The sequence below is a fragment of the Peromyscus maniculatus genome, chromosome 17 (genome assembly GCF_049852395.1).
Source record: "Peromyscus maniculatus bairdii isolate BWxNUB_F1_BW_parent chromosome 17, HU_Pman_BW_mat_3.1, whole genome shotgun sequence".
NCBI classification, from domain to species: Eukaryota; Metazoa; Chordata; class Mammalia; order Rodentia; family Cricetidae; genus Peromyscus; species Peromyscus maniculatus.
In genome coordinates, this window is record NC_134868.1 from 57,260,654 (window position 1) to 57,399,625 (window position 138,972).

General features: G+C 50.7%; 4 protein-coding genes and 2 pseudogenes across 4 annotated transcripts; 4 read left to right on the forward strand and 2 right to left on the reverse strand.

Moving 5' to 3' along the window:
* The first annotated feature begins 16,382 nt into the window (after positions 1-16,382).
* Gas6 (growth arrest specific 6) lies at positions 16,383-49,054 on the forward strand. The gene is made up of 15 exons (XM_006981283.4): positions 16,383-16,662; positions 16,913-17,079; positions 26,885-26,909; positions 28,710-28,772; positions 34,044-34,166; positions 34,864-34,986; positions 36,144-36,266; positions 37,114-37,235; positions 38,278-38,396; positions 38,604-38,793; positions 41,783-41,947; positions 44,050-44,218; positions 46,071-46,243; positions 47,606-47,834; positions 48,514-49,054. Exons 1-15 carry the CDS (start codon positions 16,584-16,586, stop codon positions 48,666-48,668), a joined length of 2,025 nt encoding a protein of 674 aa, XP_006981345.2. The 5' UTR covers positions 16,383-16,583; the 3' UTR covers positions 48,669-49,054.
* Tmem255b (transmembrane protein 255B) lies at positions 48,239-80,809 on the reverse strand. Its single transcript, XM_006981284.4, has 9 exons — positions 80,475-80,809; positions 74,612-74,754; positions 71,845-71,907; positions 64,146-64,235; positions 60,884-60,964; positions 59,998-60,083; positions 58,545-58,704; positions 57,539-57,682; positions 48,239-53,359 (listed from the first exon to the last, which is right to left on the reverse strand). Exons 1-9 carry the CDS (start codon positions 80,527-80,529, stop codon positions 53,192-53,194), a joined length of 990 nt encoding a protein of 329 aa, XP_006981346.2. The 5' UTR covers positions 80,530-80,809; the 3' UTR covers positions 48,239-53,191.
* A 346-nt stretch (positions 80,810-81,155) lies between these two features.
* LOC143269079 (nucleophosmin pseudogene) lies at positions 81,156-82,144 on the forward strand (annotated as a pseudogene).
* Positions 82,145-97,028: 14,884 nt separating this feature from the next.
* On the reverse strand, positions 97,029-111,604 carry Grk1 (G protein-coupled receptor kinase 1). The gene is made up of 7 exons (XM_006981286.3): positions 110,906-111,604; positions 109,439-109,566; positions 108,020-108,177; positions 107,554-107,637; positions 103,796-103,924; positions 102,557-102,754; positions 97,029-100,877 (listed from the first exon to the last, which is right to left on the reverse strand). Exons 1-7 carry the CDS (start codon positions 111,602-111,604, stop codon positions 100,579-100,581), a joined length of 1,695 nt encoding a protein of 564 aa, XP_006981348.1. The 3' UTR covers positions 97,029-100,578.
* A 4,718-nt stretch (positions 111,605-116,322) lies between these two features.
* LOC143269094 (peptidyl-prolyl cis-trans isomerase A pseudogene) lies at positions 116,323-116,909 on the forward strand (annotated as a pseudogene).
* A 3,694-nt stretch (positions 116,910-120,603) lies between these two features.
* On the forward strand, positions 120,604-129,823 carry Atp4b (ATPase H+/K+ transporting subunit beta). Its single transcript, XM_006981287.3, has 7 exons — positions 120,604-120,822; positions 123,925-124,053; positions 126,032-126,145; positions 126,257-126,456; positions 127,402-127,458; positions 128,477-128,587; positions 129,236-129,823. Exons 1-7 carry the CDS (start codon positions 120,711-120,713, stop codon positions 129,395-129,397), a joined length of 885 nt encoding a protein of 294 aa, XP_006981349.1. The 5' UTR covers positions 120,604-120,710; the 3' UTR covers positions 129,398-129,823.
* Positions 129,824-138,972: the final 9,149 nt, after the last annotated feature.

The following is a 138,972-nucleotide window of genomic DNA, read 5'->3' on the forward strand; positions in this document are numbered from 1 at the left end:
ATTCTTTTCTGAGAAGTTCCCGAACACAATGTTATTATGTCATGTTGTGACGTCTGGGACTGGTTTGAAATAACCCTGAAGAAGGGGTGCGTGCGTGTGTGTGTGTGTGTGTGTGTGTGTGTGTGTGTGTGTGTGTGTGTGTGTGTGCGCGCGTGCGTGCGTGCGTGCGTAGTGCTAGCATGGCAGTGGAAGTGAGGTACATGGGCCATTGTGGAGCATTTGTTTTCTTTTTATGTCTGAGAACTTCAAGAATAAATACTCTGTGTCTGAGCATGGTGCTCTGGTTATAGACTAGCAAGCTGCTGGAGCTGGGAGTCCAGCCTCTGGTTCCCAGGCTCCATGTACAAGGTGTCCTTGGGCCATGAGGCCAGTGTGTGGCCCCACTGTGAGGGAGCGGAAGTGGGGTTCACCTGCAGGGACTTCTTCTGTGCATTGACCCATATCTCGGGCACATACACTCCGTCTGTCTCCCAGGCCTGTCATCATTGTCCTCTTCTCTGAAATGGATGTCATCAGCTCTTCAACCCCGACTTGCAGTTTTAGGAGGGGCTCAGGAGTATGGAGCACATGATATATTTCAAACCGCGGTCTTGGAGAGCTTGGCTACACCTGCTGTGGGATGGTCTGTATGGCAAATGTGTTTGTTCTGATTGGTCAATAAATAAAACACTGATTGGCCCATGGCTAGGCAGGAAGTATAGGCGGGACTAACAGAGAGGAGAAAAGAAAGAACAGGAAGGCAGAAGGAGTCACTGCCAGCCACTGCCAGGACAAGCAGCATGTAAAGATGCCGGTAAGCCACGAGCCACGTGGCAAGGTATAGATTTATGGAAATGGATTAATTTAGGCTGTAAGAACAATTAGCAAAAAGCCTGCCACGGCCATACAGTTTGTAAGCAATATAAGTCTCTGTGTTTACTTGGTTGGGTCTGAGCGGCTGTGGGACTGGTGGGTGACAAAGATTTGTCCTGACTGTGGGCAAGGCAGGAAAACTCTAGCTACATACACCTGCCTTCTGCTCACCTGTCTCTCTTCAGGGCTTCAACTACCCAGACCCACACCGAGTGTCCCATGTCCAGTCATGACAAGACAGGACAAAACTGTCCTGAGGCAGGGGGCCACAGATCAGACATCACACACACACACACACACACACACACACACACACACACACACACACACACACATACACCACGTCCATGTTCACAGAGGAGGTACCTTCTTAGAACCCCACAGTGCATGCAGAGAAAAGCTGGGCAAGAACACCTGTCAACATTTCAGTTCTGCTATGGCCGGGTACCCATTCTCCACTGCGGAAGCAAGAGAAAGCATTCAGCAGCCATGTTGCCTTGCAGGGTTCTACAGCAGTACAGTGGCTCCCACATTCTTCAGCACAAACGCACCTGAGCCCAGAGACCAGTCCCTCTTGAGATATAAAGGCCAAGTCCACAGTGTCAAACAGATGAAAATCTTTACTATCATCTCCCTCCTTTGGCCATACCACGTTGAATGTCACACATGTCAACGGCCCTTGAATTTACGGTCCCTCTGTTACTTTATCCCCCAAGTCTCAGAGACAGAAACAAGAAGCCAAATCTGAGACCTCAGTCACGATTCAGCTCTAGAGTTTTGCAGCCCGGACAGACAAATATAACCTCGTATACACACACTCTGTGCAGCATGGCCTAATGCCAGTCCTGCTGAGTCAGGACCGCATGTGGTAGGGCTGGCGCATGGCCAAGGGCAGGCTGAGGTGCCCTCCTGAGTCAGCCAGCAAGTGAGGCAGCAATGTGTGAGTGAAGTCCTGTGGAAGCCAAGGTCACCATGATCCATCCTGCAGCATCTCCGGTATGCGCCTGGTATCAAAGCTGCTATGACTTACGCCCCAGCCCTGCCACTGAGCTGACCAGGGTTACATCTAAACCTGGGTTGGTAACAAAGAAGAGCCAAACACAATGACTTCTGGAAATATGGAATTCGTTCCTCAGCATCTTTTCAAGGTTGCCAATCCCTCATGGTCACTCTGACCCAGTCCCTTGGTCTTATTGCTCTCCCATTTTTTCAAGGACATCTCTCAGTAGTGCTGGAGGCTGTGAGCTTCTCGGAGGAGTTGGGCCAGCCCACGGCTCAGCCTTAACCCATAGCTCCTGTCCCTGCCACTGTGTGAGGACTTAGGTACTGGCCATACCAAGGAGAAGGGACAGGTGCCAGGTCTGGATCAAACGACTGCTATATCCAAGTTCCCTGCCACTCTCCCTGGTGACAAATGCTGGCTGTTTAAGGACCCAAAAGATTGATGGGCAGTTTTTATTATCGGCCAGATCTGCTCCTGCTGAGTCCCAGGACGTCATACCTGTGTCCTTCATTTTATAAGTTGCAGGGATCAGGAGTGACAGGGACATTCTGCCTCCAAAGGACGCAAAGATGCTGTTGTATGAGGCCACCTTTCTCTTAGAGAAACGTCTCTCAAGAACAAATTCTCCAAAGGGAACGAGAGCTAGGTAACACGCTCCATCCATCCAGGTTGGAGGAGAAGCAGGGCTTAGGAGAGATCTGTGGACGCCTTTCCTCTACCCCTGCCTGGGAATGAGCATTCCACTGTATAATGCAGATGTGACGGCAGGGTGAGTCAGCTGGTACACCCTAAGAACGTCATTGTCGTGTGATGATGTCCAGTTAAATTACGTTAGATTTTGGATGCAGCCTTTTTCATGGCTGCCCTTAGCTTCCAATAGCAATTTTAACAGGAATCCCTGATTCTCTATAAAGAGCCAACGCAAAACAGGGGCCATTTGGGGGATGTGAGTGGTTGCCAAGGGTCTTCCTACGTGCCCTTGTATTGAACTTACCAGGCAAATCAGCACATTTTGAAATCTGTATATCGAGAATTTGTGGTTGGGGTTGGAGAGATGGTTGAGTGTTAACAACCCTAGCTGCTCTCCCAGAGGACTCTGTTGGGATTCTCAGCACCCATGTGGTGGCTTACAACTAGTTCCTGGGGTTCCGCTGCCCTCTTCTGGCCTCTGTGGGCACCGGACACATGCATGGTGCACAGGCACACATGCAGGCAAAACACCCATACACATGAAATAAATTTTAAAAACGGGATTTGTAGTTAAGGAGTTTATCCTGAAATGGTCTCTTCTTGTCGGGAAGGAACAGTTCTGTCACAGAGGACACAGAGAACATCCAACGTTGTGAAGAGTTCTCCAGAATACTGTGGGGCAGGGACTGTGGCCTCTTAGGCAGAGTGCCACTCGTGTCTGTCTGGAAAATACTGGGAAAGCAGGTCAGGGAGCACGAGGCACAGCCCTGTGCCCAGCCTCACCAGGATGTTTGGCATCCGGCAGGTGCCCCAGTTCACCTTGCTACTTGCTGTGAACACTTGCTGACTCTAAGTTACATATTAATCCACGGGTCTTTTCCGGTAAAGAGGCACCCAGTATTTGCTCACAGGAGTCAGTAAGCTTACAGGCCATGTCTCTATACATCCAATGTCATCGAAGGACAGAGACTCCTTTCCTGCCTGACCCAGCGATCCGGCTCTCGTGTTCCTTTCTGAGTCTGGAGAAAATTCCTTCTTAAATCACCTCTGGAACCTGTTTTATCCGCTTTCCTGCCTCCTTTATTAACTACCAAGTTGGTGATTCTTCCACACCTGTTCATGCTGTGTGCATGAGAGCCAAGTTTAAGGATCATAAAGTTGCACTTCTGTCCCTGAAAAGGAAAGGCAGACCCGGGCATGGCAGCTCCAGGGCAAAGGCACCCAGAGGACCATCCAGATCCATCCCAGCCATTATAGATCCCATCTTAGAGGCCAGCGGTGAAGGCCAGCACCCATGAGTCTGTCCTAGGTTGCCAGTCCATTACTAACCCTCAGCGTTTCAGGCTGACACCTCCCAACAGGGTGCTTGCAGATATAATTAGTTAAAGGGAACTCACACTGGGGTAAAATGGGCACTGATCCAATAGGACTGTTTCTTTAGGAGAAGGAGAGATGGGTGCAGACACAGAACTCACACAAGAAGAGGCAGAGACCAAGTGTGCATCTAGGGACACAGACACGTGATTGGATGAAGCTGGAGAGACAGAAAGGACCTCCTGGGAGAGGTGGGCTTTCTTGACTTTAGGCTTCAGGGTACAGGACTGACAGAATAAATTTCTATTGTTTTAAGACCCCCAATAAGTGGATCACTCGGCTGCCCCAGGGCATTGGCATACACAGAGCCTATGCCCTCAAGGGTATATAGGTCTAGCTAGCAGAGCTGGGCTACCCTTGAGCAGCCTAGAGCTGACTGGTCATTCTAGAAGGTTAAAAAAAAAAGAAGAAAAAGAAAAAAAAACACTTTTACACCAAAGTAGCTGTGTCAGTTCCAAAGATGTGTGCAATTGCTGCAAATGCCTTGGATACTCTCCAAAATAATATCTGTAAGCCTCTTCCGGCTCTGCGGGGAGCCAGGTTCCTTTTTCTAAATCAATGAGTGCAAAGCTCATCAGTTTGTTTAACACGAGACATCAGCAAACCACAGCCTGTGACAGGAGATGTCCAGTACAGCCTGCCTGCTTTCCTTTGGGATGTTCTGCATACAATTTCCTCAGTGTTCGTAACCCAGGGCCTGATCCCTGTGGGCACTGGCTTTACTAGGCAGTGTGGCTGAATCACCATAGGCTCAGTTCAAGCCATGGCCTCCAGCCGGCCATGAAGGGCATTTCAGGTTCAGCACAGCTCCACATGATGCCTGTGCTGGTGGCCCTGAGTCCTTCCCCAGAGGACAGACACATGGTGTGACAAATACATGGACATGGACAGAGAAGAGCAAGACCTCACAGCCTGCGGACATCCCTTTCTTCCAGATCACAAGGGCAGAGCTGAGCACAGCTGCCTGTCTTCCCTTCCCGGTCAGAGGGAGGTGTCCGGGCCGGGACTGTGTGTGTTCTTTGTAATTCTGTCCTATATTCCTGATCTGTAAACTGTAAGTAAAAAGCTGGCCCTTTGCCCATCAGGCTATACAAGGACACCTTCATCTGCACTCTTGTCCCAGAGACCCACAAGTGACTCGATCACCATGTGGGAACCCAGGATTCCTGTTCTTTAATGCTTTTGCCAGAAAAGCCAAAACAGCGTCCAAATCTCCCCATGGGGACTACACAGGACACCTTGGTCTTCTCCAGGGATGATTTCCTTTCCTACGTGGTGAGTCTTCAAAGACCTCTGAGGGCCAACCCAGCAGGAGAGCAAGCAGTCACTCACTCTCCATCATCACTAGGCTTTTTCAGCCCAAGACCCCAGTCACAGCAGCCACCCGAGTGCTAGAGAGCCGTGGGCATCTCCTTTGAGTCTCTGTAGGCCGCTGGGGGCTTGGGTTCTCTGGTTCCATTGAGACTAACAGGCCCCAGTTGCTATAAAAGTCTCTTTCTGCAGGAGACAAAACTCACTCTCAGAGCTGCCCAGGTCTTTATAAATCATGCTGGTTAGAATGAAATACATGGTCATTAGAAAAAAATTCAGATGAAGGCATATGAAAATGCCGTAAAAGGCCAGTTTCCTCTCCCTGGTCATGTAGGTGTAGAAGGTCTTATTAGGCCTGCGACATAAAGCCCGGTGGTCATAGCTTGGCTCCCCAAAAGGTCAGCTGGGACAGCTTGCTTCTGTCCCTTGCCCTCAGGGCCACACACAAAGCTCCTTCCATACCCTTAGGTGCTACTTTTCCTGTCCTGGGTCCCTGCCTGGAGAACAGCAGTTACTAGTCCTGACTCCCCCTTGTTCTCAGAAAGCCCTAATCAATGTCTCTGTGTTGGAGGCCCAGCCCTCGGTAAGTCCCTCAGGCAGCTCTGGGCACGGCACACCTGACTTTGGGGAACCTCAACGGGGTGGACCACACATCCTGAGCTATCCAATGTGTCCTGCACGCCTCTTGGGCTGAGCTCCTACCTGAAGCTGTCTGCCCCCTCCACCTTTTGCTAAGGGCTCTGCCTGCTGCTCTGACTTGGCTCCAGCCAGTCTGTTTAAATTATATTCCTCTGTGGAGGCCATCTGAGGCACAACCATTTTCTTGAATCCCCTCCCCAGATCACCTCTGGCCTCTATTTGCAATATATTGATGAAATGGCCAATGCATGTAGATGCTGTTCAATACTTCCACTTCCTTTGACCACACACTTCCAGACTCTGTAGACCAGGAGAACTTGGCATTTGTTCTTCATGGTCCTGTTCTTCATCCTGTCCCCAGTCTCCAGACCTGCTAGCCCTTGCAGCCAGCGGGGCTCATCATCCGCTCTCCTCCAACCGGCCTGTGCTGGCCCTTCCTGAGGTTTCTACTGTCTCAGTATGGACCACTGATGCAAACGACCACAGACCGTGTGGCTCAAATGTCACCCTCACAGTGCTTAGGGCTGGACGTCTGTGGTCAAGAGGTCAGGAGATCAGGTGTGGGGGCTTCCTGGAACCGCAGGTCTGAGTGTAGAGGCAGGTGCTTCTGGGCGGGTCCTCTTGTGATGGAGAAGGATGACCCAGGTCTCCTACTTCTTCTTATATGACATTGATCCCATCAGGGACTCCACCCTCATGACCTATACTTACCCCAACCCAGCCCTGGTGGCCCCACCCATGGCACCATCAATTTGAGTAAGAATTGAATATATAAGCCATTGAAGGACATACATATTCATTGCATAGCACCATTTTTGTGCGAGACTGGAGTATGGGCGATTTCCTGGGCAGATCAGTTCCTAGTATCATAGACCCTATGACAGAAGGTCAACGGAGAGCTGCTGGTCATCTTCTCGTCTGGAGGCAGTCTGGAGTTGGGACACCACTGTGTTGATGTGAAGGGGCTTCGCTGGCGGCATCAGGATGGGAGTGAGTGGGCACAGTGTCTCCCATTTCTGCACGCCAAGGAACCCGTACTCGATACCTCCTCTAATGATCACACTGCACCCTACACCAGGGCATGTCTTACACCTTCCTTCGCCTAAGGGGATTTGGGTGGGAAAAGGGAAAATGGCTTTCAAAGTCTAAACAGGCAACATCGGACGAGCTGGACAGCTCCCGCTTGCTGTGGATATCACTCTATATAAATAAAACACTGATGGCCAGTGACCAGACAGGAAGTATAGGCGGGACAAGGAGAGAGGAGAATTGGGGAAACAGAAAGAAGGAAGGGGGGAGAGACACTGCAGCCACCGCTGGGACAAGCAGCATGTAAAGACGCTGGTAAGCCACCAGCCATGTGGCAAGGTATAGATTTATAGAAATGGGTTAATTTAAGATATAAGAACAGTTAGCAAGAAGCCTGCCACAGCCATATAGTTTATAAATAATATAAGCGTCTGAGTGATTATTTTATACGTGTATTGTGGGACTGCGGGGCTTGGTGGAACCTGGAGAGAAGCCCTCCAGCAACACCCACTAGTCAGACGCCTAGCCTCTGCCTCATCCTTTGTGTTCTCAAACACGCACAACCCAGGGTCCAGGGTCCAGCACCAGGCTGAGACTGTGCGTGGTAAACCACCATCAGCCAGGCAACAGCAAGCAGGTTTGCCTGGGAGATAAATATTGTTTCCTGTTGGAAAATCAGTGCAACACTCCGTAAAGATACTTCTATATGGACATTTGGCTGTAAAATGCCATTGTTAAATGTCAGGCTGTTAAAGGAGGCTCCAAGAGGATAGAGTGGATGGAAGACATCTTGGTTCTGGGGCCAGAATTCTGGGTTCTAACGCTGAGAGCATCCTGAAAAAGCAGAATACCATGGCACCTAGAGCTGCTGGAACATTCTTCACAAGGACTTTCCCTTTAGAGTGACGAGACCACTTTCACTCCCAAAGGTTAACATCCTATTATAGCCGAGTCATTGCATGCACACAAGCACGTATAGTGGAAATGGGAGATCCTGACCCACTGAAGATAGGCCCCGAGGCTCTCTAGTCTGTACCTTTAAAAGTCTAGTGGTTAGGGGGCTACAGATATGGCTTCGCAGTTAAAAGCACTGTCTGCTCTTACAGAGGACTAAGGTTCAATTCCCAACACCCACATGCTGATTCACAACCATCTGTAACTCCGGTTCCAAGAGATCTGATGCCCTCTTCTGTCTTCTCTGGGCACCAGGCATGCATGTGATACAGAGATACACATGCAGGCAAAAACATCCACACACATAAAAATAAAATGAAACTATTTTTTAAATCTATTGGTTAGTAAAACACTAAATTCATTTCTATAGTAGGTAGCAAAGCATGGCTGGAAAATATTCATTAAAATGTGACTGGGGATTTTTGCCTCTGGACAGGATCTAGACCTACCCTGAAATAATTAGCAATAGGCCGTCCTAGGAAAGGACAGATTTGGAGGAATTGGGCACTGGGTGGCAGAGGAGAGTGTGCCCTGAGAAAAACTGGCCAGGTAAAGGTAAGACTCCCCACCACAGCCTGGAGAGAGAGAGCAGCTCTTTTCCTGTTACAGAAGCCAAATGTACCTGTGAAGCCATCTCCACAATGACAGTCCAAGTTCTTCATGGCGTCACTGGTGACGGACGGCGGTCATTTAACTAAACAGCACCATTCTTTGTGAAACGGAAGAAATAAACACTGATTGTATGAGGCCAGAATTCATCAGTCACCCTACCAGATAAACATAAAAAATGAGCTGGGAGGTGGTGGTGGTGCACGCCTTTTATCCCAGCACTTGGGAGGCAGAGCCAGGCGGATGTCTGTGAGTTCAAGGCCAGCCTGGTCTACAGAGTGAGATCCAGGACAGGCATCAAAACTGCACAGAGACACCCTTTCTGGAAAAAAAAAAAGGAAAAAAGAAAGAAAGGAACCAGAAGAGCGATCCCTTCACAATAAGGATTCTCATCAACAAAGCAACCATAATAGAATAATTCATCAGAATCAAGTGGGGCCAACCCAGCAACACAGGGTTCACTCAACATTTGATCAGTTGAGGCCACTCACATTTTAAAGAAGGGAAAAAGAACCAGCATGGTCACCTTGACAGATATAGAAGAAACATTTCATTCATTTCAATATCCATCCCTGTATTTTTGGTTGTGAGCCTAATAACCTTTAACGGCTGAGCCCTCTCTTCAGCCCCATCCCTGATTTAGAAAGGAGGATTCACAGAAAACCCAGAATAAACAGGGACATTCTCATCTTGATGAAGGACAGCCAGTGTGGAGGACGAAGGACTGGGATATGGCCTGGTGGGATCAGGAACAGGAGGGACGTCCTCGTCATGTCTGCATTGCAACAGAGGTCACTAGGTGGTATGATGAGCCAAGAAAAAAAGTAAACATGTGTCGCAAAGGAGCAAATTGAAGGTTTTAGCTACACAGACGGTGTGATCGATCACCTCTGCAAAACTTCCTACTGAGCCTAAAGGAAAATAGCAACGAAACTATTAATAGAGTTAAAAATCATAGGACACAAGATAAACATACAAAATTCAATGTTTAAGCAATCAGGTTGAAATTGAAAACAAACAAACAAAAATCCTTGTTGAGATGGAGAGGTGTCTGAGAGGTTAAGAGCACTTGCTGCTCCTTCAGAGGACCAGGGTTCAATTCCCAGCATCCACATGGCGGCTCACAAGCATTTTTGGCTCTAGTCCAGGGATCTGACTCCCTCTTCTGGCCTCTGTGGGCACCAAGCACACAAGGAGTATACATACACACATTCAGGGAAACACTTATATACATAGACAAGGAGTATACACACACATGCAGACACTATATACATAGACAAGGAGTGTACACAAACACATGTACAGACACTCATATACATAGACAAGGAATGTACACACACACATGCAGACACTCATATACATAGACAAGGAGCGTACACACACATGCAGGGACACACTCATATATATAGACAAGGAGTGTACACACACACATGCAGGGAAACACTCATATACATAGACAAGGAGTGTACACACACACATGCAGGGAAACACTCATATACATAGACAAGGAGTGTACACACACACATGCAGGGAAACACTCATATACATAGACAAGGAGTGTACACACACACATGCAGGGAAACACTCATATACATAGACAAGGAGTGTACACACACACATGCAGACACTCATATACATAGACAAGGAGTGTACACACACATATGTAGACACTCATATACATAGACAAGGAGTGTATACACACACATGCAGACACTCATATACATAGACAAGGAGTGTACACACACACATGCAGGGAAACACTCATATACATAGACAAGGAGTATACACACACATGCAGGCAAACACTCATATACAGAGAAATTGATTTTAAAAAAATCCACACTAGGCACGGTGGCACACACCTGTAACGCCAGAACTGGGGGAATAAAGGAAGGAGGACCAAGAGTTTGAGTTTAGATCTGGAGAACCAGCTCAGCTGGACAAGTGTTTGGCTGTGCAAGCATGAAGGTCTCAGTTTGATCCCCAGAACCTATTAAAAAGTGGGTTCTGCCAGGCGGTGGTGGTGCACGCCTTTAATCCCAGCACTCGGGAGGCAGAGCCAGGTGGATCTCTGTGAGTTCGAGGCCAGCCTGGACTACCAAGTGAGTCCCAGGAAAGGCGCAAAGCTACCCAAAGAAACCCTGTCTCGAAAAACCAAAAAAAAAAAAAAAGTGGGTTCTTTTTGTTTGTTTGGGGCTTTTTGTTTGTTTGTTTTTGCTTTGCTTTTCTTGTTTTTTAATCCAGGCATGGTGTCAAATGCTTTTAATTCCAGCTCTAGGGAGGTGGAGATGGGAAGATCTCTGGGGCTTGCAGGCCAGCCAGTAATAGCCCAATAAAAGAAAGACCCACGCTCCACAAGTTGGAGGTCTCCTGCGGAGGTTGACTTCTGGCCTACACACACACACACACACACACACACACACACACACACACACAATCGAAACAGGGTGGTGGGTGTTTAAGGTCAGCCTGAACTACATAATAAAACCCTGCTTCAAGACTAAAACCCATTGAACTAGGATGAAATGCTGAGAAACAAGTCTTGGTGTACATACACCACTCCTGACAGTGAATACTGTGAAATATTGCTGAGATAACCCAAGGCCTGTGTAATAATTAAAAGATTATGACCATATCCACAGATCAAGAGACAGGAGACTGTGAAAATGTTTACTCTCCAAACTGATTTATAGATTCAATGTAAGCCCAATTAAAATTCAGCACATTTTTTCAGGAGGGCTGTCCTAAAATTCATATGCAAACGAAGAAACAGAATAAACTAACAATTTTGAAGAAAAAGAAGGGAACATTTGAATATTCATGCTTCCTGACTTCAATTATTATAAATCTACCATCATAAAGAAGTATGGTCCCAGCTCTCAGGAGGCAGAGGCCAGCCTGATCTACAGAGTGAGTTCTAGGACAGCCAGGGCTACACAGAGAAACCCTGTCAGAAGAAAAAAAAAAGTGTGGCATTAACTTTAAAGAGAAATAAATTGAACAGAACAGAGTCAATAAACAGACCTACACATGTATAATCAATTGATTGCTGACACAAAGACAAGAGACCAGAGGTCGAGTGGTCTTCGGTAACCAGTGCTAGGACAGCTGGATACCGTTACCACATATATACACACATGCAGAGATCTGTTCCTCAACCATTTATTCAGAATGCTGACTAAGAGGTCAACACTATTGATGACCAAATGATTATTCACCTGAATAAAGCATCCCTAATTTAAAATGAATCATGTTCCTAAACATAACACTTAACTTTGCAGTCATTTCTATAATAAAGTCTTTATGATATCTGATTGGACAAATATAACATCAAAAGCATTAAAAAAAAAAAAAAGAGGGACATTAACTCAAACTTAAGAAGCCTGCTCTTTGAAAGACAATTCTAATAATAGAATGAAAGCACAAGCCGCAGGCTGGAAATAAATATTTACAAACCACACATCTGATAAGGGACTTTTATCTGGACTATTTAAAGAATTCTTGAGACAACTGGAAAAACAAACATCTTCAACAGGAAGGAAAGAGGGATGGAGGGAGGAAGGAAATTTAAACACACACTTCAGCAGAGGAGTCCTTTGGCTGACAAAAAGCACACTAAGCTATTTAAAATCAGGAGCTGGTAGGGAAATTCAAGTTTAAACAACGGGATATCCCTGTGTATCCACTAAAATGCCTGACATTTAAAGCCTGTGGCAAATATTGCTGGAGTTGGAACTAGAACCACTGCAGGTGGGTGTGAAAGAATACAGTCACTTTGGGAAAGTACTTTCTGTGTTCTCTAAAAGCTAAATGAATATCTGCCATTATTATTTTCATTTCTTTTACATACCGCCCACAGCTCTCAGGTGTTTTCCAAGGAGAAATGAAAGCGTGGGTTGTTGAGACGGCTTAGGTGTAAAGGCATTTGCAGCCAAACCTGAAGATCTGAGTTCAGTCCCTGGGATTCACATAGTTGAAGGAGAGAGAGACTCCTACAGGTTGTAAATGTGCGACACACACACTGAATGAATGGAAGGATGGATGGATGGATGGATGGATGGATGGATGGATGGACGAGTGAATGAATGAATGAATGAATGAATGAATGAATGAATGAATGAATGTAAAAAAAAGAAATTCAAGCTACCTCCTTAATCTGCCACCCTGGTGCCGACTGTGTGCTCCTTCAGAGGGACCTGGTGCCTCTTTTGTGAAGGGGTAGCTGAGGAGGCTCTGGCACTCACCACAGTCAAGGAGAAACCCAAGGAAGGAGTCGAGACCGAGAACACTGTTCATATTAATTTGAAGGTGCCAGGCAGATGGTTCTGCAGCGCAGATGAAAATTAGGAGGCAGACACCATTTCCTGAACTAAAGGAGCCTATTGTGAAGGACAAGGTTTGTCAATGGGTCAGATTCCATTTGATGGGCGACAATTAATGGCACAGACACACCTGCACAGTTGGAAAAGGTGGGCGAAGAAACGATTGATGTGTTCCAGCAGCAGACAGGTGTCTACTAAAAAGGGAACCTGCTGCTTTCCTCCAGAATTGTGTTATAGCCCAAGAGGACATTCGCAATTAGCTGCAATGTGGGTCCACCACAGCCTGACTACTACAGTACGGTTTTCTCGATTCTTTCATTTCCCTGTCCCCATTTCATTATTGTAGATAAAATAACAGTGTATGTGCACAAGCACATTGCAATTTTTTCTTTTTCTTTTTTAAACTAAATGGCCAATGTTGCGTTTTGGTTGACTTCAGATGGGGATGGTCTGGGGAAAGTATTGGTTCTGTGAAAATATCTCCCTTTCTCCATTAGCGGCATGCTCATTCATCTCTTATCTTCACATTCCAGTAAGTTATTTTGTTCTCATTGTTTTAACAGGAGAACCCATCAACATAAAATCCTTGCACATTGCCTTAGTGAGGGTTTCTCTTGCTGTGAAAAGACACCATGACCATGGCAACTCTTATAAAGGAAAACATTGAATTGAGGTGGTGGCTTACAGTTCAGAGGTTCAGTCCATTATCATCATGGTGGAGAGCATGGCAGTGTGCAGGCAGACACGGTGCTGGAAAAATAGCTGAAAAGTCTACATCTTACAGGCAGCAGGGAGTGGTCTCAGACACTGGGAGTAGCCTGAGCAGAGGAGAACTCAAAGCTGGACCCCACAGTGACACACTTCCTCCAACAAAACCACACCTCCTAATAGTGCCACTCTCCGTGAGCTTATGGGGGCCAATGACATTCAAACCGCCACACACACCTTGTCCAATTGGAGAATTTTAACGGTTTTCATTGATCATTGTAAAACCAAGGACAATTTTATAACTCTTTTGTACATAGCCTGTTACATGTAAGACGATCTGTAAATTACTCTTGAACAAAATGACCCTAAATAGTTTTTTCTTCAAGTCAGGCATCTTGCTGTTTAAATAAACTTCTTGCTTAAAATGAAAAAAGAAAAATTAAAGCATATCTGCATATGATAATTTGTACATAAATGGTCCATAAGTGTTCACAGCCTATTTTCCAATGTAAAAAAAAAAACCAGTCTAATGTCCATCAATAGGTAGTATATATCCTTAAAATGGAATATACTATGTAAAGGTTGAAAAGGCCAAGCAGAAAACACGTATAATATAGATTTGCTTTTAGATGCAATGCTAGAAACTGCAGGCGAGTGTGTAGTGGCAGAAGCTGTTTTCTAGAGCATGGGAACTCAGGGGAGGAGAGAGACGCGGAGAAGGAAGGGTTAACAGGGGCCCAGGGCACTGTTGGGATGTGTGGTGGCATCTGACTACGGTGGCATCACAGGAATCCACACAGGTCTCAGGAAGGTCACAATCTAGCTTAGAGGTGCAGCTTGTCCATGTATTGATGAGGCTATCAAAACCACAAGCAAACAGAAACCAAACAATGTCAGTTGTTCCACACCCAGGACAACTCGCTTTAAACAAAAACAAGAGGTTCGCAGATAATGTGTTCTGAACAGAGACGTGGCAGTGGAGACAGTGTAGAACTGGTTCTGTCCAGATGCCTTGCCTCCACCCCCACCTCCATAAGTCACCCCAGTTTGTTCCTGATGAGAGAAGCCAGCAGTTTTCCTTTTTCCAACACCCCAGACAGTTCTGACCCCCTACTCTATGGGGCTGAGCCATCCGCCTCACCTTTCCCAGTTCAGGGCACATCAAACATGGAATATTTCCCAGGTTTTCTCTTACTCATTTCTGCCCTAGGAAACTTTCTTTTTTTTTTGGTACCAGTAGCTTGTTTGAAGATTTTTAAGTGACCTCCAGTCATCAATCTTCTACTGCCCTCCACATTTGCTTCCTTGCTCCATTTTCTAAATCAAAACCAGGAAGTGAATACACTTTAGTAAGCCAAATGTCTATATGATGGGAGACATCTTGACTGGTACACTGTAACGGGAGGCATCTTCACCGGTACACTGTAATGGGAGGCGTCTTCACCGGTACCGGTACACTGTAACGGGAGGCGTCTTCACCGGTACACTGTAACGGGAGGCGTCTTCACCGGTACACTGTAACGGGAGGCGTCTTCACCGGTACACTGTAACGGGAGGCATCTTCACCGGTACACTGTAACGGGAGGCGTCTTCACCGGTACACTGTAACGGGAGGCGTCTTCACCAGTACACTCAGAAGAGAGACCGCACTGAGAGTAGGGTGAGGGGGAGACTGAGGTCTGGGCTTCAGGGAGCCAGAGGACCTGGATGACTTTCCACCTAATTGAGGCAGTACTGGCTTTTGGTCATCTGAGCCATGGCCACCCCCTAGAAGCCAGAGAAGCCTCCTCTCGTGTGTGTGTGTGTGTGTGTGTGTGTGTGTGTGTGTGTGTGTGTGTGTGCAGGGCGGGGGAGGGGGAGGGAACTGCATCGCTCTTCCAGAATTCCACAGGTGCACAGGCAGCAGCTGCAGATGACCTGCAGGAGCCTGCAAACCACTTGACCTCCAACCATGGCCCCGACTTAGGACCCTAATATTCCTCTCAAGTGCATGATATAGTGTTTATAGGGCTGAAGCAGCCTTGGGAATTTGGGGTGCTCTCTGGCTTTTGAAGCATTTGGCTTTGTTTCATGGGAGTGCCGTGATTCCAGTTTGGAAGCAAGCACAGATGGCTTATCTATTCAATTTTTAATTCCCTTTCAAGATTATTCCCATGGCATTCATTTCTCTGAAGTTAACGTATTTGTTTAACTCCACCTTCAAATGAATGACCTTAAAGAATTCCACCAGTAATGACCTTGTGTGCTTCCAAGAATCTGGGTTGCACTCACCCAGGGAAAGGGAGTAACTCCCTCATCCTTTTCCATCAGCATGTTGAGGTAAGGGTGTCTCAGGAGCAGATCCTCTCTTGGGGTCTGGCTGGCTGCTGCATAGCTGTGTCCTACGGTTGGTCTGTAAGGTGTGTGTGTGTGTGTGTGTGTGTGTGTGTGTGTGTGTGTGTTTGCCTATAACTTTGCAAAGTGTTCTGAGACAAGAGATCAGGGAGCTTTGGTCCTGGAGAACACACAACGCTGCTTTCAGCCAGTGGTGTGGAAATCAGATTACAAAGGGAATAACATCATCTTGCACTGTGGACCTCTATGACATATGGGTATGACCTTTGTGGATTTTAAATCTTTAAAAAAAAAAAAATGTGCCCAAGAATGAAGAGTCCAAAAACGATGTCTGCCTCGGAGGGGTAGAAAACAGCCAAATTGCACCTGACCAGGGCGCCAGATCTTGTTCTCCTTTATTTTACCGCATTCTAGGTCATGATGGCAGAGAAATTTCTTTGAGGATACTGGAGTCAAACTAGTCAGCCAGCGCCCTGGCTCACCCAGCTCGGCCCCGCCCCCCAAAGGCCCCGCCCCCACCCGGCCTAGGCCCCACCCCACCCGTCCCAAGCCCCGCCCCCATCCGCAGCCTCCTTCTGGGCCCAGAACCGCAGCGAGCGCCGGGTGCGGCGCTGCGCCGCCGCCGGGATGTGACCTTCACCGCCGCCTGGCCAGGATGACCGGAGCCCCTGTCTCGCGGCGTCCGCGGCTCGCTTCAGCCTCCCGGGTGCTTTGACTGCACGTTCCCGGCTGCCCGGCTCCCCGGCCCGGGCCTCGCCATGCCGCCACCGCCCGGGCCCGCCGCCGCCCTGGGCACTGCGCTTCTGCTGCTCCTGCTGGCCTCCGAGTCTTCCCACAGTGAGTACCGCGCGGGCCCCCAAACCCCACCACCCCCTGCAGTGGGGCGCCAGGCCTGCACCCGGCCGCAGCATCCTGGTGCGGAGTGCCCCCAGACATCCAGGCATCCTGGCCCCGGGACCTCTGGGCTCAAGGCATCACGGTCCCGGAGCATCCCAGATACACGGGCATCATGGTCCCCGGAAACCCCGACCCAAGACATTCCACCCCCGAGTGGGTGCAGGTTGACTGCACACCCTTCTCTCTGCAGCTGTGCTGCTGCGGGCACGAGAAGCGGCGCAGTTCCTGCGGCCCAGGCAGCGCCGCGCCTACCAAGTCTTTGAGGAAGCCAAGCAGGGCCACCTGGAACGGGAGTGCGTGGAGGAGGTGTGCACCAAGGAGGAGGCCAGAGAGGTGTTCGAGAATGACCCCGAGACGGTGAGTGGGCGCCGAGGTCTCAGGGTGGGGCCTGCGCGTCCCAGAACCCGTACTTCTGGATGCCACGAGTCCTGACTCCCACCCAGCGCAGGTCTGGGGGGGATCGGGGTCGGGGGAACTGTGGAATCCCAGACACCCTTTCTGGAAGCTTGAGGATCCTTGTGGGGATCGTGCCGCTGTGGGGATCGTGCCGCTGCGCGCACCGCAGAACTCTTGGACACCGAGCTTTGTGCCCACCCCCTTGCACTTCACCACTCTTGAGCCCCAGCTCCTCTGGGGACCCCGAGTCCTCTCCTTTTCAGGAGCAGGAGGAGGCGTGTCCGTGAGTGAGGTCCGCTCCCATGCAGGAGCCTCTGAGGGAAGCCCTTTTGAAGACATGCTCAAACTAAATTTTCTCCCATCCCCAAAGGAAAGGCGCCCATGGGAAAGAAACGGTGGTTTGAAACTCCAAGGCTTCCTCAGGTTGCCCTGGCCCTAAATTGGCTTGGAGGTGAGGGGCGGAGCTCTTCTTTCGTCTTCCTCCAAAGGGACCCAGGGTTTTCCTGAAAGAGGAATTGAAAGATCTCAAGGCTGGAATTGCTTGCTACAGCAGGTCCAAAAATACGATGGCTGGAATTGTGCAAAGAACATGCATATGGAGGGCGGGGAGGAGCATAGGGAAGGACCAGCACCTGCCTCTGTGAGGGCCGTGCTGGCCCAGGACAAACTTCTATTAATAATGTCCTTGGGGAACGGAGCAGGCATACAGCCAATTGCAGCCAGCAGCCCGTGTGTGCACAGGAGTCCCCATAAAGGTGAATGTGAGGGCTGAGTGGGTTCACGGGGGAACACGCCCCAGATTAGTGCATGCCCGAGGTTGAGATCTGGATTCTAAGCACCCAGGCCAGGGCCTCCAGTCACCTGCCAAATTGGTATTGGTTTCACAATTTTGGGTTCCGCTGGCACTTTCCTTTCAAAGAATTCTTCTGGGATGAAATAAGGACCACGTGATAAAAAGGATGGGTCTGTGTGAGCTGCTAGGGCCTTTGCCTTGACTGGCGTCTAATCGGCTGACTGGACAATCCCTGTCAAAGCTGCTTTTCGGATACCGGTGCTACAGCTGTTGTGGGGGACGTAGCTGCTTTGGCACTGCTCTCCAGCGTGGAAGCCAAGATCAGGTGACAAGCTGTGTGTCCTCCCCCTCCCCCCAGGGGACTGCCCGAGGCATCAACAGCCCTAGAAGGGCAGATTGCTAATCTCTTTATACCCTTGCTGTTTGCCTGACTTTGATGATGATTGCTCTCCACCCGAGGAGTCCAGCTACCAAGTCTAGGGCAGGGCTCCGGGTCCTTGGTCGCCTGGGCTGGGGACGCAGATGGCTGGCTGTGTGAGCTACAACTCCACCTTCCCGTGGAGCTCTCTGCCACTCAGAGTGTGGACAGGGCTTGTGATGACAAGAATTGAAAGGGAGAAGGCCACCGCCCAGCCCTGGAGTCCCGCCCCTCTGCAGCCTGCTTGCCTGCCAGGGCAGACAGGCCCAAGCTGGCCCCTTCTGGCTGCCTGGACATGGAGCTGTTGCTCTTGAGTCAAGTCCCTCTGGTTTCCATTGCTTTTATGTTTTAATTATAATTCGATTTGCAAAAGTGTGAAATGAAGACATGAAAAAGAGCAGTGTATTTAGGGCCCCCCCCAACTCCCTCCCCACCCCCCCACCCCACCCCCCTTCTCTTTCAAACTTCTCTTCAGTTCATGGGAAGCTTTTCCCTTCCTTTCTGTATTTGGATGAAACTCCACGCTATCATGCTGCAAAAGGCAGTCCCTCTGGTCCTGTCACAGCCTGTCTCCATCAGGACTTGGCAGACACCTGTTCCCATCATCTAGAATGGTCTGCAGTTCTCTCCCATTCTGCACCCCCTATACCCTGACACATGCATTTTCCTCTCATGAGTCAGCTTGGGCACCTGACCTATACCTCTTGCCTGTGGTGTGGGAATTACTAACCTTGGTGCCCAGCCTGCCCCCTGGCCTCTGTGCACAGAGTTCCAAATCTAAGCTCTTGCTTGGCTGCTACCCACCTTGATCTGGCTGGTAGTCACCTTTCTCTTGTTGTCGTGACCCTATGAGGCAAGCTGCAGGAAGGGATCGGGCAAAGCTGTGCTCCGGAGACATGGTGTCTACCCGCAGGGATCTTTGACAGGAGTCTCCCCTATTCCATATCCTTGGGGAGACCTAAGACCAGGGCTAATGGTCCTGCAAGCACCATTCATCTTCATGGCCTCGGAAGAATGGGAAAGGACTTCTCTTCCTAAGAAAATGCTAGCTCAGTTTTCCTGGCCTTGAAATGTAGCTCATTTCTTGTGTTGAAGGAAGCCACGAGACAGTCTAGACAAGCGGCGTGGCCTGGGCTTACCTGGAATGTTTTGTGTGACAATGAGAAGCTGTGGTCTACAGAACACCTGATGGACCAGTTTCCCTAGGGGTCCTAGAAATCCTGACTGCTGGGCCAGGTAGGACCGCACATAGGGGCTGATCTTGTAAGTGAAATTTTAGGGCAGAAGGGCCAGGTTTGGGAGACCCACGGAGACCAGAAATGGTGAGAAGCGGAGAGTGGAGATTTAATCAATGCACACTGAGAAAAGGACCGGATCAAGGGGTCAGTGACTTCAGGCTGTCTTTGGGATACTGACATGAGCTTTAAGTTTTAATAGAAGGCTTGAGGCATGGGGGCATGAGGTACGCAGGGCTTGACAAGTGTGTTCTGGCTGGTGCTGTCTCAGTTCTGGTTCTGAGACGTGGTCGGAAGAAGTCCTTACTCCTTGCAGGGACAAGGTGGTCCCAGGAGCACAGCTTCCTTCATAATAATTGTTCTCTGTTATCTCTCTGAGACCTTGTTCCTTGAGACATTTGGCTTCCCTCGGGGGTGTGGGGGTGTGGTGGGACAAGACACAAAATGTTGACAGATCCTTCAAAGTGTGCTCTTATCTTTGTGCGGCCAGCCTTGCAGCGGGTGAGATAGCTGTCTCCCATGTAGACAATGCTTGAGAGATTAGCATGCCGACATGCAAAGCTGAGCATGTGACCTAACATAAAGGAGACAGATACAAATGAAGGAAGAGGTACCAGTCCTCTTGGGGGCCTGAAGGAGGAGTCAATGTTTTCTTGGTAAAAGCGCTCAGCGCTTGCTGGACTCGTATTCCGTGCCCTGTTGTATGCTCCCTGCCCTCATGGGTTTACAGGGCTGGGGTAGACGGGCCGCTTGTTGCTCTGAGTGACGCCCTGGACAATTGTAGCTACCACAAATGTGCACACCTGTGGCTCCTTACCCTTGCTATTCATTCTCAGGGCCCTGGGAAGGGAATGAAAGCGTGGTCCTGCCCTCCACACCGGGTAGGCCTAGGTATCCGGAATCAAGCGGCTAACCCCCCCCACTCCCCCCCCCCCACACACACACACGAGAGGAACCACAGGATTTTCTGCTCAGTTAGGATTTCTTCTGACCCTGGGAGGCAAAGTGTTCAGCCCTCAGCCCTCCTCCAGTGAGCAGAGCAGACTTCACAGACACACTGGGAGCTTCTGGTTAACTTTCTCCCGGGAGGGAGTGCAGGTCCCCCTCCACACATTTCCTGTGCGCCTCCACCCACATTCCTCAGGGGCTGCTCCCCTGTGGTAATCACTCTCACCCTGTCCCTTCTCTCCCCCACAGCTTCTCTGTTATCTGCTTTTTTCCCCATTTTATTGTTACCATCCCTTCCGGGCACTTCATTCTCATTGGCTGGGTTCCCTGTCCCAGTTGTTAATTTCACAGAGGCCCCGGGGTTATAGCCCTGCAGGCAGGTGAGGTCCTGCAGACTCTCTTCAGTAATTTCCCTAATCCTTTAAATCTGTGTCTCCAGTTTAGGATGTTTGCCTCAAGAGGTTCCTAATCAAGAAAAACGCAAGCCTGGGGGCTGATTGGTACCTTGTTTTATTTAAGATACAAAGTGTAGTATTGCAAGATTCGTCCTGGGGCTGACTGGCTGTGAGGATTAGCACCCCGGGAGCTGAAGGAGAGCTCCCTCCTACCCTGACCACCCCTTACCTCTGAGTAGCTCTAGTTCACTCTCCCTGCCTAGCCAGCAGGGCCCTGGCCCTTCTCTGATGCTGAACTCAGACCTAGGTGACTGCGTTTAAACCATGGTCTACCCACCAAGGACATTTTTCCTAGATGGTGGGCTCTCCAAGGACAGCTGGGGGAAGGCCAGCTCCAGGGCAGGTAGGACACCCCCCCAGACCCCCCCCCATTTCCTCTTAGAACACTACACCACAGGGACAGACCCAGGCTAGGAAGTTTAAGGAAGGGGATATCCTAGCAGGAAACGGGACTCTCTGAGACTTGGCAGAGAAGGGACATCAGGGGAATTACTCTGCCTAGACACATGCCCCCAACGCAGGTGTACATAGTCATATGCCTGCATAGACGCTCATGTACCCACACTGAGATATACATGCATACACACAGAAGCGCACACTCACATTCTCTCGGCTCCTCTCTGAGTCCCCCTCTCCAAGCCTCCTGTCCTCTTCCCTCATCCATTTCTTCATGGCGTTTGCTGCTACAGACCTTGAGGGTAAGGGTTTTATCGTCCTGGGCCTCCAAGCCATGGCCAAACTGTCTGTCATTCTTCAGAGCTGGCCTGCCATAGGCTTGAGTCTGGCAAATGGGTCAGGAGACAGGACTAGCCTCCTAGGATCCTGGGGGTGAGCTTGGGAAGGAGACAAGCCCTTCTGGTTCTGTGGGCCCTGGGTGCTATGGATGATAGCCTACCAGGGCGAGGGTGTTTGGAAAATATCCTTCAGGAAATAGGCAAAGTGAAGGGCTCCACAATCCGAGCTGGGAGATCAGCAAGCCAGACCCTCTGAGGTTACTCACCCAATGCTCCCAGGCAAGGTCTGTGCTTCCTTCATTCATGGAGGCTACAAGACATGTTCAGGGGAAAGATGCAGTAGCTCCCGCCATGCAGAGCCCCTGTCCGAGGCTTAGGGATGCTGTCAGAGCCTTTCTCTGCCGACAGCCACGGTGCCAGCACCTTCTGCACATGCTTTGGGTTTGACCTTGACAGATTATAAAGTGTTTTTATATTTTCAAGGGTTTGGGGTTTTTTGTTTGTTTGTTTGTTTAAATAGGAGCTGGTAGGGAAAGAAGCTGAAAACATCAGTTGTTTTCTTCTGAGCTGCATGGACATACAGTACATGAGAAAAGTAATGGGTACTAGACCACCCAGAGTCTGCTTTAGTGTTCATGCCCATGATAATGACATGCACATTACCAGACGGATCCCTCAAACCTAGCTTTGGGAGGATCTCTCAGAGCACACTTCTGGGCCCAGGCTCTATACTCACAGGCTCTGTTCTCAGAGAGGGAGGCAGCTCCTACCTCAGTGGGCCCAGAGCCCCTCCTTGGACCCTTTGCTCATCATGGATGGTCACAGACAGATGGAACCACTTACAAGTCCAACACGGTAGAATTGCTTCGTTGATCTACCTTTAGAAGCTCAGAGGGGTTCCCCCAGAATTCAAAAGCTCTCCCCTGCAACTGGGCCTTCACGTCTCTGCTCTGATAGAGACTACCTTGGGAGCCATAGGTGGTATTGTGTGTGTGCGTACATAGAATGTTCCCCAAATTCGGATGAGCAATACCGTTTACACCTCACGCTTTCACACTCTGTGTACAAGCTGGTGAGGTAGAACATGGGTTCGTTCCACATGGAGCATCTAATGCCCAGAGTTCACCTGGAATGAGCTCTCCACAAAGTCTTTGAAAAGCAGCACTCCTGAGGCCTATGGATGGTCTGGGTGTGAGCATTCCTGGGGCCTATGTATGGTATGAGCATCACGGGTATAGGGCCCGATGCTGCCAGTGGAAGCAAATTATTTGGGAGGGGGGGTGTCTTTCTATGTGAGGCCTGTGTATGATGGAGATGCTGTGTGACATGATTTGCCCCCCCACACCCCACCATGAGGAAGTCAAGAGTCGGATTGAAAGCTCAGATTTTAGTTCACTGCCTCATTTCTGCTAGGCAGAGATGTCTTGGCCTCTAAGAGGACTTACAGATCCAGGTGAGAAGGATGTTCCACAGGTAGCGGCTGTAAACTGGAACCTTCCCTGTTGTGTGGCATTGGGGTTGGCAGTTGGGGTGTCCTTCTTGTAATTATAAAAGTGATGTCAGTTCACCCCACTCTGGGCTCAGATGTTTTTCCATCTTGATAATGCATGCAGCCGACCTTGTCCTCTTATGGGTTTTGTCTGTCTTTGGAGCATGGACTGACTTAGTCTGATCAGGCAGCCACTGAAGCTATCCAGCTGCAGTCTGGCTTGGTGAGGCCCTCCAAGGAGGCCAGGAAGAATGACAGCTAGAAGCTGTGGATCCCACCTGGTCCCTGTGCAGGGGAACGGGGAGTTCCGTTCTGAGCCATGTCACTCTCGGGAAGCTTCACCGGTCACTGGGTCCTTCTGAGCTGGATGTCAGAATGGCTGCATCCTTCCAGGAGAAAAGCTGGCCTCGGGCCGGCCTCAAGCAGGACCCTACAGCAGTGCCATGGGGAAGAATAGGCAGTGCTCTGTTACCTTTGGCCTTTCCATGCGAATGGCTGGGAAGGCGCTTCCTGTCCACATAAACAAACTTCTCCCTATGCTTGCTGGCTGCAGCCCCACACTTGGCACTGTGACAGGAAGGGCATTTTGTTATCTATGTGCTTTCCTGATATTGTTTCTAAACCTGCAAAAAGTCACCTGAGCAGCCTCTCGCCCCCCAGTCATAGGGACCTTACTCTGGCTTATTCCATCCCTGTTACCACTGTTCTCATCCACATAGCCCCTGACCCGTTGAGAGGTGTGTGTGTGTGTGTGTGTGTGTGTGTGTGTGTGTGTGTGTGTGTGTGTATGGGCCTGTCTGGCTGCCTGTTGCTCACAACATTCCTGGACAGGCTTCTAGCCATCATCCTGTGACTGTCCTCGATGGTCAGAGCGTTCTTATACACTTGTGTACAGTGTGGGGATACAGACACAGAAAAGGCCCCTCGTGTACAGCCTTATGCTTAGCCAGAGAACTTGTGTAGATGTAACCAACCGTCTTATTAAAATAAGAAACACAGAACCAATGTAAAAGAGAAAGCCGAGAGGTCAGAGCTCAGAGCTAAAATCTCACCTCCTGCAGTGCTCCTAGCTTCCCCAAAAGAGAGCTACTTCCTGTGTGTCTGTCTTTAAATAGTCTTTCTGTTCTGCCTTCTCATTGGTTGTAAACCCAAACACATGACTGCCTCGTCACTGCCTGTAAGTACCGCCCACCAGGTCTTAAAGGTGTATGCCTCCAATGCTGGCTGTATCCCTGAACACACAGAGATCTACCTAGCTCTTCTACCAAGTGCTGGGATTAAAGGCGTGTGCTGCTGCTGCTGCTGCTGCTGCTGCTGCCGCCGCTGCCGCCGCTGCCGCCGCCGCCGCCGCCGCCGCCGCCACCGCCACCGCCACCGCCACCACCACGCTCTTGCTATGGCTCTAATAGCTCTGACCCCCAGGCAACTTCATTTATTAACATACAATGAAAATCACATTTCAGTACAAATAAAATACCACCATAAACTTGTTTTACCAAGACAATGTACACAAACCAATGACAGGGAACACCTGAGGCTGAAGAGAATCATGCTGGGTGGGTCTATGTCAACTTGACACAAACTGGAGTCATCTGCAAGCAGGGAATCTCAGTTACAAAAATGCCCCCATAAGATCGGGCTGTAGACAAGCCTGTAGGGCGTTTCCTTAATTAGTGACTGGGGGCGGGGCAGCCCTTTGTGGGTGGTGCCATCCCTGCTTTCTATAAGAAAGCAGGCTGAGCAAGCCAGGGGAGCAAGTCAGTAGGCAGCACCCCTCCATGGCCTCTGCATCAGCTCCTGCCCTGCTTGAGTTCCTGTCCTGACTTCCTTCAGTGATGGACTACATGTGGAAATGTTAGCCAGATAAAGCCTTTCCTCCCCAACTTGCTTTTGGTCATGGTGTTCATTGCAGCGATGGAATCCTGACTAAGACAGAAGTTGGTACCAGGAGAGTAGGTTACTGCTGTGAGAGACCTGACCATGTGTTCTGGGGAAGACTGTGGAAAGAGTTTGGAACTTTCGACTAGGAAAGCCACGAGTGTTGAGATCTCAGTGAGCTGTTGTGTGGGACCTTGGAAGACAAGAATGTTGAGGGCAATGCAGACAGTGGGGGCCTGGCTTGTGAAGTTTCAGAGGGAAGTTTAAAGACACTTTGGGGCCATTGGTTATTTTGAATTAAGATCCTGTGGTTCTGGTCAGCTGGGGCTGAAGAATCAGCTGTGGTTAACAAGAGACCAGAACTACTAAAGTGAAGCCTTTGCTTTGCTGAGATACTGGATGCTGGCCAGCTCGAGCCGAGGAATTAGCGGTAGAATAGCATCACTGAGGTACAGTGTTTCCTGCGAGTCAGCATACATAGAAGCCGGGTTCCAGACATGGCCAAAGTTATACCTTGTGCTGGCAGCCGAACTTGGTAGTGTAAGAGTCACCCAGATGGCGCTGACTTTGAAGGCGTGAAGGGTCATGCAGAGCAGCTGAAGTTAGCACTGTGTGGCAGGGTTGGTGTCCCGGAAGAGCCCAGGAGAGGCTACTGGTGAAAGCGTAGCTCAGTTGCAGTGGAAGACCCCAGCATTTTGGAGACTCCAGTACCGTGGATGACCACCGAGAACAGCAGCAGCGGTGGAGTGGAGACAACCAGAGCCCGGAAGCTGTGTGTGCTGCAGGGGACAGAGCCCAGGAAGTGACCCAAGCCCTGTGGAGGAGCCCACAGTTGAGAGATTTCAAACTTTAAACGGAGGTTCTGGATCTTTAAGAGTCTGGATATTTTTAAGGGACTGAGCTTTTACTGTGTTTGAATTTGTAAAGACTGTGGGACTATGTTACCCATGTTTTTAACGTGAGATCTTGGGGATGAGTGTGAGAGGAAAGGTGACTGAATGTCGGTGTGTTTGCGTGTCAAGTTGACGAGGGATCAGTCAGGCTGAATAGTTTTACATCCGCGTGACTCAACTGGAGTCAGCTGAGAGGAGGGAACATGGATTAAGAAAATGCCTCCATACGCTTGGGTTGTAGGACATTTTCTTAATTATTGATTAGTGAAAGAGCACCCAGCCCTTTCCCTCAGCTGGTGTCCTGTGTTCTATAAGAAAGCAGACTGAGCACGCCATGGGGAGCAAGCCAGTAAGCAGCACCCCTTCATGGCCTCTGCTTCAGCTCCTGCCTCCAGGTTCTGCCCTGCTTGAGTTCCTGTCCTGATTTCCTTCAATGATGGACTACAATGTGGAAGTGTCAGCCAGATAAACCCTTTCCTCCCCAACTTGATTTTGGTCATGGTGTTTCATTCAAGCAATAGAATCCCTAAGACAAGGACTCTGTGTCCTTGGACTGACACTGGGCTACCTGGAATGTTCCTATCCTTCCACGTGCGTTTTCTCAGGAAACGTGGGAGGCACCCTCTGACTAGCTATGGGTGACGCTGACCTGCTTCTTCCTGAAGGTGGCCGCACAGTCATGCTTTGCAGTCAGCCTCTGCAGTGATCCTGCAGAAGCTGAGTCAGCAGAGGCTTCCCGCCCCCATGCCTCTCTCAGGGTCATCCTTTCTGACAGGGCTTCCAAGGAGCTCTACTGTTGAGGGAGCCGCAGTGCAAGATTCTTGCTTCTGTGTTCCTGTGTCCAGGCTTGAGTAAACAATTGCACCCTTTTTAAGAGGCCTCATGCTGTGTCAGTTAACTGTCGCCTTCTTCTCTTTCCACAGGACTATTTCTATCCAAGATACCAAGGTAAGTTAAAGTTGCTACAGTTGGCTTCATTGTCATACAGGCCTAGGGTCTGTTTCATGTCGGGGAAATCCCATTACCATCTTATTCTTGGGAGGAGGAAGCTGTGAGGTTAGAGCCATTGAGAGCACATGGATCAAAACATGAGTGTGGTTTTTGTGTACACACACACACACACACACACACACACACACACACCATTTTAATTCCAAGTTGCCTGTGCTTCAGACTAACACTGCCGTTTACAGATGTCTTCTTTGATTCCAGGCCCTGCCCACATCGGGAAATATGGCTAATTGCATGCCCTCAAACTTTCTGGTCTCAGGACTCTCTACTTCTGAGATTATTGAGGACCAACCCCCTCACACACACACACACACAAAAAAAATTGCTCCTGTGTGATGTGTTTATCAATATTTGCTTTATTATCGGTTAAAACTTAGAAGCTTGCAGAAGGTTTTTACATAGTTTGAACAGAAACACACACATACTCTCAGCTCAGCATATAGTGGCATAAGAAATACCAATATGCTCTTACAGGAGAAACAGGAAAAAAATAGGGTTTTAGTCTAGAGAGCAGTTACTTTGCTCCCTCAAGAAGTCCTAAATTCTCTGGATGCTGTTTGGTCAATACCCAAAGTACTTTGGATGTATATTGCTTGTAAGAGTCTGTTCTTAGTTTTTGGACTTATCAACACACCTTTGGATAAGAGGCTGGCCTTCTATCTAGGAGGCACCTGACTGTAATTTGTATCAAGCTATAGCACAGAGGACCAGTGACTTGCCTGCTGTGACTCTCCAGGCTTGGATACCAGAATCTTGGCCAGCGGAGACAAGGGACTAGAGAAGGGACAGACAGTTACAGTCAAGCTGGGATCCATTGGAGTTTGCAATAACTGCCACCCAGGACCTCGGTGGGTTTAGTAGGTATGCCACAGAGGGAGGGTTAGCTAGTCTCATTGCCTCTGTAGGTGAGCAGTATCAGCCTGTCAACATCTGGGAGGGGGTGGAGTCTCTGCACACACTGATGGATTGATTGCTCATAAACACACATTTTCAAGGAAAGCTTTGCAATTCCTCTTGATCCTGGCACATATGGGTAATGGCTTTGCCAGCTTCCCATGGATCAATTGGCCTTGGAGTCCTTGGCAAGCTTTGCCCATATCCAAATACACATTCACTCAGGACTTCACTCATTCAGGCCTATCTCTGACCCCTACACTAGCCCAACAAGCCTTGGGCCATCTCTAGTGCCTACAGAGGGAGATGATCCGTCCATGCATCCTAACTTTCGCTGTCCACACTGTCTTCTCAAATGTGGATGGTCAACAGTGACCCAAGAAGGGCCAGGCAGAGCGGCTGAACACCATCATAGGCAGCCATCATGTATTGTCTGTTCCAGTGCTGTGTTCCTGGCTCCCTTGTGGCACACACGTCTGCCAGGTCTAGTGCCCTGCAGACTTGAGAGGGCACCTCAAGAGCCCTTCCACGTTCAGATGAAGGACAACGTTTCCTGCCCAGACCACTGAGATCCTGAAGTTCAGTCCTTTGGCCATAGACAGACTGTGCTAAAGTTCATGGTGTTCTGTGTGATGGGAGACTCCAGCACTCACCCGTTCTGGAGTCGATTTTCTGTCACACTGGGGATACTTACCACTAAGTGCTTTATACTGACAGCTAGACCACACACTCACTGAAGATCCGTGGGTCCAGGTGAAAAGAAGCCGTCATTTGGCACTAATTTGCATACCTGAGCCACCCCAGGGGTGACAATTGACTGTGTTGTCTGTGTCTCTCTTTCAGAATGCTTGAAGAAATATGGCAAGCCTGAGGATAAAAACCCAAATTTTGCCCCTTGCGTTCAGAGTAAGTGCCCCCTCCTGTCTCACTGGAAGGGCATACTGGGTAGCTGTGGCTCCGCTGTGGTTGGAATAAAGCTGTGGAATATTCCAGCAGCATGAGAAGCTGCCGGGCCCTCCAGGAGTCTGCTCCTTGTACACTGAACTTCCTCTTAAAGAAAGTACATCTTGCTGGGTGGTGGTGGCACACGCCTTAAATCCCAGCACTCGGGAGGCAGAAGCAGGAGGATCTCTGTGAGTTCAAGGCTAGCCTGATCTACCAAGCAAGTTCCAGGAAAGGTGCAAAGCTACACAGAGAAACCCTGTCTCGAAAAACCAAAAAAAAAAAAAAAAAAAATTAATAATACATCTTGTTTATGTTTTCAAATGCACAATAAATGCACTTGTTACAGGGGTTTAAATATTTCATAGGGTGTGAAGTGGATCCCTACGCCATGCAGGCAAGGCCATCTTTCAGCTCTCTGTTTATACCTAGAAGTACAGAAATGGCCTTTGCACACTTGTATCACCCCCCCATCCCTAGTCACTGCCTTGTTTGGAGTCCCTTCCGGGGCAAGGGCACCCCATCTCCCACCAGATGTCAGCTGCCTTGGCTCGTCGTAGCCCAAGTGGGTTGACCAGCCTTGGGCTATTTTGTCTCTATCATACAGAAGCAGAATGATGCCTGACGCATCTGTTCACAGTTCTGGTTCCTAAGAAAGGGTCAGAGACAGACCTGCATCCACATTTCCCTTTGAGAGCAGCTTCTGTAACTCAGGTGTCCCTTTCCCACTGTTTCTGTCACGGTGTTGTTACTTGGTTTTGTCTTTAGCTTAGTTTTGCCTTCTCTCCGAGTTTAGTTCTTGACCCTTGCTCTATCAAGTATGGTAATTTCTTTCCTTATACTTTCTAATTTGTTGGTATGTGATGGTACATTGATCCTGGACGTGAACCTTTGCCCCCAGTGCTCTGTGGAGTTATTCTGTTGCTTTGGTTTGTGGCCAGTATTGTGGCTTCAGAGCCTCGTAGGATGTTTGGAATTGCATTGGCATCCTCTGGGTGGGACTTGAGATTCTGTACCCACCCCCACCCCCACCCCACCGTGGTGGTAGGTGGCCTGGAAGAGGGGGATGAGATTGTACCCACCCCCAGAGCCTGTCCCTCAGCTGATTAGATGATAAATCTCCTGTGTCTTCTGGTGCCAAATATATTGAATTCAATTGCCAGATGCCTTGCCTGCTCAGGGCAGAGGCTTTGCCAAAGTCCCTGACACAAGGCTACCTCCTGCCTGGCTCTGCTCATCACAGGTCCCAGGAGCATGCGCCTGAGTTGTCATTGTCTGGACCCCTCATGGCAGCTGTACAAAAATGTCCTGATGACCCAGAGATCTTTCTACTGAGCCACGGAAAGACAGGGCCACAGGGCAGGGCCACAGAAAGGCAGGGCCACGGAAAGGCAGGGCCACAGAAAGGCAGGGCCACAGGGCAGGGCCACGGAAAAAGGCAGGGCCACGGAAAGACAGGGCCACAGGGCAGAGCCACGGAAAGACAGGGCCACAGAAAGGCAGGGCGACGGAAAGGCAGGGCCACAGAAAGGCAGGGCCACAGGGCAGGGCCACGGAAAAAGGCAGGGCCACAGGGCAGGGCCACCAGCTATGCAGGCTGTTGCCCTTTGTACCTGGTCCTTTACCTCGATGCCTGTGGCATGTCACCGAGTGCCCTGAGTACCCATTTTGTTAAAATTTAAAACAAAAGTCTTGCAGGCCCCATCTGGCATTTTCTAGAGAGCTTAGACCTAGCCCTAGACAAGCGTTTGCCCTAACAGGCCTTCTGGAGCCCAGCACCTCACCGCATGGGCATTGATCGCCATGCCAACAGTAACTAAAGTGACAAGGGAGAAGCCTCAGACTACGCATGGGCTCTGCGCTCTCGATGCCGGGAAAGGCTTTGGGTTCCATTCCGTTCCTTTCTTATAAACCATTCCAGGTCCCCTGCCATGTCCAGTGGGATCCTCTGACCCACGTCACCAGGAAGCTTGTTCCCACGCACTAGATCAGGCCCTGGTTGATGAATCCGATCATCAGGATTTCCCAGGGGTCAGGGCTCCCTTCTGGGCCCAGAACAAAGGGTCTAGATTGGACAGGACTGCTGCCCAGGTCCTGACTTTCCACCTGGAGAGCCAGCTCACACTTCACTCCTCACCTGTAGCCACACGAGCAAATCAGGATAGACTGTTAAGAATAACAGCAGATCTCTGTGAGTTCAAGGCCAGCGTGGTCTACAGAGCGAGTTCCAGGACAGCCATGGCCACACACAGAGAAACTTGTCCAAAAAAAAAAAAAAAAAAATTAAAGAAGGACAGCAACCTGCCCGAGGAATCGCTCCCTAGACCCCACAGTGCCTACAAAACTGTCCATTCTTTCACCTTTGGGGAATGTGTCGGTCTTGCTGCAGAGATCTCCAGGCACCTGCCAAGGGTCAAACACTGGACTTGGTAAATTTCCAACAGGAAAAGAAATGACGTAGAGTGGGTGGTATTCCTCTAGGGACAGAGGGACAAGGGTTGTGGTGTTGGCTCTGTGTTTGGACTCTTAAAAAATAACATTACCCCATTGGAAGTTGGCTCTGCACCATCTCCCGGCCTAAGGACAGATTTTGCAAGGGGTGGATGTGGCATTCTTGGCCAAGTTAACCAGTCCCTGTGCCAAATTTGCTAGTGTATACTTTAGAGATAAATTTAACCCTCCAGCCGGACACTTTAAGCGCACTGGACACTCTATCCTGGCTTCAGGTGGGCTCCCATGAGGCCACAGAAGTTGTGGAATGATGAGGACCTCCCATCCTGACCCCTTATTTACAGGCCACTCTGACTTTACCCAGCCCCTACATGCTTCAGGAAAAAAAATGGCATTTTCTCATGATCTGCCAGAAACTCCTCTGCAAGAATCGCAGAAACACTTGAAGACTCACAGGCGTGCTGCTGACTGTCATTTGTGCAAACCCAGCAGACTTTGGATGTAAACATGGAGAGACCACAGAAGGGGAAAGGCAAACAGAGGGGATCGCAGAGCTCCCCGAGAAGCCTAGACTTGCTTCCCAGGCCTGCTGTGGGCTGGGCGCCCAGCCCAGCCTGGCCCGGTCCAAGTAGAAGCTGCCAGCCATGGGGCTGACCTGAAAATCCTGGATGAGCAAAGGAATGCATCTGGGAAATCCAGAGGTTGGCTCTTGCCCTCATCTTCTGCCAGCTTCCCCCACCCCACCCCCGACCCCGTCCCTGCCGGGCAGCAAGAACCCTCTTTGTCTAGAGGTCAGGTGTGGGAACCAGAGGCCTGTGGGAAGGGCCCCCAAGAATGGAGCAAGCACTGGTGTGAGTAACCTGGAAGACTTTGACATCCTGCCAGGATGGCCTCTAGGAGACATTGGCCAGTGCTCCCGATGCTCTTCTGGCTTGGCCTGCAACTGTTCCTGTAAATCAAAGAGGAAAAAATGCTGGCCTCCTTCAGCCGGTAGAATAGGGGTGCCCAGGAACCAAAGCCAGAGATGTGGGTTGTCATGAGACTCAAAATGGCTGTCACCAACTGAAAGCAGAGAGAGAGGAGAGAATGAATGAATGCATATCTCATCGCTGCTTCCTCAAAGAGGGACAGCTCAGCCTTCCTCCTGGTCCTCAGCTCTTGGGTCTCAGCTTTTCATGTGCTGCAGAGGGCCCACCTAACCCAGAACTTCCCGTTTGGATGCCAGGTGGAGTGCAGATCACCTGCCAGTGTGAGGCATGGGCTGGCCGGTGTCGAGGGATACGATGTGACGATGCTCTCGGTGTGCTGGACCACAGCCGACCCCCGCCTTCTGGTGCAGATGTGGCATTCAAGTGGCCAGATGACAGTGACCACACTCGAGGACAGGAGGGAAATGGGGTTGGTCACCCTCATCCAGTCAGAGCTCTGGGTGTGCTGTCTGAAGTCAGCCCCATCTCTTGACCTTCTAACTGTGACAGTCTGGAGCCCGTCTTCCGTCAGACCCTGCACAGAGCAGAGTTGAAGGCAGGAAGCAGGGGACCATCCAGATGTTTAACAGAGGTGGTAAAAATGCCCGGGGCAATAGGATACCAGTCCAAGTAGGACACCAGTTGGCATGCTGTCTAACCTGGCAGAGACTGACCAGGGCTGGGAAGTGGCACCCCATGTGTCTCTAAAACCTCTAGAAGAGTTCTCAATGTGTGGGTCGCAACCCCTTTAGGGATTGAATGACCCTTCCACAGGGGTCACCTAAGACCATCAGGAAACATATTTACGTTACAATTCGTAACAGTAGCAAAATTATAGTTACGAAGTAGCATCAATAACAATCTTATGGTTGGGGGGGGCACCACAGCATGAGGAACTATATTAAAGGGTCACAGCATTAGGAAGGTTGAGAACCACTGCTTTAAAACTATCTAGCTGTTGGTAGATAGGAGCCACCCCACGCCCTACCCCATCCAGACAGAATATAGATCCTTTAGATGGGGCAGAACTCGGGGCCCTGGGCTCCTATGCTCTGGGTCATGCCCACATCTGTTCAACCTCTGAAAGGATTCTTTGAGAACGGGATATAATAATGGTTCTTTCTGTGACTTCCCTAACCTTGGGGTTGAAGCACATGCCAAGCTTTCCCACCCCCACCCAAGGCATAGTCGAGGCTGTGTCTGGAGGTCTCAGCTGCGTCCCTAAGGTACTCCATGGAGGTCAGTGACATTGGAAGATCTTTTAATTGCAGACTATAAGCCAGAGGCTGAAGCTATGTGGCTCAGACACCCCATGTCCTGTTCAGCTGGCCACTGCACACCTAACTTGACACCTTAGTGCTGAGATCGTGTGTGTGTGTGTGTGTGTGTGTGTGCGCGCGCGCGCGCGCGCGCGCACGCGTGTGTCTGTGCGCACGCGCGCACACACACGTCTGAAAAGAGCCCTCCTGCCTATGTGGTAGGCTCCACCAATTTTGTGTCCTGTGTCCTTCTAGGGGAACTAGAAGACCCATTCCCTGGGAGACCTAGGCCAGCAGTCCCTCTTTGCCTGGCCTAGTGACAGTCACCTCCTCCCAGTAGACCTGGGTAGTATTGCTGCAACTGGTCCCAGGGCCTTAAAAGTTCCTCACATTTGTTCCTGTCCAAGGTGGGGACCTCCATCACAGCTTAGCCCACACTGGAACCCTTAGGAGCTCCCCTGAGGCCTCACCAGTGGCTCTGACCATGCCCAACTATGTGAGGTAGGACTTTCAGAGAAATCTAGTGTGACTGTCTTTTTTTGTATCCTCCAACTCAGACTTGCCTGACCAGTGCACCCCAAACCCTTGTGATAAGAAGGGTACTCAGCTCTGCCAAGACCTCATGGGTAACTTCTTCTGCCTATGCAAAGCTGGCTGGGAAGGCCGGCTCTGTAACAAAGGTGAGAGTCCACAGCCCCACCCCCTCTGTCCCACCCCCTCTGTCCCACCCCCTCTCCGTCCCACACTCTCTGATCACACCCTGCTCCACCTGCTCCTTACCCACTACCCATGACTGGGAGCTCAGCCATACTTCTAGTCTGTCCTGGGTCAAGGCCCTGATGGACAACCTCAGCATCCCTCTCGGGAACCCTTTGCCCGTCCAGGGTGGCATGCAGCAGCCCCGAGGCTCACTGAAGCTGCAGACTCCTAGAGAGTTGAGGCAGCCAGAGAGCTGTTTTAGGACCAGGATTGAAAAGGAGGAAATGCCACATGGGTCTTAGCACCCCAGCTAAGGGGCCCCACCTTGGTTTACTCAGGTGAGGGTGAGGCATCAGGTAAAGCTACAAACGAGATAGCAGACCCTGCCCAGCCCTTCACTCCGGGCAGCCTGGCTGCATCCACAGGTCATCTGGATAGTTCTGTTCAGGGTGCCAGACAAGGGTGCTGTGTATAGGTCTCGTGGCTGCTGAGCTCCGATTGATTGGCGGGTCCGTTTTGTCCTTTACCCCGTCCCTTGCGCACCTGGAGACCTTCAGAACTGAGTCTGTGGCTCTCCCCACCCGCGGCAGTTCATCTCTCTCTGGCCCTCACGCTGCCCACCTGAGGCCAGCAGGGGAGTGTCCAGGTAGAAGCCCCTCCCTCTTTCTCCATGTCCAGATGTCAACGAGTGTGGCCAGAAGAACGGGGGCTGCAGCCAGGTCTGCCAAAACAAGCCAGGAAGCTTCCAATGTGCCTGCCATAGCGGCTTCTCGCTTGCCCCGGATGGCAGGAACTGCCAAGGTAAGTCCCCGGCTGAGCAACTGCGCCCCACCTACCTCCCTGTCCCGAGAAGGGAGTGAGCATCCTTTGGAAATGGTCCAGCCCAGCATCGTGGACGCGAGTCCCCAGCTCGGAGAGCAACGGCAAGGACTGCCCGTCCACACTGGGGTTTTTCTAGGTAACTTCAGCCCACAGAGCCTGCAAGACCGCCTGTGTGGTCACAAGGCGTAGATCTCCGCAGCTGACTGCGGGGGGTGGGGAACTTGGCAAGGGGGCAGGCCGCGGTACCTCTGTGCACCTGCCGCACCTTCCAGACCCTCCCAGCCCAGCGCAGACTCCCCCTTCCCTGCCCCCCACGAACACAGGAGCAGATGGGGCCTCCCCACTCTGTGGTCCCATTTCCACTCGGCCCAGAGCAGGGAGCTTGAGAACGCCCAAGCAATCATCTCAAAGTGCATGCTCCAGCTGTTCCCCCTGAGCCGATTTAGGGTATAGAGGGATGGCGATCAACCTCTGCTCCAACGCAGATGGACCAGAGTGTCCCTGAGGAACCGAGGCTCACAGGACTGGGCGACAACAGCCTATATGGATGGTCCAGATGGCTGCATGGGGTGGAGCCAACTCAGGATCTGAGTGCCAATCTGATGAGACAAACGACTATTTCCTCCACCCGTTTTGGGGGAGAAAAATTTATTCTCATCTACCTCAGAGTTCACCTCTAACAGTCACAAGGAATATTCTTAGAAGGTGTGATTGTATGGGGACAGTCAGTCACTGTGTCCTCGTACCTATGTGAAATGTGTGGGAAATGCATATGGGAATGTATAGGCCTCCCCTCCTGTGTCCTTATTCCAGGAACAGAGGCCCTCTCCTTGTGGCTCTTGTCCCTGGCCTTGACCAAGGGACACAGCCCCCACACTTTAGTAGCAGGTTGAGGAGGCCTGCCTTGCTTTGTGGATCCTGAGCAATGAAGCCTACAGTGTACCCAGTGTGGGGTGAGCAGCATGTGGCCCCTGGGCCCCCCCATCACTTGACACCCACGGCGAAGGCATCGTGCCTTCCTCCTCCCGTTCTCCACCCTCCCGTGTCGGGGCTGTTCTCGCCCTCTATCCCCAGTGGCCGCTGCAGCTGTCCCAGACCGACCTGTACAGCCTTGGCCTGGCTGGCTTTGCTTGCAGATGTAGACGAGTGTGCAGACGCGGGTACCTGTGGGGATGCACGCTGCAAGAACCTGCCGGGCTCCTACTCCTGCCTCTGTGACAAGGGATACATGTACAGCTCCCAGGAGAAGACCTGCCAAGGTACCCATGCCGCGGCCACCCAGCTTGCTTCCTCCTTTGACCCTTAGCCTAGGACACATGTTGGTCTCTGCCTCAACTTGGGCTGTGTTGCCCTATGGCTGGCACCCATTGGTCCAACCTCCCAGGAAGTCATTGTATACCCACGAAGGCTGGAAAAATGTCAGGACCTCCTGGGGGTCTCTGTGCACCTTCATTGAAGATGACCCCTAAAGTCAGTCCTGTCTCATCCCTTTCTCCTGAACCCATTGTGCCCATACATGTATGCTCACACAGAGTGCTCTCGTACAAGTGCACGTGTTCCAGTGTGTGCCCAAATGAGGACACACCTGTGTTTACCCTTCCCCCGCCTTCGGGAGAGTCCGTGAAGATCCTGAATTCCTTGCTAGACTTTGGCTTCCTCCCAGCCCTCTGTGCCTGCAGCAGATGACGGGGAATGGTGTACTTATTCCCTCCCTGTGGAGGTTTACCATGTCCTGAGAGCAGAGACATACAAGATTATGCAAGAGGCTCCGAGAGATAACTGGGGGAGCCCTGGAGAAGAACTGAGCCCCCCCAGGGAAGGGAGCATGGAGCTAAGGGTTCAGAGGGTCCTGCCCTGCACCGTTCTCCACAACCCACGCAGACATGCTCGGTCCCTCCATCCCTGGGCCAGCCAGCCGGTCGGTCTGAGCACAGACCTCAGACACCTTTAGGTCTTCACTTCCCTCTGGGAAGCAGGGACCTAAGAGACAGGCCTCTGAGGCGGCAGGCTGAGCAGTGATGTCTACAGCGTGTCTCTGGGAAGAGAGTGGGGTTGCTCGCTGTTTGGGGCTTTCCCCACGCCTACCCCGAGTCCCTTTGCCGGCAGATGTGGACGAGTGTCAGCAGGGACGCTGCGAACAAACCTGTGTCAACTCCCCGGGCAGCTACACCTGCCACTGTGACGGGCGCGGGGGCCTAAAGCTGTCCCCAGACATGGATACCTGTGAGGTAGGTGACCCTGGTGTCCACTGGATGGCCTTGCGGAGCCGTGCTTTGTGGGGGACCCTCTGCTACTAACTGGTTATGACGGAAAACTCCCACTAGCTCTCAGGACCACGCGGCCAGCCAAACCTCTGTTTGGTTGTGTTGATGCAATCTCCATAGCAACTCGCCACTCTCAGCCATGTAGCCTGCTGGTGCAGGCCCAAGGTGTGATGTGTTCACACCAAGATGTACAGTGCACGTGCACGCACGCACGCACGCACGCACGTACACACACACACACACACACACACACACACACACACACACACACACCATGCACTCAGGGCTCTGTAACAAGCTAAACACACTTTAGGGAAGTTGTGCATTGATGGCATTTTCTGAAAAACAGCAGCAAGTGACCACGTGCCATGATGACTTTGCAAGTCACAGGCCTAGGAAGCAGGATAAGCATTTTCCAGTTATGAGTCTGAAGCTCAAGTCATCTAGGTCCTTTGTGAGGCTCCCCGTTGCGTGAGATGGTATCCTCCTGAAGGGCCAGGGGACCAGCACTTGTGTGCTCAGGCTCCCTGCTGGCCAGTGTAGCAGTGCAGAACCCTTCTGTCTCTCATCCCCCCTGGAAGCCAGCTTAACCTGCTTTAATTCTACCCTCTCTCTGGTCAGTGGGAAAGCCTACAGCATAAATCAGTTTCTTGAACCATAGTCTTCAAGGCCTTTGTGTTCTGTTCATTTTGTTAATAGTATACTAATTTTTACGAGTCTCTGTGCTCCTCTGTGAGTTGGAAGAATTTCATAATTTAAACACCACTAGCGAATAAGAACAGGTGAGAAAGAAGCAGGTGATAGAAGACTCCAGAACCCTGGGCCTCTGCCTGGGGGCACCAACATGGGATGGGTCATATGGACTCTGGGATTTCCAGGGGTGGGCTAGCCTTGGGATCCTGGAAGATCAGAGGATCTCCCACAATGTGACCAGGACCTCAAAGTTGTTTAAAAGGCAGCCACAGGGCATCCCCCGCCCCAACACCTTCCGATTATCTCATGGCAGGACATCTTACCGTGTGTGCCCTTCACCATGGCCAAGAGTGTGAAGTCCTTGTACCTGGGCCGCATGTTCAGCGGCACCCCTGTGATCAGACTACGCTTTAAGAGGCTTCAACCCACCAGGTGAGAGCCAGGCACACAGGACGGCAGAACCCAGGTGAGAAGGCTGAGCCAGGGCTCCTAGTTTCCAGGAGCCCAAAGCCACTCAAGATCTCTGAGTGAACCAGCTCCCCATGTCCTGGAAAGTGTCCCAGGGGTCTTGGCCCTGGGACTAGGTGGCCCTGTACCCCCTGCCCTCTGCCCCACTTTGTTTCTCGGGTCTGTTTACAGGCTGCTGGCTGAGTTTGACTTCCGAACTTTTGACCCCGAGGGAGTCCTCTTCTTCGCTGGCGGCCGTTCAGATAGCACATGGATCGTCCTGGGGCTGCGGGCCGGGCGGCTGGAGTTGCAGCTGCGGTACAACGGTGTTGGGCGGATCACCAGCAGCGGGCCCGTTATCAACCATGGCATGTGGCAGACGGTGAGTGGAAGGCTAAGGCTACCCCTAGCATTCGGCGCTGGATGTGGCCCGTGGGTGGGACTCCTGCTCTAGTTAACCAGAGCTGCTGCTTCATTGGCTGAGTGTGGCTTACTCAGAAAGGGCTTCCTGTGACAGCTGTGTGGGCATCGACCCAGAAGGTACTAGAATAATTGCATGAGGATGCTCAAACATTGAAGGCCAACAGAGGAGATAGATAACTAGCTCAGAACACCCAGGAACCTGAGACGGGGATCTTCTGTTCATCTGATCAACAGTCTTCTGCCCTCGGCTCCGGCTGCTTCCCCCACAGGAGTTTGGGTGACAGACAGTGACGCCCTACTCAGGAATCACTTCCTATACCCCAGGCAATAAAACAGGCTTGGGAATTAATGTTTGGAAGAAAAACAGAAAGACATGGTTTTTCCCTTTGCAGTGAAGACAAAATGAAAAATCCATGTTCTGCTTTGCAGACAGACATGGACCCCTGCCATCTCTCCAGCTACCGACTGCTGTCTGTCCTCCTTCCCGGCTTTGAGGGATCAGAGTGTCTGTAGCAGAACAGGGAGGATCCAAGGAAAGAAGAATCCTGGGGAGAGGGTGCCCTCTAAACAGCCGTGGGGACAAGCCTGGACTAGGACCAGGCAGGACCCAGGCTGGGAGCAGTGACCATAACTTGATTTTGTCTGGGTGGCAGCTCACACAGCCTGAACCCATGGCTCAGTAAGAGAGCATCACAAGTTCTGGTCCTCAGTGTTCTCTGCCCAGTCATTCATAACTCTGCTCTTCTGACAGATGCAGGAAAACACTAAGTGTGCCTCCACCTCAGCTAAAAAGGATACCGATGTTCTGGAAGATGGGAACCGTACCATATCTAATGTACATTCCTCCTACACAGCTTCAAGGCGTTCCTATGTGCAAAGTTTCTGAGGCATTTGCTTGATCATTCAACCTCGCTCCACCCTAGACAGTAAATTAACTGTTAGGAGTTTAGAAGAATTTCGGAACATGTATGTTCTTCCAACGGCAGCACCAGCATAGGGGGAACCATGATAGAGCCAGCTCAGTGGCTGATGGGATACTTCAGGGCTGAGGATGAGCGAAGGAAGCAGGCATTAGGGCCTGGAGCCTCTTGTGAGTAGCAGAGAGATTGTATAGGTTGAAGAGGCAAGAGTTTGCATGGGCCACAGAGGTGGGGTGGTTGTGGGGGTCTTTTTTTTTTTTAAGGCTGCAGGGGCAGGAAGTTGAGTAGACACACCAATGCGAGACCCAGAGTGAACTGATGTTCCGGCCTGGGCTGCCCTGAGGAAATATCGGGGTTTCTTCTGTAGAAACCTGGAAGCCGGTGAAGGCATGTGAAGGAAGCAATGACTTCTTCTCCCATCCCCCTTGCACCATTATGGGCACCTAGCCACAGTTAGCAGTGCTGGCCAGCTGGGCTGCCAGGCCCCCCGGACAGGCTGGGCTCAGTCCTGGATGTCAGACCACCCCACGCTTCAGTAGTGAACGAGTTCATCGCCCACTCAGTCCCTTCTCACACAGAGGAGATCACGCCTTTAGTAAATGCATTTTTGGTCGCCCAGCCCAGCGTCTGCCACTGTGGTCACCTTGGGCATAGCCGAGAGTGTGTCGCCCACTTCGGGGATGAAAGTCCTCCAGAGTGGAGGTCTGCTGTGAGAGGTCATTTCATGGATCCCAGAGTCAGCTGTGGTACTGCTGCTGGGCAGAACCTCATCGTCTGCAAAACACTGGCTGAGGGGCATCCAGGAGCTGCATTTTCTGCTCCTGGTCCTCTAGAGCCTAGACAGCAGAAGACCCATTGCTGTGTCAGATGAGATCAGCCCGGGGCCGCAGCACTGATGCAGGGCATACAAGCCCATGTCCAGCCCACGCTGATAACCCTCCCGCCCACAGTCATCATACTTGCTGGGGTCAGAACTGAGAGGCTGAACTTGTTCAACTGAGGAACTTCGGCTTGTTAACTAATCTATGCAGGAGCCAAGGTCATGGCACCCTTCACAGTACAGTCTGTGGTATAGGACCTGGGGCCTGGAGTGCAGCTGTGGGCTCTACAGAGCTCCCCTGGGCTGTTATAGGACACTGGGTTTGTGTCACATGTGAGAAGAGTCCAAACATGGAGCTCGTGTTAGACTTCAGTTTGGCTCTGAGCCAGCAGTTGGCTGGCTTCGGATGCCACTCTGTAGCCTGGAAGTTCCTCACACAGACACGCGAGCCACTGAGGGCAGCACTCCATGCCAGTCCAGTGCCCAGGGTCTCAGGTCTGAAGGACATCTGAGGATGAGCGAACAGCTATCATCTCACTTGACCCAAGACAACGTGCTGTGCTTGTCCTGGAGCAGGCACCATAGACGGCCAGGCTGCAGTTTCTCAAGAGGCCCGTGCCACATCAGACATGGCTCTCTAGTTCTTTTAAACCGGAATAAGCATCAGTAGGGCCTTTCTGTGACTGTCTTCTAAAATACACCAGGTAGTGGTCTGTTTTAATTTCAATCCCAAATGTAGGGGAGAGGTTAGTCCTCTTCACGTGAACCCTGACCTGTGAGCTCACAAGGGGAGCCACAGAAGTGACTCTGAGCAAGGAAGGGTGTGGGGAGAACCCACAGAGGTGAGAGTGAGCAAGGTTAGTGCCTCCTGGACACAGGTGACATGGGTGTGGTCTTGTGAGGTCAGACTCTTCCTGGACCAGATAAACTTGGGTGGTGTTTCCCCTGAGGTCTGGTGTCCTTGGCCCAGGTGACGTGGACATGGTCTCATGGGTCAGGCTCCTAAGCATGTGGTATGGCATACCCCCCCACTGAGGTCAGGTGTCTCTGGCCCAGGTGGCATGGGTATAGTCTCATAGATTGGGCCATTAGACACAAGTAACATGCCATGTCTACCCTGAGGTACGGTGCACTTGACCCAGGTGATGCGCCATGGGGGCCTTCCGGAAATGACCATCTACCTGCCCTCCCTGCCTGACCCCCTTCAGATCTCTGTGGAGGAGCTGGAACGCAACCTTGTAATCAAGGTCAACAAAGATGCTGTGATGAAGATTGCCGTCGCTGGTGAGCTGTTCCAGCTGGAGAGAGGCCTGTATCACCTGAATCTCACCGTCGGGGGCATCCCCTTCAAGGAGCAAGACCTCGTCCAGCCCGTAAGTCCAGCCCTGACCATGGAGGAGAATGCAGCAGGCTCAGGCTTGGCTGTGCCTCGAGGGGGGTTGCCCTCTACTGAGCCCATCTCACAATTTGAGGGGCCCCAGCTGGCAGCCAGTCGCTGTACATAATAACCAGCCACTTCCGCTCATGATTCTCATTTAAGTGTTCCTCTGACTTGAGGACAAAAAAAGTCTATTTTGCAGAAAAGGTAAAACACCTCATTTAAAAAAAAAAAAAAAAGAGAGAAAAAAACTTTCTGGACATGTCCCAAGAACATTTTGGGTTGTTAGCCATACCTATATTTCCTGTGGGGGAAGCTCTAAATGGGAGGCTTTGGGTCACTTTTCAAAGTCCTATTTTTTTCTGTCCTATGCCACACCTGGCCTTTGTACCTCATCTGTCTCTAGCCCAGTGGTCAGAACCCTTGTTTTGGGGATGGCAACATCCACCACAGATGGAAAACCTGTTTGGTAGGTGATTGACCCGGTCACCACAATTCAGGAGAGTCCCAAGGGGATGATAACATCCAACACATCATTGCAGATCTTCAACACATAAGATGAGGTGACCTGACTGGATTATATGACAGTCTGCACACACTGAGTGTGTGGTCATGAGGGTGACCTGATTTGATTATATAACAGTCTGCACACAGTGTATGGTCATGAGGTGACCTGATTTGATTATATAACAGCCTTGCACACAGTGAGTGTGTGGCCATGAGGTGACCTGATTTGATTATATAACAGTCTGCACACAGTGTGTGGTCATGAGGTGACCTGATTGGATTATATAACAGCCTTGCACACAGTGTATGGTCATGAGGTGACCTGACTGGATTATATAACAGCCTTGCACACAGTGTGTGGTCATGAGGTGACCTGACTGGATTATATGACAGTCTGCACACAGTGAGTGTGTGGTCATGAGGGTGACCTGACTGGATTATATGACAGTCTGCACACAGTGTGTGGCCATGAGGGTGACCTGATTTGATTATATAACAGCCTTGCACACAGTGTGTGGCCATGAGGGTGACCCGAATGGATTATATAACAGTCTGCACACAGTGAGTGTGTGGCCATGAGGGTGACCTGACTGGATTATATAACAGTCTGCACACAGTGAGTGTGTGGCCATGAGGTGACCTGATTTGATTATATAACAGCCTTTGCACACAGTGAGAGTGTGGCCATGAGGGTGACCTGATTTGATGATATAACAGTCTGCACACAGTGTATGGTCATGAAGTGACCTGACTGGATTATATAACAGCCTTGCACACAGTGAGTGTATGGTCATGAAGGTGACCTGATTTGATTATATAACAGCCTTGCACACAGTGCATGTGTGGTCATGAGGTGACTGACTGGATTATATAACAGCCTTGCACACAGTGTATGGCCATGAGGGTGACCTGATTTGATTATATAACAGCCTTGCACACAGTGTATGGTCATGAGGTGACCCGAATAGATTATATAACAGCCTTTGCACACAGTGAGTGTGTGGCCATGAGGGTGACCTGATTTGATTATACAACAGTCTTGCACACAGTGTATGGTCACGAGGTGACCTGATTGGATTATATAACAGCTTGCACATAGTAAGGTGACCCGATTTGATTATATAACAGTCTGCACACGGTGTATGGACAAGCTGAGACTGGCGTCCCTGGCCTGGTTTTTCAGCTTTGCTTTGTAGGCTCGAGGCAGAGGAAAGCACAAGACAGTAAAACGCCCCGATCTGTGCAGTCAGGTCAGGCATCTGTCCCTCCACCCACAATGAGGCTGTCCACCCAGCAGACGGAGCAGGTGGCTGCCTCACTGACGCATGTGCCCTCATCCTGCATGGATATAGGTGTCCTGAAATGTTTTGAAAAGTGAACAGCTCTTTTGTGAAGGAAAAAAAAAACAACTCCCTATATTGTTTTTACACTATAGATTTCCACACACACAAGCCAGAGGGCCCTGCCAGCAGGTTCAATGGCGCCAGACTCGTGGTGACCTCTCCTGCTCGGGTCTGCCTGCCGTTATGGTTTCCTGGCTCAGGAAAAACACAAAGAAAACACATAACCAGGAGTTATGTGTCTTTCCAGATTAACCCTCGCCTGGACGGGTGCATGAGGAGCTGGAACTGGCTGAATGGGGAAGATAGCGCCATCCAGGAAACGGTAAAGGCAAACACCAAAATGCAATGCTTCTCTGTGACCGAGAGAGGCTCCTTCTTCCCTGGGGGTGCATTCGCCTTCTACAGCCTCAACTACAGTAAGTGGGTGTCGCCCTACCTGGGGTAGGACCATGTGGCGGGACTTCCGGGCAGCGATACGCTAAAGTGTGGGCATCCATCCATCTAAATGGTTCCTACCTCAGTGACGAGCTGGCTCTCCACAAGCTGGGGCAGGGCCCAGCTCCCAGGACAACTCATTGGACGTCACATAGAGTTAGCCATGGAGGAGGAAGTGACGGAGACATGGTCCAATGGCCAGAAAGTGGTAGAATGGGCAGGCCTGTAGGGAGGGGGCTACCTGGAAGAAAATCTGGAAGGTTAATGTTGGACATGTCCGAACGTATGTGACAATTCTCAGAAGCGTGCCAGGCCTTCACTGGCCAGTGACTTCATGAGGCTTAGCAATCAGAGGCGATGGACAGGTGGAAAGAATATGAAGTCAGGAAGGCCAGTCTGTGTCACCCTTGGAAGGGGCCCTGCAGCAGGATGGGGCCTGGCAAAAGTGTGTTCTGCTGTGCTTCTCAAAAAACAGGATCGGGGAGGGAGGATGCATGAGATCTGCATCTCTTGGATGCGCGGACAGGCCAGTGCTGGAACCGAGAGCCACCAGTCCCCTGGGGATGACCCAGGGGGCAGAAGGGTGGACACTCAGGTCTTTGGCTCCTTTAAAGCAGAACCCATAATTTTTTAAACTATAACAGTCATTGGGGGTCATTTGGGGGCCCTTCAACCTCAAGTTCTGGGACAGAGTAAGGATGTCTGAGAGTCACCATGCTGAGGGAACTTAGCACACAGGCAAGGTCTGGTGTCTGGGCTGAGCATCTGCCAGCTAAGGTACATTGACCTCTTCCGCCACGACAAAGTGTTTTTATTATCTTTTGCAATCTATGTTCATATACTCCATGAACTATTGAGAATTCACTCCTATAGATGTCATCTAGGAGAGGGCAGAGGACTTGATTTGACCAATGGTGGGTGGCCGGGGAGAACAGGCCAGCTCCGGAGCCTCCCACACACCACAGAGAGCAGGGAGGCTGACCAAGTGTGTGCCGACCTTGATTCACTCACAGCAGCTCTCTCTGGTCTATGGCGTTCTTCATGAGGGACAGACTTAAATATCAAGACTGAGGGATTCTTCTGGCCTCCCAGTCAGTGAAGGACTCCCCCAGGGTGAAGGGTACAAGCTGTTTGCCCTGGAAGAAACAGAATCCACCTGTCCACTTCAGCGCGTAACCTTAGATAAAGATGACATGAAGTGTCACCTAGCTGTGTCTTAGACACGAGGCCCCCATGTGCATTGTGTGGGGACGAGTTCATGACCTAAGGCTCTGGAATGCCAAGCCATGGCACCCAGAGCACAGACACACATAGGGCTTTCTGGAGCGATGTGTCTCACAACATCTGTCCATGGGCGTGGCCTTGTAAGTTCCTGCCAGCATGCATTCTTCGGCGTCTCCTGGAGCTGGCAGAAGGGAAGTAGAACATTACCCAGAGCAGGTGCTTCGTGAAATCTGCAGGGGGAGATGGGAAAGCAGGGCAGGGGATGGCCCTTGGCGCTGGCCTTGTGGCTCCCCGGATAGGTCTTTGTTCCCTGGAGGGCACCAGGAAGAGGGGAGCAGCCATCCCCGTGCCCAAGTGTCGATGGTCTACTCTCAGGGGTGGAGGTCGTCTAACTCTCTTCCTGCATGCTCGCTGTTGGGACACTGGCAGGTCTTGGAGGTCCGGCCATGGTACATACTTCCTCCCCCGCTGGCCTTTTCACCGGGAGGGCCCCTCCCAGGGTGCGCAGAGCTGTCCCTTGGGGCACTCCAGTCTGAGTTGCTCCTCGCTGTTCTCACCGCCGCCTCTCTGCCCCTTGTATGGCCTGGTGATGTGCCGCTTTCATTGCAGCCCGGACATCGCTGGATGTCGGCACGGAGACCACCTGGGAAGTAGAAATTGTGGCCCGGATTCGCCCTGCCACTGACACGGGGGTGCTGCTAGCCCTGGTGGGTGACAACCACGTCGTCCCCCTCTCTGTGGCCCTGGTCGACTACCACTCTACAAAGAAGCTCAAGAAGCAGGTAGAACTGAATGGCGCCCAGAAGCAGCTAGAATATGGGGCCGGCTTGGACTAGCCTACCCCGACCTCCAAGCAACCCCCCCCCCATCGACCCCACCCTTCCCCTTCAAGGAAAAGTCCCGAGGCTCTGCCCACTCTCTGGGCTATTGACTTGTTGAACCTTTCCCTGTCCTGGAGACTCCTTCCCAGTCCCAGATCTCTCCCCAGGTCTGAGTACACAGAGCGAGGTGGCACTCTCCAGCTTTGGGGCCAAGGCTGCCGTACCCATCACACAGGCAGGACGAGGAAGCCACGCTACTGCTGGCCCAGGGGGCGGGTGGTGCAGCCAGGGTCTGAATCCTTCATCTGAGCTGCCGCCAGGCCATGGTGCAGGGTGTCCCACACTAGAGCAGCGATTCATGTGACTCAGGGAGTGGCACTGGAACAGGGACAATTCCCGTTTCTTTCAGAGTCAGACCCACTGACCTCACCGTCAACTCTGATAACTTATCAGATGCTCATGGTGGGTGGGGCCCTGGAGTCAGCTGTCCTTCAGGCAGGGCCCTCCCTCATTGAAGACTCTGCTGGTCTCTTATAGAGCATAAGGCTATTGAGAGGAAGTCTGTCTTCCTCTCTCGCATCCCAAAGAGAAATGTGGGGCAGACAGGAGGGTTTCTATGCCCCACCTGCCCAGGCCATAGAGCCAGGCTGGCTCCTTATACTAATTAGTCATAATGAGCATCATAGCCATGCTGCATACCACCACGGGGACCAGACTTCATGCTGCTGGGCATCTTGACCCAGCCCTCGCATGTATGATGAACCACTGCCAGCACCAACTATTCACCCCGGAGAGGCCAGGCAGAGTGTGTGCTCTTCCCCATGCTGGAACCACAGCTCCAGATGACAGATGTGTCCTTTCACACCCTTTTGAGAAGTCAGCTCAGGCTGGGTGACCCAAGTCCTCACAGTGTCCCAGGGGCTTTAAAAGGTTGTATGTGTATGCACCCTATGTGCCTGTGGAGACCAGGAGAGAGCCGCAGATCTCCTAGAACTGGAGTTAGAGATGGTTGTGAGCCGTATGGATGCTGGGGAGAAAATCCAAGGAAGTACTCTTACCCACTGAGGCATCCCCCTCTTAAAACCTCTCAGCTGCTCCCTGCTTTACATTGCAAAGAAACCGAACCCCCGGATAGGAAAGTACCAGGGTTCCTAGACACCCTCATACCCAGGGTTGCTAGGGCTACCATACACCCCAAGGGGCTAGTGTTGAGGTGGCCAGCCTATGAGGACCAGAGCCTAGGAAGGCAGAACGGGGGTGCACTGACCCCACGTACCTCCTTTGCTTCCTTATCCCCTGAGCACTGTCCTGGTGTCCCTGCAGCTGGTGGTCCTGGCAGTGGAGGACGTTGCCCTGGCACTGATGGAAATCAAAGTGTGCGACAGCCAGGAACACGTAGTCACCGTCTCCCTTCGGGACGGCGAGGCCACCCTGGAAGTGGACGGTACCAAGGGCCAGAGTGAAGTGAGTGCTGCCCAGCTGCAGGAGAGACTGGACACACTAGGGGAACATCTGCAAGGCACTGTGCTCACCTTTGTTGGAGGCCTGCCAGGTAGGAGTACTCTGGCCCTAATGCCCATGGCGGGCATCACCTGAACCAGTATGGCTTCACACATGGGCGGTGATAATGATGGAGACGGGGTTCTGGTTATGGGAAATACAAATGCAGACTGGCTTCTATGCTGGGATGGCGGGGGGTGGGGGTGGGGGGTGGGGGGTGGAGGCTCTTAGTAGTACAGTGCTTTCTCTGGGCCACCCTTTGGGAAGTGTTGTCTGGGAGCCCAGGAGACCAAACACAGAGGGGAGGATTAGCAGGTGATACAAGAGTCAGGTACCTGACTGTGACTGCCAGGGGTAGACAACTCACACAGGCCCAGGGGTGGAACACGGGAAGGAGCTATAGAGAGGCCCAAGTCCTTTTGCCAGGACAGGTCTTTACTTTAGCAAACAACAGACTTTATTTTAACCAATAAGGCTTCAAAGGAGATAAGGGCCCGTAGTCCCTGAAGCATGGGAACTCATGAGGCAGAGAGATCATACGCATGCCTGGGAGGTTGAGGTGTAAAGATGCATTATGCCTGTGCAGATCTGCATCCCCATGGGATGGTACCCTGCAGAGGAAACACCCTGCAGAGAGAATGCAGGCAGGGCTGGCTATGTGCATCATAGAGGGCGGTAGGTGGTACTCCCTGGGTGTAGCTCTGCTCAATGTGTGGTCTCCTGCTGCTCAGAGGTTCCAGTCACTTCTGCACCTGTCACGGCATTCTACCGTGGATGCATGACCCTGGAGGTAAACCAGAAGACCCTGGACCTGGATGAGGCCTCCTACAAGCACAGTGACATCACCTCACACTCCTGCCCGCCTGTGGAACATGCCACACTCTAGATCAAGCTGCTCTAGTACCCATGCACAAGAGGCCTTTGCACCTTCCTACAGCCAAAGGGGAGCAGAGGAATAGACACCCAGCACTGGCTCCTCTTGAGCAAGTCCCCCACCACTGGAGTGGGTGGGCTCCTGCCCTCATGCCTGGGTTTTCTTGAGAGATTTCTTTGCCTTGTAACATATCTGTACATAATGGGACTGGTTTCAGGTCAGCGGCTGCTCAGAGAGCCCCGTGGCCTGGTGGGAGCTGGCTGGCGAGGGTTGGGCTGGAGGGCCAGCAAGTTGCAGCTGAGTGGATTTGAAGAAAATAATTCTGTTATTTTTATTACCACATGCTTCTTTCTGATTCTGAAATATGGAAAATAAAATATTTACAGAAACCTTTTTAACCCTGGGTTGGTCTCTGTCTCTCTGGCCTGGAGGTGTCTCAGAACCGGGCTGCCTTCAGGGTAAAAGGGCTTTGAGTGCATCATGACACAGGCTCACAGCTGCATGGGCCTTTTCTGGGACCCCTGTGTCCCAGGCAGCTGTGGCCTACCCCAGGAGTGTCTCTTCACAAGAATGATGGCAAGGGCTGGAGCCAGGGTTTGCCAGCAAGCCACAGAACCTCAGTTTATTCTGCAAATGCAGACAGTCCTACATGGCTCTGCCATCAGCCTCACACATAGAACCCTTCTTAAAACTCCGCTGGTACCTAGTATGTAGTGTATCAACCTGTACATACTCTCTCATCTCTTCCTCTACTGGCCATTTGCCTCTCTTGGCTGCCTCTGTTCCATTTAAAAGAAAAGGTCTGGTTTTCTGTTTCAAAGCTACGAGCAGAGCTGAGGGAGCTGCACCCTCCCTGGGCTGCACAAGAAACAGCAGCTTGCTCAGTGTCTCCAGGCTGCCCTTTGTTAATAAGGGAAGAAGTGGGGAGCCACTGATTTTAACCCCAGCATCCTGGAAACTCTGGGGAAGACAGGACAGGAACAACACTGTCGAACACAGCTCCGACAAGGTATGGAGTACAGTCCTGCCCAGGATTCCTCGCCGCCTCTGTCCTCAGGCAGCCTCAGGAGCCCACAGCCTCCCAGAGGCCAGATATGTCTTCCACTGGTGAGGCAGCATCCCTAGACCCTCAGTGGTTTTTCCTTGTGTTGGAGGCAACTCTGGAATGTTTTCATGGAATGTTCTCATGAGTGCCCTCCAACCAGCCCCACTTCTCCCCAGAAGGTCATGAGGCCAAGAACAGAGTGGGACAAATGCTGGTTTGGAGCTCAACCACACAGACGAGAGAGGGGGGAGCCACATATTTGGCATTCCTTATCTGCCTTAGGGAGGCAGCAGCACTGTGTGGGAAGAACACAGACACCTCTCTTCCCTGAGGTTGCATCCTCAGCCTTGGCTGGCACCAAGCCTTATACCATCTCCTGCCAAACTAAACAATAATGCATCTGCCAGCTGCCTACCTTGGGCTCCTTCCTCCCCTAGGTCCAGGCGGCCAAAGTACAGAGCACCAAGGGGAGCACCAGGAGACTTTTGAGGGATGGTGCGGACTGTTTGGAGGAAGAGGGTGGGATGGATTGTGTGGTCTTTATCATCTGAGTTGATTGCAAAATTCCTTTTCTAGGGAAGGACTTTCACCATTTTTGCATTGCTATTGTATCCTTGAGGCTGTTTCTTGAGCCTGGGTCCCTCCCACGCACTCAGGATTGTCAGCACCCCGCCCTTCCTCGGGTTCTATCACACTGCTCTTGCAGACACATCCTCTGGTAAAGAAATGTGTCTCCAGATTTTTCCAAATGTACCTGGGGCAAAGTCACCTTTTAGAAACCACTGTTTCAGGGCAGGAGACCACTTCACTGTATTTCTTATCACAAAGCCCGCAGATTGATGATGCATTTAAACATAAAGGAATGCTATGTGCTCTAACTGAAGGCAGTGGCGACACTCAGGATCGCAGGGTCCCTGTCCAGAACAGATAATGACTTCCTACAAACCTGACAGGTAGAGTGACCACCTGAGAGAGAAGCAAGGAGGAGACCCAGGCAGGCCCGACAGAGCATCCTCTGCTGATCAACAAGGATGTGCACACAGAGGCGTGTCTGTGGATCCATGCCATCCTTTACCAGGCTATTGACACTAGGTCTTGAGAAGCAGAGCTCCAAGGGCTCTGTGAGCCACAGAGGAGAGGGTGCAAGTGGAACCCTGACTCAGGCAGGCTCATCTGGTGAAGCAGAAGAGCTCAGCTCAGTGTCTCTCACCAGCAGGGCATGGCCCACCACATACATGACCACACACACACACTCATGCGAGTCGTCAGCTGGTACCATACCGCAGACTCAGGACAACCCCATCTCCCCTCAGTCCAAAAGCAGATGCAAGAGATAGATTCAATGACAAAACGGGTGACCACGAACAAAACTCACTAACCAGAGCAGAAACCAAACACAGAGCAGACCCTCAGGTGGCATTAAAAGAGACAAAGCCATCAAGGGCTGGCTGGGCCAGAAGCCACTGAGCATGCAGGCTCCAGCTGGCTTCCCAGCCTGGTCCACACAAAGGCAAGGACACTGGAGAGTATCTGCCCGCACTGCAGGTTAGTGCGGCTTGTGAGGGCAGTTCTGGAGACTAGGGTACAGAACCTTACCATTCTCCAAGACAAGGGAGAAAGACATTTTTGTGGCAATGAACAAAACTATTGACCTTGGCATGCAACGTTTCTCAATAGTTCTTGCCTCCAGTGGGCATAGGCTCTATACCCAGACATGCAGTTCTGTTGTTCTTCAGAGACCTGGGGGCCAGCTTCAGGAAGTTCAGAAGTCGAGCCCATTGGGCCCAGGACTACTGAATACAAAACTGGGGTACTGTAATATCAAAGTAAATAGGGAAGTGTGGGGGTCCTGCACCAGGGAGGCTCCGGTGCCTTGGAAACCCTCTTCCCATCAGCCTCCAGACCTTGGGTCTTCTCTGTGCGGTCATTACATGGATGACGTGTTCTTTGGCGCAGTCCTGTAAAACAGCAGCCTACTATGTGGCTCCTTGCATCTCTGTGCCTCTGGTCATTCTCGTCATCCTGTACCTCACCCCCCCAAGTGACAGGAGTCTTGCCGTCGCTGTGTAGGATACTTCTTCCACAGCTAGCACGGTGGCATGTCCAAGCCCCTTGGTAGAGCTGCTTGACTGTGCATGCTGGGTAGATGTAAGGCAGGGACCAGAGCCAACTCGCCCCTGACCCCATCAAGGAGCAGTGCCCAAGGCCCCCTCCAAATATAGAGAGGATTTTGTCCTGTTGCCTCCAGGTTCCGTTCTAAGGAACCGTTCACAATTGCCTCTGAAACTGGAGTCCTAAGAGGTGTTAAATATCCTAGTATATATATATTGGTGTAAATATAAGTCAGCAAAATATTGTTTGATATTGGTCCAGGGTTATAGAGAGGCTGAGGCCAAGCTCCTGGATGTTGTAGGGAAGCAAGACTGTGCTAGATCCAAGGTCCGTCAGCATCAAATAGAAACCAAGATACTTTCTCAATAAAATGAAGAGTGCACAGTGACCAGTCCTCAGAAACCGGTGGCTGTCTCAGCCCTTCAGGGATCGGTGAGCAGCTGTAGCACATCTTTTCCACAGACAGACCTGTCACCTTCCTACATGGACCTGTGTTGTGGGCCTTTGTGGGAAACCCTGTTTAGAAAACCTCTCTAGCCTGCCCTGGTGAGATCTGCTGGACTGAGTGGCCTTGACCAGCAGGGGACGCAGGAGCTGCATCTTCACAGACTGGTCCTCCATCCCCACCTGCTAGTTCTGGACCTCATCAAGAGGGGGAAGAAAGGCCCCAGTGTCCACGCAACAGCTAATTAATGAATAAACCAGTGGCCACAAGTCAGCAGAGCACCACAGGGAAAAATGAGGGTGAGATTTGGAGTCCACCAAAAGGTGGATCTTACACAGAGGCAGAACTCAAAGGCCTCTAGAAGTAGCTTTAGGTATCTACTCCAAGCTTGTTTTCCTTCAAATCAGAAAAGTAGAGTTCAGGGGTTTGGTCTGCTCCTTCTTGGGGACATGCTCACAGAAGTGGTTTTGTCTGTTCCTTCTCGGGGACGTCCTCATAGAAGCCTGTCAACCTGTAATGCATTTCCTGAAGGAACAATCTTCACCAAAAGAGATGCCTGGCTCCCTTCCCTTTGCAGGGTAATAGCAACTGATAACCAAGGAGACTAGAGATGGCGCAGCTGTGAGTGACGGCAGGTGCAGAGAAGCCCTTCTGGATGATGGGACTAGGGTCTAGTATGATTTGCTGCTGTCTTCGTGTAGGGGAGGGGTACAGCAGAGGTGCCATTGGGCCACCCGGCCGGCTCTGCTTCTGCCTCTGGTCCTGGCCTGTGCTGGCGGAGGGTGTGTCCAAGAGAAGTGCACAGCTTCGAGATACTTTCCGAATCCTCTACGAGGCTGGCTGCGGAAGCAGGCTTCCGACGGATGGCTTTATTATTTTTGTTTTATTTCTGGCAACCCCCAAACCAAGCTCTTTTAATCTACTGCCTCCGTGTCAGGGCGCATAGGGGGGAGGCTTCTCCCCCGGGAGGAAGTAGGTTGGTGTGCAGAGTGAAGGAGCATTAGGAGAATGCCCATGGCTGGAGCTGCACTGGGAGGGAGACTCTGTGTCCTCAGGCCGAGAGAGGTCAGCAGAGGACGAGGCCGGCAGGGCACTGGAGGGCTGCAATTAAACAGAGAGGCGTCCTTGATCAGCAGGTGGGGGACTTGGCTACACCATCCAGAATATATGCCAGTCTCGCCTCGGCCCAGCACCCTACCAGACCAGGACCCCCAGGAAGCCTCCCAGGCCTAGGAACAGCTAAGAGAGGTCAAGCGTCAGCCTGTCTGTGCCTGAGCGACACAAATGACTTCTAAAGCTGCCAGGGACCCCTGGGGAAGCTCTCCCAAGCTCCAGACTTCCTGGCCTGCTCAGCCCTGTCAACTTTCACCAGCACTGACTAGAAGAGCTGGGGACAGCCTAGAGCCAGATCCTTGGCACTCACTGAAGAGAGCAAGATCATTAACATTCCCAACACAGCATGGTGGTTAATAGGTCAGTGACCAAATGTGGTCAGCCATAGTCTAGAAGTCTAAGGAAGGCATTTTTCAGAGGCAGTTAACATTTAAATAGCTCCCCACTGTTGGAGAGTCTGGTCCAATCACTTGCAGACCTTAACAAAAAAAAAAAAAAAAAAAAAAAAAAAGGCAGTGACCTTCAAGGAGAATGGAATCCTGCCCAAGTGTGACCATGGGTTACAGTTCCAACAGTATTTCCCTGGTCCTGGGGATAGTGGACCAGCCTTGACTACACTCATGAAAGCCAGTCACTATTGTGTCTCTGAGGAACCTTGACAGACACCCCGAAAATCAAGGATGAGTTAATGTGAGAGGAGAAATTTGGGGAACAGCACAGATCTGAAGTAAATCTTTTCTAAGTCTTTTTATTTTTCTTTTCCCCCTCTTAAGTACTAGAAGTTTGAAACTTAAAATCGGTATTTAAAAATATATATAAAGCAAATTTTGAAGTGAGTTTTAAAAAGTGACTCCTGTGTGATTCAACTGCTAGCTCGGGAATTTTCTCCTGTTTCTCCCTCCAATCTGTGTGTGCATCCTTCTGACCACAGGGGCCAGTGCATGTCTAAAGATCATCCTTTTAGGTCTACTAGAATGGGCTTCTCACCCTATCCATTCTGCTCTTTTCTGAAAAAGAAAAAAAAAAAAAAGCAGATACATAAGCCATGAAGCAAGCCCTTAGGATCCAGAGAGCAAGCTCCTAGGAACCACAGGATAAACAAACCACCAGAAACCATAGGATAAACCACCAAGAGCCACAGGATAAACCACCAGGAACCTCAGGATAAACCACCAAGAATCACAGAGCAAGCCTCCAGGAACCACAGGATAAACCACCAGGAACCACAGAGCAAGGCCCCAGGAACCACAGGATAAACCACCAGGAACCACAGGATAAACCACCAGGAGCCACAGAATAAGCCACCAGGAACCTCAGGATAAGCCACCAAGAATCGTAGATCAAGCCACCAGGAGCCACAGACCCAACCACTAGGAAACTTGGATGAAACTGCCTCCCTAACCAAGGCCGTGAAGGCAGGCCCTGCCCACACAGAGAGGACCACCCCAGCAATACCATTCAGGCTGAACTCAAGTGTCGCACTGGGCAAACTGCTGGGTGTTGGAAGAGGCCCCTTTAAAGGTTTACACCCCCCCACAGCCATCTCAGTCCCTCCTATTATTCGGGGATGTTTGCTGGCTGCTAATGACTTCAACAGGACACTTAAAGTATCTCCTTCCGTCGGTTGGCCAGGGGAGACGGCATCCATTCTGTTGTTCTTAGGAAACACACGGGCTCATCCGATATGCCTGTTCCACAGAAATCGGATTACTAAGCATATGGGGCAATTATGCTCCCACACACGCTGCTGTGAAAGCTGCCCAGCCCCGAGCACAGGGCCCCCAGGCCTCCTCTGGGAGGAAGGGAGGCATCCATCCACTCTCTGCAACAGAGGGCCCAGAAGGTAGGAGAAGAAAAGCACACCCATGGGACTTGGCAGGTCATCTTCCAGGTTCCCAAAATGTGTCCCATGGTGAAAGACCGCCCCCTTGTACACCACCACAAGGGGCATTTGTCCTTTGGACACATGTGGAACAGGGATGAGCACTTCATGGGGAGCCTCACACTCTTCGAGAGCAGGCTGGTAGGCCCTCCTCAGCAGTCCCTTCTTCCTCAGGCCAGGCCTTCAAGACAGAGGGGTAGGCAGGCTCCAGGGCTGGCCCGAACACTCTAGACATCAGGCAGGAGGAAATGGAACCCCACATCATCATCATCATCATCATCATCATCATCATCATCATCATCCTCTGTGGAGCATCACGTGTTCTGAAAGAAGACAGCCTGCACTGGGTGTACTCTGGAGTCGTTCTTGGCATCTACGTGATTTAGGGGGCTGTGTGTGTCCAAAGGCAGCCAGGCCAGCTATCCAGAGACAGTCCTAAGTGTCTCACATGTGGATCTGACAAAAGACCAGGAGAGCCGAGCGGGTCCCAGGATGAGCTGTGGCCTGAGATGTTCGCGTCCTTCCTTGTGTGGAGACCAGGGAGATCCTTCTCGAGGCCAATGCAGGAAGTTCCATGGAAAGCCAGAGGCTGCAGCTGCTCTTGCTGGTACCCTTGTATCATCTTACTTCCTGACCCTAGACATAGCTGCTTCCAATGTTCCAGAGAGCGGAGATGGTCCCAAGGCAGGCTTTACCCACAGGGTCTCACATTCCTTGATTTGAGGTCTCTGTGATTCTCGTGGATGAGAACCCAGTTCCCTTTGGGAAGTCCCACTAGCACAGCCTGGGGGTACCACACTGAGAGTCCAGACCCACTCCCCAACACTTCAATGGACCACGGCAGCATCCTTCCTCCAGACCCCAGAGAACCCAAGAAATCCAGTGATTACAGCCCCAGCCAGCAACTTTTGCAGAGAAGCAGAGGAAGTTGAAGTACAGAGAAAAGGGACCTTGGAGTGGGTAACCCAGAGCAGCGGTACAGTGACCTCACCTTTCTGAGTCCAGGGCACCAGTGAGCCCCGGAAAACGGAAGGAAGCTGTGCTTCCTGGGGTGCCCATGCCTTCTTCCAGCTGTACCTGCTACCAGCCCCCCACACTTCACAAATGCAGAGCCCAGATGATCAAAAGACTCCCAAGTATTGCTCACACCTGGTCACTATGCTGGGTCAGTCCTGGGGCCCTGACAGCTTCCTCTATCAAAGATGGTCAGAGCTCGACACTCAAGCCCCCCCCCCCCAAACAGTCCTTTGGCTTGGCAAGGCCTCACTTGACTTTTGTGTGGCTCACTAGGTGCAGGTCTCCTGGGGAATACCTGAGGACATGTGACTTCAAAACAAATGACTTCACTCCATTCACCAGGCCCCACAGGTCAAAGCAGCTCATTTCAGCGGAGTGTGATGACACAGAGATACACTCAACACAGCTCTGGGAGTCTCACAACTGCTTCTGTTAGCACCGTAAAACAAGCCACCAAGCAGCCAGGCTGCGTGAGCAGGCATCACCCCATCTAGAAAGGTTTGTCTAGGCCTGTTCTCAATCTCCCCACAGGAGACACTGAGCAACGTCTACATGGTTTGGTTGCCATGGCTGGGGGTTTCTGCATAGGTAGGTAGAGGACAGGGCCTGCCTGGCACCTCACAGTGCTAAGAAGCAAGGCAGGAGGATCACAAGCCCACAGTGCAAAGTCCAAGTCAATACCATTGGACAGCCAGGACCCTTTCATTCATGGCCACCAGAGCTTCAGAGGACATGAACACGTCAAAGCCAAGTGTGGAATAGAGGCAAAGCCCTGTTCAAACAAGATCGTATTCCAGACCTCCTCCCCTGGTGACCTCGGCATCCACAGCACAGGGCACATGAGCCTTACAGGGTTGGTAGCTTTGTAGACAAATTTCAGTGGATGTTGGCATGCACCTGGCTCCACTTAGAACACTCAATGTCATTACAAGAATTCAGAACCTAGGCAGCCAGTGGCGCGTCCTCAGTTCCCCCGGCCAGTATCAGGCCAGTTCATGCTAAGATAGACAGTGTATAAAGCAGCTAAAGACAGTATATAAAATAAATGGTTCTTCCAGTAGGAAGAACACTCTCATGGTTTACTGGGGCCGTGAGCAGCAACGCACCTCAAAAATGATATGGCCCACCCCATAATGATCCCAGTCCCCATCATCTAGATCAGAGCACACCCTTCTCTATGCACAGCCATACCCGGTCTACTAAGGAGCCCACAGAAACAACCACTGACTCCGCAGCATGCCCGACCCCAGCAGGGAACACTTGCCTACCTGAAGTGGCAGAGGGTAGGAAGAACAGGTTGGCACAGTCATAGATGGAGGGCACAAGCCAGTGTAGGCTAGGATCTGCTGGGCAGGGTTGTAGAGGATCTGAGGAGGTGGAGATGGGCCATAGGCCAGCTGAGACAGAGGGACCTGTAAAGAAAGAGGAGGTGACTATCCAACCCGAGGCACCCTCAAACCCACTCAAGGCGGTACTACAGCGTGGTCCTCTGGGGAGCCCTAAGCCAAGCCACGAAGAGTAGGGCAACCCTCTCTTCATGACCTCACAGAAAGTTCCACATCCTTTACACATGGTCTCTGGGTTGGAGTCACCACCTGGCGCTGCTGCTAGAAGAGGCAGCCTGGTAGAGCCCAAGAACTAGACTGTGGGAATTCAGGTCCTGAGAAGACATCCCTAAATCTCCCTGGCAACAAGAAACCTCAGGACCAAGAGCTAAGCAGCAGCTCTAGGCTGCAACCAAAGGCCAAAGCCCCAGGACAACTGGCTGAGCACAAGGAGAATGGCCCAGAATGTGTTCTGTAGCCCTGTGGATCTGGAAGAACCCCTAAAGGGTTTGTCATGGACCCCGAAAGGACACAAGGACAATTCTACCCAGTGATGAAAGGGTAGCAGACCAGATCTCAAAGGCAGGTTCAGTAGGGCTGGCTCAGTGAGGTGTGGGTGAATTTCAGTTCGCTCATCCAGCTTGTTCAAATGGGGTCCAAGCCCTACCTAGAACCGTGACCAACCCAGGCAATCATGGACCTCACAGTGACAGGGTAGCTTTGCAGGTGAGTTCCATTCTTAGATGGCGACAAGTTCTGCTCACCTAAGAGGATGGGAGAGGGTTCAACCAGCAGGTGATCAAGTACTGCTTCCAGGGCAAGTGATTGGTAATCCTAGTTAACCATCTGACGTGCAGATCACTCGGGAGTTTAGGTCTTTTGTCAAGGGAGCCACTGAGCTCTGGGCTATGACCACCTGGCTGGAAACACGTAGGCTGGTACTGCTTACCATGTCCTTGAAGGCTCCTAGGACTGCCGCTGTGATAATGCCCAGGCACAGGCCCAGGACATTCAGCACTGTGGACACCCAGAGCAGCCGGTACAGGTGGATCACATCCTGGCAGCTCCGCACACCCACAAATTCATAGTAGGCAGGTGAGGACTCGGTGCTACGAGAGGGAGAACAAGGTTACTGCCCTCGTTGATAGAACGTGGCCAGGTGACCCCTAAGTATTAGATCTGTGGTTAGATGACCACCGTTGAGTGCCGTGGCGATCCACGGCCCGTAGACCAACCTATGCATAGGATCTGTTGTCAAGCAACAGCCCAGGGCATCATGCCACGATCAGGGGAGCACTCTGTGAGTTAAAGCTGCGTCTAGCCAATGAGCCCTCATAGCGTAGAGCCACAGTCATGAACACTACCTCTGGGGCAGTACGGGCTGGTGGGTAGTTAGTCAAGGAGCCCTGGAAGCTCTCAACTTCCAAACCAGAGAAACCCAGGAGACTTGGGGCCACTCTGACTCCTGAAGAGAGAGAATAGAGCGGGGCTTTACTAGAAAGCCAGTTAAAGGGGACCATTTAAATAGTGACACTTCTTTCTAATCACCAAGACATCACTCAGCCATGGACACCCTACAAGATTCACACTAGAGTGGTCCTGGCCACCACTGAAGAGCAGCAGATGGTAATCAGGCCTGGCATAAGGCACCGAGGTCCCTCCAGAGACCTGGGGGATGGTTCCAGTGGGAAGGATATTTGTGTGAGGTGTGGCAAAGGCCTGGGGCCCCATAGACAGACCCTGAGAAGCAGCTACACCACCAACCTTGGGGCTCCTGGGGCCTCTGGCTCCTCTATTGCTGACTTCTTACCTCCTCCCACCCAGGTGAAAACTTCTCTGGGGATTCATTTGGTGGGGCTAGCCAGGGAGGCTCCACCAGGCTCACAGTGGGGTGGAAAGTGGAGACAGGATGTCCCAACTTACTACGTCCTGGGCCCTTAATGACCAGAGCAAGCATGGTGGCTGAGCTGCCTTCCATGCCAGAATAAGCAAGCATTTTGTGTTCTCATTTCCCATGTATATCGTAACAGAAAGCTGCAAGTGGATCTCAGCCCCGACAGGGAGCAGAGCAGAACTGAGATGTGTTGGTGGCTAACTGGTGGCCAGCTGCCTCAAGGTATGCGACAAACAGGGTCCAGGCCACGTTTAAGTACTTCCACACTCTGTGTGTGCTCTTGGGTGGGGACCCGATCACTCTGAGAATCCACTTTTTCACTGCTGAAACTAGATCCAGAGGAAGAAACAGAAAATCAAGTAGATATAGGAAGGGAAAAATGGGGGCCTCTCTCATGGACAGATGTCTGTGCAAGGTTTCACTTCTATGTGTGTGAGTGTATATGTGTGTGTATTTACATGCTGAATATGTTTACATGTGTGTGCACAGACTCCTGATGTAGCCTTACCTCCCACAAGCATACAGGTCACAGCAGTAACATGTGTTGCTCCTCACTTTCAGCTGGCACCTTCCACTCAGAGAGTAGCAGGTGACCTGGGGCAGAGACAGGCAGGTTCATACTTTATCCTATATAGACAGCAGGCAGCCTAGGTCTAAAAGCAGGGCTGCATTACCAGGACCCTCCCTGATTCATGGCAGGCTGGGGTGGGGGCGGGGTTGGGCAGGGCAGGACACAGGACAGGATTAGATAGGGCAGGACAAGATGAGGCTGGACAGGACAGCACTAGGTAGATCAGAGCAGGACTAGGTGAGGTAAGGCTGTCAGAATCCCTGCCCACATCCCCCAACCATCTACCATTGACATCTTTTTTTCTGGAATTTCCAGTGCACACATTTTCAACCTTCTGCAGGTCTGAAATCCCCACAGCACTGGTGTAGACAACCCAACTGAGCCACATGCCAGTGCCCACCTGGGCTGGTCTTACAGGTTAGCTGCTGTGCGCACTTGTTCTTCCTGGCATCTCACTCAGCTTAAGAGTGAGGTCACACTACAGCTGTCCCCAGCCAGGGAGAGCCAGAGAATCCCTTGAACACTGCACATGTGTGATCCCAGTGTTTCATGGCAGTGATTAAGTCAGTGAAAATGCTAATTGGAATGCTAATTGGCCACACAGAACTGGACAGATGAATCCTAACACTGTGTCGAAGAGGAAAGGGTGCAGCTGTGATTCCAAAGAGAGTGCCACCGTGCATTGAACTGTCACGGATAGCTCCTAGCTTTCAGTGCCTTGAGACCCACACAGCAGGAAGATCGGTGAGAATTAAGACAGCCATTTTAACCAGACCCAGAAGACTTGGGGGATATGGAAACCACGTGGGCCAAAGGGGCTCACCTCTGTCTGATAGACATCATACAAGTACCCGGTCCCACTGGAGTAAAACTGGCACCTTCCTGCGCTGAGAGGTCTTGGTTCCTAGAGAAATAAATGTAGATGGGATGGACTGGTCATCCCCAACCAGGAGTGGCCATTTCAGGCTTGCCTTCCATGGACTGGAGCAGGACCAAGGCCACACACATTATTGCCTGCATGGCTTGCCTGCATGGCAATTGTGTGCATCTTCCAGAAGGCTGTAGAGGAGAGAATTACAGACACCCTCCATCTACCTGCTGGGCACACACATCAGCACACAGACAAGGGGAATGCTGCTGAGCAGGCCAAGGGGTGGTCTACATCTCACCAGGGACACTCGGCTTCTCTCTTCCTAAAAGAAAAATGAGTTTCTTCTAGTAGGAAGGGAATAAAAGATTTGGGGCTGATTCACTCGTCCATCCAAACCACCCATCTATTCGCTTAGACGTCCATCATCCATCCATCCTTCCTTCCATATGTCATGCCCCACCACTGGACACAAGCTCATCCATTTCGAGCTCACCACGTCCCCACTGCTGTGTCTCTGACATTCGTGGATCCAACATAGCATTGAAGCACGAGGAAGCCAAGGTGAGCTAGAGCTGTAGGTGAGAGAAGCAGGGCGGAGGAGCAAGTAGGCAGTTTCTACAACTGCTAGGGCAGAAGACAGCTGGGGCCTGGGACTTAAAGTGCCATAGGGCCATGTAACCTGTAAACGCTTCTTCGAGTTCGTGACTATGTATCAATGCCATGTCTGAAAGCACCTACTCCTGACCTAAGCGGGGTCTAGAAACCACAAGCAGTTCTGGCGGCAGACGAAGAGTCATTGACGAGTCGTAGGCAGCAGCTATGGTGGGGCATAGCAGCTGTGTGCCAGGCTGGGCGTGGGCGGATTCAGATGGGAGGCAGCCCTATTGGCCCCGGGTGATGCATGAGGGGAGCAGACGTGACAGGTACAGGGGAGGCAGTGAAGACAGGTGGCTGGGGTTGGGACTGGAGAGCTGGCTCCAGGGCTCTCAGGAGGACACAGCCTTCATCACAATATGGCAAGACTCAGATCCCTTCCACAGTGGACTTTGCGGGGGGGGGGGGGGGGGGGGGAGGGGGAGATAGACGATGGTGTGAAGTGGGGTGGAGTCTTCACACCATCTTCCCATGTGGTGGCCGCTCAGTGTGTATTCGCATGTGATACCAGCGGCCTCAGAAGCGGACCCCAGTGAGTCACCAACAGTCTGGCCACCCACCCCCACAGAGCTGCAACCGACCACAGGACACCAGGGGTCTAGGCTTTAGGGTGACTAGATGATACTGTGTGTCAGGGTCCAGCCGGGGCTACTCATGTGGACCTTCTACTGGACTCTCAACCACACTGGTCACTCCTCAGAGACCCTGTCCTATCTGCATACAAAGGCAGGCACACGGGGACGGGCACAAACAGATGGGCATGCTCAGGTGGGTGCATGTGGCAGGTACACAGACAGATATGCAGACAGACAGACTACCTTCTAGACTCTTCTCATCAGTGAAGCCAGGAAGGGTGAGCAGAGTCCTTTCACACCTATGGCTGCAGGCAGGAGATTTTACTTACCTGGAGACAGAAGTCTTTGGAAGGTGACTTCTCCCAGACAGGCACTGAAGAGCTGAGAGGGCATGGGACTGAGAAAACCTTACCCTACACAGGGACAGAATCTCAAGGCAAGACTGGCACATTCTTTTGGGAGCACTGTAGTCTATATGCCTGTCCAGGGAAGGCAAATGGCCAGATGCCTGAACACCAAACTGCAGGTACTGGGGGAGCTACACACACCTGTACATACATACATACATACATACATACATACATACATACATACAGAGGTGTACATACGTGCAAATGCACATGCACAGAATTCCTACCTGCTTGGTACATATCAAGCCGTCATCATCATCATCCTCATCCTCTTCATCATCCTCATCATGTCACTCACATATCATATCATATCATATGATGCTACTCATCATCTCCTGTGTCGCAGCACATTGTACCACACCACATTGTGCCACAGTACATGTCATTCAGATCACAGCCTACCACGTTGCCACTCCATATCACAGCATGTTTATATCACATGACATCATGCTCTGTCACCTCCTCCTACATCACGGTCTATTTATTCTCTCACACCATAGTCTAGACCATATCACGCTGCCCGCATCATGTTCTACTGTGCCTTTTATATTGTGCCATATTATTCACACTACAGCACACATCACAGCACAGCATGTCACATGACAAACTCCATGTACTTATTCCTTAATTTGATCTGTTGCATTTGGCAGGAAGCCTGGCGGCTCATCATTTGCCTATGGCACCTGGAAACCTGCCTGACCCCATAGCTGCTAAACAGGTGAATAAGCACGCCTGTTCCCTGTGGGGGCAAAGTTCAGATTAGCTACAGGTCAAACAGATACAGGCAGTGTTCCCTTCCGTGGTCCAGAACTGTGCCACTCATGGGACTCTACATCCTCTTAAAGTCCGTTTCTTATAGACAAGAAGATTTTTCATCCATGTAGCCCCACATTAGCAACAATCTTCGAAGAGAGAACATGGAACTGTAAGCACATGCAAGAGCCAAGTCCGAGATTTCACAGTGCACTTGGCTTTAAGTGCGGTGAGTGCGCTGTGGACAGTCACCTGGACACAGAGCTCCAGAACTGAGGGGGTGGGGACAAGAGTTCCCTAGTGGTTGGGGAGGATTGGGTGGGGGGGGGAGGGTAACTGAAGTACTGAGGGATGTTTGTGTCTGATGTGTGATGTGTTTGTTTGTATCTGTTGTGTGTTTGTGTCTGCACACACACACACACACACACACACACCCCTACTGGGTGTGGTTGTTTATGCTTACTGTATATGGTTGTGTGTATTTGTGTCTGCTGTATATGGTATGTGTTTGTGCCTTCCGTGTGTGGTAGTGTTTATGTCTGCTGTGTGTGGCATGTGTGTTTGTGCCTGCTGTGCGGTGGATATTTGTATTGGCTGTGTGTGGTATGTGTTTGTGCTTGCTGTGTCCTGTGTGTGACCTGTGGGAGGCAGAGGATTCGAGTTGCTGGAGCCAGACTTGGCAAGAAAAGGAAGGACAGCCGTGGCAGCTCAGCTGAAGCTGGTGTGAAGATGTGGGAGTCGGGCTCTGGAACTGAAATTTTGTTTCCCACATGCGCACTGAGCCCCAGAGATGGACTGTGCACCAGTCAAAGTAGTACTCACGATATGCCGTGCTGCGAACACGCCATCGACTATGGCACAGCAGAATGCCGCCACGACACCAAAACTGATGAACACGATGGCCGCCACCAGCTAGGAGGAGAAGATAGAGGAGTGTGGGGTCTCGACCTGAAAACAGCCTTGGACACAGAGTTCTAGTGGATGTTTGTGGCGCCCTGGCCAGACCACCACCACTTTACTTCCACCCACCAGTGACTCAGCCACATACTCGCCCACTGGTCCATGCTGTGGGTTCCGTATCACGAGACACAAGGGTAACCACTGCATGAGGTACACTCTCTGCCCTCGCCTCTGCACACCCAGATGCACTGTGCCCCATTTTCAGACACATGAGTACTTGCCCTGGGCCTCCAACATAACTAGATTCATTCTGCACCATCCCAGCCTGCAGGGGCTCAGTGTCACATCTGGCCACAGGTGACTGAGTGCCTGCCCGTAGTATTTAAACTGTCTGCCGTAGATTCCAATATATATACAGTATATAAAAATGTATGGGTTCAGTTTCTGTAGGATAAATTCCTTGAACATACGTTAACACGGGACTTTGACATGCAGCATATTTAGGTTTTTTGCACTTTAAAATTTTAAGAAAGAATGCTACACTGTTCTATAAACACACTTAGCCATTGACAATAGAATATCTTCCTTGCATACAGAACGACAAGAAATTGGTGCTAAAAAAGATATTTGCCTCAATTTATATTTCTGACTAATATTTCAATTTACATTTCTCTGACTATGAGGCAAAAAACCTCCTTATAGATGTTGACCACATTTATCTTCAATTTTTCTTATGACACAGTTCCAGATTAACCAAACAAACAGGAAAACAAACTCAAAGGATTCCTGGACCCGAGTGTGGTAATGCACTCATAACCCCAGTGCTCAGGAGGATGAGGCAGAAGAATTGTGAGTTCAAGGCCTCCGTTACCCAGTGAGATCCTATCTCAAATCAACCTGCATTTCATTCCTGGGAGTCTCCCCGCAGGTATTTATAATTTATATTTGTTTGTTTGTTTTTCAAGACAGGATTTCTTTGTGTAGCTTTGTAGACCAGGCTAGCCTCGAACTCACAGAGATCTGCCTACCTCTGCCTCCCCAGTGCTGGGACTAAAGGCGTGCACCACCACCGCCCGGCTTATTTATAGCTTCTAAAACATGTGTGAGCCCTGCACTTCGCCCCTCAGCAGGAGAAATCTGTTCAATGTGTGGGTTTATTGCTCGGTCCTGGGAGTTGCATAAAGTCTTTGTGATTAACCAGCCACAGGGAAGAAAGAGGGACAACCATCAAGAAACAGCAAGCAAAGGCCTGTCGTGGTGGTATACACCTATGATCCCCGCACATGGGAGGCAGATGGTGGTGGATGCCACATAAGTTCAAGGTCAGCCTGGTCTATATAGTGAGTTTGAGGCTAGACTGAGTTAAACAGTAAGGCTCTGTTTCAAAGGGAAAACAAGGAAAAGAAAGGAGGAAAGAAATATCCAAGTATAGTAAGCCACAGGCAGCTCTCTTTTTAGCCTCAGGGTAGCGTCAGAACTCTTAGGCATGGGGTTGGTCCATGCACTGGTAATATAGTTGAACCCTGGTGTCCTCTGCCCCCTCTCCTCACTCATCTCAGCTTTTGTTCAACGTGAACTCTGAACTCTGCTGTAAGGAAGGTAAGATCGGAGGCCTCCTCCACGTTTGCCACCCAAGTCCTCCTATGTGTGTGACCTGAATCCTGATGTAGTCACCCAGCTTCGCAACCAGCAGACCCACAGCAGCATCTGGAGTGCTGCTCACGCCCTCTTCTCAGCCTCCAGAGCAGCAGATCAGTCAACAAGCAGTCACCAGGAGGCCAAGAGCCTTGGAAACAGATCTCAGCCCAACACCAGAATGCACAGCATGGTGGAAACCCATGCCAGTTGCCTAGGGAAACTAGTCTCCTCTCATAGGGAACTAACAAGATGCGCCACATGCATGCCTGGGGCATGACCAACACAACTTCACACAGCCAGTCTGTCACTTCCACATCCTCCATCCATGTGAATTACACACTCATGAAGCTCCCTCTCCATCCTCCACACTGCCACCCACCCAGTCACAGCCATCAGTCACATGGTTTCATGGCCAACCCTGCCAGCTGGGGACAACAAAACACACCTCACAGGGACAACTTGGAGCCTATCCCAATGGGAATATCTCATCCTGAAGCCTCTGGGGCTACCATGCCACCCTTGACCAATGCCACTGCTCCCCATAGTTCCTGCCAGCCAACCAGGTGGGACTATCATGACCAGCACTCTGTCCTCTTCATCCTCCAGGTCTCCAGTCATCCCAGAACCTGAGGGCTGTGTCATGATAGTGGAAGGAAGCGGCAGCATCAAGAAACTAAGCTCGAGTACTAGACAAGAGAGGCAAGCGGGCAGTGCACCACAGAGGCTGAGGGCAGGTGGGTTACCCACACACCTGGGATGGAAGCACCACCCTCTGATGAACAAGGACCGTCAGACAGTCAGCAGGTGTTGGGTCTCTGACCCCATCAGTCCCCACCACAGGCTCTGTCACCCCACAGCACTGGGGCTGTGGTGGGAGCTGTTCCAGGTGCTGAAAAAAGTGACTGCACAAAGGCTGCCTGCTTTCTGAAGCAAGGTCTGGAGAAGGCAGCCCTTCCAAAACCCGAGCCACGGCTGGGCACCCCTGTGTCCCATGTACAGGAAGCCAGCATTTCTGCTCTGGCCATCGTGATGCCCGGCCATGCCCCAGCCATCTGAGACAGAGTGACCACACAGCGGGGGATGACTGAGCTGGGTCCAAGTCAAAGTGCACTAGAGAAAAAGACAGCCAGAGTTCCCATTCCCCTCCCCGGAGCCCATGGGCATGAGAGAAGAAACAGAAAGTAAAGAAACCCTCCAGTGTGCCAGTTCAAAAGAGAGAGAGAGAGAGAGAGAGAGAGAGACAGAGACAGAGACAGAGACAGAGACAGAGAGAGGGAAAGAAAGAAAGAGAGAGGAAGAGAGAGAGGGAGAGAGAAATAAACATACAGAGAGAAAGGAAGGAAGAGGAACAGAAACAGAGAAAGAGAGACAGAAAGACAAGTGGAGAGGGAGAGGGAGAGGAGGGAGGGAGAGAGGGAGGGAGGGAGGGAGAGAGGGAGAGAGAGACTGGCTGAAGACCATCTTGACAACGTGCGGCTCCTTCCTCAGCCCCTGTGAGGAAGAAGGAAGGGCCTGTGGCCCACAGCTCCAGTGTGGCAGTAAAAGGTTCAGGAGGGACACACAGGCCACACCTGCCTCAAGAGGGGGAACAGAGGTGCCACCGGCAGGGGAGAGACCCAGTTGCTGCACTTCCTGTGACAAACTGCCACGAGAATTTCCTGTTTCAGAGTGACAGTGCTGTACCTTCCAGTCACAGAAGTGTCATCTTGAGTCGGTCAGATGCTGAGAACTACTGACTGAAGGGAACGTAGGAAGGGAGGGGATGATGCTTCGCAAGGCTCGGCAGGCCCAGAAGCCCTCTCCAGGGAATGCCGCTCATCCTCCTCACGGTAGGAGAACCCCCCTCTGAGTCTTTCTTTGATTTCCACTGGAGATTGCCATAGTATTAGGCAGAGATAATGGTGAAATCATTTCTAATTAGATTCCACCCTCAGAGTGGACAGACAGGAGCAAGGACAAATGGAGTAAGTGTCTGGGACTTGCCTCAGCCTCCCACGGGGAGTACAGAAGGAACCAGAGATGAGCTCTGAACTGGCTGAGAGGTGATGGGTGTACATGGGGGCACTGTGCTCGTCTACTTTTACATGTGCTTAAATTTTTTTCTACAGTACAATTTTAAAATAAAGAGAAACCAAAAGAAAAGCATTTTGCAGAGCTAAACATAGCTATCCTCTCCTTGGCTGAAGCTGCCCGCCTGACGCCATTCCCTGGAGCAACCTAAATGCCCCCCCCAAGATACAAAATAGTGGCCCCCATTTCTGAATGCTCACTGCAGATACTGCGAGTACCAGCCCTGCCCCAGACAGCCCTGAAGTCCAGAGTGGCTCAGTTCCCTCGTACTACAGCACTTACGGTGGGCTCAGGTGTAAGGTACCAAATACCATTTTTTAATTTCCTTAGTAGGCTTCCTCCAGGCCCACAGCCTATTCAGTCTCAGGTTCTCAGCCAGTTGATCAGTGTCAGGTATATATTCCATCTTAGGGAATGGACCTTAAAAATTTTTTTAATGGTTGGTTACTCCCATGACACATGTGCCACTATTACACCAGTAGATCTCACAGGCAGATCACTGCTGTACATCACAGTGTTGATAGCTGGGTGATATCAATGATTACGTTTCCTCCTTCAGGGCCATGCAGAGGACCTTCTAGCACCATGAAGGCCAGTCAGCTGGGGTGAAGCTTCCAACTGTACACAAGTAAGGTACCCAATCATAAATGTGTGTTATATTGAAGTGTGTGCTTGTCCTATAAGGGCAGAAGCAAGAGTATGCAGGAGCCACACACAGCCTATCAGGAGAGTCTAAGGACGCGGGGGACCAACTTCACTTGTCCACTGGGGGACCTACCTGCTGCCCTTGACACTACATAGTCTCTGAATCTTTATGCTCAAACTGCCAGGCCCAGAGGAGCCATGGTCGGGGTTTCTGGACTCCACCAGGAAAGGTAAAGCTGCTCTCTGCAAGATGACACAATCTTACAGACACAACCCCAAGGAATCCACTGAAAAGCTATCAGAAACAACAAATGAGCTCTATGCCCTGCAGGCTGGGAATGAACTTAGCAAAAGCCACACGGTACCCTTTAATGAATAAAACTAGGAATAACGTTAACAAAGTTAACAACAAGAACAAAACTCATACTCAGAAAACCAAAAACATTTGTGAAAGAAGTTTAAAAAAAAACATGCCAGACAAATGGGGAATGGTTGTATTCCTGGGATTGAGCCCTCTGCCTTCTGCCTTAGCACCGCACATTTAGCATGGTCCCTACCAGATATCTTGCTGTGGAGGTTCAACCCATGATAATTACAAGGGATCTTGTTAAGCCAAACAACCTGGAAATGCAGAACAAAGCCGGAAGACTCATATCCTGATTGCAGAGAATATGACAAAGTTGAAGAAAACAAACTGGTGTGGCTCATAGGCAGACCCATAGACCAGCGGGGCAGAACGGAGAGCCCAGAAACCAGCCACATTCTTATGGTCAGATGATGTAGGCACCAAGCCCATTTGATGGAGAAAGAACAGATTCCAATCTCTCGGGCACCACATCCAAGCTGTCAGCCCTGCTCGGTCCTACATGTCTTGCACAAGAACCAAGCCAGATAACTAGCTCTCAGCCCTCAAAGAAACTTGTCTTTGCAACAGATGGACAACCGGTCAAAATGCAGAGAACACGAGGTCATGAGGTTACCAGCCCTGGTTGATACTTCCACAGCACAACTCCTATACCCAAGGCTTGAAGACCATCATGGAAGAGGGAGCAGAAAGATTGCAAGAGCCAGAGGGCCAGGAAATCTACTGTGAGACTGTGTCTCCTAGAAACGACAGCGGAGCTTCACCCACGGTTCCTCAACAACATGGCTGCTTAGACAAGACCTAAAAAAGTACACCAAGTTAGTTTTACAACAATAATTCACAACAGTTCACCAACAAATAGAGTCTACAGTCCCCTGTACTACTCATGGCTATTAATACTCTATGAACTTGGACAAACATCATCTAAATGTCTACTATTGTGTTGGTCTGAATAAGAATGCCCCCCCCCATACGCTCATATATTTGAATGCTCAGTCTGCAGTTGGTGAAACTACTTGGGAAGGATTAGAGGTGTGACCTTGTTGAAGGAGGTGTCTCTCTGAAAGTGAACTTTCAGGTTTCAAAATCCCACACCATCCCATCAGCTCTCTCTCTCCCCACCACCACCACCAGGAGTTTGAAGATAGGATGTCAGCTCTCAGCTACTTCTCCAGCACCATGTCTTCCTGGGTCTGCTGCCATGCACCCTGCCATGATGATGATGGACTCAACTCTGAAACTGTAAGCCAGCCACCAGTCAGCAGTGGCCATGTCAGAGGAGCTGCGGTCAGCCGTGGAGCTCGTGGAATAAAGCTCACCAGAGATCACGGCCACCGTGGGTACAGCCTGGACAGGCAACGCCCTGGGGAATGGTCTCCAGAACGCCCCCTTGCTTCTGCTGTGCCTTCTCCTGCCTGCTGCTGTCCTGTTCCTACTGTACCTGGCCAGGTGTGATTGCTCTGTGAGAGAATCCCACTGTATCGAGTACGCTGTGATTAGTTCATGGGAAAGTCCCACTCTTCACTGGGCAATCTCCTTGCAGATCATAATGAACATGATTTTTTTTATAGAGCAACGATGCTTAGCTAGATCAATGATTTAAAGATACAGGTGGTTAGGACTGTTAGTGAAGATGATTGGGGAAATGGTCTAGGTTATTCTGCCAATTGCTCCAATGAGAGACACAAGAAAAATAAAAATAAGGCTAGGAGTCACCTTCCTTTTTTCCTAGATGTAAGACTTGCTGAGGATGAAAAATAAGAACAAGGAAGTTTCATGCACTGTAGACCCACGAATTCTGCCTGTGGGTAGAAAACAGGCTGATGATCAAAGAAAGCAATGACGTCCCTACACCCAAGGTTAGGTCCGAGTTCCTTGATCATGCAGCTTACATACAGAATTAATCACAGGCTTCGGTATACATTTTGAAAAAACAAAGTTGTGAAAAAAAATTAGATGACCCCATTGTGTGTAAAGAAAAAAATAAATGGTTAGACCGCTTGAGTAAAGTTTTGTAGAGTAGAAATAGGACAGGAATCTGCTACAATGAAACCACAGACAGCTGCCTGCCAGTGCTAAGGAACTGGCTGAGATACACTCAGCTTGCCTAAAACTTTGTTAATCAATAATAAAAGGATCATTGCTTTGGGGTGAAGATGTTATGATGGGAGAAATAATACAAAGCAAAATTATTAACCACTTGTGGGCTTCTAAGAAAAACATGTAATGTCATCATAATATGATTTCTTCCTTGTAAAGAGTTTCATTTGTTTCTGGAAAATATGTAATGTGTGGTTGTCAGGTAATTTCTTCTTGCATGGAAGCTTTTGTCTTAAGTGATATAAAAGGGATAAGAGAAAAATGAATAGATGGGAGGAGAAAGAGAAAAATAAAATAAAGAATTAAGCTTTACCCCCCTCAGGTAAGTTTGTGTGTTCATTAGCACCTGCTCCACCATCTCAGGTAAGTCTGTGTGTTTAATAGCACCCACTCCACCATCTCAGGTAAGTCTGTGTGTTCATTAGCACCTGCTCCACTATCTCAGGTAAGTCTATGTGTTTAATAGCACCTGCTCCACCATCTCCTCTCCAGGTTCTTCCACCTGCTGAAGCTTGACTTCGGCAACCAAGTAAATGTTTTTGTCTGTAAGTTGCCTTAGTTACTGTGTAACACATCCATAGAACAGTAACTTTGTTTCTAAGATCTGACCCCAGCATCCCCTGCTCTGGTTTTATCTCTGCTTCTCTCTGTTCCCCAGTGGGGTATGCTCATTTAGAGTAAGCTGTGGAGTGGCACCAACTAGACCCTAAGTCTTGGGTTGTGTAGTATATCGAGTCCTGGGGTTTCAGATGAATGTGGAGACCAACACTCCCACAACCCCATGTGGAAGGAGATGTTTCTTACCATTTGTCTTCTATTCTCCACCAGGTGGATGCCAATGATTCCCAAGAAGGACCCAAAGCCCAGCTGAAATGAAAAGAACAAGAGAGAGACGTTTGGTTAGCCATCGCAGTTAACAATGCCCCTGTGCAGGTGAGAAAGCTCAGCATGTGAAGGCACTTGCTTGCAAGCCTGATGACCTGAGTTCAATCCCCAAGACCCACAGGACAGAAGGCAAAGAACCAACCCCCTGACCTCCACACGTGTACCATGGCATACATAAATATGATTTTTAAATATTTACTAATTCCCCTTAATTTACTAATAACCCCTTTAAAATGTTTTTTGTCCACTTGGGTATGTTAACTCATATCCTATAATCCCAGCACTTGGGAAGCTGAGGCAGGAGAATGGCCAACTTGAGGTAACAAATGACAATGTCTTTTAAAAAAAACAACTAAAAATAAAATTAAATACTTTGTTGGGAGAAGAGTGTGGCCACTCCCACCACACGGCATGGAGTTGCTTTCCCTAGAGAGGGACAGCACACCACCAAAGCCCGCTGGTGGGACAGACGGAAGCGGATGCTTCCAAGAGATCAGTCCAACTTTTGGTCACAGGACTCCATCTTGGTACACCTTTGCAGGGATGTCACACTGAGCTTCTGACATGCCCTCTCCAGCCAGCCCAGGAAGATGGAGAGGAATTTGGCAGCTGGGACACCTATGGTGTTTGCTTCAGCAGAGGAGCTGTTAGGGACAAGACCTTGCCCACACTAGAGTCTTCAGATTGGGCGTGCAGAAAGGCAGGGTGGAGGTTTGGGGTCCAGGAGCTCTCCTAGATGGAGGCACAGTTGGGTGTTAGGGTCATATGCTTACACCTGTCCCCATCTTAAAGCTGGGGCATCGGGACCAGGTTCCAGCCATGCTCTGTACACACTGCTCTGAGCCTGTGCTGGTCTGAGGGGTCAATTGCTGGCCCAGGAGGCCCTGCCCATCTAGTCTCTGAAGAATGGTATCTCTCCAAGCACTGAGCTTCTGAAGGCCACACTCCTTGCCCACAGTTCACAAATGTCAGACTTAGACTAAATTTAATATTTTTTTGGATGTGATTTTTATTTTTTTTTTTTTGCCAAAAATGATGCTTTTTTTCATTTCCAGGCTACTCTCCCTGAGATGGCCAGGACTCCTCAGCTTTGTTGTATAGAGTGTCTCTCTGACTTGACTTTTACTCGATTTCTCTAAATTCACTATTGTCTCCATGACAACACAAAGTCTGAGACAAAGCTAATTCTGGTTAATATGGTGTTAGTTCATCCCCCAGGAAAACATCTCCTTGTGTATTACCCTCAGAAATACTGTTATGTTGGAATGTAATCGTGTGGTGATTAGCTTTATCAGCTCATCACAACCCAAAGAGACCTGGGGAAAGAGTCTCAGTGAAGGACTGTCTACATCGGGTGGATGTGGTAACGACCACATCTTTAGGAGACTGACTTAAGATATCTGATGTGGGAAGACTCAGCCCACTGCGGGCAGCACCATTCCCTAGGAAGGAGGTTCTGAACTATGAGAACGGAGGCATCAAGCTGAAGATAAACAAGCAATCATCATGTGCTTATTTCTCTCTGCCCTTGACCATGAATGTGATGCGACCAGCTGCTTCACGCTCCTGTTACTGTGACCTCCCAGTGACAATGGACTATAACCTGAAATTGTGAGCTAAAAATAAACCCTTTCTCCCCTAAGTTGTATTTTGCCAGGGTGTTTTCTCGAAGCAACAAAGAATGAAAACTAGGACTTCCTGAGGTGAGAATCTCAAACAAATATAGCTGGGTAAAAGCAACCAACTACCACTCAAGGGCGATCTTCGTATTTTTCAGAGAATTCGAGATGCTGTGCCTTCACACCCTCTAGCTCCTGGATTTCAGGATCCCCCCTTTGCCCAGGGAGTGTGGCAGAAACAGCTTGTGTAAGGCTAGCGTCTCTGGAATGCGCTTCATGCAATGTTACAGGAATACTTTTCCTGCATGGACACTTTACACAGAGTCATCTGTGGATTACACCCAGGTAGATAACACGATTCACAAGGTGTGTAAATACAGAGCAATCTAAAGATAAAATGAACAGTAAAGCAGGTTTAGATCCTGAGGCCCGAGAGACCTGCCTTGCTGACGTCACTGATGCTGTCACTGGAGTCATTTGCCCTTTTGTGGGAAGTGAGTGAGAAGCCAGCACAACTGTACACTTCTCCTTGTCCTCATGGTGGCATCGTGAACAACAGCTTCAATCCGTGACCTCCCCACGGGGCTCTCACAACCACAAGCCCATCTTCCAGGAATGAGGTTGGGTTGGTGCATGTGTTAATGTCCAGGGGCAGCAGGGCTGGACCTCCAGGGATCTGACAGTGTGTTGCCATCTCTTCAGACTTCCACAGGCTCTGGCCGTCCTCAGCCTCAGACCCCTTCCCACTTCTCCATGGAAACTTATGTGGCCCTGAATCCACCCTACCCTCACCAAGTCACACTCTCCTCCTGCCCCGTCTACTTCCAAGGCCCTGTGACAACACTGGCCCGCCAGCATGGCGCAAGACAATGGGGCCCAGCTTAGGGCCCTCTGACCAGCAGCCCTCGGGCCTCCCTCTTTGCTAAACGCTCTCAGACACTAAGCATTAGGCTGGGGTCATTTTTCCCAGGACTCTGGCCCCCTCCCACCATGGACCAGTGGAGAATGTATCTCTCCACATGGAACACTGACCATCCTGACCAGCCCCCCATAGGCCCTTGACTCACGATGATCCCTGGGTAGTAGCCGCCCACGGTCACATTCTCTGTCCTGGTGGTGGCAGCAAGACCGATGGTCAGGATGAGCGTGGACACCAGCAGCAGAGAGCCCACAAACCACAGAGAGATCTTCTTCCTCCTTCCAAAACCCTCTGTGAGGAGGAAAAGGGGGGGGGGTAGTGAGCCAGGTGCTGATTACCCACTCTGTTCCAGGCCCAGTTATTAGGAATCACGTGAGCTCCACACCTGTCCTCTATCAACAATGGGGAAACCTGGTCCCAGCTGGGCCAGGCAGGCAAGCAGCCTGTCCCCTCCTCCCTCCTCCCTCCTCCCTCCTCCCTCCTCGATGGCGCTGAGCATAGTCAGGGGTCATGGCCTGAGGCTGCAGATAGGCTCGTCTTCATCCATCTCAAGTCCAAGGAGAGAATGACCTCATGGGGAATGGAGGAGGTGCCATGAGTGTCAGAGGCAGCCTCGACCCAGATGCGGCCGCAGGGGCTCCTGGGTGTGGACCTACCCACCTGGCCAGAAGGTTGCATCTGCAGCCGCAGGCCGTGAGACTGAGCTCTGCCCATGCTACAGCTACAGCAGAGGTTGTTGGACTCAAGGAGCATTTCAAAGGCACTGCGGCTTGCTTGGCCTTTGTCCTGCCTCCTGCCTGAGATACAAACACAATGACCAGGCCCTGCAGTCACTTTGGACTAGGACTTTGGAATGAAGTCACAGGCAGAGAACATCAGAGAGGACATACCACTGAGTATCCATCCTCAGACAAGCCTGAGCACCGTAAAGTGCTCCTCTGGATGGCCTGCTCTGTGCCGCTGAACTCCAAGAGCTGCATAGCTCTCAGGAAAGGGCTCGGCCTCCACTGTACCTCTTGGAGCCTGACGCTTCCTTAACAGCGTCTCCGCTGACTGCCAGACACACCTGCCTCCCCTAATCGCTTCGTAGCCACACACCTGAACCACAGGCTACGGCTAAAACCAAGTGAGAAAACCACGTTCCGCTCTGATCCAGCCAGGCATTGGACCAAGTCACTGCGCTCAGAAGTGTGATGGAAGAAAAGTCTGATGGGCTTCGTGACCCCAGAGTCCTATCCAGTCAACATTTTCAGGGTGGATACACCTGTGACTATGTGTACTCATGTGTGCCTTCATGTGTGTACACACACAGCACAGTGCCAGCTTCATCAGGAAGTGGCTTGCCTACCCAATCACATCCCCCTTTCAAATGACCACTGCCTCTGAACTCTTCACGCTCCGAGAAGTTCTCATTTGAGGATTTCACACATCTTTGATCCGACCAGTGAAGCTTAATACAAGTCAAGGTTATGACCCCCAGGAGAGGGATTGTTACAAATTCGAGACATAAATTCTCAAAGAACTTCAGATGACTTCTCACACTCCAGATGACTCAGCTGACCGGAGAAAGACATTTTTATCTGGCTGACCTAGCAAGGGCACATCTCCAGGAGTAAGACCCCATTCCAGGGGCTCTGTTCTTCCATGTTTAGCCTTCTCACCCTTCTCCAGACCAGAATGTGGCAGGTGTCTTCTCAGAATCTTATCCTAAACCGCCCTTCAGCCCCAGACCTACCATTCCCCAACTCAGTCATCACTGGCTCCTGGGAGCTGGCAAGCGTTGTCCTCCACCTCAGGCCTCACTGCTTCCGAGGTCCCCAAGGGGTCGTAGAGGATGGAACTCCTATTGACCAGGCTCTTTAAGTCCTAGCCTCAAATATGGGTCAGTTTCCCCTTCCCACTCCTATTCCTTTTTTTTTTTTTTTTTTTTTTGCCTCTGAGAGGAAGGTTTATGTCCAGAGTCCTTGGGCCCTTGCATCTGCCTCAGTTCACCCTATGGGCTTACTTGAATACCACCTGCAGAAACACCACACACGTTCACTCACCCCTATGCAGTTTCCTACTCATCCTCACACTCATTCCCCAAATTCCCCATACCCTGCTTAACTGAGCATTCATTATGTACAGATGCTTCCAAATCCCAGACACACTGCCATGAACACGAGGTGAATCCTGTCCCCGTTGGGAGCTCTTGGCCTTGGGAGAGAAGACCCACAGATATAAGATGAGCCACAGTACATGGAGGATTTATTAAGTGCCTAATTCAGCAGAGAAATGAAGCAGAGCCGGAGGACAAGAACTCAGGAAGGAGTGTGGAAACACCTCCCAGGAAATGGGGCCCGAGGTGTTCGGGAGCAGATCCAGCAGTGGGTCCAGATGGCCCTGAGAAAGCCCTGAAGTTGGAGGGTGGCAACTGGGCAGCCTGGAACTGAAGGAACAGGATCTGGAGAGGCTACTGTAGTCAGGTCAGCAGGAGGGAGACTCTAATTCACTTTCTCCTGCATCCACAACCTCTGAGTGAACTTAGAAGAAGCAAGGCAGGCTGAATAGAATCCACCCTAGGTGGCTCAGGCCTCTGAAGGTGTGAAGGTGGCCCAGCAGGAGGCAAAGGGAACACCCTTCTTTGAAAGCACCAGGAACAGGGCAGAGAGCACCTTGCACAGAACACCCTTGGCAGAACATGGGAGAAGCATGCTTTGAAGCAGAAAGCAGCTCCTGGCTTCTCCACGGCGCCCACGGCCCCACCAAGAGCTGGCTAGCGCCTGCAGACACTCAGCCTCGGGAGCAAGCCACTTGAGGTAGTTTGGGTCTAGCTACCACGTAGTCATACCTGGTGCTCGGTCCTACCTAACAAGCAAGTGCTAATGAGATGACGTGTGTAGCGAACCACGTAGGAGCTTTCTCACCTAAAAAGCTTTGCTTTCCCCTTTTTTTCCCTAAGTACATCACACACCAGTTGTATTCCAAACAACTAAGAATGACCCAGAATGGTTGAGATCTGGGTGGACCCTTCTGCAAAAACATCTTTCACCTGAGGTGGCACCAGCCCACAGCACCCTGGGTCATGTCCTCCTCTGTGCTGGGTCATTAGCATGACAACCTAGGCTGGTGGCACTTAGCATTGTTGAGATAACGGTTTCCGACCTGAATGAAGCCCCTTGGCCAAAAGTCAGGCTCTTCAGATCATACTCTCGCCTGTTCATATCCTTGAATCAATTTGCCTTCTTCCTCAGTCCCTTCCTGAGTCTGTCTTACTTCGCCCCTAGGGCAGTGGTTCTCAACCTTCCTAAAGCTGCAACCCTTTAATACAGTTCCTCATGTTGTGATGACCCCCAACCATGAAATTATTTTTGTCGCTACTCCATGACTGTAATTTTGCTGTTATGAATCATAATGTAAATATCTGATATGCTGGATATCTGAGATGCAAGCCCTGTGAAGGGGTCACTCGATATCCCCAAAGGGGTTGCAATCTACAGGTTGAAAACCACTCTCCTAGAGTATTCCATAATAAAAAACCCAGAGACATGAGCTAGGCCTGTCTGCCAGCATTTCCGTCCACAGTTCCCAGGTATAACAAGGTCTGGAAAGTTGCATGGTGCTGGACCAGGCAGTTGAGCATCACTTTCCAACGACTTGGCTGGGAATTAATGGATTCCCCACCAGACAGACAGGGAATCGATTGTCCTGCTCAAAGTGCCTTTTATAAATACATCTGAATACACAGTACGGCATAAACAGAAGTATAAAAAAAAAAAACAAGCCCAAGACCAGAAGGTGAAGGGATCTCTGAACTCCCCAGAAGCAAGCATTTCTACATCAGGTTTTGGAGACAAAAGGCTTTTCACGCATGACAGATATCCAGACAGTTACTGCACCATCTCCCCATCTCCCTCTGTCCTTATCCCGTCAACAAAGGGCTGTTGTCCTGTGCCTAGACAGTGCTAATTAAACCACTGCTACCTAGTTACTGTGGGTGATGACTGAACTCAAGCCCACAAAGAGAAGGCGGCCAAGCAGGGCCATGCCTCTCACTCTCGGGATGCCAGTGTCCAGCTCCGAGTGGGAGAAGGAGGTGTCACCCGGTGTGAATAAGTGAAAGACTTCCATTGGGTGGAGACAGAAATGGTAAAAACCCAGTAGGCTGAGTCTATGAGAATATCCCCAGAACCTGTCTGTGAAAGCTGTCCTACTCATTTTAAAAGCATGGGGATGTTCTGTGGGTGCCACTGAGCCAGCAGGTAGGTACTTTCTCAACTGTTTAGAGCTTCTGTCTACTTAGCTGCAGGTATGGCCTACACACACAACTCAGCCTGCCATCTAGCCATTTTCTACCCACCCATTTCTAACGCATCCCCACCTCACCCCTCATTTCCAAATGCTGTCCTCTTTTCCAGGCTTCTGCCTGTCTTGACTGAACTGCTGACCCAGGCACTCATAGTTTCACTTGGTCTGCCCAGAAGGTTCAGGCACTGACAGACAGCAGGCTGTACTCTGTTCCCCACTTAACTGAGACAGGAGGAGATACCCCAGCCCGGAGGATAAGACTCAGCAGGGCTCTTCATCATGACCTTGATGCCTATAGGACCTGAACCCCCAGAATGAGGTTAATCCTCTGGGGTCTCATGTAATGGCCTGTATCTAGGGTCTCAGGTACTGGGGATGCTGAAGTAAAAGGATCATTTGAGCCTGGGGGTTTGAGACCAGCCTAGGAGATCCCACGAGGCCATATCCTGTAGCAGAGGCAAAGTGACCCCCAAGTAGCACAGAGCTGGGCACTGCTCAGTCACCAGGTTCTGATTTTATATCTAACACTGCTCCAAGCTGTAAGCAAAGCAGCATCAAGATATAACAGTCACAGCCTGGAGCCACCAGGCCATTAGTTGCTGTTAAGACTGTCTCAGTAAAAGACTCCCACAGACCACTTTAAAGTCTGGAGCTCCTTATCAGAAGAAAAGGGTAAAGCCAGAAGCTGCTGCTGTTAATCACCAAGTCACCCTAACATGACAACGGGGGCAGCTGGCAACAACAGCTGTCGTCAACACTAGCTAGCTAGTAGCCGACTGGAGAATGAATGACCACAGAGCATCTGGCCTTAAGAGAGGAGCGTGCACAGAAGTCTCTTCAAAGCCAGATTCCTTCATTATTATTTAACAGCACTACCAATCTAGTTTCTGAAGACTCCCCTAAAGTGTCTCAGTGAAGGGCGGAGGCTATCACCTGGGTTCTTAATGATGGGTCGGCTCTGAAAGCATCCTTCAGAGTCCCCCATCCCCCGCCAATCCTTTAATCCCGCGGCAGAGGGTCACACAGGGTTAGAAAGTCCTTTAAGTCTCTCCCACCCCCTGCCCTCCTGGAACAATGCCTGGCACCCCTCCAAGGCCTGACTATGTCCCAGAGGAGCACCTAAGCCCAAGTGGCCTGAGCCAGAGCCTGCAACAGGTTTCCTGGTTTCCCAGAAGGACCTGGCTTCTGGCTTGATGTGGGAAATCAAACAATTAGAGATGGAGCGGCCGGGGAGTGAGGTGGATGGAAGCCCTCGCTCGCTCGCTCGCTGCCACCAACAATACCAAAATGCCCTGAGCACCATTCTCCCTCTCAGGCAGGACGCGCTCTCTGGTTCTTTCAAACAAACATTTCCCAGGAAAGTTTACAAAGTGAAATAAATACAGTGGGACTGGAAAGGTGGCGGTCCGGAACGGCACCACTTAGAAGTACCCGGGTCCGTTAATAAAAAGACAGAGTAGCGGACAGAAACAGAATGGTGTGCAGCATAGACTGATGTGCGGCAGAAAGATGACGTACCTGTGTTCCTGTGGCTCGGTGGCCCGCCACATGAACTTCAAGAACCCAGCCCTGAATCCCCAGCCCCAACCCCAAGGGAGTCCGGCACCCAGAGCCCTGAGCTACGCCAGTAGTTCCCCTATTAGAGGAGCTAGAAACGTCTAACCCAGCTCCTGGGCCCCCCAATTGCCCGTTGTCGGTGGTGAGATAGGATGCCGGCAGCTAACCTGTGGTATCCAGCAGAGCCAGAGGGCCAGGCACAGGCGGCTGGAGCGGCTGCATTCCCGAAATGCCCTCCGCGGGGAGGGCAGCGCTCTGAGGCCGCCACTGCTCCTTCTGTCTGGTTAGGTTTCAGGAGGCCCAGGAGCAGCCCCAAGAAGCGCAGCCCTGGATCCGCTGCCCTCTACTCCACGGACACTCTTTCCTACCTCTCCTTCTGTCTTCCTCCCTCCTCTGGTCATCTCCCCTCTCCCTCCACCGCCACCCCTCTGCCCCCTCCATCTCCTACACCTCCCTTCCTCCCTCTTTGGTCCTGGTGCCTGTGGCTCCTCCTCCGTTTTCTCTCCTCCTCCCTTCCCTTCCCTCTCCCCCTCCCCTTCCTCCTCCCTCTCTTCTCGTTCCCTTCCAGTCTCCAGCCCTTGGAAATCAGAGTCTAGGAAAGGACCCTGAGCTTCCTCTGCCAGAGATGGAAGACAGACCCACTGAGGAGGAATGTTCCTAGAGAAATACTGTGGGCTGCTGGCCTGAGCCCAGCCCTCCATCAGAGGTGGCCACTGACCAAGAACTGGATGGCCCAGATGGAGAGAAACGCAGCAGGTGCAGACCAGGGATTCTACACAGGTGCTGGAAAGGACTCAGCTCCTGGCTTCTTCAGACCCCGGTGAGCTGAGCCCTCCCACATCAATCATTAAGAAAATGCTCCTGGCGTGATTCCGTCCTGCGTGTCTGTTCTGCGGAGCAGTGGGCAGTTTCCTCCGTCCGACTTCTTTCACATCGAAGTGTGCACCTCCACCTCATGGAAGACTCGATGGACATGGACCTGAGCCCTCTCAGGCCTCAGAACTACCTTTTCGGCTGTGAACTAAAAGCTGACAAGGATTATCACTTTAAGGTGGATAATGATGAGAATGAGCACCAGTTATCACTAAGAATGGTTAGTTTAGGGGCAGGGGCAAAAGACGAATTGCACATCGTAGAGGCAGAAGCAATGAACTATGAAGGCAGTCCAGTTAAAGTGACACTGGCAACTTTGAAAATGTCTGTACAACCAACAGTTTCTCTTGGGGGCTTTGAAATTACACCACCTGTGGTCTTAAGGTTGAAGTGTGGTTCAGGGCCTGTGCACATCAGTGGACAGCACCTAGTAGCTGTAGAGGAAGATGCAGAGTCAGAAGATGAAGATGAGGAGGATGTAAAACTTTTAAGTGTGTCTGGAAAACGATCTGCTCCTGGAGGTGGTAACAAGGTTCCGCAGAAAAAAGTAAAACTTGATGAGGATGATGAGGATGATGACGAAGATGATGATGAAGATGATGATGATTTTGATGATGAGGAAGCTGAAGAAAAAGTTCCAGTGAAGAAATATGTACAAGATACCCCAGCCAAAAATGCACAAAAATCAAACCAAAATGGAAAAGACTTAAAACCATCAACACCAAGATCAAAGGGTCAAGAGTCTTTCAAAAAACAGGAAAAGACTCCTAAAACACCAAAAGGACCTAGTTCTGTAGAAGACATTAAGGCAAAAATGCAAGCAAGTATAGAAAAAGGTGGTTCTCTTCCCAAAGTGGAAGCCAAGTTCATTAATTATGTGAAGAATTGCTTCCGGATGACTGACCAGGAGGCTGTTCAAGATCTCTGGCAGTGGAGGAAGTCTCTTTAAGAAAATGGTTTAAATAGTTTGAAATAATTCCGTCTTACTTAATTTCTTTAACAGTTGATATATCTGGCTGTCCTTTTGATAATGTAAAGTGAGAACTTTCCCTACTGTGTTTGATAAATGTTGTCCAGGTTCCATTGCCAAGAATGTGTTGTCTAAAATGCCTGCTTAGTTTTCAAGGATGGAACCCCACCTTTTACTTGGTTTTAAGTATGTATGGAATGTTATGATAGGACATAGTCATAGTGGTGGTCAGATGTGGAAATGGTAGGGAGACAAATATACATGTAAAATAAACTCAGTATTTTAATAAAGTAAAAAAAAAAATGCTCTGCAGATGTGCCCATGAGGGATAGGATGGAGGTGTGTTCTCAACGGAGGTTTTTTTCCAGGTTACTGTAGCTCTGTAGCTTGTGTCAAGTTGAAAAAGATAATAAAAATTAAAATAAAATAAACAAGACTGGGTGCCATGCACAGCAGCAGTAGGAGAAAGTAAGTCTTTTAGAGAATATGAAGGTATTGTTAAAACTATTTTGAGAATCAGGAGTATAGCACTCCATGATAGAGAGTTCACATGCTCCATGGTAGAGAGGGCTTACGTGGCACGAATGGCATGCAGAAGGCCACAGGCTTGACTCCCTACCTGCAAAAAAATAGAGACAAGGGAAGAAGGAAGGGGGTGCTTGAGAGGGTGATGGAAATCGACCTCTCCTCCCCGAGGAAGGCACTTGAATGCTGTGTCCTTAGTGAGACACAGTTGAGGACCATTAGGTCATTTGGGGCAGGCTGAGGGAAGGCTGCTGTGGGAAGGAGGGGCGGGGCTGTAAGAAACGAGAGAGTGGGGGCTGGAGAGATGGCTCAGAGGTTAAGAGCACCGACTGCTCTTCCAGAGGTCCTGAGTTCAATTCCCAGCAACCACATGGTGGCTCACAACCATCTGTAATGAGATCTGGTGCCCTCTTCTGGCCTGCAGGGATATGTGCAGGCAGAATACTGTATGCATAATAAATAAATATATCTTTAAAAAAAAAAGAAAAGAAAAGAAACGAGAGAGTGGACAGGGCATAGCCCAGGTAGGTTTCTAGTAGACAGTGGACATAGCCCAGGTAGGTTTCTAGTAGAAGGTGGACATAGCCCAGGTAGGTTTCTATCGCTTCACTAAAGAGGCTATGACCAAAAGCGGCTCGGCGAGGAAAGAGCTTCTTGGGCTGCTGTGTCCGACCACAGTCCATCATTGGAAGAGGCCGAGGCAGGAACTGAAGCAGAGACCACGGAGGAACTCTGCTTGCTGGCCTGCTAACAGTGGAGAGGACTTAGTGCATCCACAGTGAGGGGGCGGGATGCCTGTACAACCACTCAGCGAGCGATATTCAGGCGTGCTGATGATAATCCCACAAACCAGCACGGCTTTAAGAGTAGCCCAGGAACAGACCCTTAGCAAGTCCTTCGGAGGAGCTGCGGTTCTACACTTCTGGTGATGCCAGAATCATCCAGTCTTTTTAAATTACTCTTGGGTTGAGGCAGAGCACCCCCGGGAAGTGCAGCCTCTGCTGGGAACTCCCGCTGTCCTCATTGATACCCACTGAGACACAGAAAAACGGGTGCCCACAAATGCTTTTCGTGGGCTCTGACAGCCGCACAGATGGTCCCAAACAGAATATCCATCACCAGGGAAGAAAGAAGCCAAGCCAGCCAGGGAAATCCCAGGGCACCCAAAGCACAGGCGTCGTACAGCTCAATCTGAATAGATATCAGAGAGAGACCCGGGGAGAGTGAAATCTCCTACAACCACAGTGACTGCCGAGCAGTGTCTGACCTCTCAGTACTCTCCTGAGCCTCCATCTTGCTCTAAACATTCTCCCCGTGCCGGGAGGCATAGCCGTGAACAAAGCAGATGAAGATGCTGGTGTACGGTGATAAGGTGCGTCTCCAAGGGCTCGGACATTGGCAGCTTGGAGAAGGTCCCCATGCCAGAGAGTGCAGAACTAGCATGTGAGAAACTAAAAGGTCTGGGACCCTTTTCTAAGGAATGTGGGGGGCTCTGGGGTTTGTTTAGGCCACTGAGAGGCCGCTGTAGGAGCCGAGACCTATGTTAGGAGGTTCAGGATCCAGTGCACCTTGACAGTGGCCTGACCAAGATAGAGATACACAGAGGAGGAGACATGGCTAGGTCAGAGACACACCGCGCCGGTGTGAGACTTTAAAGGATGCTGTAACCAGCACGTGACTTACAGGGACATCGAAGCCAGTACATAACCACCAGGGATGCTGCGGCTGGTAAAGGCCTGTGCACTGAGGCTGGTTTGTGACTACCAGAAACACGGAGGCCAGTACATAACCAGTAACAGGGACTCTTCCATCAGTCTTCTAGCACCTTAGGTGCTGGGGCCAGTACTAAATGCCATTGAGTGTGCCTATTGATACGAATGTCATGAATTAAGCTGAGAACGATGTCTCAAACCTGCAATCCCAGTACTCTGAAGGCTGAGGAAAGAATAGGTCCATGAGTTTGAGGCTTGCCTGAGCTGCAGGGAGAAACCTTGCCTAGTATTTGTGTCAGGGTACAGAGAAGTCTGTGGTACCTATGCATCAACACACTCATGCTATTTGGAAGGTTTCTGTGAGGTGTTTTTAATTTGTTTTTTGAGGCAAAGCACAGAGCAGAGCAATTTCCAGTCCCTAAAAACAATTAAAAACAAGAACAGTTCGGGAACTCCTACAGAGCCTCTTCCCAGATCACCAATTGTTGACAGGATGAGGAGGGAGGCGGCTTATTTTGTCCTGGGGAGCTGGGCCCTGGGTGCTGTCCCCTCCCAACACCAGACCCGTAGCAGCTATTCTGTGTGCCAGTTTCCACAGAGCCAGCCAAAGCCTTTGCAGGAAGAGAAATGTTCCTGGTGAATGTGAGGAGGTTGAAAGGGGTTTCCAACTGTGTGCATGGGTCAGGCCAGGCATACCCTTCCCAGCAGCCCAGTCTTCCTTCATCTGCTACCCATGGGCATGAACTGGCTAACTCTCCAAGGACCTCTGGTGTCTAAGCCGCCTAGGATGTGGGGGGATGGGGAGCTCCCTCCCTGTGGAGGAAATCGAGGCAGCAGCAGCAGCAGACAGGCAAGGTGGGTGCCTTTGTTCTGAGTGCTGGTTGCTCAGACCTGGCTAGGAGCTAGTCACTACAAGCAGAGAGATGCCCCTGCTTGGCCCTAAAGGATCCCAGACCCTGGTAGGGATGCAGATGTGGAGACAGATGGCCTCTAAAGAGATACCGGGCATGTTTCCAGCTCAGCCAACAGAGGACAGGGAACAGGCAGGTGCCACATGCAGCTGCAGGAACCAGGCAGGCTCTGGCAGGGGCCTGGGGCTGGTGCTAACAGGAGCTTGCCCAGGGGGGTCTGTGGACACCAGATGCCCGGTTGCCCTGGTCCAAACTACAGGAAGTGGGAGACATGCCAAGTATTTTACAAAATTGGCCACAATCTGACTGTTCTGAGTCTAAAGGGTTGTGTATACACATTAGCAACACAGCTCGGTATAACTAAGTTTGAGGATGTCTGTTGCAGGCCGTGGCTGAGTTCCTTAGTGGTCTTAGGAGTCCTTCTCTTGAAGACTGCAATGAGGTGTGTGTCTGAGCACTTCTAAAAGCTTCCTTTGGGGAGAGGTGATTGACATACAACAAACTGTACTTTTTTTGAAATGGAAAATTAATAGATATTTTTAAAATACATTTATTTATATACGCGCATACATGCATCTATACATGCACGTGCATGCCTGTACATGTGCCGTGTCATGAGTGTGGTGGTCATAGGATGGCTTGTGGGGGTTGATTCTCTCTTCCCACCACCTGGGGCTTCGAACTCAGGTCACCAGGTTTGGTGACAAGCTCCTTCACCTGCTGAGCCATGTCTCTGGCCCCATGTCACAGACTTTGACATATACATCCACAAAATCACCAGTACAGTCACGACGGGGAACACATGTTCCCTACTCTAGAGGCAGTGTGAGCCTGTGGAGGGGGAGACCTAAACAACAAGGCTGACCAGAGTCTCATGCGATAGCCAGCTTTATTCGGAGCATCAGACAATCTGTGCTCTGAGGGTTAAGAGTCACCTCAGTAAAGTGTACAATCCCAAGGACAAGCCACACGTGGCCAAAACATGCTTTTCCATAGACGCGTATGAAGAGCAGCAGCTGAAATAAACTCACTCCTGTCCACTACACCTGGGAGGGGTGTGAAAACACACTCCAAGAACAATTCTGGGTTCTGAAGACACAGAGATCACAAGACTCGTATCTTATTTTCTTGGAGTTTTCTCACAAGCACTCAGAAATCTCCTCACAAGACTCTGTTCTTGGACCATGTTCTGACACCCATCCACTGTAGCTGTCTTGGTAAGAAGGAGGATAGCTCAAAAATAAGTTCTTGTGCTATCCGAGTATTAAGTCAATAGACCCCACAGGTTAAAATTTCCCTGAGAATCTGGTGTGGATGGAAGGGAAAGGCTGGAGCCCTGAAGCCAGCCAGAGAAGGAACTTTCCTCCCAGGAAGAGACCTCATGCCGTTCTGACAACTTAACAGACCATCTCTCAGGACAGAGCAGAGCTGAGACCACGATGGGCCAATAATGAGTATCGGACCAGGGCTACTGAGTGATTCACCTCATACCCTCTCGATAAACCTAAACCTCATATCAGTACCCAGAAGACAGACTTGAGGTCATTGGACATACTGATTTGTTTCTCTTCCTGCTGTGGCCACATTGAATAAACCCTTTTCTGCTTTTCACATCCCTTATTTCTGTAATTGCTATGCTGGAGACGGGAGCCAAACCGTGCTGGCTGGGATGCCAGAGCCCAGGTTTGCACCCTCTAAACACCAGTAACGCTGTCCCTCCATGTTTTCCTGGCTTTCTTTTGAACCCCCACACAGCCCCTCCCTCCCTGGTAACTCAGCACAGTGCAGCGTTTTAGAAGTCATCGCAATGTGCTTTTTGCTGTGGTTTCTTCCACTCAGGGCTCAGAGCTGAAACCCACACATGCAGTGACTGCCTCCAATTGGACTGTGTCATTCTGTGGCAATGAGTCCATCCGTTCATTCAGAGGCCACTTGGGCATTCAGTAAGGTCAGGCTGTTCAATGCAGAACTTCCAGGAATAGCTCCCATCATGGGGATGAGTACTCTCACTTGTCTTGGTGGGTGGACTTGGTTGGTTGGAATATGTAGAGATAACCTAACCTCACACAACTGCGTAGCTGGACAATGAAGGGACATTTTAAGAACCTTTTCACAATGTGGTGGATGTTGATGACAGTTGTTCCAGATGTTAGTTGGACTGAACTGAGGGATACCATCATAACTCCAAGGACTTATTTATGGGTGTGTCTGGGAAGGTGTCCTCAGGGAAATTAGAGTAGGGGGGGAGAGACCTCTACCGTTGGTCATGGTGTACAGTGCACAGGATTTGCTGGTAAATGGCTATACTGTTTTCATGTGCTTATGTGGTGATGTATTGGGTATCAAATAAAGCTTGCCTGAGGATCAGAGGACAGAGCCAGCCACTAGATTAAACATATAGGCCAGGCAGTGGTGGCACACACCTTTAATCCTAGCACTTGGGAGGCAGAGGATCTCTGTGAGTTCAAAGCCACCCTGGACTACATGAGATTGACTCAGTCTAGGAGAGAAACAGAGCCAGGCAGTGGTGGCACACACCTTGAATCCCAGTACTTGGGAGTCACACGCCTTTAATCCCAGCACTTGAGATCTCATGCCTTTGCTACCAGTATTTGGGAAGCACACACACCATTTTAATCCCAGCACTAGGAAGGAAGTGAAATGGCTGGGCAGAGAAAGACATATAAGGTGTGAGGAGACAGGAACTAGAGGCCTTTTCGGCTGAGGACTCGGAGGCTTTCAGTCAGAGGATTCATGGAGATAGGATCTCGCCTTCCATTCGGCCTAAGGATTCAGTAGTGGTGAGAAGTTTCTGTGGTGACTTATTCCTTTGTCTCTTTGATTTTTCAGCAATTACCCCAATATCTGGCTCTGAGTTTTTTATTATAAGACCTTCTAGAATTCATGCAACATGTTTATCACGCGGCTTGCTATTTTAGGACCCGTCCTTCTACCTATATGAAAAGTTAACTGTACAGAAAACCATCGCGCTCTGCAGCAGGATCCTCCTCCGGCTCCCTCATGCCGCCTTACTGCTCAAGGCCCAGGCCTGGCTGTAGCAGGCTTAACTCCACGGGGAGCAATAGTCTGGAATCTGGGTATTTTTAAAATATAATCTAATTTCGATTCCCCAGCAAGCAATCGTGAGAGATGACGAAATCTGCCTTCTGCTGGCCTGAAGACCATCAGAGAGACCTGCAAATTGCTTTGACATTTGGAAGGTAACTAGGCAGTTATGACAGGCACCCACTTCCTCACCAGCCCCAGATTCCTTCCTGTTTGCAGCCAAGTATTTACCACAGCCTCAGGTTTCCTGCCTGGACTTCCTTTCAGTGCTCTTGGGCTCAAATGTTGCCTCAAGAACAAGCCTCCCAGCAGCTCCCACACCCAGGAGCGTTCATTAAAGCCACCCTGCCTTCAGAAGGCTCTAGGAACTGTAGAGTCAGAAGCAGACAGGGCTGGCCCTGATCGAGTACCTATTGTGTGCCTCACAGAGTGACGATACTTTCCACATACTGCCATTTAATCCTCACAGATGCCATGGGCTTGTCGCAGATGGGGAAACCGAGGCATTGAATAAACTTTCCCAAGGCAAATGGTTGGTCGGTGGGAGAAACAATACACACATCAGGTAGGTCTGATTTCAAAACGCAACTGTGTCTTCTGAGAGGGAAAACATGCACTCCCCTGAATCTCGATCTTTAGTCCAGCTTTGACTCAGCCACCCAGCCGAGTATTTATTGATTTCATCTCTGTGCAACAGAGTGGGAGAGTGGCAACGAAAAGCCACACAGAACTTCCCTTGAAGGACTTAGCAGTGGTGGTGCACGCCTTTAGTCCCAGCACTCGGGAGGCAGAGGCAGGCGGATCTCTGTGAGTTCGAGGCCAGCCTGGGCTACAGAGTGAGATCCAGGACAGGCACAAAAACTACAGAGAGAAACCCTGTCTCAAAAAAAAAAAAAAGAACAGTTACAATTATAGCAGAGCAGAGGGGACCAAAGCAGCTCATTCAGGGAGTCCCACACTTGCCACCCAATCTTGGGGTGATCAAGAGCTCAGTGGGTAACTCACCTTTTGGCTGGTCACGTGGGGCCGGGCTGGTGCCCAGAGCAAGGGAGAGTACATGAATGGTTCCTGGAAGCAAGTTGGACTCCGTACGCAGCCAGACCCATGGTGCCTGCTTTTCTGGCAGAAGGACCAGGGTAGAAGCAGAGACTCACAAGATCAGGCTTGCCTCGGGCCTGATGAGTGGAGCCGAGCAGGCAGAGCCCACAGGCAGAGAGAGCTGTGTCACGGCACCATGCTCTCAGGCTCTGGGCTGTGGCAACACTTCCCAGGGGTCTCTTCTTGCCTTTCTTCTTCACTGCAGGGTTTTCCTAGAAGAGCATCCCCCCCTGACCTGGGTCCTGTCTGGCATGTGAAGATGGTGGGGGCTTGGGCTTGGCATTGGCACACAAGCTTCAGTCTGACTGTTGTGGGTCTCCCACACAGGTGTACACTGCTCACACACAGGCTCACGTGCGGATCAGAATGCACACACACACACAGGCTGCTCACACAGGCTCACATGCATATCAGAATGCACACACTCAGACTACTCACACACAGGCTCACATGTATTCGGAATGCACACACTCAGATTGCTCACACACAGGCTCACATGCATATCAGAATGCACATGCTTGTGTTGCTCTCACACAGACTCACATGTGTATCAGAATGCACACGCTCACACTGCTCACACACATATCAGAATGCACACACTCACACTGCTCACACACAGGCTCACATGCATATCAGAAGGCACACGCTCACACTGCTCGCACATAAGACTGGCTCTTAGTTCCAGGTCTGCATAGAGATGTGTCTCAGCGGCAGGTGACCGCTGGGCAGAGGCACATCTGGCATGATCCACACATTTCCCCTGATCTCCACCTGAGATCGGGGGGCTTTATGTGACCTCCTCCACTCCTGCTGTTGTGGCTGAGCCTCTCTGTCCCTGTCCTCAGCACCTCTCCTCAACTCCAGGAGTCTCCTTCCTGGTTTTTAAAAGGCTGTCACTGCCCAGGAATCCTTGCCTTCCTTCTTTTCACTGTTCATCTCTGCTCTGGCTTTAGGCTGTGGAGAAACCAAAAAGGCGAAGACTTTGAAAATGTCCCCTGTCCCCCTGCTGAAACTCCTCTCTGATCTATAAGCCTCACAGTAATGAAGTGCCCTGTGTCGAGTCCGGCTGGCCATGCAGCCTGCTCACTGGCAGGTGTGTAGGGAGGTCTTCTGGTCACACCAGGAGGAGGGAGCTGGCCTAGGTGTCCAGGAAGGCCAGAGTGCTGAGCCTCAAGGTTTATCTTTCATGATTAAAAGAGGATGACAACTATGAGTCCTATAATCAGAGCAGATCTACTGAGAGGTACATTCACCTCATTTCTTCTCTTCTCAGATGGACTCTGGATCAAGAGATACTCAATAATGTGCTGGAGGAACCCATTAAACTTCCCCCAGACTCTGGGTTAGCCTCTACCACCTGCTGGGTAAGTACATTTAGAGGCCAGCACGCTGAGTGAGCCTTCACCTACGTGGCTCACACTGGTCAGATTGCTAAGGCCCCCACTGATTTAGGAGACAGGTGACAACGGGGCCCTAAACAAGGATACAGGCTTCACCTGCCCTCAGCATCAGCCACAAAACTTGTGGTCAAGCCGGGCGGTGGTGGCGCACACTTTTAATCCCAGCACCCAGGAGGCAGAGGCAGGCAGATCTCTGTGAGTTCAAGGCCAGCCTGGTCTACTGAGTGAGTTCCTGGACAGGCTCCAAAGGTACACAGAGAAACCCTGTCTCGAAAACAGAAAACAAATCCTTGTAGTCACCTTCCCCAGCCTCGTCTACAGTTTGGCTTTCCCAGCATCTGTTTGGATGGAATGGCCAGGGCCCTGTGTCATCTGCCGGCTCAGGGCTGGGGAACTGGGTAGTGCTGACACACACACACACCCTCCTGAAACTAAATAGCCCATGAAATGAAGCTGGAGATGAATAATGTAGACCGAACATAGGGAGACAGAAGCGGCCACCCTCCTGCATGGACAGGTGGGAAGTGAGCTCAGAAAGGAGATGTTCTCAGAGACATGAATTTTTAAAATTAATAATATTCAGAGCCCTGCTGAGAAGGATTTTGCAGCTGTGATACATGATAGCATTCACTCTGGCTAAAGGTCACATGGGAGTCTCTAGTGACTCACATTTCCACAGGACACACAACACCCCACTCTCATCCCATCCCACTGAATGGGGTCTTTCCCGGCAACCACCGTCTCCTGGTTTAGCCAAAAGGTCTACGAAGCACCGTGTGCAGCAGCCCTGCCCCACAGCTGAAAGGAGAGAACACAGGTACCGGCCATCGGGAAACAAGACCCAGCTACTCCCTGGGCCTGGGTGCCCAGAGCCTATCAAATATCGACCTGCCGAGGAGGACAGACTTGGACAATGGAGGAGCAGCGGGTGCCAGTGCTGTTTACACCCTGCGCCATGATCCTGCTTAGGACCCTAGCCCACTGGTCTTGGCAACGACTAGGTAACCTTAGGAAAGCATTGCTGTGTAGCTATGGCTTTCGAGTTGGTTTTTAAAACACCAGATAAAACTCTGTCTTGAATGTTTTCACATTTATTTTCAACATCATGTCTTCAAGGATGTCTTCCTTCCTGCCTTCCTTCCAGGAGCTGTGACACCTGACCCCTGGTGGAGCATGGTGCACGGGTTTGAGCAAACCAGACAGACTCTCATATGACAGAACGGGGTGCAGTATGATGGCACAACATTCTTTGGGCCTTGTTTCAGTGGAGCTCATGTCCAGGATGGTATGTATCTGACAGACCCAGAAAGGATGTCAACTAATGAAAAATCAGCGATGTGCCACAACGGAACAATCCCATGGGGAGACTGACGTGCTAATACCACCCATATTTGGCTCGCAGGAAAGAAACCCAACCTTACCCCCAGTTCCTTCGATGGGGACCTGGCTATGCCCAGGCTGGATACCATCCTGAGCACTTAGGCCTTTCTTCTTCTCCTCCAGTCTTCCCCAGCCAAAGCCAGGATCCCTCGGCCCAGCCACAGGGATGGGATGCCTGCTTTGCAGACTCTACTGTCCAGAGAGCCCCTGCTGACAGATCTGTCAGCAGCCTTCTGCTCCTGGTGCTACCCAGTCGGGGACAGCTGCTTCAAGGCAAAGGGATGAGGGTAGCAGAAGGCAGTCCCCAAGTTTCCAGGGCCGTGTGGTCACAGGTATAGCCCCTGTTGCTTTAATGAAGTCTGTGGTGGGAGCCGTGGGAAGCCCCATCATCTACGGTTACAGCTTGTCAGTTTGGGGACATCCACAGTGTGTTTCCTTTCTGTTCGCCTCAGGGATTTGATCAGCTGAATTCAACAGATATACTCACGGATACATATGACATCATCTGCATAATATTGACATTATCTGCATAATAAAGACAGTGCCAGAGTGTGACACGTTCCTAGTGCTGAATATTTTCAGTGCTGTCAAATCAAATAGCTACATATCCATCCTGCCAAAAGGAGACAAATAGAGCCGTTCCAAAGACACACACACACACACACACACACACACACACTCACAGATGCACACAGATGGAGCACATGTGTCAGTGTGTCATGGGTAGATTGGTAAATGAAAAAAAAAAGAAAGAAAGAAAAGGAAAGGACATGACTGCTCCTGGGTACGATGGAGGAGAGAGTTTATTATAGATATGTGGGAGGGCATAGTCAGAGTTAGGGACATCTGGGAGAGTCCAGAGTGGACAGGACCAGACTGAACTGTGTCATGTGAGGAGAGGGGGGAGGGACAGGGAGATAGGAGACAGGGGAACCAGGTGCCGCAGCCAGGAGGCCCCAAGGAACAAAGAGAGCGGGAACCAAAGCGGTTGGATTATATAGGGAAGGGCAGCTGAGGAAGGGTAGCCCAGTAGGGGGTGCAGTATGCCAGCCAGGAGGACCCTGTAACAGGCAGGAACTGAGGGATGCCAGGAGAACCTGGCAGCCAGGTCCGTTTTGATATGTTAAATAAGGCCCAGGTTTGAAACCGAACAGTTTGCATGACTGGAAAAGATAGCACAGAAGAGAGACCGGAAATAGCTGGGTGATGCTTTTGCATGTTAGGGATTTGGTCTGGACCAACCAAATGCAGATCATGACTAGCTAACAACTGGTGAGTTCAGTGCATTGGCCACAGTTAAGAAATAACTGACAGCCACAAAATACCAAGTGTCCCTCATCCCTTCAGCTTCCCATGGGACAAGCTGCCAGCCCCTCTCCTCCCTGGATGATTTCCAATGGATGGGAGCTGATGGAGAAACATCCCCTGGAGGTGTTGGTGGTCTGGGCTCACTTGCATGCACTGAGGGATGAGTGTCCAATCAGCTTGTATGACACCCAGCTCTGATCCAGCCCTTTCTGAACCACAATCTACCTTAGAACCACTTCATGGGTGTCTTGATGACTCCTCTATTGCCATGACAAAACGCTATGACCAAGGCAACCTTTAAAACATTTCATTTGGGGCTCACAGTTCCAGAGGATTAGCGTCCGTGGTCGTCACAGAGTGGAGCATGGCATCAAGCAGGCAGACATGGTGCTGGGGAAGTAGCTGAGAGCTTACATCTGATCCACAAACACGCAGTGGGAGAGAAAGAGAGCTAACTGGGAATGGTGTGGGCTTCTCAAAGTCCATCCCCAGTGACACACCTCCTCCAACAAGGCCACACCCCCTAATCCTTCCCAAACAGTTCCAATGGGAAGCTAAGCATTCAAATATATGCATCTATGGGGCTGTTCTCATTCAAAGCACCGCAGTGGGGCTTTAAAAAATTCCATGTGCTAGCCGGGCGGTGGTGGCGCGTGCCTTTAATCCCAGCACTTGGGAGGCAGAGCCAGGCGGATCTCTGTGAGTTCAAGGTCAGCCTGGGCTACCAAGTGAGTCCCAGGAAAGGTGCAAAGCTACACAGAGAAACCCTGTCTTAAAAAACCAAAAAAAAAAAAAAAAAAAAAAATTCCATGTGCCCAGACCAACTAAGTCAGTCATGGGAAAGCATGGCTGTTTCTAGAACCTGACTGTGACTTCCTTGTACCAGCTGTTGAAGGTCTACTGACAGGCCCCTCAGATCTTTCCTGAGAAGTGGGCTTTCTATCATGGCCACCTAGCAGATTTGGCCTTGGCCTCAGCCCCCATCACAAACCTCTTTCCTTGCTTCTCTCCACTTTGCCTGACACTCTAGAGAATTTGTGTGTTACTTTGACATCGGCCATATCCCACAGAAGCAGCCACCATGAGTGGGGTTTTTCTCTACTCAGCCTGGGCCAGGGCCTGGGCTAGGCACTGCCCGGTGACAGGATTGGTAAGTGCTGCTGGTGGAGAGCAGAGATTGGCACAGGATGATTTCCCTGGCAATGAGCTCAGCAAACCTTTCTCCACCTGTCTCATGGGTATGTGGACACCCCACCCTGAAAGTCCCCTTCCCGGGTTCCAGGGGACACCTCCATCCTTCCTCACACCCTTCTTCATGTCCCACCTATCTTGGGTTAGCAGCAAGGTCTGTTCTATTCTCCATCTTGTGAATTTTTTCCAAACTCTGGGAGCTGAAGAAATACACACATGCAGATACCTGACATCAATGAGCTCCCAAAACCTGACACTTACCCGAAGGATCCAGGGCCACACCGGGGCCAAGGAATAGGAAGCAGCGCCAACTTTCTTTAGAAATGTCATTATTTGCCCACACCTCCCCCTCTGCAGAGTCCTGTCAACTGTCCTCACTCACACCACTCAGGGGTTTAGCTGCACTTACTTGAAGAAGTGCAAAAAGTGTGGGTCTCAGTCAGTGTTCTATTGCTGTGAAGAGACACCATGACCACGGCAGCTTTAATAAAGGAAAAGATTTAATTGAAGCTTGCTCACAATTGCAGCGGTTCAGTCCACTGTCATCACGGCGGGTAGCATAGCGGCACACAGGCAGACGTGGTGCTGGAGGAGGAACTGAGAGCTCTGCATCCTGATCCACAGGCGGCAGGAAGAGAGAGACCCTGGGCCTGCCTTGAGCATCTGAAACCCCAAAGCCCACCCCCAGGAACACACTTCCTCTAACAAGACCACACTCACTCCCAATCTCTCTCAAGTAGAGCTACTACTGTCTAATGGCCAAGCATTCAAATATTTGAATCTATGGGGGTCATTCCTATTCACACCACCACACTCCACTCCCTGACCCCCAAAGGCTTGTAGCTATATTATAGTACAAAAATGCATTCAGTCCAACTTCAAAAGTCCCCATAGTCTATCACAGTTTCAACACTGTTTAAAAGTCCAAAGTGTCTTCTGAGACTCATGGCAATCTCTTAAGTATAAGCCCCTGTAAAATAAAAGTCAAAAAGCAGATCACATACTTCCAACATACAATGGCACAGGATATACATTACCAGTCTAAAACACAAAGAAGGGACCATAGTGAGGAAACACTGGACCAAAGCAAGACCAAAAATCAGCAGGTCAAACTCTAGACTCCCCATACCCACGTCTGATGTCAAAGTGCTCTTCAGATCTCTAACTCCCTTCAGATTTGTTGACTGCAGCACACTTCTCTCCCTTGGGCTGGTTCCATTCCCTGTTAGCAGCTCTCCTCGGCAGGTATTCCACAGCTCTGGCATCTTCAACATCTTGGGGTTTCCAAGGCAATCCAGGCTTCTCCTTCATAGCTTCAGGCAATGGCTTCTCTGGGCCTCCATACAGGGACATCCTTGACAGCCTGGCCTCAGCAGCTTTCCTTAGTCTCACAGGGAGATTCCACACCCCTTTCTTCTATCCTTGACTCTAAAGCCAAACCATGTGGCAGAAGCTGCCAAGATCTGCTGCTTGCTAGAGCTGGAACATGGCCCCCCCTATTCAGTTACATCTGCATCTGTTTTCTGTTGATTGTTTCCTTTACTTCTTAAGATTTTGTTAATTCCTTTTCACAAATTGGAAGCTTAACTGAGTAGAGTCTTGCTCTGAGATCACCACTCCCGTTATTCCATTTAGCATCAGACTTTTCTTAAATCTGTCTATCTCCTTGAGCACAAGACTTAGCTCCATTCCACTTTTCCTGGCGTCCCTTTTTCTCCTCAAACTGTACGTTTTGTATTTTTCCTTGCTCAATTTGCTCTTTTTCATTATAGAGTTGCATAAGAGTGGCCACTAGTAACCACATGATATTCTCAATAATAGGCTGTTTTAAAATCTTTTCTGCCAATGTCGTTAATCCAAAACTCTTATATTTAGCATCAGGCAGCCACATTCTTCACAAAAACATCCCAAGAACAGTCTCTAGGCCACTTACTAAGATTCTCCTCTGAAACCTTTTGAGCCAGGCCATCATAACCTACGTTGTTCTCAGCCCCTCTGTCTTCCATGCTCCTCCTAGCATGGCCCATTAAACCTCAAAAGCATTCAAATGCTCTCCTAGTCCAACGTCCCAAAGTCCACATTCTGCCAACAAGCAGTATGGCCAGGCCTGTCACAGCAATACCCAGCTCCCTGGTACCAATTTATGTCTTAGTGTTCTCTTGCTGTGAAGAGACACCAAGACCATGGCAACTCTTATAAAGCAAAACATTTAATTGGAGCTTGCTTACAGTTTCAGAGGTCTAGTTCTTTATCATCATGGCAGGAAGCATGGCGGCATGCAGGCAGGCATGGTGCTGGAGAAATAGCTGAGAGTTCTACATCTGGATCAGCAGGCAACAGGAAGAGAGAGACACTGGGCCTGGCTTGAGCATTTGAATCTTTAAAGCCTACCTCCAGGGGGAAAAAAAAACAAACAAACCACTTCCTCTAACAAGGCCACACCCACTCCAACAAGGCCACACCTCCTAATCCCTGTCAAGTAACTCCTCTCCCTAATGATGAAGCATTCATATCTATGAGCCTATGGGGGCCATTCCTTTTCAAACCACTACAGTGTGTGTTTATACCATTCTTGTCTAGAACCAGAAGTCTACGTTGTTTGGTAAAATTCTAAAGTTGACAGTTCACTTTCTATTGCTATAACAAACCACAGACAGGGTAATTTATGAGGAGGTTTATTTAGCCCACAGTTTTGGAAGCTGGAAAGCCAAGATGAGTGGCCCCATTTGTTTGGCTTCTGGTGATGGCACAGTGGACTCACAGAGAGAATATGTAGACAGCCAGGAAGCCAGGGGGCTCAGGGTTAGACCCACGCCCATAGAGGAATCCACTCTCTTACAGCCCAGACAGAACCCCACAGAAATAGCTAAGCCTTTCCAAAGAACTCCCACAAAAGACCAGCTCCTTTCCTCTACCTTTGAAAGGCCCCACTACTACCCACACTACCTCACAGGAGATACAGACCTTGGGGCATGCACAAAACCTTCATCAAACCATAGCTGAGGACTCGGGTGCTTAGCCTCCCAGACCACTTGTGACGTGATTTGGGGTTTGGAAAATCTGCTGGAGAGGGCCTGCTGGAGAATTTCATCATCCTTGATAATTATTCCTATAATTATCAATAAAATCCAAAAAAAGGAATGAAGTCCAAACCCAGTTTGAATATGCGGCAAAAGCTGACACAGCCCTACTGTTCATGGTGGGTTCCTGCCTTTCACTAGATGACCTCCAACTCCCAGAGTCCTCTCTGTCTCATCTAAAGTGCCTCCTCTACCAGGTCCCTTCTGAGGGTGAAGAATTACTAGAGCCATTGCAGAAATGAATCTCACCGCAGCTGTATATCTCTGAGTGGTCAAACGTGAAACAGTTCACAGCATGCTGGCGACCTGGTTACAAGACAGCCTGTATCTTACAGGGCTCCCAGGTAGGCTTCTAGTCCGAGAGATGTCTCCTCATCTTGAGGATAAAAAGGTCCTTTCCTGTAGAGTCCCTAGAGGCCTGTAGAGGCCTGTGTAGCAGCGTCCATGACATCTTTCAACTGGTGATGGTCCTCTGCTAGCTGTTTTCCTGGGAGATTATAACCAAGACGGCCGGCAGCTGTCAGAATCAGAGTGGGTAAGTTGCAGCTCCCTGGAGTCAGCGTCCAAGCAAGACCTGAGCTCTAGGACCTAGGAGTTTATAAGCTCTGGGGATGAGGAGGGACAGTGGGAATGGGGGAAACTCTTTAGGCCAAAAGGTCACTATCCCTGAGAGAACACCTACAGTGGAGGTCCCCTAAAATGGTCAAAGAAATCTTTAGGACAGGAGTTGGCTAAAATCTCCACCCAGCGAGCACAGAGCCAGCAATCCATCCTTTACTCAGCACCCCTCTGATGAAGCTAGCAGCACCCCGCATGGACAACCAAGAACATGGCTGCCGGGTGTCTGCGCTCACTGGCTGAGCCTTAGGATGTATCTCTTTGAGTGACGCTCAAGCTTACGTATGTGAGTGGGCCCGAGTGAGAAGAGACCTCCCCGATTAGACCCTAAGAGACACAGAAAAGCAAAGCAGCGTGGCTCCCAGTTCCATCCCTTCTTGTTGATGGGTCTGCAACAGGCTGGCTGGATTTAGATTTTTGAAAAGACTTACAGAGCACCCATTTAAATCTGAATTTCGGACAATGAATAGTTTTAGTGTAAGTGTGTCTCAAATACTGCTGAGACATACTTAACCTGGGACAGTGTTCACTATTCCTCTGAAATTTAAAATGGACTGTGTGTCTTGCTCTTTGGTCTATAGTGCTGGGTGGTGGTCCTGGCACTGAGCCTATGCAGCCACATAGCTTCCACCGTCAGCTCCATGAGCTCAGGGCTGGGCAAACAGGAATGACGGCTAGTGTAACAAGGACCAGGCCTCCCCAAAACCTGATGAAGCTGCTAAAACCCACCTTCTTCACACTCCTCTGCCCCCGTGAAGACCAGGATAAGACAGCCAAACTGCCAGTGTCTTCAACCCAGAGCCTATTCAAATGAGCTCCAGAATATAATAAAATAAACTATGCATCCAGGACTTGATACATGTGTGATGCTCTGCAGGATGGAGTGAACAGGGAAGGGATGATGGGAGATTTGCCTTATCTACAGCACTCAGCACTAATCGGCCACAGGACTACTGGGTCCCAAGGGGTCCCAGGCCATGGTCCAAGAGGTGTGGACACTGCCCCAAGGACCCTCCAGAGCACCCCACAATTCCACAGTGTCGGATTCTCCAAGAAGAGCAGAATCCTGGCACGGACTTCTTTAGCATCCAACATTCGTCCCCAGGATATCATGTGTGCAAGGCACCTCTATAGCAGCATCTGGACTCCTCCACAGTGCAGCTGGCCTGGGGTTTATTGGTGGCATGCTCTTGACAGACGCTTGTACCCCACACAACTTGGGGGACACCGGTCCAGTGTTGCAGTCCAGTGCTGGCTTTATCCAGCAATCTTCCAAAATTATTGGGTATATATTGGTCACCTTTCCTCACAAACGAGGAGAGGCTGTGCGGCACAAAGATGGCCTGAGAACACAGACACCCACTACAGGTGTAATGACTGTGTGAGGACTCTGGCGTACACCACATATGGCATGTCTTTGCTCAAGCATCCGCCACACATGACATTAGCATGTAAAGACTTGGGCCCCCACCACATGTGACATGACTATGACGATTTGAGTATATACCACACGTGGCATTGGCTGAGGACAGAGACCGTAGCTGTCTGAGGTAGCTGTCTCCATTCTTGAGAGGAGGCAATGACTCTCAGCTAAGTCCAGGTCAGTCTAGCCTTTCTACTCCCTGAAGACTCAGTAGCTCCAAATTGGGGGTCCATGGAGCAGGTGGTGATCAGTAAAGGCAGCTGAGGAGGCAGGAAGCAGGCAAGGAGGGGTCTGGGGTAGACCCCCAGGTACAGCCCTCTTTGGGGTACATGAGTGCCTGCAACCCTGAACTGACCAGGAGCAAACAGGTCTGCCCTGAAATATTAACTCAAAGTACTGGGAGATCCATGCTGAATGTGGGTTTCTGACCATCCAAGCTCCTGGCCACACATCTATACACAGAGGTTCTTTGAGTATTTGTATCTTACTATTCAACCTGTGGCCTTTTTGTCTCTTTTGAATGAAATATGACAAAAATATGCCAAGTCTGTAGGGTCTAGACCGAAAGTCTTGCTTGCTCCACAAGAAGCCACGGTTGCCTGGTGATCTGGGTAGAGTGAGTACGTACGGGCTGACACCAAGGTCGCATTTTTCCCATGAGCTCAGTACACTTCCCTCTCTTTACACACCAGCTCCTGCTTCCCTCGGATACTTGGCTAGGAGATGAGACACATTCCTGACTTGGATGTAGGGGCTGCCTCCTCCACAGTGATTCCCTTCATGTCATCCGGCATTTGACCGTCTGGGCGCCACACATTCAGGTCCCCAAAGATACCAGTCTCAATCATCTCCTCCTGCCAGGGAATGGGGCAGTTGCCAGAGGCAAATTCTTGGAAGAACTCCGTATCTGCTTTGTCAAAAACCACACCCTTGACTGTGGAAAAGGCACCCACATCCTGTATGTTCTTGGCATAGACAGTCCTAGAGTCCGGGATGAATGGAGGGATCAGCATCCCTGTGAAGAAACGGGAAAGAGAGATACCCCTGGTGAGGACACTGCTGGGCCAAAGGGTCCCCACAGACATACAAAAGACCAGCTGCTCTTCCCAATGCCAACAGAAAAAGCCAGCATCCCGAAGCAGGTCCATCCCTCATGCTCAGCACTCACAGACTGGATGATGGACAAGGTGGAAGATGCCCAGATCTGGTTAGAAAGGTGTGTGTGTGTGCGCGTGCGTGCGTGCGTGCGTGTGTGTGTGTGTGTGTGTGTGTGTGTGTTTCTGAGGCTGCCCTGAAGTCACAATCCTCCTGCCTCAGCCTTCCCCAGTGCTGGAGTTACAGGTCTAATTCACTGTGCCAGCTAGGAAGCCTTTTGAAATAAATTCCAGCACTTGGCTCCTCTACCTCCCCCAGACCCTGCCCCCAAAGTCTCCTTGTGAGCCAAGCATCTTGAAAACAGGGCCCTCGGTCCCTCACATGGCGACCACACCTTCTCTGCAGCCCCAGGCTCAGCGTTCTTGCCCGGCCCCAGCTTGGCATCACGGTGGCAGATGTCAGACTGAACTCTGCAGCCTCCCTCCCAGCCAGCTTCACTTCTTAATCGAAGCTACCGGATGCAGAATGTTGTTCTTATAGAGCCCAGGTGCGGCCGACCTAGCCTCGGGCCCTGACTTCCTCTGGACGCTTGGCCCCCACCCTGCCACCCTGCAGTACGCAAGCCACTAACTCCAGCTTCCCAACAGGCCTGTGCTGGCCCGGGCTGGCTGCTGGCACCCAAGTGTGACCTCTTCACCTGGCTTTCCTCCGACATGCCTGACTCAAACCTCCTGGGTCCCACTACTCCCTTGGCCCTCAGAAAACAGTCCTTGGGCCTCCTGAGCCAGGACCCATGCATTCCTTGTGGCCTCATCACGGAAGCTCTGCCAGAGCAGCCCGGCTTCGGGGGAGTTGCTGAGCTCTTCCACGTGCAAGTAACTTCTCTTGGGATAACCTTCCACCCCTGTCTATGGATCCTAGCTCGCCCCGTAGGTGATCACAGTTATCTTGAAAATGCCCCCTGGAGGGCAAGGCTACGCCTTCTATTCACCCTTGAAATGCACATGCACAGACACATTCAGGGGCGCGCGCGTGCGCGCGCACACACACACACACACACACACACACACACACACACACACCATGCACACCACACCACCACACACATAGACATTAGATGTACATACAGACATGCACCGATATGTACATGTGCACACAGGCACATGAGCATGTGTGCATGCATGGGCTCACACACAAGCAGCTACACATGCATGGATACACAGATACATGTTCACACACGACACACACACACCGTATCCTATGACAAACAATGTGGAGTAAATGAACGTCTCACAGTCAGACAAACTGCCTCACTTGAATCCTTGGATCTCTAGAATACAGGCTGAGAAGCAGGGAAAGGCCTGGAAGCAGACCCAGCTCTTGAACGCTGGCTCGCTACCCACATTTCCCACCTGACTTCAACCTGCCTGACCCCAGGGCCCAGTCCTGGGATCCTGGAGATGATTGGAGGACTAGATGAGTTGTCGGAGCTAGCTGGGGTCCCACAAGTCCTCAGCCCAGTCCACGGCTGACACCATGGAGGAGGTCCATACAGCACCCATCCCCCAAACCCTCTCGGGCTTATGGTGCCAACCGTACCAGCTTCCAGCTGCCTCCAGCTGATGTCTTTGAAGAGGATGTTCGCCCTCAGTGCATCACAGGTCCCATCCCGGAAGCCCAGGCGCTTCTCCGGGTCCTTCTCCAACAGTTCCTCACAGAAGTCCTTGCTGGCCTGGCTGAACTTGTCTGGGTACTTGACGGGCTCTGAGATGATACGCTGCTTGAGTTCCTTATTCTCTATCTGCAGGGCAGCAAACGTACCAGTTCACTCTAGCCCTGGCCAAGCCTCCAGCCTCACTGGGGTGGGGGGGCTGATGGGCCCCTCCCAGGTGGCTTGGCCAACGTTGAAAGCCTCAGATCTCAGGACAAAGAGAGGCCCCCAGCCCCCAGGAAGCCCCCAGCCACCCTATCCACTCTTACACAGCTGGTCCACTGAACACAAAGTGACCAGCAGTGAAAGTTGCTGCTGAAACGCTTAGCTGGGTGGAGATCTCACTCAACCACGTGAGAGAAACCTTAGGTGGAGAGCTTGCCTTACTCCCTGTCAGCCTTGTGGTCTCCCAAACAAAGCTTCCCCCACACGAAGTGTGTGATGTACACAGTGTGGCTCGCTCCCCGACATCCCTCCCTGTAAAGCGGACACCTCCATCATCTCTCTTTGCAGCCGTGGACAGAACAAAGGGAGCCTGTGGAACCTGAGTGAGCAGTGCTGTTAGAGCGCACAGCTCGCCCTAATGCCCGTCACTGAGGGAGACTGAGACACTTCTCCGTGCGGTCACATAACAGCACAGAGCTGTCAGCTCAGGCAGTGACAAGCAGGCGCACACTGTCCCTACAGAGACATGGGAGACAGTACCTGACTTCTGGACCAGACCAACCTTTGTGTAAACAGAAATGGAGAATGTCTGGGGTGGTTGTCCGAAGTCCCAAGAGCAGTGGCCTAGTGGCCACAGTTAGCTAGGGACCCACCAGGGGCCTTCTGTGTGGCGTCCACCCCAGAAGGACCTAATGACCGAAGCCCGCTGTCTTACGAGGGAAAACCGCCCAGTCTCAGCTAGTGCGTGTGTGCTCTGCCCTCTGCTGGCTCTGGTGTGAAAGGACCAATTTAGAATCCGTCAGCGGCGCCACCTACAGATCTCAAGAGCAGGCAGGCCTTGGGATGGAACACACAGGAGCAAGGACCCCAGAACCTGCACGGGGTATGCAGTCCTTGACACAACCCACCCATCCACGTCGGCCCCAGAATGGACCCCTGCGGGACGTCCTGCCAGACGGCACCTACCTTCTCTCCTCGGGCTCGGAAGGGTCCCCTGGCTGCGATCATCTCATACAATGTGACCCCCAGGGCAAAGTAGTCTACAGAGAAGTCATATTCTTCACCGCGGAGGAGCTCGGGGGCCATGAAACCTGCCGTCAGGAACACATGGAGATTTAGAGATGCAGCTGTTTTCCCACAGCGTGGTTCCTACCCAGTCGTCACAGAACAACTGAAGCTCTCGTGACACCCCCCCCCCCGCCCCTGGGAAGGGACAGGGGTCTCACCACAGTGATTTTCAGGACAGAAACCTCTTTGTTGTCATTGAAGGGCATTGAACATAACCCCAGCTGCTATCCACTGGATACCCACAGTTGTAACAACCAAAAAATGTCTTCCGGCCGGGCAGTGGTGGTGCATGCCTTTAGTCCCAGCACTCGGGAGGCAGAGCCAGGCGGATCTCTGTGAGTTCAAGGCCAGCCTGGGCTACCAAGTGAGTTCCAGGAAAGGCACAAAGCTACACAGAGAAACCCTGTCTCGAAAAACCAAAAAAAAAAAAAAAAAAAAAAAAAGGTCTTCTAACATAGCCAAGGATTCCTAGGGGCAGAATTGCCCTGGGCAGGAATCTTGTTCCTCGTGTGGCACCTCATCCCTAGTGAGTGATACAAAGCTTCTTTTCCCTCTACTCAGACTCAGAACAACGCAAAGCAGGACAGCGCACTGTGTGAGACTCGTGAGGTAGACAGATGCAGACAGACCTTCTGTGACTTCCTGGCCCCTTTCCTCTTACAAGGACATAGACGTGAGCTCTGTGCCCTATAATCTAGAGGGGGCCAATGACATCATTTGCTGTGGCCAAAGCCCGAGGGACCTGTGAGGTCACAGTCCTCTGCCTTCCTTGGACGCTTTGTCTCTGGCCACATGAGCCTCCTTTTAGTCCCCATAGTGAAGCTACACTGAGCTCCCTCGTGGCCCTGCCACGTGCAGGACACACCTATCCCATTCAGTGCCGAGAAGTAAGGCGGGAAGCAGCCTAGTAACGAGGAGGGGACTCTGCTCAGGACAACACAGACACGAGGAAACAGTGGCGCAAATCAGCTTCACGGAACAGCACCTGATCGAACAGCCGCTGTGCGGCCTTCTAGACAGACGTGCCCTGCCCGGTCCCCCGGGTTGTCCGGCCACAACGTGGCCATTTGCATGAACGTCCCAACCCCTGTCACCCACCACACATGTTAGTGCCCAGGGTCTACAACACGGTGCCTAAACCGTCTCCTCCCGCTCATCTTTGGCATTGCTCCTGGGCCCTCGACTGTTAGCCCTTCTGGAAGGTGAGCCGCTGACGATCCCTTCTGGAGCCATGCATGGCACGCTCCCCTCCAGAACATCGCCGGTGTTCACCCAGTGACCCTCGCAGCTGGCCGAGCTAAACCCTGATCGTGTCCCCCTTTGCCTTCATATTTTGGGTTTTTGTAAATAACGTTGTTGCTGCAGAGCCGACACCCGTGTGTTATTGGACGAGGGAGCAAGTGGATTTCTGCTTCTTCTGTAATGAACTCATCCCCTCGTGGCAGGAAGCAGACGACAGAGACGCGCCTTTCCTATGTCCAGAGGAAGAACCTCCCCCATGCACAGCCTCCGGCTGTGGCCTGAGCTGGGAGGCAGCAGAGTGGGGAGAAATCTCTAGAACGGTGTCCTTTGGTTCCTGGAATACCAGCTTCTGGTTTGCCTACTAACTCAGCATTTCCAGAGCCTCACTGGAGGACCAGCCAAAGGATTCACATGTGGGTAGAGACGCCGTGGCATCCACCTGAAGAGTCAGAGCCAGCTCAGGAAGGTGGTGATTGGGCAGGCAAGGGTGCCCTCTTGTGGCCAGCCAGGCTTCCTACTCAGTCCTGAGCAGGACCGGTTTCTGGTCTTGGAGTAAGTTCTTTTAATCTTCAGTGGATTTGGGATGTGCCGTGGACTGGAGAGATCCAAGTGAAGTTTGAACTAGTTCATGAAAGCAGGTGCAGCCATGTCTTCACAAGGTTGTGTGATGGCTCCAGGCCAAGCTGTTTCCAGAATCCTTTTCTCAGACCTCCTTCACCCTGTGCCTGCCCAGAGCCCTCAGCACCCACCATCAACCAAGACACAGGCTAAACAGCCATCATGCCCCATGAGGACCAGTATGGATCTGTCCTACCCTGGAATGTAGGAGGAAAGTTCCTGTCCCTTTACCCACCATGGCATCAGAGATGATCTCAGGTGGGACCCGAGGCACAGGGTCCTTACACACAAGTACAAAGCAAGATCCTATCTCCACTCTGTATATATCCCAACTTAGGTTCCGTCTGAAGCCAGACATCCAGGGAAGAAGGAAGACATCAAAGAAATCCTGTCAGAAATCAACCTGAACATGACAACCCAGAATGTGGAGACCGGAAGGACTTAAATGCAGGTGTGTCTACCACATATGAGTGCTGGTGTACAGCGGTCACTGAACAGACTCACAAGCCTATGTGGTAAGTGTTAGCGCCGAAGGCTCTGACAGATGAACATGCCATGAGGTCATCTAGCCACTATGCATGGGCCTGGACCATGCATCCGCTCCCCCTGACTCGGTCTCTCCTCTGCATGAGGAGGATGAAGGCAGATGCGTGAGGAAGGAAGCAAACACAAATGGTCTCGTGTGTGTGTGTGTTTGTGTGTGTGTGTGTGTGTGTGTGTGTGTGTGTACATAGACACAGGTACACCTATAATCATACATATATGTGCAAATGTACACAAAACATATACAGATGCAAAGATGCATGCCTATACATGCACAGATACAGGTACTGAGCATACACCCAGAGATGCTGATACACATTCACACATGAATACTCATATATCCACAAATTCATGTGTGAAATATGTACATATACAGAGGCACACAAAGACATGTGCATGCACAAAGACACATTTATAAAGATGCACACATATACATGTCTGCATATGTGCACACAGACTATCATGAGTGCATGCATACACAGAGGTGCCTTCATACACGTGCATGCATGTGTGCACACAGAGGGAGTTGTGTGCTTACATACATGTAAGATATGCATAGATGTTCACTGATGCACATGCATGTACAGGCTCATGGGCATCCACACATGTACTTACACAGAAAGGTGTCCATGTGCACACGCAGTCACACCTACAAGACATACACCTGTATACACCACATGAGAGAAAGCACACATGTGGGAGTGTGTGAACACACAGGTAGGCATGTACGCACACAGAGACACACATGTGCATACCCTGCATATTGGTGGACACCTACCAGGGTTTTACTGAAACCTAGCAAGAGCAGCCGAGGGAAAGTTCCTGCCCCCGGTGCTCTGTGGTGTGACCCACACGGTGACCCCAAGGCCCCAGCTCTTCCGTGAGAACCCCCTGGACAAACTCACTCTGTCAATACCTGGGAAGCCACCGAGTGTGGGAGCCTGACATTCTCTCTGCCCACCCAGAGGGGCAGCTTCACCACAGAGGGCGAGGCAGGGAGCCAGCGAGGCTGCCAAGGCAGGGTAGGGCTGTCACTGCGGGGAACACACAGTTCTTGAGCTGCTGAGCAAAGCCTGATTGTCGCTGTTTGCCTAGGAGATAAGGGAGCCGCAGTCCACAGCCCCCACTCTCTGCCGCCACCTTAGGAATTGGGGGCCCTGCTGCCTCTGGCTCTGGGGGAGAGGAGGACCCGGGCCTCTTCCTGGATGCCGAGCCTCTCCGGGCCCCACCCCCAGTGCTCAGGTCTTACCTGGGGTCCCCGCGTAGCCCTTGGTCTTGTTCTGCCCTTCCTTCAGCTCCACGGCCAACCCAAGGTCAGAAATCCGGATATTGCCTGAAAGCAAATATAAGCCGAGGTCACGCACATTCCGCGGAATAGAGGTGCCAGGTGAGCCCAGGGCTCGGCAGGGCTCCCCTGCACAGTAGAAAAACCGCACGTACACACATGTTCTGTGTACACACATACCCCACTCTATACACTATCCACTCCCCACAAAGATACAGCATACACATGATAGGCAAACCACACGTATCTTACACACGAACATGTAACACCTGCCGCGTGCGTACAGACAGACAGACAGATACTCATATACCACACAGCTCACACCACTGCCCTTTATACACTAATACCCATTAGGCCCCTCTGCAGTGACTTTCAAAGAGGCTGAAGAAGCCATGCTTTGGGCCCCTCCCTCCACTCCGGGGGGGCTCACCGTCGTTGTCCAGCAGCACATTCTCCGGCTTGAGGTCCCGGTACACAATGCGTCTCTGATGCAGGTGCTCCAGACCACTGATGATCTGGGCCGTGTAGTAGATTGCTCGCGGTTCAGGGAAGCCAGGGTTCTCTTCATCCACGTTGTAGATGTGGTACCTGGGGGCAGAACACCATGGGAGGTACCCACACAGGGCTGAAGGGCAGTAAAGCTCAGAAACAGCGCCAGGGTCTTAGGGCACACACACGTATCAACACAGCATGGTCACCAAGCATCAATGTTCTCCTGGAGAAACCCAAGGCTAGAGGCCTCAGATACCTCACACCTTACCCACCACTGTTAGAGGGACATACAAGCTTGTTACTCAACACCCCCTTCCTTCTGACCCCAAAGCAGTGCCAGGACAGGGCCAAGGGAAGTGAGTCAGCCCCAGTTTCTTAAAACACAAGTGACCCCAAGTCTCTAAGTACACCCGTGGTCTGCTCCAGCAGACCTTGAACCCTTTGGTGGATTTGACACCAACACTTCCCTCACAGCCCCCTCTCCGCAGGGCCCTCTTCACAGGCCCCTCAAGTGTGTCCTTTTTTGGACTCTTTCTTGCACACGCCACCCCAACACTTTACAGGGAAGCGAAGCAAGCTCCAAGCCGGAAGACATGACCTAAGCCGCAGGGAGAGTGGGTGAAGACCAGAGGCCTCAGAGATAACCAGAGGCCCCTGGGGATGGGGACAGAATCACCCAGCATCCCTTGCAGCCCTCTTCCTCTTCTACGGGATTCTCACAGACTGGTTGTCTAGACCTCCTATGACCTGTCTGCTCGAGCAGTGATGTAAATAAAAGCAAGGAAGGGAGAGACTCAGGCTTTTGCAAGTTATAGTTCCCTTCAGCGGCACCCTACAGCCCCAGGGCACCCCAGGGTCCCACTGCGTTAGCCTCGTGCACCAGGTACCTAAGAGTCTCATCATTTTAACTTTGTGTGTCATTATTATTTGTATTTTACAGAACAGGAAACTGAGGCAAAGAGTGGTGAAGTCATCAAGCCAGTTAAGGCCGGTGACCTGACCTCCCCAAGGATGCAGGAACCACCTCAGAGCACCATCAGGCTCGGCCAAGCCAGGCACCAACAGGGGTGGCACTCTCCTGTGTAGGCAATAGGCAAGCCGGCTCGAGCTGGTCTTCCAGCTCTATCCCTACAGGACTGGCCACTGATGGAATTGCTCATTTTAATTTCTTAGCCCTCTCAACCCATGGTACCCCATCACAGCCATCCACAGCACCACATGCCCCCTGTCACCTGTCCCCAACAATCATGGAGATACTCGAGAATGTGCAATGACAGATACAGCCTAAGTCCTGGGCCCCACGGGACGTGAACTGGGCACCCTAGTTGAAACCAAGCCCAGGTTTGGACACCATTACCTTATGTCACCTCCATTCATGATGGTCATCACCAGACAGAGGTCGGTCTTGGTCTCAAATGCATAGGCCAGAGACACAATGAACCTGCTGTGTACTTTGGCCAGAATCCTCTTCTCGACCATGGCACCCTGGAAGCAGAGTTGGGATCCTCAGTCCTCGGGAATGCACTGTGGAGGGCAGCCTGCATGCCGGGCACAGCACAGGGCAGGCTGCAATGTGTGAGATCCGGCATGCATTCGTTCAGGGGTACAGGCTTGGTGCCCACCAGGACATCTCTATCACTGCCCTCTCCCTGCACATGCTCACTCCACCATCCAGTCCTTGCTTATGTCCTCCACTAACTCCCAATGCAGCCTGCTTCCCGTAGACCCTGCTTTACTGTTCACTTTATTCTAAACATCTGAACGTGTGAAAGGGACGAGGACAAAAGGTCAAGCCGATTCATTCTGCATAGGTCCCACCAGGACACTGAAGTCAGAAAAGATTCAGTGTTGTATTGGGTTGCATGTAGATGTGGGTGGCCCAGAACATGAATGACATTTCCATAAAGCTGGAGTTACTCCTTTGTTTGCTATTTTGAAACATCTCTCACTATGTAGCCCTGGCTTTCCTGGAACTCTCCATGTAGACCATTGAACTCACCGAGATCCACCTGCCTCTGCCTCCTGAGTGCTGGAACTAAAGGCATGCGCCACCACACCTGAGCATAAAGCTCTTTTTTAAAGATTAACATCAGACCAGCATGAGGTGCCGTCCCCAAGGCCCCTGGTAAAGGTGCCTGGATTTGTCTGACGCCCCCACTTGCTGTCTGCACCTAATGTTTGACCTTTCACCGAAGGCTCAGGGACCTGCGGGGGGAGGGGGGACTGGTGTCCGTCCCCAAGAGTTTCACAGCATTATCTGTACTGTACAGCAGGACTGTGCGGGGCTGTGTCCCTGGGACAATAAGCCGCTTTCGCTGATCCTACCTTAAGTAGGCACTGACGCCAACAAAGGAGGAAATAAAATGCTGGCAGCCTGCCTATGTCCTCCAGTCATTCTTCTCCCCCCCGGAAACCTGTGTTCAGGAAAACTAGTCCTGCACTCCAGCATCACAGATGGGCTCTGCCTTGTGTAAACAGCGTCTGCCAATGTGACGTTCCGCTGACAGAGTCCTGCCTCACCGTGTGTGTGTGTAATCACAACAGGAGACACACTTTGAGGAAAGGTTTCTAGAAAGCCAGATACACGCTCCAGACAGCAACTGCCTGCAAATGACTCTTCCCCCCTGAACTGCTCCTGAGTGTGGTTCATACGGATGGACAGCAGCCTGCCAATGGCTGCCTGAGCAGGGAGAAGGGGTTGTCCAAACGGCAGGATACATGCACAGAGGCAGAGGCCTATGTAGAGCTCCACAGGTGGGCGGCCGCCATTCTACCATCCCTCCAGCCCACGGAGCACCTTCTGCTGGCCGGGCTCCCGCCCTACCTGGTAGCCCTTCCTCTTCTTCAAGCGTTTCTTGTTGAGCTTCTTACAGGCGTACATCTTGCCAGTTGCCTTCATTTGGCAGGCCGACACCTCCCCAAAGCCCCCTTTCCCCAGAACCCTGAAGTCCAGGAACCAGTCTTCGCCTATGGGCTGGCCCTCCAGCCACTTCCACTGGAGGAACCTCAGGAAGTACAGGCTTTCCAGGTACTCCTGGAAGGGGGCCTGGCTCAAGTGATCCAGCGTGGCCTGCAGCAGAGGCTGGAAGAGGCCGTCCTGGCTCCCCATTGGCCCTTCCTTCACCTTCGCCACCATGCCCTGGTCCAGAAAACTGCAGAAGAGTGTGGCCTGTGGGTCCAGGTACTCGGCCAGGATGGCCTGTGTCTTCTGCGGCCGCAGATCATCATCGGCTGTGTCATAGTCCTCGATGTCCTTCCAGAGCTCCAGGGCTGGCACATGCCTCTCCTCTGTCTTCAGGAACTGTTGGAAGAGCCTCTTGCCAATGGGTTGCTCTGAGCACAGGCTCTCGAACTCCAGGCTGAGGCTGTCACGGAGACTCTCGCACTTGGACAGCGGGGGCAACCGGAGCTTGGCCAGATACTTCTTGTCCCGGGAAGACGGGGTGCTGCTTCCATCAAAGCTGCCCCGGGCAGCAATGAAGGCAGAGTTGGCCACGACAGTCTCCAAGGACCCGAAATCCATCCTGATGATGCCTCGTGTCCTCTTCAAGTGTTAGGAGCCATAGGCTGAAGTGCAGCTCGAGGCACCTGCAGCCAAAGCAGGCCTGACCCTATGCCCTTGGCCTATGGCCTGTTCCTGCCCTTGTGGGACAAGGGAGGCATGCAGCCGTGGCCGGGATGCTTGGAGAGCCACTAAGAAGCCCCGGGAGAGCAGGACTGACAAGCATCTTGATAAATCCCAGCCCTGGGGTCACCAAGGACACCTTAGGGGTGACCAAGCAGGTGCCAGAAAAAGACAATCCCCTAAGCTGTTGCAAATCGGATTAGCAGCTCGGCTCTCTCCCCCTGGGTGCTGTCTTCGTGCTCCCAAGGGAAGGGCACACCACAGTCTCCTGGAAGCCCCTGGGGAGTGGTTCTGTCTTTCCCTAGCCTCAGCAGGTGCACAGGACCTGTCTGTGTCCCGCTGGGATGTGGGTCTGCGGTAGGCAGGCCCGGGAGCAACCTCCATTTGTAAAGAGGGTTGTCTTCCACACTGCTTCGTTTTTATCCTTAAGAGAGTAGCAGGTGAGAAGCCTCCCGATAACAGGAACGTAGAGAGGAAAGCCCTCAGTGACCAGTTTCCCCGTCTGTAGGTGAGATCATGGATACTTGATGGTGACCAACTGGTCTCCTCCATGAAGGAGAATTGCCACAAAATGGGTAGAGGACAAAGATAGGCTACAGGAGAACCTCAGACCATCACACTGAGTCCCCTGTTGAGCCAGAAGATTCATAAGACATGGGCCTGGGATGCACCTAGGACACAGCTGGATTCAGGTGGGCATACCTGAGACAGACTTGAAACATCAGGAACACATCTAAAGCACACGCAGGACCCAGCTTAGAGAGTAATCACACCCAGGATACACCCGGGCATGGTAGAATCTATGGGCATGTCACCATCTCCTGGGGACCATGGCTGTCATCTCTGCAGGTGCTCCTAACAGTTTGAGGAGGAGCCACAGGGAGTGAGCACTTCCAGGGAGGAGGTTGGGAAGGCTTGCAGGATGAAGTCAGGAGGCTAGAGGAGTGTTTAGCCCACCCGCCTTCTCTGAGGGGCGGTAGGGTGCTTCAGGTGGGGACAGGATCTTCCGTCGTGACCGAAGAAATGGAAAGAGAACTTCTGGGGAATGCCAGCTCCCTCCCCCACCTCCCACCTCCTAGCAAGGGCTTGTGACAGGAAGATTGGCAAGTAAATATTTGAGATAAACAGTATCTCACTGTCCCCAAGTGACCTGGGCTAGTCCCAGCCCTGCCACTTAGCAGCTGGTGACCTTGGACAGACCGTTATCTGATTCTTACACCAATCAGGACCAAAGGGGACATGGTTCTCAACTATGGGGGTACCTTGCCAGCAGGGCCACCCAGAGCGCTGAAATCCACATTCCACCTGCCTCAGAGGGCCTGGCGGAGCTCGGGCTTCCATCTGGGACAGGCTCCTGGGTGATTTACGCGGAAGCTGTGGGGCAGGACCATGAACTGGTTAGAGCTGAAGAATTCCAGAGTGCCTTCCTTCGCACTGGGAAGGCCCTTTGTAGAAGGGACCAAGGACGATTTGGTGACCAAAGTTGGACAAGTTTGGTTCCTGGCCCAGAATATTCAGACAGAGGAGTGGAGTATATAGTTTCTCCCAAACTCGTCTCTGGGTGTCCTTGTTCAGTTAAACTTTTGAGGAAATGGCAGAGCACACACAGATGACGGGGCGTGGTTGGGGGGCAGTGAGAGATGGAGGGGGAAATAAGAAGGAGAGAGATCCCTCAACAGTAATAGCCCCCCAAATTTCATCACAGCATCTTAGTAAATATCTGACAATGGCAGCATTAGACTCAGGGTACCTATGACACCAGGACCTTGGGGTACCCTTTGTAGACAGAGCCTTTCCCACACCCTCAGCCCCCGGGGGTCCCCAGGTCCACTCTCTGTGGCTACATTGTGCCACTGAAAGGGTGCTGTGTGAGTCCGGGCCCTTTGGGGGACTAGCATTTCCCTCTCAGGGAATTCTCTAGACGTGGATGGCAGGTGCCCAGAGCTCCTTCCTTCTTGTGGCTGAATACTGTTCCATGTTCCATGGAGATGCTCCACGGTCTAACCAGGCATCCAGAGGAGGACCTTTGGAATTCTTTCCAGGTTCGGGCTATTCTACATAAAACTATTGTAAGCATTATTGTATTTTTGTATGTAAATTTCTACTGCTTTGGGATAAATATCCAAGAGTGTAATTCTGGGTAGCTCTGTGTTTGCTCTACAAACAGTTGACAAACTGATTTCCAGATGTGCTTTCCATTCCCACCAGCAGCCACGGAAGCCAGACACTCACATCCTTCATGGGACTGGGATTTCCAGATGTGCCTTCCATTCCCACCGGCAGCCACGGAAGCCAGACACTCACATCCTTCGTGGGCCTGGCTTGTTTGGCCATCCTGCCCTGGTAATGTTTTTCATTAACATATACTAATTATACAAAACAATGAGTTTCACTGTGATGTTTTCATGCATGTATAATGGGCTCTGAACATATTCACCCCCTGTTACTCTCTGGTCTCCTTCCTCTTCCCACTGACTTCCTTCCCAAATCGTTCCTCCTATTTTTCCACATCTCTGGGAATATCTATGTTTCTATTTTTATCTATCTTCTGTATATGTCAGAAAGCATGTGACATTTGTCTTTCTGAGTCTGTCTTATTTCACTCAAAATAATAATATTCAGCTCCACCTATTTTCCTGAAAATGAAATTATTTCTTTGTTCTTTGCCGGTTTCTAAAGTTTTATTTATTTATGTATTGTTTTAATGTATGAGTGCTCTGCCTGCATGTACAGCTGCATGTCAGAAGAGGGCATCAGATCCCATTATAGATGGTTGTGAGCTGCCATGGGGGTGCTGGGACTCGAACTCAGGACCTCTGGAAGAGCAACCAGTGCTCTTAACCACTGAACCGGTTTTAACTTACCTTTCCTCAGGGGTTAACCACAGAGATTACTTTCCTAGAGGCCAGTGTGCCAGCCAAGCCTCCACTTTGGGTAGCATTTACCAAAGTGTCTTCCTACCATATTCTAATTGTGAGGCTGGTTTTGATCATTGGATCTGAAGCATCCTTTGCATGTTGGTCCTACGCCTGGTCCTGTATCACACGGGTGCTTTTCAAATGTCTTCTCCAGGCAGTAACGTGTCTTTTCATTTATACCTGGGCTTTCACGGGCAGAAGTTGTTCTGTCCAAGTTACAGATTTCTTTTTATAGATTCCTTTCCTGGTGTTAGATCTAAGGGCTCTTTGACAAGCCCTAGGTTCAAAGACTTTGGTCCACGTCTTTTCCTGAAGGTTATGGTTTCCTCTTTACATTCAAGTTCATGATCTGCTTTGGGTTCGTTTGTAAAAGGCATGAGATTTAGTTGAGGCAGCATTTGTTGAAATAAAAAGGTGGAAGAAAGGACCTACGCCACAAAGTTGCGCACACACACAAACACACATACACTTACACACACACTATAAACACACATACATAACAAACACATACACTCACACACATTATAAACATACACACACTATAAACACACATACACAGTAAATACACATATGTACACACACACAAAAACAAACACATACACTCACACACACTATAAACACACATACACAGTAAATACACATATGTCCACACACACATAAACATACACACTATAAACACATATACACACATAAACATACACACTATAAACACATATACTCATACACACATTATAAACACACATACACAATAAATACACATACACTCACACACAATTATAAACACACATATACATACACTCGCACACACATTATAAACACACACACTTTAAACACACACACACACTATGAACACAGATACACTCACACATATACTCACACACACACACTATAAACATCCATTCACACACATTATAAACACACATACGGGTTAGGGATTTAGCTCAGTGGTAGAGTGCTTGCGTAGCAAGTGCAAGGCCCTGAGTTCGGTCCTCAGCTCCGGGGAGGGGGTGGGGGGACTGTTCACATCGCCGGGCGGTGGTGGAACACACCTTTAGTCCCAGCACTTGGGAGGCAGAGCCAGGTGGATCTCTGTGAGTTCGAGGCCAGCCTGGGCTACCAAGTGAGTTCCAGGAAAGGCGCAAAGCTACACAGAGAAACCCTGTCTTGAAAAAACAAAAAAAAATAAAATAAAATAAACATAAACACACATACAGTCACACTAATGATAAATATTAAAGTTTTAAATGAAACAAGGGAGAATTTGCAATAATTTGGGCCGACAATATGGCTCAGTGGGTAGAGGTGCTTTCTGCCAAGCCTGACAACCTGAGCCTGATCCCTGGGACCCACGTAGTGGAAGGAGAGAACCCCCTCCCTAAGTTGCCCTCTGCCACACACATGCCACAGCACATGTGTGACCCCTTCCCTAATAAACAAATAAAAATGCGATTTTAAAATTATAAGAAAGGGGCTTTGCAGACGCCGCTGTTCCCGTCACTGCTTGCTGCTCCCGTCACTGCTTGCTGCAGCCATGGCAACGCCACGTTCTTGACGTCTCCGCCCATGGCAAGCCCTTGGGCCGCGTCTCCTTGAGTTATCTGCAGTTTCAAAGACAGCAGAAAACTTCCGCGCTCTGAGCACTGAGAGAAAAAAATTTAGATATAAGGTTCCTCCTTCCACAGAATCATTCCAGGATTCATGTGCCAGGGTGGTGACTTCACACGCCGCAATGGCACTGGAGGCGGGTCCATCTCCAGGGAGAAATTTGAGGATGAGAACTTCATCCTGAAGCATACAGGTCCTGGCATCTTGTCCATGGCAAATGCTGGATCAAACACAAATGGTTCCCAGTTTGTTTGTTTGTTTGTTTGTTTGTTTGTTAGATAGGGTTTCTCTGTGTAGTTTTGGTGCCTGCCCTGGATCTCACTCTATAGACCAGGCTGGCCTCGAACTCATGGAGATTCACCTGGCTCTGCCTCCTGAGTGCTGGGATTAAAGGTGTGCACCACCACCGCCCGGCTGGTTCCCCATTTTTCATCTGTACCTCCAAGACTGAGTGGCTGGATGGTGAACACATGGTCTCTGGGAAGGTGAAAGAAGGCTTAAACAGTGTGGAAGCCGTGGAGCGTTTGGGGTCCCGGAATGGCGAGACCAGCAAGACGACCACCATTTCCACTGTGGACAACGCTCATTCTTTTGACTTGAGGGCTTCTTTCCCACCAGCCCATCCCTTCTGTAGCTCAGGAGAGCACCCCACCCCATCTGCTCAAAATTCCCCGCACTGACGTTCTCTGGGTTCCATATTCTCCTCATTCTCCTCCAAGTCTAGCTGGATAGCAGAGTTAAGTTTATGATTATGAATAAAAACTAAGTAAGAAAAAAAATGTAAGAAAGGATGATCAGAAGAAGGCACTAGTCTCTACAAGTGCCACATCTTCTCTTTCTTTAAAGATACCATCCTGTGTACAAACACTAATTTTCCTTAGGGCTTTGGGATTTTCTAGCAGAGGAGACTGGTTGAATCTAAATGTACAAGTGTAATGAGCCATGCAGGGGAACACAAGGCAGGACAGTGTCCTCTGAAGCAGACATTCACTTCTGACAAGGTGTAATACAGCCTGAAGCGTCTACAACAAAGCAGTTCTTAAAAATCATGCAACCACAAACCTTGTGAACAAATAATCTGCAGTTTTACTTTATTAGCGGAAAATATCATCAAAATAGCACCGGAAAAGCCTAGTGTGTTCACGTTTTGTTTTGCATGAGATCTCAAGGGGAAAAAGCTTTTAGCACACTTTGCTACAAATCCCGCCATGGCCAGACCTGGGGCCACACCACGGGGAAGACTCTTTTTGGAAGAAATGTGTGTTGTGTTGTCGGGGATGTGTGTGTGTGTGTGTGTGTGTGTGTGTGTGTGTGTGTGTGTGAGAGAGAGAGAGAGAGAGAGAGAGAGAGAGAGAGAGAGAGAGTATTAATTCACTTGATTATCTCCAGTTACATCTCTTTTCTTGCAAATGGCATCATTTGTGTGTGTGTGTCGAGGGGGGGGCGCGGAGGGGGGCAACCACACCGCTTATATTCTTTAATCATTCCCCTGCTGTCAAACCCGTACGCTGCTCCTGTAACTCAGCTGTCACAAACACGGCTGAAATAAACATTGATGTGCGAGCGTCCCCGGGATGTGCTGCCTTAGCGCCCTGTGGGTGAATAAGCCGGGGTGGTATAGCTGGGTCGTATGGACGACCTGCTTTAAGATACCCTTCTAATTCCCTGTGTTCTCTCTGTGGTGCCCGCTCCTGTTTAACAGAAGGAGTCGGTGGAGGCACGTGCTTTCTTGGGTCTTTCCCTCCCTTATCAGAGTCCAGTGGAAATGAATTCATGGAGCTATTGGAGGTCACATTTCATCGTCCCTGCGCCTCCCTTCCCAGAAGCCTGTGTCGCTGAGTACACTGATGACAGTCGGTAAATTTCTCAGACCGTCTACGGACATCTTGTGCCTCATTTGAAAATATGGCTTTGCAATCATCCACAGTCTTTGTCCCACTGTCCATTTCTGTTTCCCATGGGTCTGAAGCTGACAAAGGGAGTTCCAGCTTTGAACTTCAGTTTGAAAAGGTCCCAGAACTGCCCTAAAATCTTCCTGCTTCTCTCCAACAGCCAAGGTCCAGAGCTGGGGAGTCTATCCTAACACAAAGCCAGAGTTGGAGCTCCTGAGGAAGAGGAGAACAAAGATCTCATTTGCTTACGGCTCAGGACAAAGCAGAGCTTGCGTGGCTTCCCGAGAAGTCCTTCCCCCTCACCTACATTACTGCGGCCTGTCTAGATTGCCTGACTCTGCCTCCTGAGTGCTGGGGTTAAAGGCGTGCACCACCAACGCCCGGCTTCTTTCTGCACTTTTAAAAGATTTTTCTTTCATATGTATGAGTATCTTGCCAGCATGTATGTAAGTGCACTACATGTACCCAAGGAGGTCAGAAGAGGGAATTGGACCCCCTGGAACTAGAGTTAGGGATGGTTGTGAGCTGTCAAATAGATGCTGAGAACAGAGCCCAGGTCCTTTGTAAGAGCAGCCAGTGCTCTTAACCACTGAGCCACAACTTCAGCCCTCTCAGCACTAAAAAGTCATTGTGAGACTTTTATTCTGGCCTCTAACATCATGTGTGGAGGAGAGGGGAGTTTCACAACTGCCAGGCAGGGTCAAAGTCTAGGGCTCCTTTCTCTGGAGCTGTTTGGTGGGGCACCCAGTTCCGTGTTCTTGGAGCACACTGTGAGAAAACTGCCCTCTACCAAGGTCTCAGCTGCTGCGCCCACAGACACAACTGTCGGTCACTTAGGCAATCCGTGTGTGGTCCAGAAACTCAGAGGTAGAAAGATGGAGCTCAATGAGGTTCGGAAATAACTCACGTTTTGTTTGCACGTAGAGCATTTCCATGCTCACTAACAGACAATGGCTATGGTATGTAGATGCCTTCAGGGCCCTGTTTGCCAATCCCCATGCTTGGGTCTACACATGCCAGCTCTAGCCCCACAGATATCTTCAGGTGCCCACACATCTGGCTCCGGGACTACAAGCAATTTCCAGACCCTGCACATCTGGATCCAAGTCCATGTGGCACCCTTAGGCACATATAAGATGGGCCCCAGGTGGACAGGCACTGTTGTGTCCCTACACATAGACCCCGGACCCACAGGCTATAAGCAGCTAGATCTCAGCCACTGCCATTCACTTGCTTTTAAGATCCTAACATCATAAGTGGGTCTGTGCCAAAAAGACTGAGCAGGATTGGTCCACTGAGAAGTTATAAGCATCCAAGCTACAAGGATGTAAATCCATTTAAATTTTAGAGTGTCTGTTTGCAGATGACTAAACCATATTGGGAGGTGCAAACTAAAAGCTACATGGTTTTTTCAGGGGTTGTGCTTCTTCCCAAAGAAGCCAGTTTGGTTACGTGGTCACTAAGAGGGAAAGCCTGTGTAGATGTGACAATAATGAGCTCCTGGTGGTGACCGTTCACATGGCCAGGCTTTGTCTTAGGTACATTTGAAAAGGTGCAGGGCACATCCCGCTTCCTTGACTGATCCGCCCTTTCAGGAGTAGACGCTGCTTTCAACTTGAGTTGGTGGCACATTCAGAGCAGTTAGGGAGCTCTTCCCATCGGGCACACCGGCAGTGGCAGAGGGACACCTCTGGAGTACCAGGTGGGGACAGGCGTCCAGCATTCGTAGCCCTCGTGTGTCTTCCACTTATGGTCTTGAGCTGGACCTTTGCGGTGCCCCTGAGTGCCGGGAGCCCTCGGGCTCTGAGAGACACCCCACCCAGCAGCTCTAGCATCAGAAAGAACCTCATCAGCAGAAGCCGGGACAGAACTAACAAAACCCAGGAGCACCTCCGGATCCCATGACTGGGATTCTCTCGGAGACACGAGGAATCTTAAAGGCACGCTCAACTGGTCCTACTTCCGGCAAAGGGAAGGAGAACATTATTCTCATGGCAGAGACTGGAAGACAGGATCCCTCCCTGACAGCAACTCCATCTTGGCTCACCGCTCTCCTTTACCTGTTCCCTCTGTGACTCTGGCCCGACCACCACCAGCAGGTGAAAACTCTTGAGAAAGAAGGTGGGGGAGCTGTAAGGCCACTCCAGGCAGTTGTGGGCACATTTCGGACAAATTCTCTACCATCCTAATGAGGAGGGGAGCCTTAAGGAAACAGTTCAAGGCCCCAGGGACCTGAATGGCAAGGTGACAGGTCTCAGGCCTGTCGCCTTGGGCCTGGAAGGTACCAGTTTGTGTTTTCCCTCCTGAAGGAGAGATGAGGCACAACCTGGAAGGCTGTTCAGCCCGGAAACACTTCTCTTCAGTTGCTATCAGGGCAGGATTGACTTGTCAGCCAAGGGCATCCCAAGGACCAACTGACTTCTGGGGCAGTAGAGGGCAGATATCAGGCAAGCCCCAGCCCTCCCTTGTGTTTGTAGAGGTGATAGTGGAGAGCTGATAGCTGCCTCTGATGCCTTTGGCCTCATGCAGGGGAGACTATAAGCCTGAGAGGACACTTCCTGGGCCCAGTCCAGGCAAGCGGGAGAGGACATGGCAGCCCTGCAGGAGAAGAAGTCATGCAGCCAGCGCATGGCCGAATTCCGGCACTACTGTTGGAACCCGGACACTGGGCAGATGCTGGGCCGCACCCCAGCCCGGTGGGGTAGGTGTGGGCCATGTAAAGGGGGCATGGGATGAGGCAGGGGGCTAGCAGACAACAGGATCCAGGCCCTGCTGGGGCACCTGGGAACACTCCGCAAGCCATGCGTCACCTCCCAGCAGGAAGCCAGGGTCCCCCCCAGATGGCCCTGAGGCTCAGACTCCGCAGCACCTGCAATGCAGGTCCAAGATGAGCCCCAACTTTTCATCCATAATTTTGAAACATCATTTTAAAGCTCTTTCTGAAACTAATTGCTGTTTTAAGTTAGAGCGAGCAATGTTAGCTTCTTGTTCAGATAATGTGGGAGGCAGGGATTTACTTCAATGGGTTTGTTCTATTGTGAGAGAGAATCGCCATGACTCTAACATGCTGGGCATCTTTGGAGACCTCCCTGATTCCCAGGCTGCCTCTGAAGCGCCCTGAATAGGTGGGCTAAGTAGATACATCCACAGAGTCCCTTCCTTACGGCTGGCCTGTGGTGACCTGGGGGACCCTTTCTTCTGGGGCCACTGTAGGAACAGAAAAGTCCTCACAGACTAGAAGGCTGTGCACCTGTTCAGGACGTCCCCTCACAGAGTATATCCTCCACAAACAGGAAGTAGTCCTGAGACCCCAAAGAGTGAATGTCTCCCAAGCTTTCCAGGACCCATGACATGGGCGTTACAGACAGAGCTTGGAGGGGTGCAGTGAGGGCTTTGCAGGCTACATCACTGGGGGATACGGGGTGTGTGCCACCTTGCTCCTTAGAAGGCAGCCCCGGGCCTGTTCCTTTGGGTTCCCGCAGCAGTCATGTGGGGATACAGTCCAAGGTCCTTCAGGTCTGGGCACACATTAAAGGCTGCTTTGGCTGACCTTTTACCACCCATCTTGGGGGGCTGGAGAATCGAGATGAGAGGGTGATACCTCATCACTCAACTGCGGCCACTCAGCCAGCCTCGGCCCAGCTTGGATGTGCTCCCACATGAAAAGTATACACTGTTCATGGAGAAGGAGATCGGGTACTCCCTCCTCAAGACCCTGAGACCTCCCAGGGGCAGAGAACACCCCTGAGTCTCTGCCGACTTAGGGAAAATATAATAAATTCCAGAGCAGAGAGGAAACAGGAGGTCACCATTCACCAGTGGGAAATACAGAAGCAGGGCTGGTGCTGGAACCATCCCAGGAAGTGGGTCAGCAAATGGGGTCCTGGGGCAGATGATGGGGCTGCCAGGTAGCCTCTCAGGACCCTTGTGTGGTAGGCTATTCTAGCTGCCAAGCTTCCTACAAGTCTCCTTGATGGCTTCAATGTCACTCAGAACTTTCTGGAATGGTTTCACAGCCTGAATCGAGGACTTGGCCTCAGTGTCTGGGGATGACATTCTCAAGGGAAATGGCAGAAACAAAGAATGGAGCAAGTCACTCTTAGGGAAAGAGGCACATGCGGTACTCAGAGGAAATGGGGGCTGGAGACCACAGGCTGAAAACAGCAGAGGTCTCAGTGACTTGGGGCATACCGTGCCACCACTGGGGCCACACTCTTTCTCTGTGTGACATGGAACTCTTACCACCAGTAGTTCCCAAGCTGTGAGAGCCCATGGCATTGGCCACTTGGGGGAGCCAAGCCTGATGGTAGCAAAGCTGGGATCCTTCATCTGCACCTGGGAGATGTTGAGCTCTGGTTCTCACACCCATGAGCTGACTAGTCAGGAAGCAGGCTTGTGAGGCAGGATGGACAAGCAGCAAAGCTGAGATTCCTACCTGTGGGAGCTCAGGTCCCAGGAAAGTAGATAAGTTAGACAGACGCCACATCGGGTAGGAACCTGTGGGAACCTGCAGTGATCACGTCACCCCTGCAATGAGAGCTCTCCCTCTGTTGGGCGTCCACCCCTGTAGACCAGGACGCTAAGTGGGTGTACAGCCCTGACAACCCTATCAGCACAGGGTCAGGCCATCCATCGGCCACTACAACATCCAAACCCAAGTAGAGTACAAGGCCTCCACGGAACCACAGTTCTGAGATAGGCAACTGCTGTGTTGACCCTCCAGGGAGGGCCTGTCAGAAAGAAAAAAAAAAAGACCCCAATCCCATAGCTGGCCTCCAGCCTGTGACCCCCCACCATCTCTGTCCCCACTGACTTGGTCCTGCCCTTTAGTCACTTTTTGGGTCACTGAAGAAAGACCTACTGGGAGAAAGCCACACCCACATCATGCATTTGGAAGGGGCATCCTACGTTCTTAGGGACCTTCCCAGGAAGACCAAAGCCACGCCAGCACAAAGACCTTCTTCTGACGACATGTTTCTTAGCAGTGGCTCCCATGGCTAGAAATCATTCAAACACAACTGTGGAGACTTCAGAGTAGCCCAAGCCCAAGGCCATGCCCCAGATGGGTGTAATCACCCTGACTCGAAAGGAACGTCATCAAAGGGGTCTTCAGGAGCCCAGGGAGCCTGGCTCACACTGGGGTTGGAACATCTCCTTCCTCTGATGCTTCAACCAGAGTGCTGGGAGCCACAGGAGCTGGGCCTGCCCAGCATGCCTGCCAACCTTCCTCTCTGCAGGACACAGGGCAAGGACCTGCCAGGTCCTCAGAGCACCATCCAGATATACGCAGTCATAGCCCTTCCCAGCCAGACCATGCACGGGGGCCACTGTGGCCAGCAGCTACCTTTTCCTGCCTTTCCCATCCTGTAGTGTGGGAAGCAACAGGAACTCCAGGGAACAGAAGAGGCTCTGGGATCCTGCCATGATGGCTGTAGATATAGTGATCAGCGAACCAAGCACACATAGTTGCCACTAATGTGCAGGGGGGGTGACAGGAGCCCACATAAGGCTGTGAACATGCCCTGTGGTTCTGTTGGGGGGGGGGGGCGGGAGAGATCAGAGATGGTGTAGGGTGGTGAGTTCCAGAACTAGAGAGCGAGGGTAAGAGGGTGCCAAAGAGCCCAGGGATTCATTCCACTTGGATGAGAAGGTTCTGGAACTCAGTAGAGGTGCTGACGGTGCAGCGTCGTGAGTGCATTGCATGCCACCAACTGTGCCCCGTGCCGGAGATGGAGGAAACCGTGGGCCTGTTCCGAGAACATTGCCACAGCTGAGGCCGCTGCTTCCACCTCTCTCTTCACAGTGTGGATCAGCCTCTACTACGCAGCTTTCTACGTGGTCATGACGGGGCTCTTTGCCTTGTGCATCTACGTGCTGATGCAGACCATTGACCCCTACACCCCAGACTACCAAGACCAGTTAAAGTCGCCCGGTAAGCATCAGGGGGGCCTCGGCAATGCTCTTGGGGAACACAAAACAAGGCACAGCACGGAGTCCCTCCTTGCCCACACACACCCAGGGCAGGGGGTCCCATAGCTTCCCAATAGGGACAGTGAGTCTAAATTGCAAAGTCTGACTTTGGCTTTAGTTTTAGGTAATAAAGGGGGTTAGGAGGTCACTGGGACGAGAAGCCTGTGCACCCACATTTTATGCTTCTGCACACCCAGGGGAGTGTCCACAGAATACACAGGAGATTGCTGCCAGGGAGTAGATCTGGGGGTCGAAGGAGGAAGACCTGGGGTGGAAACACCCACTTGCTCGCTAATCCCTGGGATGGATGAGTGGAGAGCTGAGACCCAGTCATCTGAGGCCGAGAAACATGAAAAACAAGTCCTTTCCCCTTCAAATCTTGAACAGCTGTTCTCTTCCTAACACCTATAAAGACAGCAAAAGCCCGGCTCACATAAGAAAGCCAGCCACATGGACGGGCCAGGCTGAGCACACTGTGGATCATTCCCCACCAAAGGCCACAGGGTGTTCGTGGAAAGAATGAGTGACTTCACGGAAAAGGGGTCAGGGAGTAGGGCACCAGCGCTAGAACAAGACAGAGGTGGGCAGGGCGGCCCCAGGCCGCTTGCCTGTGCATGTGTCTGCACCATGAACTCACATCCCTCACATCCCATCCGTTAGCAGAACCAAGACCACACTCAGCGGATGTACAGCGGACTGAAGTGACTCGGTGACCTCTCTCTCTCTCTCTCTCTCTCTCTCTCTCTCTCTCTCTCTCTCTCTCTCTCTCACACACACACACACACACACACACACACACACACACACACACACGCTTAACCTATTAAAAATGATTTTGCATTTAATTAGAATCAGTGTAGTGTTTTAAAAGTATTGTTTACAATTGTTCATTTACTCGTGGGTGGGGGTGCAGGGGTGTAGGCCTACAGGCCTGCATGCACATGTGCAGCGAGAAGACGACCCTCGGGAGTTGGTTCTCTCTTTCCACTGTGTGGTTCCAGGCACCACATTCAGGTCACCAAGGTTGGGTGGTTTTACCTGCTGAGCTTTCTTGCAGCACAAGTGTTTAAAAAAAATTTTTTTACATTTTTTCCGTTTGTTTTTATGAGCATGGGTGTTCTGCCTGCACATCTGTCTGTGCACCTGCACACGTGTGCCCAGTGGCTACAGAGGCTGGCAAAGGGCATCAGCTGTCCTGGAACTTGAGTTACAGATGGTTGTGAGTTGCCCTGTGGGTGCTGGGAATCTAACCGGCCTGGGTCCTCTGGAAGAGCAGCCTGTGCTCTTAATCACTGAGCCATCTCTCCAGGCCCCAAGTGAATTTTTTTTTCTTTTTTTTTTTTTTCCTTTGAGACAACCCTGGCTGTACTGGAACTCTCTCTATATAGACCAGGCTGACCTCAAATAGAGATCTGCCTGCCTCTATCTTTTGAGTGCTGGGATTAAAGGTGTGTGCCACCACACTGGCTCCCCAGGTGAAACACTTGATGTGTGTTCGGATTCCTTTTCCCTGGAGACCTACCTGCAGGCTGTGGGGAGCACCCCCAGAGGCTAGCATCCACTGCGCCAGTCTTGCTCATGACTCCCCTGGGCCCAGAGCCCCCTGTGGAGCATGCATCCCCATTGCTGGGGCCTGGGCACCCAGAGTCTCAGGGACAGAACAGGCTCTCATTCCCACTGTGCTACATTCTGCAGAGGTCAGGGGCCCCAGGACCTGTGTTCTCAGAGTTCTTGGGCCCTTCTTTAGAGTGCTCCTGCCTTGGCTAGAGGGGGTGCCTGTCCTACAGCTCCCTCCTAGGAGCGGGCGAGGAACCGATTCTACCTCAGATGCTATCTACCTGTGGTTGGGGCTTGTGCGAGACTGGACAACCTCAGGGCCCAGGGCTCAGTATAAGTGAGCGCTTGGAGAAACTGATCAAGGAGGTGTTCTTTCTTTCCAGGTGTGACCTTGAGACCTGATGTGTATGGGGAAAGAGGACTGCAGATTTCCTACAATGTCTCTGAAAACAGCTCCTGGGCTGGCCTTACACACGCCCTCCACAACTTCTTAGCAGGTGGGTGACCGCCAATGCAGCCATGTGCCTGTCGCCTGAGAGAATCCTGGGGACTCGGGACCTCCCCCCTGGGCTGTGCGGGCTGGCTGATGACAGGTGTTTGTTCCACAGGCTACACCCCGGCGTCCCAGCAGGGCAGCATCAACTGCACCTCCGAAAAGTACTTCTTCCAGGAGAGCTTTGCCGCTCCAAACCATACCAAGTTCTCCTGCAAATTCACTGCAGACATGCTGCAGAACTGCTCAGGCCTGGTGGACCCCAGCTTCGGCTTCGAGGAGGGGAAGCCCTGCTTCATTATTAAAATGAACAGAGTGAGTACCAAGGGCCCCACTTCAGAGGAGGCCCTGGAGTGGTAGGAGCCCCCCACCCCACCCCCTCACACTTCACAATGGGGCCTGGGCCCTTTATCATGCCCCCACCCTGACTCCATACACATTCATCATGTTCAGCTCTTAAAACACAAACCGAGAATTTTCTGCTCAGACAATGTCTTGCAAATACAACACAGAGCTAATAAAGGAGAGATCTTCACCAGCAGGGGATTCAGACTGGGGGAAGATAGAGGCATTCTGCATGGTCTTCTGTAGCAGAAACAGGAGTCTTTCAGGGTTGGTCCTACAGGAATCGCCGGGGCTTCAGTGGGATCTGAAGCCAAGTGGCCGCAAGTCCCACCAATGCCCTAAGAACAAAGACACAGTAAACAAGTGGCAGAAATGCAGTAGAGCTGAGTGGCCCTCAGGCAACAGGGGCTCAGGGTCACACTGTTCGGGGGACCGAGTGGCAGGTGAAGCCCAACTGGCCTCGCTGCCCGTTCCCATTTTACCAGGTCTTAGCAAGCCACACACTCAGGCACCCAACCCACCACTGAAGTCCTTCGCCTGGGAAGATCTCCCCAGGGCTGCCTGGCGCGTGGTCTGTGATCAGGGCTGCACCGGCCCATGCAGCTGCTGACACTCCTGCCAAAGGCAGGTCCTGCTCAGGGGACAATGCCCGGGGCTCAAGAAGTCTAGGGAAGGAATGTGGGGCTCTGGGGACCCCACTGACAGCAGCAGGTAGACCCATCCTCCAGCAAGGAAGGCTGCTGCACATCACCACAGCAGACCGGAACATCGTGCCGGTGACCAGGGCCCCTCTATGCCAGCTCCACCATTGCCAACCCGCCTCCTAGACCACAGTACCTGGGAGGGGGGGATGGCTCAGAAGCATGTGTGAGCATCCACCTGCACATCAGGGGTGCATCACAGCCTTTCTTCTAGATCGTCAAGTTCCTTCCCAGCAACACCACAGCCCCCCGAGTGGACTGCACGTTCCAGGTGAGCACAGCTGGGGTTGGGAAAGGGTGGGACCCGAGGGAACCCTGGGCACACGCCAACCGTCACCTGTCAGCCACGGCCCGGAGTGACAGCTCAGAGAAATAATGCCATAGCTACGGATTCGCCTTCGTCAGGTCTGTGCAGTTACTTACATTTCAGAAAGCCTGGCATAAGATGGATGGCCTGGCCCGCCATTTCTACTACCATATGGGCTTTAATTTTTTATTTACAAAAAGTATTCCGGATCACCGATAGCGTTGATGCTTAACGGAGCTTGGCATGTCTACGTAGGTGGCATTAATCACAGAGAAACTCTCTTACAAAATGACGAGGTACAATATCAAACACTAAACTTTCCTTCCCTAAATGTTTCCCAAGGCTTGTTTTCAATGCCGAGCCCTAACCGGCACGTCAAAAGGGCACATCCGTGAGTGACCCAAGGAACATCTATCCCCTCGGGGCTCTGTCCCTAGGGCTCAGGCGTCTGCTTGTTCTTCGCTGTTTGAATTATTTTGGCCACACACAAGCTGACCTTAGAGGTCATTGTTCCTTGATGAACGTAAGCCACCCATTGGGCAGGTCTGACTCCAACAATGAGAGGAAATAGATCCCAGGAACCTGTGTTTACACTTAATCCAGAAACCCCACACAAACCCTGCACCCGGTTTTGGCAAAGGAGGTGCTTGGTCTTGTCAAACCCTCTCATCTCACGTGCTAATAATCAAACACCGGCTTCCCCAGTTCCAACACTCACCCAAGACACTAAGACGGAATAAGCGGGGTGGGAAGTGGTGGAGGTTTGGCATTTCGAGAAGGCACCAGGGTCTAAGGCCTGACTAGGAACGCTGGCCAGGTACAAGGTCAACTCTGCTGCACTAACACACAGAGTTTTGGTGTGATCGCTGGCATTGGTACCAGGGTTTGCCGCCCAGTACATGCATAACTCACATGTCTACTTGTACACAAAAGGACATGTGCCCAGTGCTTACTAGACTCGGCTCTGGTCTCTCCTCCTCAGGATGATCCCCGAAACCCCCAGAAGGACACTGAGCCCCTGCAGGTCGCGTACTACCCACCCAATGGTACTTTCAGTCTCCACTACTTCCCCTACTATGGCAAGAAAGCCCAGGTAGGTCCGCCTCACTCTGCCCCAATGCATGTGCTAAATTCCCTCAGACTTGGCAACGGAGAAGCCATCTTCTATAAAAGCAGGACAAAGGCCGAGCAAAAGGGTACACACCTGCAGTCCTAGCACTTGGGAGGGGGAGGCGAGAGGGTCAGCAGCATAAGGTCATTTGGGCTACAGCGCAAGTTCAAGGCCAATCTGGGCTGCAGGAGATTTTATCTTGGAAAAGTGAATAAGAAACAAAGAAAATGAATGAAAGAAAAGACATCCAGTCCTGGACATTTCTTTTATCCACTTAGAAATGCACCTCCCAAAAACCATGAACATCCACCCGAGTCCCTTAGAGTGCAGGGTCTCCCACGTCCTCCTGGGATCCAGGAATCTCTCCAAAGCATTTCCCCCACACCGCATTCTTCCCCCCATTTTATTTTCACATCTTGTTTTCTGTCTGGAGCTCCTAGAGTAAGTATTCTCATTGTACCTGCTCTGCGGGCAGAAGCCAGTCTCTCTGTGACCCAAGGGTCACTGGACCAAGACAGACTCGAAGGAGAGTCTTTTATGCGTATCCCTCCCTTCATCAGTTAGTCTTGTTTTTCTTAACATCCAGGGCTTTTTCCCAAGCATCTCATCCCCCCCCTTCTTCCACTCCAGCCCCATTACAGTAACCCTCTGGTGGCAGCAAAGTTTCTCAACATCCCCAAGAACACAGAAGTCCTCATCGTGTGCAAGATCCTGGCAGACCATGTGACCTTCGACAATCCCCATGACCCATACGAAGGGAAAGTGGAGTTCAAACTCACAATACAGAAGTAAGAAGCTGGAGTGGTCAGCCACACCTACAGACACCCAGCCGGCCACTCCCCCTTGACTGCACGCCCTCTGCTGGCCAGCCCGCACAGCCACCTCAACATGATCCAGAGCTGACACCACCGCCCATCTGTTGACACCAGGAAGTGCTCCTGTCCAGCACGCCCCTGAACACCATCAGCTTTCTACTAAATCCAATCCGATTGTAGCTGTGGGGTTAACACAAGAACCCAGAGTCCTGTCATCACTGAAGAGACCCCAGGGTGACCCGTCTGTCGGTATCACCGCCCTGTGATCACCTGTCTTTCCTGAACTTCGATATGAACTAAGTGTAACACTGGTCACCCCAGCATGACACATTCCCAATTTGTGCTTCTGAGACTACAACACCTACACCACAAAAACAAACTATATTAAAGTTATTCTTATTCTGTGTGGAAAAGTCATGTCTTTCCTGACCCGGGAGAAAAGTTTACTGAGAACCAAATGCTCTTTTCTTTAAAGCCTTTCCATGATCTCAGTCACACTGCAGGTGGTACCTCAGCCACTGAGGCAGGCATCTCAGAGATGGACTAAGGGGCAGGGATGCTCAGAGAGCTCCACACAAACAGCCTGCCACTTCGTCCACAGATCTACCCTGGTGCCACCTCCAGTCTCAGCCTCCAAGGTCTCAGCCTCTTTCCTTCAAGATGCTCACACTTCCTATTGCCTCCCTCCCTGCATCTGTCTTTTCCAAGCCGAGACAGAACACAGCTCAGGAGGACGCACGTGCACATGCACACCCACGGTGCAACAGGTACAGGGCTTCCTGGGGTGTCAGACCTAGACACGTATCTACCTACACCATTCTGTGTACCCTTCGCATGTTCCACACCCTGCAGAACATTTCAAAGAAACTCAAGAGTTGGGGGAAAGGGTCATTTTCACTTCCATTAGCAAGCAAGCAGCTGTTTTCCAAAATATCCGCTGATTTGACCAAGCCAAGTAAAACATCTAGCCCTCTCTCTTAATTAGGGTTAATTACTCTGTCTTAATTACTGCTGTGATGAAACACTGGGACCAAACTGGGGAGTGAAGGGTTTATTTGGCTTACAACTCCACATCACTGTGCTTGGCTCACTGTGCATCATCAAAGGAAGTCAGGACCGGAACTCAAACAGGGCAGGATCCTGGAAGCAGGAGCTGATGCAGGGGTCATGGAGGGATGCTGCTTACTGGTTTAACCCTCTTGGCGTGCTCAGCCTGCTTTCTTATAGAACCCAGGGTTGACTCTACCCACAGTGGGCTGGCCCCTCCCACATCAAACACCCACAGTGGGCTGGCCCCTCCCACATCAATGAATAATTAAGAAGATGCCCTACAGGCTTGCCCACAGCCCCATCTTAAGGAGGCATCCTCTCAATTGAGGGTCCCTCCTCTCAGATGACTCCAGCTTGTGTCAAGATGACATAAGACCAGCCAGGACAATTGATCCCTTGTCACTGGACACACAAACACATCACTGTTAAGCCACAACTTTTCCTTTCTCATTCATCCCTGAGATCTTACATTAAAAATATAAATAATTTAAGCCGGGCGGTGGTGGTGCACGCCTTTAATCCCAGCACTCGGGAGGCAGAGGCAGGCAGATCTCCGTGAGTTCGAGGCCAGCCTGGGCTACAAAGCAAGTTCCAGGAAAGGCGCAAAGCTACACAGAGAAACCGTGTCTCGAAAAACAAAACAAAACAAAAAAAAAAAAAAAAAGTTCAAAATCTCTCAACTGTGGGTACTTGTAAAAATAAATATTCAATACTTTCTTACTTCAAGAGGGAAGAACCAAAGCACAGTCACAATCAGATCAAAGCAAAATTGAACTCCCAACAGTGTGAATAATGCAGTGCCCAATGTCTGGGATTCACTCACTCACAATCTTCTGGGCTCCTCCAAAGGGCTCGGGTCACTTCTCCAGCTCCGCCCTCTGCAGCACACACAGCTTGTCTTCTAGGCTCCAGCTGACTCCATGACTACTGCTGTTCTTGGTGGTCACCCCATGGTCCTGGCATCTCCAAAATGCTGGGATCTCTGCTGCAACTGGGCTGCACTTTCACCAATAGCCTCTCCTGGGCTCTCCTCATGGTGCCAAGCCTCAGTGAACCCTTCAATTCTGGGGCTTCAACTACTGTGGAGCCCACACCTTCGCCAATGACCTATCCCGGATTCTCGTAGTGCCAGGCCTCAGCTGCTTTTCATAACACCTTCATCACTTCAAACCCAGCACCGCCTGGGTGACTCGTACACTACCAAGTTCAGCTGCCGGCACAAGGCACAACCTTGACCATCTTTGAAACACGGCTTCTGTGTGTGGACTCTGAGGAAACACTTCCCAGATTTCACCTCAATAATGCTGGTCTCTTCTTAATCACAATAATTACTCAGCTCCAGCTGACCAGCATCAGTTGTCCCAGTAAAGCATGGGTTTTACTTCAGTGGTTCTGGTCCTTGTTAATCACAGCTGATTCTTCAGCCCCGGCTGACCAGAACTCAGATTCTCAACTCAAAAGTCCTGGTAGAGTCTTTCCTTCCCTCTGAACCTTCACAAGCCAGGCCTCCACGGTCTCTACTCCACGGTCTCTACTCCACTGTCTCTGCTCCACGGTCTCCACTCCACGGTCTCTACTCCACTGTCTCTACTCCACTGTCTCTACCCCACGGTCTCTACTCCACAGTCTCTACTCCACTGTCTCCACTCCACGGTCTCCACTCCACGGTCTCTACCCCTCCACAGTCTCTACTCCACTGTCTCTACTCCACTGTCTCTACCCCACGGTCTCTACCCCACGGTCTCTACTCCACGGTCTCTACTCCACGGTCTCTACTCCACTGTCTCTACTCCTACAGAACAGCTCACTGAGATCTCAACATTCAATGGTTTTTCTAGCCCCAAGTTCCAAATTCCTTCTATAATCCTCTCCCCAAACAACATGGTGAGGTCATCACAATACCCCACTCCTGGTAACAACTTGTCCTAGTTAGGGTTACTCTTGCTGTGATGAAACATCATGACCAAGACAACTTGAAGAAGAAAGGGTTTATTACACTTCCACACTGTATTCCATCACTGAAGGAACCCAGGACAGGAACTCAAACAGGGCAGGAACCTGCAGACAAGAGTTGATGCAGAGGCCATGGAGGGATGTTGCTTTCTGATTTGTTCCTCATGGCTTGCTCAGTCTGCTTTCTTATGGAACCCACAGTGTGCGGGGGCTCTCCCACATCAATCACTAATTTAGAAAATACCCTACAAGCTTGCCTTCAGCCTGATTTTATGGAGACATTTTCTCAGCTGGGGTTCCCTCCTCTCAGATGACTCTGGGTTGTGTCAAGGTGACATAAAACTAGACAGCACACTATCTTTCATGCCTGTCAGTCTTTCCTTCCCACCCACCATAAAATTTGCCAACTCAACTTTTTTAGGGCAGCCAGGGATATCTGCTTGTTCACACAGCTTCACATCCATTGTCCGCATCCATCTACAGTGCTCCTCGTCTCCCCACACAGACACTGTGCCCAACAAGCACTAACTACCCACCCTAAGCCCTGACAACCAGTCCACCTTCTATCTCTGAGTCTAACTTTGGGGCCTCACATCAGTGGGGCCATGCAGCATTTTTTCTGACTGGCTGATGTTGAGACTCTCTCAGGTTTCATCACATAGCAGAATTCCCTTCTCAGTCAAGACTAAAGTTTTACTGTGTGTGTAGACCACATCTTATCCTTTACATAATCTCTGGGCACTTGGGTTGTTTGTACCTTTTTGTTATTGGTGACCAATGGTGCTGTGATCACTCGTGTACAACTGTGTCTTCAAGACCTGCTTCCAAGGCTTTGCACATATACCAAATTCTTGTTTTTAATTCTTTAAGAGCTAGACCTCCTGCTTTCCACTGAGGTGACTGCATTTCCTGTCTCCACCAGCAGAAATTCAATTTCTTATATCCTAATCAACATGTGTGCTGTTACAGCAAATGCTTGAGATAAGTCACTTAGTAAAGAACAAAGGTTCATTTTGGCTCACGGTTGTGAACTTCAGGTTGACCAGCTTTAAGTGTCTGGTAGGGACACCATATCATGGCAAGGCATAGTGAATGAATCTGCTCACATCACAGTCAGGAAGCAGAAAAATATACAAATTCCAGGATTCCTCTTAAGGGCAAGTCCCCTAAACGGCCTGAAGACTTCTCCCTAGGCCTCACCTCCTAAAACTCCCCAACTTCCCCAAGTACTAAACTAAGAAATAGACTGTATGGCCTTGGGCTGGGAACAGGACTCAAGTGGTAACATCTGTCTAGCTTGCACAAAGCCCTGAGTTAGAACCCCAGCATACATAAACCAGGTGTGGTGACACATGCTTGTAATCCTAGCACTTGGGGAGTCAAAAGTAGAAAGAACAGGAAGAAGTTCATGCTCATCTCCAGCTATATAGCAAATTTAAAGCCAAACTGGGATACTGGAGACCATGTCTTAAAACAACAACAACTAAAAAAATAAAGCAAAAACATGATCTAGATAAAAGCTTTGAGGAGCCATTACAGATCCAAGCCATAGTGACTTGCCATTTACTCTATTTCTGCATCACGTGTCTTCATCTTTGAAGAGATATGGCATCTCTTTGTGGTTCTAATTTCCATTTCTCAATTCTGGTTGCTACCGAGCACTTTCTCATGTTCTCAGACCACTGCTCTCCGTCATGGAGAGGCCCCTAACCACAGCTTGCCCATTTTTCACCAAGCGCTCCTCTTGCTATTGTTCCGTTTTCAGGGTTCTCTCCATTTTACATATTACTTCTCTATTAGGGTTTGTAAATCTCTCTTTCATTCTGTGGTATGATGATTAATCACTGTCAACCTGACCAGACTCAGAATCACTACAGAAACACTTTCAGGATATCTATAAGCTGTTTCCAGAAAAAGTTTAACTGGACAGAGAAGAGTCACCCGAAATGTGAGTGATGCCATCCCATATTCCAGACCTGAATAAAAGGAGAAAAGGAGCTGAGGACGGGCATTCATCTCTCTGCTTTCTGACCGTAGATGCAGCGTGGCCAGCTGTTTCATGTTCCTGCCTCCATGCCTTCCCCACCATAATGAACTGCACTCTCCCACGCGATGAGCAGAAATAAGCTCTTTCTTCTTCAAGCTGCCCTTTCTCAAGTGTTTGACCACAGCGATGAGAAAAGTAGCTAATACGTGTGGGTTAGCATTTCTCTGTTGAATGTCTTCCAATGTACGATTTAATATTTCTTTCCTAAGGCTTACAGTGTTGTTTTTCATTTCATGTCTTTGGTGTCATAAAGAAATTATTGCCAAATCCAACACTGTAAGGTTTTGCCTTGGTTCCTTCAGTTTCATATTTCAGGTTTTACCTTTAGGGCTTAGGTCCATCTTAGCTTTAATTTTTTTATTATTTTATGTGTGGTTGTTTTGATTGCATGTATGTCTGTGTACCATGTGGAAGTCAGAAGGCATGAAATCTGGTGGAACTGTAGTTACAGTTTGTTGGGAATTACCATGTGGGTGCTGGGAATCAAATCTGGGTCCTCTGCAAGAGCAGCCAGTGCTTTTTAACCACTGAGCCATCTCTCTAGTACCCTTTTAGCTTTTTAGATGGCACTGTCAATCCAACTTCATTCACTGGCATGTAGGTACTGAGTTCTCAACACCATTTGTTGAAAAAGTCTATGCTCCCCCACCGGACAGTCTTGGCATCATTGTCCAGAAACACTTGATCAAATGTGTGGTTTTTCCCTGCTTTGCTGGTCCAGGGGTCTGTCTGGCTTCCTGCCCACACCAGTGTTTGATGACTGCAGTCTTGCAGTAGACTTTGAAATTAGGAAGCCCGAGGACTCGGAGTTTTATTTACTTTCAGGATTGTTTTGGAAATTTAGAGTGACTTGAATTTCCTGGTCTGCAAAATCCATTATTAGGGTTTGGGAAAGATCCCTGAGTGATGTTCTAACAGCATTATCTTTTAGACCACATGGAATGTGTTTTCATTGCGGTCTTTTGAAATTTCTCTCAGTTTTGTAGATTTCTCTCTTTCATATCCTTGGCCAAGTCAGTTAAGAAGAATTTTATTCTTTATTATGCTAATGTAATTTATTTTCACTTCCTTTTCAGATTTTTCTGTCACTTTACCTTATTGTTTGAACGTGACATGTCCTCCTCAGGTTTATGGATTATTTGGTCTGCAGCTGGTTATTTGGGAAAGTTTAAGTTTGGAGGTGGAGTCTAGCTGGAGGAAGTAGGTCACTGGGAGTGGTCCTTTGAAGGCTACTCCCCCCATCGCCAATCCCACCTATGTGCTAACTTCCTGTCTGCCATGAGGCAGGCAGGCTCCCCCTCCACACTGTGTCTGCCATGATGCTGTGCTTTACCAAGGCCCCAGGATCAATGGAAACAAGAATTATGAATTGAAATCTCAGAAACCAAGCCAAAATAATCTACCTTTGTGTTATTCTCTGATATTTTGGCCACAGTTTGATGGTTAATCTTGCTTATCAACTTGAATGTATCTGGGGATCACCTAAGAGACACAATTCTGGGCAGGTCTGTGAGCACATTTCTAAGATGGACTGAATGGGGAAGGATCTTCCCCAGGGTGGGCAGCACCTTCTGTGTCAGCCCAGATATAGAGATCAGAGGCAAACAGTGCTACAATTTTTGCGTTCTTCCCATTGTGAGTGCATCTACACTGTATTATCCTTAACTGACTGCAGAACCCACTCCCTCAGCCTTTCAACATGAAGACCAGTGGCTCTCCAGAAATCCTGCACACCTCCAGCACCAGAGGGGACTGCCAAGGCATCTAGCCTTGTGAACTAAGCAGCTAGTGGGGTCTTGGCCCCCCAGCACACAGGTAGCCACAGTTGGGGATTACCCAGTGCACACTATGTAAATCAATCTAGTAAATACTTTTTTATAGTATGTTCTTTCTATGGATTCTGTTCCTCTCGAACCCTGAAAGCCACACAAAAGTAATTAATGCACTTTGCATCTTGCAATTTTATCAGTCCTAAAAGTATTTTAGTGGATTCCTTTGGATTTCTGATACATAAGATTCTATCATCTACAAATAGAGACTTTTTCATTTCTTCTTTTTACCTAACTTCCCTGGCTAGAATTTCTAGTCCTGTGTTGAATACAAGGAACAGTGGCCCCTCACCCTGTTCTCATCAGTCCCTTACCCTGGGCATGCCCCTCAGTGGCTGTCCATTTATGACCTTACATCCATTTCTTTCTATCCTTTATTTGCCGACTACCGAAAGGTTACTGGATCTTGTGCAATGCTTCCTCCCTATCAGAGATGATCATGTGGGTTGTTGTTGGTGTGTGCAACTGTGTGCCCAGGAGTTATTCTTCCCAGTCACCAGTCTCTTCAGTTATGAAAACAAACCGCAGAGTCAGCAGGGTTGCAAGGCTTTTGCTGTTCCTGTGTTTACGTTATAGAAGGCTGCTGTGTCCTTCGTTTTGGTTTCTGATCACTGCTTAGTACCCTTCACCTTACTGATGGTAAAGCTGATGGACTCTCGTGAGCCCTGCCTACAGGACAGGGACAATGGGGAGGAATTCCCTCAGCTTTCATACGGGAATAATTTCATTTCTCTGCCTAAAGAGAATTCTTAAGGGAGGGAGTCTAAGTTGAAGCAGTCTTACTCTGTAGCCTATTCAGTGCCAGAATATGAAATTGAAAATAAATTCTTGAAAGAATCTTTCCAATTTATTATTGTATATGTGCATGGGGGGGGGGGAAACGTGGTCTGAAGACAACTCTTGTTCTCTACATGGATTCCAAGGGCTGAAGAGCAAGTGGGGCGGGCATAGGCTGAGGTGTCTCAACAGCCTGACAGGACTCTTGATGGATGCCCTATTTTACTTTCTAGCATTCTCAATTTATTGGCCTATTGCCTTGTGGCTCCACAGATGACAAATCTCTGGATGTTACTGAGGAATGCACAGGTGTAACCAGCAATATTCCTCTAGCTGCTTTCTTAGGGTTTCTATTGCCGTGAAGAGACACCATAATCATGGCAACTCTTATAAGGAAAACATTTGACTGGGGTGGCTCACTTACAATTTCAGAGTTTTAGTCCATCATCATCGTGTTGGGACATGGCAGTGTGCAGGCAGACATGGTGCTGGAGTAGTAATTGAGAGTCACATTTCTTGTAGACAACAGGAAATGGTCTGAGACACTGGGCGGTATCCTGAGCATAGGGAACCTCAAAGCCCGCCCCCACAGTGACACACTTCCTCCAACAAAGCCATACCCACTCCACCAAACCCACATCTCCTAATAGTGCCACTCCCGATGATATTATGGGGGCCAGTTACATTCAAACTACCACACTGCTTTCAACGTTATCTTTTGGAAGCTAATGAAAATGTGTCCTATGAGCACACAGCCTCACTTTACTTGGAATTTGTTTCTTGGATGCTTCATCAGATGGTCTTTCAGGGCTTGGTGAGAAGATACTACCTTCCCATATTCTATGCCCTTCTCCTTCTTCAAATGTACCTGTTGATGTTGTATTCCTTATATCTTTGATGTAGTGGGTAGTCATTCCAGCTTTGATCTGGAAGTTCCAACCCCCACTGAGACTTCAGTAACGGTCACGCCTACAAGGCGGGGCTGAGAGAGGACCCTGAAGACCTGAGATCCAGATATGCCATCTCTCTTGGTTCCTGGACCCTGGAAGCTGGAGGTAGACCAAGCAGAGTTCTCCAGAGAACACCGCCGGACTGCGCCTTTCCCTGACCTTTAACCTATCCCTTCACTTGTAAGTTACCCCATAAAATAAACCTCCCTTTTAACTACGTGGAGTGGCCTTAGTATTTTAACCAATATCTGGCCCTAACCTCTTCTCCCTTTTCCTCAGACTCGGGAACTGTATTGTCAAGTTCGCCAGTTCTACTTCCTAAGCTATCTAGTGAACTCTTCTTTGTCCATCTCTGCAGGATTTCTTCCTAGTTTTTCTTTATTACTCTTCCATTGCTCATGAACCACTTTCCTGGCTCTCATCTCCCCTCAGTTCTTTGAGCATCTCTGCAATGACTGCTTCAAACATCGTGCAGGATGTCTATTATCATCCTCCGGGACAGTGTCTCATTCACCTCTTCCTCTAAGTGGACCACGATTTCTGTTGTCTTCATGCCTTCTTTCTGTTGAAGACAAGACACTGAAATCTACTCATAGTGGCCAGAAAGTGAATTCTATTTCCCAAGGTTTGTTGCTCTGTATTCTGATAGTTGAAGTCTATCTGTGCGGTGGTATTGTGTTCCCCGAAATATTGTGCACCCTAATAAACTTATCTGGGGTCAGAGACAGAACAGCCACAATATTAAACATAGAGGATAGGCAGTGGTAGCACACGCCTTTAATCCCAGCACTTGGAAGGCAGAGCTAGGCAGAAATCCATGTGTTCAAGGATACAGCCAAGCATGGTGACTCACGCCTTTAATCCCAGGGAGTGATGGCAGAAGGCAGAAAGATATATAAGGCGTGAGGACCAGAAACTAGAAGCATTTGGCCTGGCTAAGCATTTG

Excerpts from the sequence above, each read along its gene's own strand:
- Gas6 (XM_006981283.4), top strand. The coding sequence starts at position 16,584 with ATGCCGCCACCGCCCGGGCCCGCCGCCGCCCTGGGCACTGCGCTTCTG. Across the intron at positions 34,167-34,863 it reads AGGCCGGCTCTGTAACAAAG|ATGTCAACGAGTGTGGCCAG; the intron begins GTGAGAGTCCAC and ends CTCCATGTCCAG. Across the intron at positions 41,948-44,049 it reads AGCAAGACCTCGTCCAGCCC|ATTAACCCTCGCCTGGACGG; the intron begins GTAAGTCCAGCC and ends GTGTCTTTCCAG.
- Tmem255b (XM_006981284.4), bottom strand. The coding sequence starts at position 80,529 with ATGCAGCCGCTCCAGCCGCCTGTGCCTGGCCCTCTGGCTCTGCTGGAT. Across the intron at positions 71,908-74,611 it reads GCTACTACCCAGGGATCATC|CTGGGCTTTGGGTCCTTCTT; the intron begins GTGAGTCAAGGG and ends TTTTCATTTCAG. Across the intron at positions 60,084-60,883 it reads ATGATGTCTATCAGACAGAG|GTCACCTGCTACTCTCTGAG; the intron begins GTGAGCCCCTTT and ends TCTCTGCCCCAG.
- Grk1 (XM_006981286.3), bottom strand. The coding sequence starts at position 111,604 with ATGGATTTCGGGTCCTTGGAGACTGTCGTGGCCAACTCTGCCTTCATT. Across the intron at positions 108,178-109,438 it reads ATGAATGGAGGTGACATAAG|GTACCACATCTACAACGTGG; the intron begins GTAATGGTGTCC and ends TTCTGCCCCCAG. Across the intron at positions 102,755-103,795 it reads AGCCCGAGGAGAGAAGGTAG|AGAATAAGGAACTCAAGCAG; the intron begins GTGCCGTCTGGC and ends CCCTGCAGATAG.
- Atp4b (XM_006981287.3), top strand. The coding sequence starts at position 120,711 with ATGGCAGCCCTGCAGGAGAAGAAGTCATGCAGCCAGCGCATGGCCGAA. Across the intron at positions 127,459-128,476 it reads GAGTGGACTGCACGTTCCAG|GATGATCCCCGAAACCCCCA; the intron begins GTGAGCACAGCT and ends TCTCCTCCTCAG. Across the intron at positions 128,588-129,235 it reads ACTATGGCAAGAAAGCCCAG|CCCCATTACAGTAACCCTCT; the intron begins GTAGGTCCGCCT and ends CTTCCACTCCAG.